Consider the following 144,179-nt stretch of genomic DNA (forward strand, 5'->3'; position numbering starts at 1 on the left):
TTTCCCCCATGTTTTGTTTATTTTGAGTTTTTGAATAACGCTTTTGTAAACACATTGAAAACCTTTTGTTGTATAAATATTATTGATTTTATATAGTATTTCATGCCTCCAGACCCACATGTGCGTGGTTCGACTCTCCCTATCCGTGCCGGTTTGTGTTTCTCGGGAAGCTGAGAAACGAGTCGGTTTGTGCTATCGTGGTTTTGTCCTTGGGCAAGACACTTGCACTGGATGGCATGCGGCCGGCATAGGTACCGTATCTTCAGCGAGGTAGCTACAAACTACTACAAGGAAACCCCGTCTCAAAATAACCCTGGCTGTTCACAGGGCGATAAACAGCAAACAAACAACAAAAGCAACAACAAACAAACCATGGTAAACATAAATGATTTTGTAGTTAGAGCCATAATTACGGACCTTTATTTTAGTAATGCTTATTGCTTTCCGTAAAATTGCATTATTGACGTAACGTTACGTACATATTAAAATCTTTCCATGTTGTTTTTCCATATCAAATTATAGTAGATCACGCCTGTGTGCCAGGAAAAAAAGTATAATATGCCTATACACTTTTTTTGCCTACTGGTCAAACCCTTCTGTATCTCTGATTCATCAAATAAAATATTCTAAAATAAAAACGAAGAGGTAGGTAGCCGTGTCGGGAGCAAACCCATTGTAACGGAAAGATGTTCTCGAGATCGCTGTCATGCTAAAATTAAACCACATAAATTGTCCATCGGGTGAAATGAATATAATACATGCGGGCATCGTTCGTACATAGATACTGTCACAGGTCGCATTTCAACGATATGACTCATCAAAAACTTATCTCTTAATTGAATATAATTTCTACCCACAGATATTATTTCACTCATTCGAAAATAATTTTTGTTCGTAGCAAAACAATTCTGCCTCTATTATAAAGTCAAATTTGGCGTTGTGATCAAAAGCCATATCACTTATCTATAATTACTTTATGACGTAGATACGAGCGAAGATTACATATTTTTCAGATAGTATCGCCATCTTTGTCATCGTGTGCCTTTTACCGCTTGAAACCGGAAGTCCGTGTAGGATCGGTGATGCGTTTGTACGCATGTTCAGTCAGCCATTGAGAAACTCTGCAGCGTACGAAAGTCATTAAATTGTGTTTCTGATGATATCAAAGTAAACTGCGGTTGGGAGTACCCAGGACGAGACCTTCCTTGCTGTTATAACAATGTTATATATATATATGATGAATAATTTCTTATCTATATTACACACAACGGTGAAATATGTGTTAAAGGTCAATCGGTGCTAACAGATGTATAAGAAAATACCAGGTTGTTCCAGCCATAACGAGCATTAGTACGGACAGAAAAAAACAGAAATCCGAGAATAGCTACAGTATACAATACTAGGACGGACGGATAGACAGATATCGGAGTGTACCAACATTATCCAACACAATAACGGACGGATAGATAGAACGGACGGATAGACAGATATCGGAGTTTACCGACAGTATCCAACACTATAACGGACGGATAGACAGATATCGGAGTTTACCGACAGTATCCAACACTATAACGGACGGATAGACAATATTGGAGTATACCGACAGTATCCAACACTATAACGGACGGATGGACAGATATAGGAGTATACCGACAGTATCCAACACTAGGACGGACGTATAGATAGAACGGACGATATACAGATATCGGAGTATACTGACAGTATCCAACACCAGAACGGACGGATAGACAGATATGGGAGTATACCGACAGTATCCAACACTATAACGGACGGATAGACCGATATCGGAGTATACCTACATTATCCAACACTAGGACGGACGGATAGACAGATATCGGAGTTAACCGACAGTATCCAACACTATAACGGACGTACGGACAGATATCGGAGTATACCGACAGTATCCAACACTATAACGGACGGATGGACGGATATCGGAGTATACCGACAGTATCCAACACTAGAACGGACGGATAGACAGATATCGGAGTATACCGACAGTATCCAACACTATAACGGACGGATAGACAGATATCGGAGTATACCGACAGTATCAAACACTATAACGGACGGATAGACCGATATCGTAGTATACCGACAGTATCCAACACTAGGACGGACGGATATACAGATATCGGAGTATACCAACAGTATCAAACACTAGAACGGACGGATAGACAGATATCGGAGTATACCGACAGTATCCAACACTATACGGACGGATAGACAGATATCTGAGTATACCGACAGTAACCAACACTAGGACGGACGGATAGACAGATATCGGAGTATACCGACAGTATCCAACACTATACGGACGGATAGACAGACGTGCGAGAATAGCGACAGTTTCCAACTTCGAGTACATATACCGAGAGTATCTAGCTCTCGGACGGATGGATGGACTGATATCCTGGCAAACAGATAGTATCCGGGGTCGGACGAAATTGATATCCGGACGAATTCACTGACGCATACGACTGTCGGACAGATGCTAGGTATATACAATATACATATACCGATGCTTGAATTTCCCCGGTATCTTCACATAAAAATTGAATTATTTAGACATTAGGAACAAGAGTAATATTTCCTGCCCATATCCCGGTTCCTCTATGGCCCATATAGAATTTTTTATAGAGCCCTTGAGTACATTTAGCTCCCTCGATGGTTCATACGAATTTGTTGATAATTTATTAAAATTCCAATATGACACTTTTATCGGTATGTGCTGATCTGAAGAGTTCCCGTCAGCTCTTCCAATATCGAAACGTCGTCGATCGCCATTGAGATACAGCATTTGACGCCGTCCCTACCCAAGGCGTACGTCCGTCACAGATGTCAAAAGTTTGGGAGGGGTACAAAGGAGGGGTTTAAAGGCGATAGGGTTTGAGGGTGAAGTATGGGAGGGTACAGAGGATAGAAAGGTGAGGTATATGATTGGGGCAAGGAAAATGTGTAGAGGGGTGTAAAGGTGGGACTAGGAGGGGAACTACGGAAGGGTGTAAATATGGGACTAGGAGGGGGACAAGGGAGGGGTGTGAATGTGAGGCTAGGAGGGGGACAAGGGAGGGGTGTGAATGTGAGGCTAGGAGGGGACAAGGGAGGGGTGTAAATGTGAGGCTAGGAGGGGGACAAGGGAGGGGTGTAAATATGAGGCTAGGAGGGGGACAAGGGTTGGGTGTAAATGTGAGGCTAGGAGGGGGACAAGGGAGGGGTGTAAATGTGAGGCTAGGAGGGGGACAAGGGAGGGGTGTAAAGTTGGGGCTAGGAGGGGACAAGGTTGGGGTGTAAATGTGAGGCTAGGAGGGGGACAGGGGAGGGGTGTAAAAGTTGGGCTAGGAGGGGGACAAGGGAGGGGTGTAAAGTTGGGGCTAGGAGGGGGACAAGGGAGGGGTGTAAAGTTGGGGCTAGGAGGGGACAAGGGTGGGGTGTAAATGTGAGGCTAGGAGGGGGACAAGGGAGGGGTGTAAAGGTTGGGCTAGGAGGGGGACAAGGGAGGGGTGTAAAGTTGGGGCTAGGAGGGGGACAAGGGAGGGGTGTAAAGTTGGGGCTAGGAGGGGACAAGGGTGGGGTGTAAATGTGGGGCTAGGAGGGGGACAAGGGAGGGGTGTAAAGTTGGGGCTAGGAGGGGACAAGGGTGGGGTGTAAATGTGGGGCTAGGAGAATGACAAGGGATGGGTGTAAGGTTGGGGCTAGGAGGGGGACAAGGGAGGGGTGTAAAGTTGGGGCTAGGAGGGGACAAGGTTGGGGTGTAAATGTGAGGCTAGGAGGGGGACAGGGGAGGGGTGTAAAAGTTGGGCTAGGAGGGGGACAAGGGAGGGGTGTAAAGTTGGGGCTAGGAGGGGACAAGGGTGGGGTGTAAATGTGGGGCTAGGAGGGGGACAAGGGAGGGGTGTAAAGTTGGGGCTAGGAGGGGACAAGGGTGGGGTGTAAATGTGGGGCTAGGAGGATGACAAGGGATGGGTGTAAGGTTGGGGCTAGGAGGGGACAAGGGTGGGGTGTAAATGTGGAGCTAGGAGGGGGACAAGGGAGGGGTGTAAAGTTGGGGCTAGGAGGGGACAAGGGAGGGGTGTAAATGTGGGGCTAGGAGGAGGACAAGGGATGGGTGTAAAGTTGGGGCTAGGAGGGGGACAAGGGAGGGGTGTAAAGGTGGGGCTAGGAGGGGGACAAGGGAGGGGTGTAAAGGTTGGGCTAGGAGGGGGACAAGGGAGGGGTGTAAATGTGGGGCTAGGAGGGGAAAAAGAAGGGAGTAAAGGCGAGGCATAGCTATTGGAGGGGACAAGTTCGGGTGTAAAAGCGGGCGGAATAGAATGGCTGCAACGGAGGGTGTAAGGCGAGGCATACTCTAGTAGGAGGGTGCAAGGGAGAGTGGTAAAGGCGAGCTATACTCTAGTAGGAGGGTGCAAGGGAGAGTGGTAAAGGCGAGCTATACTCTAGTAGGAGGGTGCAAGGGAGAGGTGTAAAGGCAAGAATACTATGGTAGGAGGGTGCAAGGGAGAAGTGTAAAGGCGAGAATACTCTAATAGGAGGGTGCAAGGGAGAAGGTGTAATGGCGAGACAAACTGTAGTAGGAGGGTGCAAGGTAGTGGTGTAAAGGCGATTATACTCTTGTAAGAGGGTACAAGAGAGGGGTGTAAAGGCAAGAATACTATAGTAGGAGGATGCAAGGGAGAGGCGTAATGTCGAGGCATATTCTAGTAGGAGGGTGCAAGGGAGAGGTGTAAAGGCATGGCATAGGAGGCGTATATAGGAGGGTTGTAAAGACCAGTCGTCATATGAGGGGTCTCAGGGAGGGGTGTTAAAATCAGGGGTAGGAAGGATGAAGGATGAGCACTAGAGACCTATGATACTCGGCAACCACGACACATGTACTATATAGATATCTCCGTTCTCAAATAAAACATTCAAATAAAAAATATCCTTCCGAAAGAAGAATCAGTCTTTATTTTCATCCGTAGAATAATTTTCTTTACCATTAAATCATGATCTTGTGCTCTGCCTGCCCGGAGATGTTAACTTTAATTGTTAAACGTAAATCAAAGCCGTACCTAGTCTCGAGTTTTGTCGCGGTCTTTGATGTCGCAAACACCTCGGTTGTCGTGTATCTAAGCAAGCTCCCGCCAACTATCTCTTATAAACATTGATTTAGAACCAATTGTACCCACACTATTATTGGATTCAACAAAAGGCGTTACACAGTATACAGAAATACAAGTTTGTGACTGGCCTGTTGTCCTACATGTTGCATTTCCGGCGGAAGTGACGTAATATTTTCCTCGAGTTACAAATATTATCGGAAATCAGTCATAGAATTTTTGCTACGTAGTTTATATAGAACATTTGTTGAAATATTTTTTTTATATTTATCCGGATGCTGGTGACATTATTCCGGATCGCGAAACGCGTGTTATAAAATAAAGTAGAACACATTTATCTAAATATTTCCTGGTGGTATTTCCCAGCTGATATAGGATATATTTAGAGAATAAGAATCATTTAAGATTCTCCTGTGATATAATATGGATGTTAACAAATGAGGATACGAATTTATTGGGTAATGTGTCTGTTCTAAAAATACCTGCGCTCAGTATGGTGTTTGATGTATACCGTGAAATAGGCTCCGTGTACTTAGTATGCTAAAGACAGACACGGCGCGTAAACGCGGTTAAAGCTACGGTATAATGTTAAATATTTACCTCGTATAGACCAGAAAGATTACAAGAAGTAAATACCTTGATTAATTGTACAATAAAACATTCCAGATCCGTTTCAAACACGTCGAAAACAACACAAAGGCTAACAATTTAATTACCAAAACGGCGTATTAAAGTCGAGGAAAATATGGGTAGGTTGTTTAAATACAACAGATGAAGTTCTGCAGCCTTAGAGAAGAGAAACACATGCTTGCTACTGTAGATAGGTTTCGATTTTCAAAAATAGCATCCACGCCCTCCGAAACACGCCGAATGGTACCATTACTTTCGAAGCGCGTCCGTAGATTTCGATGCGAGGAACATCCCCTGTCATTGGTAGAGATGGATTTTAACATACTGTATGCTCATTCATAAATATATGTGGTTTTAGAAACGGGTTCCTCGTGCACGTAAAAAAAAGATAACGGTATTTTCTACAAGTAAATTGCTAAGTCTTTGTCTAAACGGGGTTTTGGTATGAGGTCGTAGTTCTAAGGGATTTACATAAAGGTGCTGATGGGCGCTATATATTATCAATGTGGAGGCGCTGCACTGAAGACCTTGAACATTACTATATTTTTGCATTGCATGCAGATATCTTAACAGTTTCTAAGAGGCAGATCAGTCCGAATCGGATTAGCGGAAGAGTTCATCACGCAGTATCTTAATATTGGGTACGTCACGTCAGACAACATTTAGATAGATGTTGTGTTGATAGCGCGAGACTTTTACCTGTGCTTACCTGTGATTGTTAGTGAGGAATAACAATTACACTTCCATAAAAGCTTACACGGTAAATACAATAAGTATGTGTTACATCTTACCACTTTAAGTGTGTTTTTAATCTCCAGAAGAGTTCTTGACTTGATCCTATATCTTCACCTCCACTTGGCATTTACAAAGTGGCCAATGGTTTCGTTAATCCGGATTTATTCGAAGCCAGAGCTTTCGCACCTGATTGGACAACATACCTCCTTAATTAACCCCGATTGTGCATAGCTCGATTTCCATTGTCTACGCTAACATGCGTCATAGGCTTGACCAACTGACCGTGAAAATCCAAATCACATAGCCGCTGAACCCTTTCCACTCGGCCGGACGTATGATCAAAGATTTTTTCTGTTTCGTTAAAGAAAATTATACACAACTTTGGAGCGGTCGTGATCATCTTAAATACGAATCGCTTTATCTTCATGTATAAGTCTCGGAAAAAAACTTGGTCAATTTACGCGAGTGTTTACAGTTTTTTAGGATGAAATGTTTTGTAAAAGATAAAAGCCTGTTATATGTAAACTAATAACAGTTTAAGATTATTCTTGTGGAAGGAGATTGGAGCGAAGATGTCTTAAGCATGTCGGGCGTGTGCACAGCGTGGCTGGAAACGACTGTTAGCGATGGGATAAGTCCTCTGTGTCAAAACTGACACAATTTCAACAAGAATTTACGATTTTCTGGAATTATTTGAAGCCACAATACAGGAGAGAAAAAGGTAGATATGTTTTTTACATATGTTATTTTGTATTTTGCAGATAAGTAATTTAGTTCTAAAATATTTTAACAGACAACAATCCAGTTTACCATTTTCAAGACTTTAAAAATTGCATCGATTTCAGAAATTTTGTGTGTTTAAAATTTTAACATACATGTATTACAGTATTGCACATATGCAATGTCATGAATCTAAGAGTTAGATACAACAATTAGTAAATATGACGGAATTAGATATTTGTTATTTACTCAAATATGATTTGTCGTTACATGTGTCAATTTGTCTCGGCCATCATAACAGCCAATATGAGGGGTCGATTGGCAGAGAAAGTTGACGAACGGCCTGATTTTACAAAATCATTATATTATTTTTGGAGCATTTCTATACATAGTGCAAGATTAAGCTTCATTGCTCTAAAATCACAAACTTGGTAAGTAGGTCACAGTGACCTTGCTCTATATTAATGTCTGTTTATCAATGTCGATAATATGCCATATTTTTGCGGACACTGTACGAACGTTGGGAAGTCACACCGGGATATGGGGGGGGGGGGGGGGGGGGTGAATGAATGAATGAATGAATTAATGAATTAATGAATTAATGAATTAATGAATGGGAGAGGGGGAAGGGGTGGTGATTAATGAATGAATTATTGAATGACTGATTGAATGATTGATTGAATGATTGATTGAATGAATGAATGAATGAATGAATGAATGGATGAATGAATGAATGAATGAATGAATGAATGAATGTGTCAAGGACATCTAGTTATGATATGACGGTATTAAACTTGTTCAGATTATCGAATGCTTTGACCATAGGTCATGAAATAAACTTGTATCCGTTGTATATTTATATCGGCATGAAGCTCATTATAGAACACCCACGGTGATTACATGTCGATCACGATGGCGTCATGACACACTTGGATGTGTTGTACCTGGCTATCAGAGACAAAAACATGCCCTAATATACAAATATTACGTTGCACTTTCCAGTATCTCTCACGTGACTGGAGATACAATCTTGAACACATGTCATTATGACTTCTATTTTGAACAATTTTGACACTATCACATCAACGCTTTACACGTCTACTCATTGTGTGACACATATTTGTAGCAAAGCATCAAACGTTTAGATGATTATGATTTACAAGAAGATTTTATAGTTAGTAAAAAGCTTGATATCTTGATAAGATAGACACGGGCTATTTGATTAAGCTTTGAAATGTAAGTAAACTATTTCACGGATGTCAGGTTATCTTTATTGTCAATATGAATGACATCTGGACGAGATGCACAATTCTTTATTTCCTCACTGTTATGGGAAAAGGTCAAAAATCAAGAATACACAATAAAGCTGTATATTAGTTTAATTGTCAATACATGAAATTTAGTATGATGATCTGACCCTCTTTGTGCGATTTTAAGTACGAAAATAATCATATTGTTGACGTCAGTCAAGTGTTTATAGAATGTGGTCGCAGTGACCTAATTACAGTATTATTTGATTCTCCAACCATCTATATAATAGGTAACATTATTCTTAGACAAATATCAAAATTGTACTGAAATATTTAAAGCAATATGTAATTTCGCTAAAGTAAAGAATTTTCTCTCTCTAATCGTGTCTCAGACTGGTGTCAGAGCCTCAGAGGTGACCTAGATGCCTTTCTTCCATTGCAGTACAAGTATGTATGGTAACTTTCAAATGACAGCCACCATGCTATTGTCAATCATTTCTGTAGGATTGTACTTTTATTTGAACTTATCCTTTGGAATGTTTTATTGTTTGATTGAGCGTTGAGTCATAAATATACCATCGTCTTTAATTCTTTAATGAAGTCAAACGCAATATCAACTCTGATTTCATTTCACATAAGGTTTCGTCCCCTAAAGTATGAATTATTAAAAGACAGAGAGCTGGCCTCTGTAATATATCATCACCAATCAGAAGAGTTTTATGGATAAACGGCTATACCCCAGTGGAGCTCGCTGTCTCGGCACTGCTCTGTCTTCACACTCTTGGCGCTTCCGCGTGTTCCCATCTCAACCCGCCGGTAATTAATATAGCAGGTGGTTTGTCACGTCTGGTTGCAAACAGCCAACATCGAGCGTTAAGTTGTTTACCAGGCAACCGAGCTCACACGTCTATAGCCGTTTACTACAACCCAACGTAACGCAACAAACCACAGCTTATCATAACGTCACCACACATATCGCTACGTCACGTTTTACTACACAACTTATGATGAAGTCACAACATGAATCGCTACGTCAAATTATACTACACAACTTATGATGAAGTCACTACACACGCTACGTCGAATTATGCCACACAACTTATGATGACATCACCATAATTATCCCTATATCTTAATATTACACAGCTTTTCATGACGTCACCAACAGCTATTGCCCAATGACGTCCTCACATACCTTTCACTACGTGACGTCATCGCAAACCCATGGCGGAATAGATCAAAACATATTCAACACAACATATATCAACCCTAGGCATTTGTAGGTACAAATAAATAAATCGACGTGAAAAATGTAATATCATGCTCTCTAAGTGAAGAACGAGGTAGAAATAAAGCTAACAATAGTCTACGAACAAGGAAAATGAAATCATCAAACACTGTACATACATATAGATATACGTATGTAGTTAAACAGCACAGCTAATCATTCTGGTATCGCATTATATCGCTTGGTTACAGTTAATTATACGGATCACAGAATCAAGATTATTGTCAGAGATCTTAAGACATATGAATCTATTATGAATCATACCTCAGGCGTGGTAGGCGAGAGAAAATTCATTCAAATTTGGATTTGCAAATTCAAAGTATATAATGTAAAGGGAAGGAAAACACAAGATTCATTAGTACAAATTAAATTCTGAAGTTGTACCTAACATTCAACCCTATGGAATGGTGTTGTCTAATTAAGAAGTATGTGTGAAGTAGCAAGAATGTATGAAACTACACAGGTTCGTTAGTAGCGTTATATAGTGAGGAAATTCGGGACCAAGCAAAAAGTTCGATACAGCGAGAAATTCGAATCAACGAAGTTCGAATCATCGAGGTTTGACTGTATAAAGAAAGGCTTTGATATACATGAGATATAAGGAAAATCTTCGACCAACATAGACATTCGTCGTAACTTTTTATTGCCATGGAAATATTGCTAAATATTTCACGAATATTGAATGATGTGTATTAAAATGCTTCGACTAACATTGAAATACGTGGAAAACGTAGATTTAAGTAACAGACAAATCCTGGAAAAATCTCGAACCAACACGGACATCTATCAATGATTAGTCATTGGTGCAATATACCTATCCATAATTGCTTCAACATTCGGAACTCCTCGGTGATCACTGAGAAACCCCAATCGGCCGAGGTCATCAGAAATATGAGGCCGGTTATAGACACACGAAAAGTACACGTGGATTTCGCAGTTGCAATGTAAACCGGTGTTGTCTGTATTCAGATTTCTGCACTAGCTCCCCCCTAACTGGTCTACCTGCTCTGGTAATGAGGAATAATAACATTATTACCAAAGGCGACGGAAATCCGGACTAAACGTCACGTCATAATACGACTCAGATCAAAAGATATTCAACTAGGGTACTGAGAAAAACGCATATCTGTAATAAACTGAGGCCAATTTTTGTGCACGAGTTTACATACAGTTTATTGCATAATTATGTAGAGTAAACAGCCACCGCTTTATGAAATTGGATAATTTTACGATTGATATCTTTCTTATTTTCCCCTGATAAACCTGTTATGTACTTTCCAAGATGATATAGGATTCTGAACATACGGGTTCATTGACGATGACGTCACGTTCTTTTGACAAGTGACGATGTTGCTCCCCTACCAATTCATCTCTCTATACCCATTCATTATTTCTTCATATTTTTGAAATTACTACTTGCTCATGTGCCTGTGTTCACTGTCCATCACAGAATTAAAAAAAAACTACATCAAAGTATTGCGCGGGTTTTCACCTCGCTCTGTAACCGTCACTAATTTTGTTATTCTAAACGGAAGGTTATTTAGTCAAGGTAACGTCATTGAGCTGGCAAGATGATATAAAGATGTACTACTTAGTGGTATGGCAGCTTGACTATCTCACTAGTACAGAATAATTTTACTCTGATAAGATAATGAGTTCATCAGGAAGAGAAAAAAATCTTGGCATGTGGATTTTCACTGAATTTTCTAAAATTATTAGTTGATCCTAAGAAAATATTCGTATAAGGTCTGAATGATTTAGCTCTACCTTAAGACATACGGGTGCTAGTTGTATATTAATATGTATATTAACATACGGGTCCTATTTGCATTGACATACGGGTCCTAGTTGTATATTAACATATGGGTCCTATTTGCACTGACATACGGGTCCTAGTTGTATATTAACATACGGGTCCTATTTGCATTGACATACGGGTCCTAGTTGTGTTGACATACGGGCTCTAGTTGTATATATTGGTAAACGGGTCCCAGTTGTATGGACATACAGGTTTTAGTTGTATGTTGACATACGGGTTCTAGCTGTATTGACATACGGGTCCCAGTTGTATGGACATACGGGTCCCAGTTGTATGGACATACGGGTTCTAGTTGTATATCAACATTCGGGTCCTAGTTGTATATTAACATACGGGTCCTAGTTGTATATATTGGCAAACGGGTCCCAGTTGTATTGACATACGGGTTCTAGTTGTATATTGACAAACGGGTTCTAGTTGTATTGACATCCGGGTCCTAGTTGTATATTAACATACGGGTCCTAGTTGTATATTAACATACGGGTCCTAGTTGTATATATTGGCAAACGGGTCCCAGTTGTATTGACATACGGGTTCTAGTTGTATTGACATCCGGGTCCTAGTTGTATATTGACATCCGGGTCCTAGTTGTATATCAACACACGGGTCCGAGTTGTATTGACATACATATCTTAATAGTGTTAACCTTAAAAGAATATGCTTAAAATGAAAGATAAATGAAAGTTTAAACTAGCCTAAAAAGACATTATATTATTTCTAGAAATAGTTTTTATCATTTTTGAGAAGTCGAATATCATATTATCTGAATTTCCCTAGTGTCTTTTTTTCTGATCTGGTTTGGCCCGAAATGTCGCCAACTGTCGATGGTCCGTAAAACAATAAAGAAATAAACAGGAATAATAAAAAAATAAAAAAAATTGAAATAGTCGCCAAATATATTTCAATCTTAGTGCAAGCTTTAAACAAGCACTGTGGGCTTTTCTTCTCGCATGCCATTCCATCTAAAAAAAACTTTTATCTTTTGTCACCATCGTAAAATTTAATCATAAAGAATCAATACGATAAAATATTCATTTCTAATTCACCCTAAAAAAAAACTTGGCAACAATGATCGGCACGAAAAGTCGCAGCTTCACGGGAAACAAATATCTTTATGGATCGCGTTTCATTTCACGGTTTCGTGAGTTTAAAGTGTGTGTATGTTAGTATATAGAGGATAAGTAATCTGCTGCAGGCTACCAAGTGTAATCTGGCGAAGTAAAAGTGTTTGTGACAAGTTGTGTACGAATCATTATAGTTAAATATTTGGCAAGCAGCGAACTTACTGTTGAACCTGTACAAAATTTTGTGATATAGATATGTTCGGTTAAATCGCGGACACTACGATTTCGCGTAATATGCCTAGAAAGAAGAGGCCCAATGGGCCCTGTATCGCTCACATGGACCCTAAAGCAATTTTGAAGTTGATCTAGGTCATTTCTGCAGTTACTATATATGCTGATTACCTCTTTATTCAAATATCAAGATTAGGCTAGGTTTATTCATGTCAATACATTTTCTAGCCCTTCATTCCGGCATCAAATTGGCCTAATACCAGGTCTCTTGGCTATCAATTAATCAACGTTTCAAGATTTAAACCTATTTGACCCATGTGACATTTAATGTAGGTCAGGGTTATTCATTTTAACAAACTTTGTAGTCCTTCACGCTTCATCCCAGCATGCTACAGGCCCAATATCAAGCCCCTTGGTCCTCTTGGTTATTGAGCAGAAGTCGTTTGAAGATTTTAGCCTATTTGACCCATGTGACCTTGAATGTAAGTCACGGTCTTTCATTTGAACAAACTTGGTAGCGCTTCACCCCGGCATGCTACAGGCCCAATATCAAGCCCCTGGGCCTCTTGGTTATTGAGCAGAAGTCGTTTGAAGATTTTAGCCTATTTGACCCATGTGACCTTGAATGTAAGTCACGGTCTTTCATTTGAACAAACTTGGTAGCCCTTCAACTCAGCATGCTACATGCCCAATATCAAGTTCCTGTGCCTCTTGGTTATTGAGAAGTTGTTAAAAGGAAAAAAATTACGCCGGACGGCTGGACGGCTGGACGGCCGGCCGGAAGGACAGGTTGTGTACAATTACTGTAGACAACAATTACTGTATTGCCTTCGGACAGGTGAGCTAAAAAAGGGTTAACATTTTGCAAACGCGAATAAGTAAGCAGTATTGTAAATGGAAACAGAGGTATCTGTGGAATTAAATTATCTTTAATTTGAAAGTTAACAGGTTCAGACACCATGAAAATTCTCACCTCGAATATAATCTCGTTTACAGTATCAAACAAACGCGTCAATGAATCGGTGTGTGGCTTACCTGTGTCAAGTACAAGATAGCTAAACAACCCAATAAAAATGATAAGGTTCCGATATCAAGTTTAAATGCAGGAACAGTATAATATTGCTCACTCATCAAGCAAAGATTACATTTAAAAATGTTCCTTTAGTGTTAAAATGGTGTCATAAATTACATAATGTGAGCGTATGTTCGGGGATCTTCTCAAGTAGGCCCCGTACATCAATCATATGGAAATATAATTCATATCAGAGATAGTCAAAATGACCTGAAAATCTTCCAAATCGTTTCTAAATGTTTTGATAACCAATCTTCTTTTTTTCTGTGATATGGAATAATTCTATTTAGAAATAGCGTATGAGATTAGGGTGAAATATTACAACACAACAATTTAGGGGCAGAGTGGTTAAGGATACCAAACACTTGATCACTAGCCCTCCATCTCTGAGACGCGAGTTCGAAACCCACGTGGGGCAGTTGCTTGTTACTGACCGTAGGCCGGTGTTTTTTTCTCCGGGTACTCCGGCTTTCCTCAAACTCCAACCCCAGGCACGTCCTTAAATGACCTTGGCTGTTAATAGGACGTCAAACAAAATAAACAAAAACTATAGTTTGGAGTGTACTACACAACAATTACTGTAGACAGGTAGTAGTGTACTACACAACAATTACTGTAGACAGGTAATTACTGTAGACAGGTAGTAGTGTACTACACAACAATTACTGTAGACAGGTAGTAGTGTACTACATAACAATTACTGTAGACAGGTGGTAGTGTACTACACACAACAATTACTGTAGACAGGTAGTAGTGTTCTACACACAACAATTACTGTAGACAGGTAGTAGTGTACTACACACAACAATTAATGTAGACAGGTAGTAGTGTATTACACACAACAATTACTGTAGACAGGTAGTAGTGTACTACACAACAATTACTGTAGACAGGTAGTGGTGTACTACACAACAATTACTGTAGACAGGTAGTAGTGTACTACACACAACAATTACTGTAGACAGGTAGTAGTGTACTACACACAACAATTACTGTAGACAGGTAGTAGTGTACTACACAGCAATTACTGTAGACAGGTAGTAGTGTACTACACACAGCAATTACTGTAGACAGGTAGTAGTGTACTACACACAACAATTACTGTAGACAGGTAGTAGTGTACTACACAACAATTACTGTAGACAGGTAGTAGTGTACAACACAACAATTACTGTAGACAGGTAGTAGTGTACTACACACAACAATTACTGTAGACAGGTAGTAGTGTACTAGACACAACAATTACTGTAGACAGGTAGTAGTGTACTACACACAACAATTACTGTAGACAGGTAGTAGTGTACTACACACAACAATTACTGTAGACAGGTAGTAGTGTACTACACACATCAATTACTGTAGACAGGTAGTAGTGTACTACACAACAATTACTGTAGACAGGTAGTAGTGTACTACACACAACAATTACTGTAGACAGGTAGTAGTGTACTACACACAACAATTTCTGTAGACAGGTAGTAGTGTACTACACACAACAATAACTGTAGACAAGTAGTAGTGTACTACACACAACAATTACTGTAGACAGGTAGTAGTGTACTACACACAACAATTTCTGTAGACAGGTAGTAGTGTACTACACACAACAATTTCTGTAGACAGGTAGTAGTGTACTACACACAACAATTTCTGTAGACAGGTAGTAGTGTACTACACACAACAATTACTGTAGACAGGTAGTAGTGTACTACACACAACAATTACTGTAGACAGGTAGTAGTGTACTACACAACAATTACTGTAGACAGGTAGTAGTGTACTACACACAACAATTACTGTAGACAGGTAGTAGTGTACTACACAACAATTACTGTAGACAGGTAGTAGTGTACTACACCCAACAATTACTGTAGACAGGTAGTAGTGTACTACACACAACGATTACTGTAGACAGGCGTGCTGTGTTAAATAATTGTTTAATATTCATGGATTAAATTTCGAATAAATATGTATCCTTTCCATATAAAAAACTTCGTTAAGGAACGTTTGCTTCTCTATAATGAAGTTTTTTGTACGTAATGTAAATGTGTTTCTATTTAAGAAATTTTAACGAAAAGTGCATAATTTTCTGTCTGGGCTCTATATTATACAATTATCTGATTAAATTTTATAATTGAATAGCTAGCTGAGTGTTTTAAAGTACAGAAAGAGTAGATTTTTTCCTATGTCAGGAGTATGTGTTTCATCATCGCCACGGAACTGTTTTTGGAACATTTATATCCTAAAACACTGTCCAAATGGAGACATCGCAAGATCAGGATAGCATGAAATATGGAGATATGCACCTAAAGTGTCACCGATAGTACTGCAAAATATTCTAAATGTAGATTTTTTTTTCTGGTGAAGCCACTTAATTTTATTAATTGGACATGGTACATCTTGATTATGTTGATTAAACGTGCCCCTTTAAGTCTGTGGTGGGTTAATGGTTTCTGGTGTCTTGAGTCAGCTTGGAGTATGTCACCTTAAATACTTGCCGTAGTAGTGGCTTGTTGGGGCCTCGTGTTTAGTAGTGATTGTTGTAACAAATGTTATGGTACAAAAACAACAGCGTGATATAAATAACATGACACTTTTTATGTGTTGCAGAGCAGAGCTTAACCTGTGTTCATGTGCGAAGCATTTACTTAACATTTTATGTAAACAATATACATTATATATCACACACCATACACTACTCGTTATATAATGTATATCATATACTATACTCTACTCATTACATTATACATGTATATCTCACACCATACACTACTCGTTATATAATATATGTCATGTACTATAACCCTATTCGTTATATTATATACCATACACTACTCGTTATATTATATATTATATACCATACCCTACTCGTTATATTATATATTATATACCATACCCTACTCGTTATATTATATATTATATACCATACCCTACTCGTTATATTATATATTATATACCATACACTACTCGTTATATAATATATTATATACCATACCCTACTCGTTATATTATATATCACACACCGTACCCTACTCGTTATATTATATATTATATACCATACCTTACTCGTTATATTATATATCATACCCTACTCGTTATATTATATACCATACCCTACTCGTTATATTATATATTATATACCATACCCTACTCGTTATATTATATATCATACCCTACTCGTTATATTATATACCATACCATACTCGTTATATTATATACCCTACTCGTTATATTATATACCATACCCTACTCGTTATATAATATACCATACCCTACTCGTTATATCATATATTATATACAATACCCTACTCGTTACATTATATATTATATACCATACCCTACTCGTTATATAATATACCATACCCTACTCGTTATATTAAATATTATATACCATACCCTACTCGCTATATTACATATTATATACCATACCCTACTCGTTATATTATATATTATATACCATACCCTACTCGTTATATTATATATTATATACCATACCCTACTCGCTATATTATATATTATATACCATACACTACTCGTTATATAATATATTATATACCATACCCTACTCGTTATATTATATATTATATATTATATACCATACCCTACTCGTTATATTATATATTATATACCATACCCTACTCGTTATATTATATACCATACCCTACTCGTTACATTATATATTATATACCATACCCTACTCGTTATATTATATATTATATATTATATACCATACCCTACTCGTTATATTATATATTATATACCATACCCTACTCGTTATATTATATATCACACACCATACCCTACTCGTTATATTATATATTATATACCATACCCTACTCGTTACATTATATATTATATACCATACCCTACTCGTTATATTATATATTATATACCATACCCTACTCGTTATATTATATATTATATACCATACACTACTCGTTATATTATATATTATATACCATACCCTACTCGTTATATTATATATTATATACCATACCCTACTCGTTATATTAAATATTATATACCATACCCTACTCGTTATATTATATATTATATACCATACCCTACTCGTTATATTATATATTATATACCATACCCTACTCGTTATATCATATAGTATATATTATATACCATACCCTACTCGTTATATTATATATTATATACCATACCCTACTCTTTATATTATATATTATATACCATACTCTACTCGTTATATTATATATTATATACCATACCCTACTCTTTATATTATATATTATATACCATACTCTACTCGTTATATTATATATTATATACCATACTCGTTATATTATATATTATATACCATACACTACTCGTTATATTATATATTATATACCATACACTACTCGTTATATTATATATTATATACCATACCCTACTCGCTATATTATATATTATATACCATACCCTACTCGTTATATTATATATCACACACCGTACCCTACTCGTTATATTATATACCATACCATACTCGTTATATTATATATTATATACCATACCCTACTCGCTATATTATATATTATATACCATACCCTACTCGTTATATTATATATCACACACCGTACCCTACTCGTTATATTATATATTATATACCATACCTTACTCGTTATATTATATACCATACCCTACTCGTTATATTATATATCACACACCATACCCTACTCGTTATATTATATATTATATACCATACCTTACTCGTTATATTATATACCATACCCTACTCGTTATATTACATATTATATACCATACCCTACTTGTTATATTATATACCATACCCTACTCGTTATATTATATACCATACCATACTCGTTATATTATATATTATATACCATACCCTACTCGCTATATTATATATTATATACCATACCCTACTCGTTATATTATATATCACACACCGTACCCTACTCGTTATATTGTATATTATATACCATACTCTACTCGTTATATCATATATTATATATTATATACCATACACTACTCGTTATATTATATATTATATACCATACACTACTCGTTATATTATATATTATATACCATACACTACACGTTATATTATATATTATATACCATACCCTACTCGTTATATTATATATTATATATTATATACCATACACTACTCGCTATATTATATATTATATACCATACCCTACTCGTTATATTATATATTATATACCATACCTTACTCGTTATCTTATATACCATACCCTACTCGTTATATTATATATTATATACCATACCCTACTCGTTATATTATATACCATACCCTACTCGTTATATTATATATTATATACCATACCATACTCGTTATCTTATATACCATACCCTACTCGTTATATTATATATTATATATTATATACCATACACTACTCGTTACATTATATATTATATACCATACCCTACTCGCTATATTATATATTATATATTATATACCATACCTTACTTATTACATTATATATCATATACCATACCCTACTCGTTATATTATATATTATATACCATACCCTACTCGCGATATTATATATTATATACCATACTCTACTCGTTATATCATATAGTATATATTATATACCATACCCTACTCGTTATATTATATATTATATACCATACCCTACTCGTTATATTATATATTATATACCATACCCTACTCGCTATATTATATATTATATACCATACACTACTCGTTATATAATATATTATATACCATACCCTACTCGTTATATTATATATTATATACCATACACTACTCGTTATATTATATATCATATACCATACACTACTCGTTATATTATATATTATATACCATACACTACTCGTTATATTATATATTATATACCATACCCTACTCGTTATATTATATATTATATACCATACCATACTCGTTATATTATATACCATACCTTACTCGTTATATTACATATCATATACCATACCCTACTCTTGATATTCTATATTATATACCATACCTTACTTATTACATTATATATTATAAACCATACCATATAATACTCGTTATAATATATATTATATCTGCCGAATATTGTACATGCTACTTCACACACACACACCGATACGTTTATGTCATACACAATACAACAGTTCATTAATTACATATAACTGGTATATATTGTGCATCATAATTTATGCATTATTTGTTATACATGAATATTTCATATGATAATGTTCATCAGAGACATTGTTTATAAATCGACATGACACATATCTTATTTACATTCTGTCTTAATTAAGACAAATCCTTATGCTCAACTGAAAGGTAAAATACTATTAATTAATTAGCCATCATTATAACATTTAAAGATGAGCAAACAGATTATCATTTTCGTTTTGTATTCAGTTTACGATCTGAAACGCGATCCAATTTCACATGCACCTATCGTATATAAAACCCTATCACGTATAGCCGGAGTCCGCATCAACCGAGTCCAACATTGTGAGATTTGTTAGGTTACGGACGCCGTAGCTTTTATAACCAACCTGTGCCCTATCATATATGCATGACTGCTCATTGTGTCCCTCAGAGCGGCAGCCCCCTCTCCGAGATCTTCTTGTTGCTATCTACTGTCTAAAGTCAAATATGACAGACATTCACCTCAGGGATATTGTCCCGCTAGCCTGCCTCATTCCATAGTTTGTGAATATTATATGTTTACTATCATTCTGCATACATGTGAATCAGAGGAATGATATTGACGTTCCCTGTAATACCTTCGCGGCTTTTCTCACACGGTTCATCGTTATGTATAGGGACACCGCTTATTAGATCTACTACACGACAGTTCGGCACATTCATGCGACATACAAAATACAGAAATCCAACTGGTAAAAATAGGAAGAAGTCATTTACTAATTATTATTAGTGTACATGTCTCAGATGGACAGATCGAGAAAAAAAACATTTGAAACACTTAGGATGTGGGTGATATGGACCAATCAGAGGCGAGCAAACGTCAGAGTAGTCGTCTGCTGTGTGGAGGCATTACCATCAATCACTGGTCGAGTGCCACCTCTGTTGAAGGGGTAATGATGCCTTGGGATCAGTCGCAAAAATATCATGAGAGAGTGTGTGTGTGTTGAACATGATTTGTTGTGAATTTTAATCATTCGTCAGTCTGATTCTCACTGTGTACCTACTATGTAGGGAAGGATGGATCACCACAATTTGTACATATATTGGGCCACGTGCGCACTGTGGAAGGAGTAATTTGAGTGGACTGGGAAATGTTGGATGATGTTTAGCATGGAATTTATCAATGAGCTATGTATTACTCTACATCGTTGTTTCCGTCCGTAGTGCCCCGGAAAGACAAACGTCAGTGATATGCAAAAATGGCCCTAGGAATCTCACGATGGCCAAGGATAGGGATCGTGATTCTGATAGGAATATTACAAGCTTTTCTTGTTTCTGCCGTTGGCGATATTTGGTGGTAAGTGTGATTTTTCTTACATTGAATAACAATAAAAAATTATAAAACATTATATTTTATTTTGAAATTAACCATTAATTAACTTGCAATTAAATTCAATATTTTCAGTTTATATATTTCATTGCATTTTAAATCTATCGTCATAGACTCTGGTCCAAATGTTGTATATAAAATTATGAAAAGATAAATATTGATTTTTAATTTTTACGTTAGTATTAAACAATAAATGTAACTTGATCACATTTTTTATTAAACATAAAAATTATAAATCTATCACTTTGTGTATGGAAATATGTTTTCTTTTTGTGTAATGACATATACGGTGTCAGTTCGCCTAGTTTTATTATCATTTGTGAATTTCTATTTGTGAAGAAGATAAATCCTCTATCACATTCATCAACTACTATCACGGGCATTGAGAGTGATTTAAACTGGCAATGGGTAAACACTGGAATCGGCCTTTATTGACAAAATTGTCCGGATTAACCCAACATAGATTCACACAGGCCACATTCCTCCTGACTATATCGGTAGAAACTATTATACACAAGCCCATAATACACCTATGAGGCATTCCAAAATAAATATCATATACAATGTACACACCACGACAAAAATGTCCAGATAATCTAAAACGTTAAAGTGACAAAAACGGGTATACAATTTAACAAACCCAGTGTAGTAGAAGAGAAGCGGCTAGCGTTTTTTGTTTATGCACCGGTCGAGCGAAGTGCCCATACAAGATATACCCTTGAGCCCCGCGTTTGTAAAGTGCGCGGCCAAATCAATAGAAAAAGGGTGACAACTGACACTGTCGTCTGCTTATAGGTAATTGATGATTTTCTTTTGACCTCAATTAAACACTCAAAAATAGCTGGAAGATAAACAGACATCATTATTATACAATCCAGCTCACGATATCCCATATCAAATGCATGTCTCGTTCCGAGTTTACCTGTACAGGTGATCCCCAACACAATCGATAATGTACGCAGCACATCAACAATTTCCCTCACATTTCTCAACCTATTAATTGTCATGATATGACAAGCGACCCCTTATTTACCTAAATACAGCTATATGATCACAGGTATATGAGGATGACATTGTGAAACAAAGGTGTTTAAGAATTCCTGTTTGTTACAATTTGAATAAATTTCTCGCTTCCTATTTCGTTGTCCAGTTAAAATGCTTGCTTTTGATTTTGATGAATAGAGTACGAATGCATACAAATTCTACAGTTATTTTTCTTTTTTTTCTTTAGCCCTTCATTTAAATAACTTTGCAGTAGTATCGGTCTGGATGAATCACTCTAATTTACACCATCTGTATTTCCCGTTTATTTTTACATTTTTATTGATTAAACGTACAAGACTATCCAGGTTTAATCACGGTTCTGGCATTTTCCCGTAACAGTTAAGTGTTATGAACTCATGGTCGAGTGGCTTAGAAGATATAGCTCTTCAAATTAGATACTGCTGATAGCTGTTTGTGATAGCACGCTAGCACACATGCAAATACTATTATATTGAGTAGATAGCAGATTTCATTCAATTTGAAAACATATAAACTCCTTAAGTGCTTCCAAAAAATATGATTGTGATTTTTTTATTATCACAAACCTCATTTATGTTGCAGAAACATCAAGTTGTAAAACTTATATTTAATAAATACAGTTATATAATAGATTTACGACATTTTGTATTCAATTCCATGTTGTAAAAATAATTTTCTAAATGATACTAAATCCATTTATTGAAAAATTCATCGACTGCCATCTTAATGTCTGAATGTAAATCTAATTTTAAAAAGTTAAAATTTGATTAAATATAGTTCATATATCGTCTTTTAATGTCTATATCGAAAAAGAATAAATTTAAACCATATGCATTGATTAAACTTGTAATGTATTGAAGCAAATGTAATTTTTGTTTTTATTTGAAGCATATGGCCAAATGACTACAAAGAGGAGTCAGTATTCGCGTTAAGGTCATTAACTACAACCGTAAAAATTCATATAGAAAGTACTTTTGTTTTATTTTCTAATAGTTTCATTTAACCTATTTTCTTAACCACTAGCTGAGACTTTTCTTGTTTTAATATGTTTCTTTTTGCAATTCATATTCATATGTGGTTATATATTAATTGCATAGGAGTCTTGCTGGCAAGTTTGAGTCTTGGAAGAACCCACAGTTATATATCCTAGGATCACAGCCTTTGTGCCCTAAGTTAAGGGGCCTGTCCCCTGGGCAGGTCAGACTTTGTCAGCTTTATCAGGATCACATGCCCAGTGTCGGGAGAGGGGCCCAGCTGGGCATTGCTGAATGCCAGGTTCAATTTGGACATAGGCGGTGGAACTGCTCCACAATTGAAGGGGACAATTCCGTGTTTGGACCAGTTTTAGAAAGAGGTAATATATAGAGGATATTTGAAAATGTATTCAGTCATACCAAATATATTTCACGAGTGTGTTGCAGGAGTGAAAAATATCATAATGTTAGCTTCACGAGTGAACAATATTTGGTATTACTGAAGATACTGTTGCATATTCTGTGTTTTATTGTTTTGGAGTGAGAATTACTGTTTCGTTATTTTGTCGGTATTCTCACTTTGTAAGCAGTGCTTTGATTGGTCAAATCAGAAGAAGTGATATTTTTCATTTTTCTCTTGTGAAAAATGTCACTTTTTCTCTTGTGAAAAATGTCACTTTTGTAGAATGAATATATATTCATAACCAACAAAATCTAGTCTAATTTTTCAGTTATATGCTCAGGTAACATTTGCAAGATAACGTAAGTGAAGTGTATTCGACACTCAAATGTAAATCAATATTCTCCAACTAAAGTTAATTAGGATCATTTTCCCACGATGCAACATTTACCGAGATGTACCAATTCACGATATGTGATATATTCTAGAGTTGTAACAGAAATTCTTCAAAAAACCAAACCAGAAGTTAAAATAATTTGTTTAAAACCGATAATTCAATCAAACATATCAAGTATCATTCAGCAAACAATCGACGATGTAATGAAATATGTAACTTTTTTTTTTACTTCAGTCAAATTAGATTTAATCAATGCTAACGAGACTTTACATCCTTAAAACACACATATCAAGCAAGGAAACGTTTCCCTATCATCAAGCCTCCGCCAGACTTGCTTTAAATTTTCCAACTCAATCTATCAATTATTTCGTATTGGAAATGTGTGTTGAGACTCGCCATTAATACAGGTTGGTTCTTAAACTATGTTTCGTGCTACTCATAGCATTGGACGACCTTGTATGCACATTAACTTGTGTTAACGTATTCATTTTCCAATATTGGAATCTAGATTCTTTGCTCTGATTTTACTGTCATGCTCAGATAATATTTACAGAATTTTAGAAGTCGTTTCGTGTTTTTTTTATCAACATACCAATAGCTACATTCTGTGTTTTAATGGTTCTGAGATACGAAGGTAACACATCAACCCTATCTAGTTTGTTTTTATCAGTTTCATTCAGTTTGTGTCTCGTCAGGTAACAAATCCAGCAATATATTTTCCCGGGGCAGACTTTTAAATAACTGACTAGATAAAGGCAGAGTTGATGAGTACGTCCGGTTAGTGAATGAGCTCGTAATAGCTGCAAAATTGAACATACTTAGTCTTATTATGGATGTTGATATCAGTGCTCTGTAACTCATTCGGCAGAAAACCATTCTGGAAAAGGTTGAAAATTTCCGTTTTCTGTGTGCAAGTCATTTAGGTAGGACTGGGAAAGCATATTTAGACAATTAGAAGTTCATATGAGTTCCCAGTGATGATAAGACAACTAGGCTATCAGATACACTATCGCAATCGGCAACCTATTGATATGAAGTTCTCCGGCCTGGACAAGGGTACTCAGTTCAGAAAGCAGAAGGAAGTATAACGTTGTGTAAGAGCCTGGTGAATCTGACAAAACAGATAATGTTTTCGTGTCGACGAATGATAGATAAAGTGATTCTAGTCATGTCATGGAAGTAGAATAAGGTCTTCATCAGTAATCAAAAATGTTTTCGTGTCGACGAATGATAGATAAAGTGATTCTAGTCATGTCATGGAAGTAGAATAAGGTCTTCATCAGTAATCAAAAATGTTTTCGTGTCGACGAATGATAGATAAAGTGATTCTAGTCATGTCATGGAAGTAGAATAAGGTCTTCATCAGTAATCAAAAATGTTTTCGTGTCGACGAATGATAGATAAAGTGATTCTAGTCATGTCATGGAAGTAGAATAAGGTCTTCATCAGTAATCAAAAATGTTTTCGTGTCGACGAATGATAGATAAAGTGATTCTAGTCATGTCATGGAAGTAGAATAAGGTCTTCATCAGTAATCAAAAATGTTTTCGTGTCGACGAATGATAGATAAAGGGATTCTAGTCATGTCATGGAAGTAGAATAAGGTCTTCATCAGTAATCAAAAATGCACAGAGAAGACAAACTTTATCTCTTTCACCGATAGGGATAAAATTATTGACATGTCAATAGTAAAAATCTGAGCTATTTTGAAAGAGCAAATGCATGTCAAAATAAACCAGTTATTATCACTAATAGTAAATAACCCGTTGCAGGAATGAAAATAACTGCCTTCGTCGTGTCACAAATAAATTCCTGAATTATATATACCAGGCTGTGCAATGTTTAGTGTAGTGTCCATGATAGCGTTGTTGCAAATCCGTTAGATTTATAAATATGTCCAGGATCAACGTCAACGCAGATTTTTAAGTACATGGTGTGATGTTTTAAACATTGGGCCAAACATAAATAAAGTAATAAAACCATCACCTCATTGTTATTATACCATGTATTTTTTTATTGTCAGATTCTGTTCCGTATTTTAAGAGACGTGTGTTAAATGTAGATTAGAGAAATGATATTTCTATCGGTTTTTATGCAGCTGATACTATTCTGACTCCCCATGTCAGGAAATCTAAAGAATTTCTATTATATTTTTCGTGTCGTTATCAATACTATAAACTTCTTCCCTGACGAACCGTCTGCCATGTACTTTGGCAATTTAAAATGATGTAAAACTCGGGTTTCAACAGTTATGAGCCTTTTCAAGCCGTCTGACTTATCGCAATTGTTATCAAACATACAATTTGAGACTAAAGACAGATATAGGTTGTCTCGAACTCGATTGTTTTAGTTGTTTTTGTTAAAAAAATGTTAGCCATCGTTGTTTTTGTGGCGAAACGTGGAACATCTCACTAGCGAATCTCCAACCACGTTATAGCATACATATTACAAAGCAGACTCAACACTTTTTTTCCTCCAAAATGGTGGCTACGTTTTACGAAATATCAGGCAAAAAACACTTTGCATGAAGCATCAGTCAAAAATATTCCTTTTTCGCGTATTTAATTGCTTCATGTAAAATCAACTATCGAGCGAAAACCAGACACATGGGATTTCTAGTCGGCTGGAAAAAAATCTTTGCGATTTCAAACGTAATCCGCATGATATGGGGTATGGAAAAGCAATTTAAGAAATAGTTTCTGCAAGCTAGAACATCCCGAAAGGTCCCCTGGGTCTATCGCTATCGACAGCAGAGAAAAAGACCACCAAGTATTCTGGTTTTCTGGTTTTCACTAAAACACAACTTCCTTTCTTCTATTCTTCTCTTTGTTACTGCCCTGGTGTGGATCGTCCTCTCGGCTTGGTATGCGTTCCCGCTTAGGGAATCCATGCTATCGTTCTACGTTTTATTTTATATTCATTTATCTGTAATTGCTCCTTGAACTCAATGCATGTGAATGATTCTGTTTTAAAAATATAAAATAAGGCCTTTATATATCGTGAATAGAAATGATTAAGTGATAAGTTGATATTATTTATGGTGGTATTGCTGACATTTGCACCTGTTTCATTGAAATAGGAGGTTCGTTTATAATATGCATTAATGAAATCTGGCGTACGAAGAAATATATATATGAACATCTATGAATTCAAAAGTTTGGCTGTTGAAATATTTAAATCAGTAACTAATTTAAGTTTTTTGCTTTAAAAGACAAAACGTAAAAGTACGATTTTTTGGTTACCTTGTCCATCCTTTCCTACCGTCCGTCATCACGAGCCTCTTTCTTTCTGGTTTTCACTGTCTAGTCCTGGATCACAAAATACCTATTTCACATCTTGATATAATCTTGAAATTTGACGAATTTAACATTTTGTATGAATAATGAATTTTCAATGAATAATTTCTATGAATATTAATATTTGAATATTAATATTATGGAACTACTGTATACTTAATAAGTAATATTTACAAAGAAATTAAAGACACAAGAGATTTATGAACAACTTTTGTTTTATGAAAAAATGTGTATTTTCTTTTACAATGTTATTATTTATGTATTCATGCGTATTGTAAGGTCAATGGTAACTGGTAAGAATATATTGACCTAAGTGGGTCTTGTACCCATTGGGAGTGCCCATTTATCCAATCCAATGTCGAGCTGATATTCACTGCATGACAATGTGTGTCACATGCATTAATCAGCTGCATTATGGACACTTTTAGTTTGGTAACCGGAAGTGCTAAACATTTATATATTAATATATGATTGACACGTTCGTCCTAGCACAGTGAACTTTTAATTAAATATATCATATCTTCTCTCTTATTAACACGAACTGCAAAACTATTGATCTTTTTGATAATGTTCACCCTAGAAATTGTGCTACCTGTAAACCCTAATAGAAAAAGGCATTATTGTAGTAGATTTTTTCAGTGCATGGGTTTCGACAAATGATTCGCAATTACACTTTCACCATGTGCTAAGCTTCGTAATGTGTTGGAAGGTGTTTATGATTGAAGTGGTCTAACTTAGTAGAATAGATTTGTCATTTCTTAATCAAACGTTGACAGGTTTTCCGTACTCCGCGGTAAACTGATAGTATGTTACCTGATCTCAGTGTCATATATGTGACAAGCCCGTGGATTGAATCGCGACGTCTCATCACTTCAAGACGAGGGCGTTATCAAGGTTTAAAACGAAAATTAAGGAAATGCAAACATGATAGACTAAGTATGTAAAGTTATGTTAGCTTTTTATATAAATTTCTCAAAATTCAAAAAGATAAATTTTCTTTTAAATCTTACCAAATATATGCACCAAATGCTATTGTTTCTAAATTCAATTTTACCAAATGTTTATAAGTTCATTGAAAAATAATTACAAATATCAGAAACAGTGAACTGATATTTTATTTCTATCAATTTTCACTTAAATAACTTCATTTTTCAAAATTTGAAGATTGAGTAGAAATGCATCGAATCTCAAAAGGGATTTGAATTTGTAAATCTGTTCAAAAGGAGTAGCATGATATTATAATATGTGATCTAGATTAATCAACTACACTGCCCAAATAATGGGATTTATATTTTCACTGAAATGAATGCCAGTCCTGTGTATTCTAAACCTTTATTGAAATAAAATAATTTAAATAAGCCTTTTGAATTGTTATGATTGAAATTATAAACAAATCATATTAAGTAAATATGGAAATAATTACAAATTTTCATTCCTATTTTGAATGCGTTTTGAAGGACCATTTGCATTGAAAAGCAAATATTACAACTATGCTTTTAACTTATTTCGCGCCGAAAGTAAAATATGCAGTAATACTTTAGTAGGTTTAATCTTCAGCAGGTTTCAAAAATAAAAGAGGAATAAAACTGTTCCCTCGTGTATGATTTGCAGCAGTTATAAAGACGTTATTTAGATGCTCATTTGGTGCTGTTTCGTTCGCTATCTCATTACACCAGAGCGATTTTGTTCTCAGCATTAATATATACTTATCATTACGGAACCTCAGTTTTTGACATAGTGACAACCAGACAATGATATATAAAGAATTTGACCTAAATTTATTGATATTACTAATATTTCATATATGACATAATGACCACCAGAGAATGATTTATACATTTGTTTACCTATATTTATTGATGATATTAATATCACATATTTATATCTCATTTCAGCTAGTCGAGAAGCTGCCTTTACACATGCAATTTCGGCCGCTGGCGTGGTCCACGCTGTGAGTCGGGCGTGTCGGGAGGGCGAGTTGTCTCGGTGTGGGTGTAGTAAGGCTATGCGCCCTAAAGAACTCAAACGAGACTGGATATGGGGAGGATGTGGGGATAATATAGAATATGGCTACAATTTCGCAAAATACTTCGTGGATGTACGAGAAAAGGATAAAAACCACAAACGTGGATCGCGTGAACTTGCCCGGATGTTAATGAACCTTCATAACAACGAAGCAGGCCGAAGGGTAAGTTACATCACTTTTGTTATATAGCCAACAAGCTATCACACTATTAGTTATACAGAAAAGCCAGCGGACTGTTTGTTATACCGACAAACTACCAGACTGTTTGTTATACAGCTAAGCTACCAGACTATTTCTTATACAGCTAAGTTACCGGACTGTTTGCTACATATGCTGGCCTACATATGATACAGACAAGCTACCGGACTATTAGTTATACAGACAAGCTACTGGACTATTAGTTATACAGACAAGCTACCGGACTATTTCTTATATAGACAAGCTACCGGACTATTAGTTATACAGACCAGCTACCTGACTATTGGTTATACAGACAAGCTACCGGACTTTTTCTTATATAGACAAGCTACCGGAATATTAGTTATACAGACACGCTACCAGACTATTTGTTATACAGTTAAGCTACAGGACAATTGCTTATACAGACAAGCTACCGGACTATTAGTTATACAGACAAACTAATGGAGTATTTGTGATTTAGACTGTAATATATACTACATATATGTGTCATGCAATCAAGTCTGTGAAACAGTTTCATATAAAATGTATTTAATTGTACCGAGCTAGAGCGACCAAAATCGAGTACGAACTATAATCTCCAACCAAGCACACCTTTGTTTACAGTGTTCATGGTGAAGAATGTCATCTCCTGATAAAATATGGGCTACGTTGACCTAACTGTCAAATATATATTTTATATCAAACACCAAACATCGAGTCCAGAGTGACCAGACTTACAACACGTCTATATATGACACACATTGACTAGAGAGGCATATACTGTCTATACACTGATATATAGTCTAGTGTGTCGGTTACGAAGGCTAGGTATGAATATTAACAGACAATGTAGCCCTGTTGGGTCAATAAAAGTATCCTGACAATTACACGATATTTGATTTATGACATGTGACTTCCAGTAAGACCATCAATATTCGCCATGATTTGGCGAGTTGTCGGCCTGTACGGTGTTTGTATGTCTGTGAAAGGTCGACGGATTATGCAAATAAGTTTTCCTTTTTTTCACACTGTTTCACACTTGTAGATTATTTTCTATTCCCCACGACAGTTTTCCTTGGACAAGTTTTCAGGTCAAAATGCATTCATGCATTAAATATTCTACAATTTTCTGCATTATCTACCTTAAATTTTTTGTCCTTTGACATAACATGTTTTATTGCTATGTAAGCACTGCCATTGAAACTTTATAGAGGTTTGTATAAAGAGATGTTTTTACAAAGCGAACATCTGCTCGCTAAGAAAAAATTACGAAACTAAGCCCACCTAGCTCTGTACATCATTGGCAAAGTAAACAGCGTCATGGGAATGACATCCTATATGATTGCCGCAATGGGATATGCGGTTTATCACCTCCGTATTGAGATGGTGATATTATTATGTATGCAACTCGATTCAAATGCATTTACAATCTGTTGACATTACAATAAAGCAAAGAACACTTTTCTCTGAATAAGGGTCGAAACAGGAATTTGGCACATAGGCAATATATCCTTGTGGAGGTCGGGCTGCCGAGGGGAAGGTTTCTGTATGATAAATCAAAACTGTATACTAAATATAATCCCCCAACGTAATTTCCAACGATGGTTTAAAGAGCATATATTTGAAATTGATTGATTGGTACAACATTTTTCATAATGAAAAATATCGTTTAATAGCTGATAACGAAACACTGTAATGGTCTATATTTTTGTGTTTTTGACTCGTCGTGTTTTAACTTGAAATATATTCCCGTGAAGCCTACAATACTTTAAACAATAACCTAAAAGTAAAAAAAAAAAAAAAAAAGTAATAATAAAATAAAATAAATAGTAACTTGTAGTTTAACACATTATCTTAGCAGATAGAATTAAAACATCATATGTTTGATGTTTCACAATTGATTATTTCTTGCTAAAAGAGCTATACCGAATCGTCCATAGGCATATATTTAATCTTTTCGAATTTTATTTGCCTCTACATTAATGTATTCTTTTGTTCATTGACAGATGATAAGTTCACTGGAGCGTATCAATATTGTGATTCACACATTCACTCAATGGTTCATTTATTGAAGTATGGCATTCTGTATTTTGATTCATTGGGCTATAACAGCAATTCTGGTTGAATAAAGATAATTTCTATAAGAAATCGAAACCCATTATATAAATATATATTTATGTACCAAACCAATCAATACTTTATATATTGTATCTATATATTTATATATAATGTAGAATAAGGTAAATTTGTGCGATGAACCATATATCAACGTTCTCGCGCTATAATTATCTGGAGTGATATATCGGTGTTTTGCTAGACAGACTTTCTAAAATGTTACGTTCCGTTAATATTTTCATATTATTGTGTAAATGGATGAAACACTTTTTGGCGTGTATGGTGGAAAATTAGTGGAATTGATTAAAGTAACTCCTCAAAACACTGGCTGAGTGCCCATACCTGTGGTCAATTTCATTTCAGCTGTGGTTTAAGTGTTAACGTTGCTGGATACGCTTGAAACCAACTTCCACGGGAACGTGACACATGTAGACACTAGTTAGGATGATTTAAGACTCCAGAGCCAGTTATTGGCATTCAGAAGATTGAATTCCATAGAGGGACGTTTATATTTCTAGATAACTGTTTAGTTAATAGTTAATGTTTACGTTAACGAAATTTTGATTTTACAAATATCACCTGTATTTGTCCGACTTTCATATATGTATTTCATTGACCGAAAAGAATATATCTTACCTAATACTTTGTGATTATCGATATGCTGATTACCTGATCACGTCGCTTCATTTGATCATCTTTGGAAACGAAATTAGTAATGATATTTTTTATAAAAATGAAAGTATTTTTAAACGTTTTGGCTAAAGCATTTCTCTGATATAAGAATTCAAGTTTTTGTTAAACGTTTTAGCTGTAATATTTCCCATTCAGTATTGAACTTTTTTAAGTGTTGTCAATATATACTGCCTATACAACACATACAATTGTGCAGCTTTTTGTTATTAACCTGAATGCACATCAAAGCATCAAGGCGGGGAGAGATTTCTGAGCTGGTTGAAGTTTCGGTCTTGGTGCAACACCGTGAACACAGTTCGGTAGTTGCGAGATTTTTCTCCCACAATGTGTCTTTAACAAGATGATCACATTTCATCTCAACTTACCGTGATTGAATCCAAGGAGCAGAAGCCTTTCTCGTAGGTCAAAGGTTATCGCTCCGTCTGACTATGCCCTTAATAGACTGTTAGAGAGATAGTATTTTATCTTCCAATTTCGATGAACCCCTGTAGGGCTAAGCAAAAGAAGGGGCAGAGGATTTGTCCATTGGTGTATTCAACAAACATACAATGCTAAGCAGGATATGAGATGGAACCGAGTTTTCAACTATTGTTGTTTGAACTTCAAATAAGAGTAAAACGAATCCTATGTGAACTGATCTCTATTCACATGGCGTTAACGCTGAATGTGGATCAGTTTAAATGGGTACATGTTGAGGAGATGTCTTTGTTGAGAGATGGATGTCAAGGGTAGATGGTCTAAGGAATGTCATCGTTATATGTAAACATAAAGGCATTTTGACTAGTTCCCAAAATCATGCGTCACATTTTTTTGCTAAGGTGACCATTCTTTTCTCTGTTTGTGACTTGGTTTCCGGGTATATCGGTACATATGACTTAAATACAATGTACATAACTGGTACTAGGTACAGCAGGATTTCGAGATCGAACTGTGTACACACGCAGAAACATTACATCGTAAACGTGTTATTCAAAAAATTTTCGAAGGTTTTTGAATAGAAAATATTTTAGTTTTCACGTGAATTGAAAAATTCGGACTTGGTATTAACTCCTTGATATTTGCAAGCAAATTCATTAACACTGAAATCGAATAAAGACAGAATAAAGTTATATTAACACGGCAGTAAAAATAATAAACAAACATAAATATTCCCACTGAAATCTACAGCAGAAATATATTACAGTTTTTATTCTAAAATGGCAGTATAAAGTGCACGTGTATATACAAATGTATAAGTATTTACTCTGGTAGTATAAGTTATATATGAATTCAAAATGTATACTTAAATTTAACGGTTTAAAGCATATATCAATTTTCACTGATATCCATTGGTCCTTAGATAACAAAAATAGCATTAAGATTAAAAAATATGTTACTGAAGCCTGTCCATAGTTACTTATGGTATATACTTATTGTACTTTTTATTATTATTTTGTAGGACAATCATGATTTTAATATCTTATATGGAGTTGTTGATTTATCATTAGTGGTTGTGTTAAAGTTAATTTGTCTTAGTTTGTGCGTTGAATGACAAATAAAATGATTCCGATACATAGTCCGAATTCTCAGTTCTCGATGTATATATAAAACTTTGAAGGCTATTCTTACAGAAAGTGAGGATTGCTTGTTTAATATATCAAGTATTATAACTAACCGAAGATGCCACTTTTCAAACAGCTCTTGCAGTTTTAGTACTGTTTTTCAGAAAATCGTTATGGAACTTCCAATGATCTTTAATTATATATATCGCTCAATTTCGAAAACCTGGCTCAAATTATAAACCATTTTGAGTCTGTCTAGACCTTAGTAGTTCGATTTCATCTTAAGCTGAGTATTTTATTTCAGACCGTATCTAATTTCCCTTAGTCGTAATAAAATATAACAGCGAAGATTCTAGCCCTGGCTGATAGCAAAGTTGAGAGGAAACAGCCCCTCATCACCATGTACTCATTATATACGTTTCAGAAGTAGCAAACAGAGACGTGGTTAGCTAGGTAGGCAATGTCTGTGATGTCCTTCTGTTTTCATCTCTAGATTCATCAGTGACGGTTTTAGAGGCAAGCGTTGAAAGGAACATGTTTCTCAGTAGACTATGATTCCAATCTTCGTGTACGAGGTCAGAGAGGGACGTGTACGCGCAACTATAAAGCAATTTTACAAATAAATTTCATCAGACATCAAAAGAAACATATTCCATAGACCTTTAGTAATACGAGGATAGCAAATTGTATTCTTGGAATATTTTTGCGGTCATTGTTGACCGTTCTTTTTTTTTTTTTTTTTACATTTACAAGAAGTTCTAGTATGATGTAGAGTGAAATTACAGTTTTTTGTGTGTTGAAAATGTGAACAACACACACATAAGACGCCAGCATTTTAGACCTTTGTCTAGATTTTCTTCCATTGTTTCTACCCAAGATTATTTGTTTGAACATTTTGTATGCTAATGCGATAGGATAAGCATGACCTTTAGGATAGAAAATCAGTCAAATGATGGATACGGAACACATTAGATATATAAAATCATTATAATCATCATATATACTGTAAACATGCTTATTTTGGCGTACTAATATTTTAGCGCAAAACAGAGTTAAAATATGTTAGGACAATGTAAAATTAGTCTTCCTAAAACTCTCACTGTTAGAACAATATACAACAACTGTAATTAACGCAATCATGCTTAAGCGGAATGCTTTCTGTGTGTAAAGCGCTAATTAAATTATCGCTAAGATTTTTGCGTTCACAGTATTTAAACAGACAGGAAAACAAAATGGTGTTGTGCAACCTTAAAAATGGATTTTTATTTTTAGTCAATTTGATATTATAGATCGCCTACATTTTACGTCAAATACTTCGTAAAAGCAACAAAAACTTAAGATATATTTGTAAAAAACACTTGTGGCCATGGTATACATTATACTCAGAAAAGAAGAGCATGTTTATCTCTATTGCAATCGTGCAATCGATGATGGGATTTCCTAGTTTGCCGACAGGAGAAACATTCGCTGTTATCTACTATAACACAAGGGCCTTCGGTGCTCTTGAAAATGTATCGATGATGACACCAGGTCTGCAACCTTCATCTAGGATACACTAATATATACGAGTCTGGGATTTCGTACTCAACTCAGATTTACTTTTAAACGACTCGTCAGATTACATAGCTTAGTCAGTAGATTTTTTTATGTTGTTGTTAGTGTCAGGTTTTCCACTTGTAAAATTTCGAAACTAAATATAAATCAAATCTATTGATTTGTGTAGACAAAGTATACATGTATATTCTAAGTGGTCATATATGTACTATCTGTAAATTATCTATACAGAAATCGCTGTTCAGTCATTAAATGTAAAGCAATTTGTAAAAGTACACGAAACTAACGTCAAAGTATAGAATAGCTTTCAACCACATGCTAATTTCGCCATGGGGGTGAACTATATGTTGATGAATATTTCACAAATAACGCGATTGTTCCGATATTTTCAAAAAACGCCGTAACGTTTTCACAGTGGTCTTAAATTGCTACGATGGAAACATGCAGACCATTGTTACGGCTTAACATTGCAATCGTTACGGGAGCCGATGTTCCACTAACACCCAGTGGAGATACCTGCAGGTTTATTCAACTCGCCACAGGGATCACACTGGGCCCACTGCCAGTCTATGTTCACCTCACTAGGTAGCTGTCTCGCCTTAAGAAGATGCGCCTATTGAACTCGTTACTGAACCGTACAAGAGCAAACAACTGTAATCATATGGCATATTCTGTAAACGCCAAAATAACGCCAAAGCAAACGACTCGATTCAATATGAAATATCAAAATCTGGATTAATCTCCTATTCATTTTAACAATATATACTTTTTACTTTATTTCTTTTGATAAAATTGATAAATGTTTCAATAGAATATCAACGCATGTTGGGTGGTCCAGTGGTGTAGTTGATAACGCATTTTTTCTTATTTTTTTTTCTCACAAAGAAGACATGGTTCGATACCCCGATTGGACGTACAAATGTATGGGGTTACCTAATTGACTTGGCGGTCTTGTATGTTTTCCCCAGTTTTCCGGACGAACAGGAGTAATCAAAATGATTTTACTAAAGTGTCATAATAATAAAAAGAACTATTAGCTGATTAAATTAGACGTTAAATTCATATAAATAGTTTACATGAGTGGTGACGTCATGTTGAGTTAATTAAATAAGTTCAATAAATTGTGGTTACGTCATGTTAAGTTAATCAAATTAGTTCAATGTTTACGAACATTTAGCAATTATTCCATGACATAGTCACGAGTGTGAGATTCTGTTTATCACATAACACATTTTTATGGAAATGTAAGTGAATTCTCTCAAAACGATTTCTATATAGGCCAAGTGAATTTCGACCAGGACGGTATGAGTTACCCTTCACACACAATTGTGCGACATGATGATATTAATCATGACGTCATTAATAAAGAGAAGTGTTATCAAGCTTGTCTATGTTGTTACGACATAGTAAAACTTCATGGTAGAACAGATAAGTTACATAATAAAGTAAAAATTAACAATTTTTCACGGCAAAAATATTCAATGTTGCCAAACACCGCAGGTTACGCCGTCAGTAAATATCATACAATGGACTGTCTAAGGATAGCGTTCGCCAAATGCCCAATGCACTATTACCAGATCTTTTCATCAGTCAGTCTTTCAGCCACAGGAATATATCTTCTAATTGTAGGTAGCAGATTTATGCTTCTTTTCCTCAGTGTATTAACATGATATGTAATAAAACACAAGTTACTAGGATCGCTGTGAATTCCCCGCATCAACATGTAACCTATAAATCAGTTTCCCTATATTTCTGCCAAGACATCAAACGAACTCATGCCGTCTGCAGCAAGTAGTCTCTCTCACGACACTGGTGTGTCAACAGCTACATGGACGTTCTATAGGATGCTGTACTGCTTTATGCTTGCCTTCCTTAATTACATACGTGCCCTATGATAGAGAAAATATCATTATTTCTTTGGATGATATCTGACATGCAGTTTGACTAAAGATGGGAACACTTTCTTGTAGTGCTTTAATCCTACTTCATTACACCCAATCCTAACCCCATTCTCCCTACTTCATGCATTTGTACGTATACAGACGATACCGGTCGACAAGAAAGAGCCTTCTCTTTCTTAACCTCAACTTCTAGTAAATCTTGAGAGTTCTTCAGATGGAGCAAATGAATTAGACCTTCGCTTAAGTACCACTTTTGCTGAGTATTCTCGCAAACTCGTGGAAATTACTGAAAGTAACGAAGTAGCCGATGGTAAAGCGCAAAAGTTGTTGACCTTCCGTCAAGGCTGACATCTAAACACTGACATGACACCCGGTTGAGTCGAGTGTTACGTACAATTCGCTAACCTTTTCATCGTTTTTGTATTTAATCTAATTTGTAGAAAGTTCATGTCACACATTTTATTCATTACTACATTTAATTCGCTATATTTGTATCAAGGCGATCCTTGATGAAATTCTTTTCGGTCTAACTAGTTCTCGGGTATTAAAATTTGCGCAACCACGCCTTGTCATCATTTTTGTATATATATCTATATATGTACAAATATTCGCTCGGTATCTATTTTCGCGCTATGTTTACTGACTGCGAATAAAGCGAAATTGAATCCCCAACAAAAACTACCAACAGTACGTAGTCATAAATTTATTATAATTTTTAAAACAATTGCAATTTATTTAAGCGTTTACCTTTTAAAGTCTATCATTATTTAAACCTTAGGAAAGAATCAGTAAGCTTTCTCTCGCATTTCGTCATTTTTAGATTATTTCTGTATTAAGAAATAAATCCATGCACCTGATGTTCCTATTTACTAATTACATCAGCACTATTAATTTTACTTCTCGGACATCAAATTATTGATTTTATGATTAATTTTCTCTAACGAGTCGTTCATTTCATTTCTCGATTGAGAAATCACTGCTCAGATATATTTTATAGATAAAGAAGCAATGTTAAAATGCCACCCCAGATGCAATGACACGCATGTCCAATATATGACAAATAGTGATGTCGGTATACGGAGCGTTATTGATACAAATGAAGCACACGTGTACATACATAATGTTAACGTGGTGCTCAATCTCCATTACCGATTGCCGGCCGTCATTGGTTTTGTTGGTCAATCAACATATCAAGAGTCATAAAACCATTGCCAAAGTGCTTTGTTGTTTAGTACAAAACGTTCGGATGATTTGTCTTTGTGTATTGACGAAACCTAAGTTAAGATATTTATCCTCAGTGCATAGATAAAGTCCCTTACCTAATAAACTGATGATTTTTAACCACAGTTCTTAATTCCTTTAATTACGTTTGACATCATAGTTATTGTTTTCAAATTATCTTAAAATGTCCATTATCGTCAGACTGATTATTTATCATACAAATTATACATTAATCGAAAATATGTGACAATAACGTTTTAAATGTGAATTCGCTTATAAAACTAGATTCTTTTTTCAAATATGTGATATGACATGTCAATTCATAAATGTATCAAAAATCGGATTCTCTATAGATTATAGGAGGGTCGCTTTTCAACGTAGATTTTATCCATGTTAGATTCTTTGACTACAAGGAAAAATATATAGTAGAGTGTATCTGCCATGTTGATTATATTAAAATGGCGTAAGATCTTATGTTATAACATCGTGAAATTATTTTAGAAAATTCACGAAATCCATATTGGTTAAGAATGGTACATTTTTCGATACCGAAGTTTCTATGTTTTTTATTGATACAAAGTTAGAACAAAATCATATCCCTGTAGATCACCAAACGATATCGTGATTCGGATAGGCAAGGAAGATTTAATCCGGATTATCAAGGGTCCGCTTAAAAGGTTGAAGACATCTGGGACGTAGCAATAGGCACGTTGGAAGGCACGCCGCTGGTGTTCCTAGACACTTGTTTGTATCGTTAAGAATGCCAGGCGTACCACTGTTTAACCATGAACCCACTCCATGACACAATGCTTCACTAACACTAAGGAATGTTGCCTTATTTTTCTCGCAGAGAAATATTTTTGTTGAGGGTTATTACAGTCGTGGCCGATAACTCAATCGGTGCTTCAGGCACTTGGTTCGAATATGAGATATGGATAGATGTAATTCGCCGTCACAGATACGGCAATGACTTTCTCAGTGGTAGATATCTGAAATTTGCCTTTGCAAGCATAAGCGTTGCAGGCACTTTCTAAATCGCAATTTTCAATTTCACGTAATGGTATAGATATGTGTGGTCCAAACACGAAACCACAAATTACCTGTTAGATTAAGGATGGAACCGTGCGAGTGAAGTTTAATGTTGTTTCTCAAGTTAAGAGTTTAACATAAGCCAATCCCGATTTCAAGTAGAAGAGTCTCCAATCAACACTGTGCTCATGCTCATTACCTTGCATTGATTGTCGGGGTTTCCAATCAGAGAGTCTCTGATTAACACTGTGCTCATCATTTTGCCTTGATTGTCGGGGTATTTGGTGTTTTCGTATTAATCACCTCCCGTTGCTGTACGTCTTTATACCAATTAAAATTTTGCTTATGAACAGTAGGTTGATGCGGTAACCATGACAAAAACCATCTTACATGATATGCTCTAGCTTACTAATGCATACTAACAGATCGTTAAGATGACGGTATATACATTGGATTGCAATTTAAAAAAAAAAAATTAATTTTTTTTTATATTTTTTTTATAACAGTTAGACATCCTACCTGTATCTTACCCAACTATCCCAATAAATTACTTATTTTGATAATATGTTGTTTCGTTGGCCGCGATTTGACAGCAAAACTACTATAACGTATTATATACGGTTCCAATTAGCCTCTAGATTTTCTATCGCTTGATATCAAAATAAGCACACATGATCAGGTGTATTAATACTCTTCGATTTATCCAATTTGGACAGTAATTCCACGACAGTAGGCTTAGCGCCTCCATTTTAAAAGAGAGGGATGAACGTGTTATAGTAACACGCATGATCCTAATACCGTAAACCCTTAACAGAAAGAGTGTAAAGTTTTGTAATTGAGAGTACTTGAGTCGGACTTGTCGGCGTCACGAATTTTACACTCACCGATTTGCGGTAATCAGCTCAAATCTCATCGCGGTCCCTCCAAGGACTCTTTCGTTAAACCGCTTACTCGCTATAAACACTACTTCACAATGCTCGCTATAAATACTACAATGGCAAGGATGTAACTCTCTGCTTGGTGTAATGGATGTTTGCCAGTAATGTTCGTCCTGTAGTTCTTGAAAGATATGCAAGGGAAGCATAGAAAGTCGAATGTGTATTGAAATAGAACTTCGATTTTACTGATACTATCTGACATGTTTATTGAAGATATGAGAATTAATGTAGAAATTCCGCATAACACCAAGTCCATATATCAACAGTACAGAAGATAGGGAAACACATTGATCGGCCGTAATTAATCACACACCATACACCAAGATGCAGTTGGTCGGTGATGAATACATTTCATCTAAGTTGTTCATTTCAGTTTGCAATTTCTTCTGTTGATTCCCTTTTCCATCCTTTTCTTTGAGTTTACAATAAAAGTTCATGTCACTTATTTCCCCTACCTTTTGTAATGAACGATGTCTCGTGCCCTCGCTTGTTCACGTGGTACTATTTACTAAACGGTCGCAGGCAAGGAATGTTTTCTTACACAAACTGTGTAACACCGAAACAAGGAGTGATGGTTTTAGAGCTATCTTTACAGTTCCAGTTTTACAATGCTCAAAGCCATCCAGATGCATGTGTGTCGTAAGAGGCGTCTGATGTGGCGATCTAAATAAGAGAAACAATAATATTTAAGTTTTCGGGTATGAATTATATTTTGCTCAAAGCAATTCTGCTCAGATATACAGAAATCAGATAAACTAGTTAAAGTAATATATATTTGAGGTCTAAAGACAAAATGAAATTCAGTTATTATACAAAAACTAGACGATTTAAACTTCAATTGTAGATATAAAGTCCTTTCTTCAACTATTCAAGCAGCTTCAATGTCAAAATATGATAACGAAAGGCAATAAAATCCTCATCGTTTTAAATAAAAAATAAAAAGGAAGGTCCTTTGAGGAATATTCAAGGTCAAATGTGATAAGGGCAGCCTACCTAACTCACTCGTCTGGCTCGGGAACACAAAAACGTCGAATGCGTTCCACAAACAATGGTTGTCTATACATATGAAGTGTTATCAAGCGTTGAAAAGTTCTGCCAAAGTTTTCTCTATGATTTGCCGTACTTTTCTTTCTTACATATGGAATCAATGTTGTGACTGGTCCACACCAGAGCGTTTAACAGATGGGAAGTTGAATTTATGTGTTTCGGGCATAAAAGAAATAAAACGGTTGCAAGTTTGTAAGTACGCAAAGCGAACTCTAAAATCTGCTCTAGCGCTAGGCGGCACAGTTGCTGATGAAGTGCTTAGAATTATCGGGAGTGTTATGTAGCAGCGGTGGTTATATAGTGAAAGGAAGCTATCATGGAGTATGTAGTATATGAGACAACTTGGGATACTTAGTTCTGGAATCGTTTTTATTAATTTCAATATTTTAAAGTGTTTATAAAATACATTATTTCGATATAAAGATTTGAAAAAATCTGCAATACTAGCATGTATTGTATATCATTTATTCAAGACATTTTTCATCTCTTTCATCTCTTTAGATGATAAAAAGAAGTCTACATCTGTAATGCAGATTTCTAATTTTGAATTTGCTGAGGCGATCAAAGATAAACAAAATCAGAAAATATGCGAACACCGCCCATGCGCTACTCCTAGTAAAATCCCCTCCACCCGTCTGATATGTGAATGTATTTCCAAATCGTCTCTTCATTATTTCCAAACGTTCCCACATTTTAATCTATGCCATCTAGGTTAAAAAATAATTATGCATGTTCAGAAAAAAAAAGTTTTGATAAAAAAAATGTAAACAGTTCTCATAAATTTTCTATTTATACCAATGTAGATGGAAATTTTGATATTCCTCATAAATATTTCTATCAATACAAACATAGATAAATCATGTTTACAGTATTACACGATAAGAAGGGCAGGACATTTCATCAGGGTTGAATGACCCTATCGGCCTTTCACGTAGTAAGCAGACACTCGGGTACCTTTGGTTATCAACAATATTGTAGATATCTTACATGAAATAGGATTCGGGTACGTATTGTAAGCCAGATTTGGACAAACCACCTCCTCGCGATCAACCTCCAGATAACGGGCGTGGACACAAAGGAGTCTAAATGGCTGACAAGCCTCACCACTCCTCCGTAATGATGAAGATCCTCGTAATTAATGTTTTAGAAGCGTTTACCCATTGGTTCATCTAACAATAGTAAATAAAAACAACTGTCCAAAGCATGGTAAGCTTAACATGACAACAGTATAAAATTTTTGTTCTTTATATTGATTTTGTACAAAGGTACCGAAAAAATAATCACATGGTCCGTTAAATTGTAGATGACAAAGTGAATTTGCAAGCAACTTAACCTATCAATTGTACTCTAGATAAAGCAATTTAAATCAGAATACTTACTCAATCGTTATATAAATAGTTCGGCAAGGTGAGTAGTACTTTCCCTAATAGGAGACGTGTACAAATATCTTATTTCGTTCAATTGTGTTAAATTAATGGCAGGAAAAGTAAAAATGTAAAAATATATGAATAATGTAATAAAACTTTTCAATGAATATTTCGGATGACATTAGTATTGATAAATGATTCTTAAAGTACAATTTCATTTTTCTCTCTCGATATTTTTGTATTTTGTTAGTGAGGTTTCTGTCTTTTTCCTTCATCAACATAGCGTGTTGATGATCGTACCGAAGCCATGGCGTAAAAAGGCCAAATAACTGACTTACAACCGGAAGTAAGGAGAAGATATATCAAATGATGGTAGTTATTTTTGATATGGTTTATATTTTGTTTCAGACCCTTTGTCACGAGACCGGTAATTTTCGACTAAGTATTACAGTTTTGAACCATATGACATTGACATGACCTCAATATAGCTTGTACTTAAACTATCACATATCTTTATTTTACGACAAGCCTCGCCGATAAATAACATTCAACTTGTGTAGTCCTTGTTAATGTTCTCTCTTACAGATTTTCTGGAACAGGGATGGCCCTTTTATTTATTTGTTTATTTTGTTTTATTTATTTATTTATTTATGTATCCCCCTGTTTGTGTATATACCTAATCATAAACGTAAGGCATGTACCCTTATGCAACGCGGGGCCAAAAGAGAACCCTTATACCCAAAATAACCAGGGGCCAAGAGGAAACCCTTATACCCATAAATAACCAGGGGCCAAGAGGAAACCCTTATACCCATAAATAACCAGGGGCCAAAATGGAACCCTTATACCCATAAATAACCAGGGACTAAGAGGGAACCCTTACATCCCAACATTATAACTTCATGTCCATTAGGAACAAATGTAGCCTTCTTATAAATGATATTATCAGTACGATATACGTTGACTGAAAATGGTTCTCACAAAATAAAAAAAATAATGTCGAACTGATTTAAACAAGAACCAGAGTATTTCTACAGTTCTGATGACATCACTATTCCATTTATACGAAAACAAACACAAAAAGTCTTTCTTAAAATAGAGAGATAGATAGTCTTTTTGTTCCTAAAGAGGAAGCGTCTTCGGCTTCATCGACGATACTGGCAAGAGAAATTTAAATCAAATCCAGGTTATACCACGGCCTCAATGATAAAATCTTACGAAAAAAACATTCAATGATCAAGTTCTTGTAGTACAAATTCACTAATACACTTTCTTGATTATTTCTGACCTGATTTAATAACTGAAGAGTTTTTCACTTAAAATTTTGTATATACATTTTTTGTATTGGTCATAAATCAAAATATGCGACTATTCAGGCATGTGTCAGAAACACATGTTAGTAGCAGAATTTTAGCCAATCAAGCTTGCACGCTTTCTCCCGTTCCTATGTACGAGCGTTCACTTGCGCAACGCGTGTTGCGGTACCCCACTGTTTCCGCCATCACCAAAACCCATCTGAGGATATTCAATCTGATTTAAATACAGATTTAAATTTTATTATTTTATTTACGTCTGACAAGACCTGATACAAGGTCAGGAACGAATAAATTTTCTTAAAACCAATAAAATTGCAGCCTCCCGAATTCTGATGTTGGAATAGATAACTCAGCGATATCAGTATTCCCAGACAGATAAATGATGGCAACAGTCATTTTGGCCACCTCAACGAGAATAAAAATTAAACTTTCTGACATTTCCTTCATATAGCGCAGAAAACTAACATGGTGTTGGTATGTTATCCATTTTCATTTTCACTTTTGCCACTGACTGAAATATTTACTGCATCATATGCTTTTAGTTTGGATATGAATGCTGTATGGCTTCATTTGATAGGAACGAGTCTAAATACGAAGAATACTTCTTCATGCATGTATAAACTGCACTGGATAATTCCGTATTTGTCACAAAGATTTTATGACAGTAAACAAAATAAATGACAGGCTGATAAAAAATATCTCTAGTTAAAAATATCTTCAAATATGCAGTTACATGTTTTACAACTGGGAACAACTTTGCATGGGTATCAGATACCTATAGCGGTCATAAAAATGCCTTGAAATATTACACAACCTCTGTTGTGCCTTTCTTCATCAAATTGCAAAGTTGAGAACAAACGCCATCGCATTGCCAAAGTCTCATAACACGTTAGATTTAATTAATTTACCCCTAGTCAAGATGATGCATAAATGATGGCGTAAAGTCGGGCGGACATCCTAAAGTGTATTTTGACGTTGCATGAACAGGTTTAGAACGCATGTCTTGCACAGAAAGGCTGTCAGTGGACTTTGTATTGGATTGGAATGGGCGGTCCTACACTATCGCATATTTTACGAGGCTTGTTAAATTTCTTGTCGATTTTTCGTAGACTTTCATGTCATGACGTCACAATACTTTAATGTACATGCCTGTACTTTTTCAACTTTTCACTGCATTTAATCTCAACCAACGATATCAGGACTATGATCGTATGTTTACAAACAAGCTCGAACAGCCGCTGCACGTGTCTTTTAAGATGTATGCAATAGCGTCTTTATAGGGCTAGCACGTGTAATGTCTCGCGTGTTCCGCTAATACATCACTCCAGCTTTAGGCCAATTTGCCAAAGATTTGGACCATACTTAAAGAGATCAATGTTTTGTGCAGTGCATCGCAATCTGTCTGCCATATTAAACCCGTTTTCAATCACTTGTTTATACCGATTGTCAGCCAATTGAACGGCAAACAAGAAAATTGTCTGAACAGAAGGGTTAAACAATTTACTTAGCTTGAAACACACGTCTGTAATATGGAACAATCCCTCACGAAGAGCCTTAAGATTGAAATATTATATTAGACAAGGAACACTATTTGGCACTTGTTTAGGTAAATCTTGTCAATTCAAGTGGACAAGTATGATTTAGTCTACCACAAATTCTTTTCTCAACATAAGTCTTTAAAGATCTTTATTTACCTAATGTCACATACAAGATTCCTTTTTATTGCGTACCTATCCAAGCTCGTTTTTCTACTGTGAAAATGATAGGGTCCTCAGTAATTCTGATAGGTTTCATACAACTATCATTATATTCTCAAGAATGCTTTCGTCCCCAGAAAACAGAACAATGTACACGGTTGAGCCTTTAAGTGATTAAGGGTCCAGGCCAGCCCCTAGTGGGGGGTGACAGTGGGGTCTGAGGGTGTACCTCATGGACAGAAACTCGGGTGCGATCAATATTGTTATCGATCGCCTGGGTAGATCCATCTGCTAATGCAATTCTCATGTAAGCGACTCCGGAAGGGTGGCGCGCGGGGAGACTGTCGGCGCAGCAGACGACATCTAGCGGACGTATACGTGTTGAAATCACCCATATTTACAAAGTGCATTCGGATTGTGTACACATATTCTATAAATTGCATTGATTACAGAGTAGCTATAATGCAGTATAGGGCTAAATCGGGCTTATAACGGGGATTAGCGATTTCTCGCGTTCATTTTAGAAAATGATTAGAAAATCTATAATCAATTCCATCTAAAGTCTCCTTATAATGGTGACACTGCAGAAATTATGTCCACCTTTGTTGTGTTATTTTTGTAGTATGCATATCACAATGTAAATCTTGCTGTGTGGGTAGCCATCATTCTAAACCCGCCTAGTTTGAATCCGTATTAATCTAGAATACATCAACCGAAAATGCTAGGGACGTGTGTATCGTTGTCTACGATACGGGGGCTAGTCCAAGGAATTTCATCTCATAATTAGTTATTTATTTTCAGATTATGTTAAGAAATTCAAGCATGCATGTTCCTCAAAATAGCTAATTTTAGAAGTTATTTATACGGTTATCCCAAGTAGGGCTACGCACCATGCCAATAGGCGTGTCATAGTAAAGCTCTTCAATGCTTCACAGCTGTGTTCTCACAAGTGTCATGGCGGCTTTCAAACTCTGCCATTTGATCCCAAGCTATTTTACTCGACGTACACGATAGTGTGTGTTTTGTGAATGAAGCATGTCTATATTATATAACAAAGAGATCTGAAGCGTTTTCGTCATCCGGGTACTTTAATCTCCTCTGCCATGTTTACGTTCACTGTCGTCTGCGCACCAGTGTCATACATCGTCAGATATCGGACTCTGTAATTTGTAAGACTTTTCTGTTCTAGGCAATCTTCCGCCTCGCTTGTCCGTCAGGCTGTGAAGAAAATGGAACAGGTTGATTATGGTATTGGAGATTTAATAACAGGAATTGGGGGCCTCGTAACTTCACGAAACCATAACCTTACCTGGTTGTTAATATTTCACAGTTTGTTAGATTCTTTTAAAACCTCGAATGACTTACGCCTTTTATTTCATGTCAGGGATCATATCAGAACACATTTCCTAAATTCATTGATGTGAATTTACGTTACATTGGAATAGAATTTTACGACATAAATACAATTAATTTTATCAAGGTAACCCAAGCGGCATATCAAAACGCCATAACAATTGCAATGACCATGCGATGCGTCCCGGCTGCTTCATTTTACGCTAGGAGACATCATCTGATGAGAAAAATTACAGGTAGTAAAACCTTGAATTAGGATGTAGGGTGATTTACCGAGCGGCGATGAAGTCCTTTCTCAGGATCTGATGTTCGCCAACACATTTCTGAGCTTATCATCATCGTATCGTCATGGCATGAGATTAAAAAGATATTCGATGAAAAAGATATGTAATAAATATTCAACTGTCCTTCATTTAAACATCTTTGTTCATAGATTTTAACGTGTAAAAATGTCGTTTCAAGTTTTAACAAAATATTTGTCGATGTAAGTTGAAATTCAAATAACTTATTCTAACCGTGGAAAACAGGGAGGGGAAAATTGTTGGTTGTTTACATTTCTTAAATCAAGTAGCAGATGATATACCGGAAGTGAATATCCACAGTCCTCCGGAAGTATCATGATCGCTGAAGTACAAGAAAACAATGCCATATCGTGTTCAGTACGTTATCGAAGTGCGAGATACCGCTAAAACCAATGCTTGTCTTGCGGTGACGAGAGACACCTGTGTTATCGACGGGGCACGGCCTGGCTTTGATGTGGCCGACAATTATTTCAACATACCTTTTATAAGGTAATAAAGCTAGTCATCTGTAACAAACTTAAGATGATAGCTTCGCGAACATAAGTTCGGTCAACTGGGAACCTTGTATACACTGCTAGACTGTGATATGAAAGTCAATCTGGTATAAAGTCATTTCGGTCAGCATGAGCTCTCCCACCCCTACTAAGCTTTGGTGAAAAAAAAACAAGCCAGTTTAGGACGTTTCGGTCAGCGTACATGCCCCTGCTAGTCTGTGGTAGGAAGCTGGTGTCAGGACGTTTCGGTCAGTACAAACCATATTAGACAAGTGTTAATATGTATTTCGATACATCAAATCGGTAATATATTTTCCATAAAATTTTGAGGTTGAAGAGGTTTGGGGTCCATGAGTTCATTACGCTTATGGACCAGATTTCTTTTTCATCTTTTTTTTTTCCCGTACAGACCGGTCAAATGTTGAATTACGGCGGGGCGTAGGAATATGAGCAAAGCATTCCAGAGAAGCAAAGCCACAAATGATTCATCTCCCCATTACTTCCAGTCCACTGGCATACCGTACCGCATATATAATATAGTTGTTTTCTTTTTAAAATGAATCATAAAGAATTATCAAAGTACAACACATCGTCATATTTTGCCGATCATGGTCAGATATGTAGCTGTTCATAGGAAACGCAAAAACAACAGCGAGCTACATAGTACGTCATTGAAGAGAATTACTGCTTAGTGAATTCTGGGTAATTGGCCCTATCGAACATAGGCTCCATTCTGTACTGGCACATTTCAAATAGACATACAACGTCCTAAAGAATCGTTTTGTAAATCTCTCACCAATATTCGTCAGAAAACACATGCAGGCTCCATATTATCATCGACTTGTCTGCTGTCTGTTCTGATATATTAGCCATTTTCAAACAAATGGGCCATAAAATGGGTCGTTTCAAGCGTCTGGGTGACCGAGACATTAATTTGAAAATGGCTACTATATCAGTGGAGACACCAACAACTTGGGAGAATATGAGGTTCGCATGTGTTTTGGCAAATATTGTGTGAAGAATGGTTCTTTTAAATGTGTGTCTTAAATGTAGGATAAGGATTTATGGAGTCAATTTGTTCGAAAACATACTGTTCATTGGACAAACTACGATTACGCTGATACGAAGCATGATAAGCGCGAACAGAATGTGACCGAGTCCCGGCGAGGTAAATGGATGGTAGCCATGTTTTCTACGTACTCAGTCACGAGTGACGTTTATAAGTTTCGTATCTTACGGCTTCCTTTGTTTTTTTATTGGTATTGTTGATGTATTGATGTATTGATTGATTGATTGATTGATTGATTGATTGATATGTTAACTTCTTTTTGACTTTATATATAATTTATCCATCTTACTTTCTCATCTGTGGCGATACTGATTAATTATATCAGCTACATGAATAATAAATGAGTTAAAATGAAAACTAATTACTTATGTATTCATTTATTCGTGATTGTCTTCCTATTAGTCCTTTGTCTAACAATTACTTATTCGTCAGTTCTAAAATCACAAACGGTGTTATTTAATTATCACTTCATTGTCAGTGACACATGAATAGATAATTCAAATATTTATTCTTTCATTAATTTGCACTCGATATGTATTGTTTACTGTATTTTTGTAGAGTCTGCTGTAAGTCTATATATGTCTGGTGTCTTCTGTAACTCTGTATATGTCTGGTGTCTGCTGTAACTCTGTATATGTCTGGTGTCTGCTGTAACCTGTAACTCCGTATATGTCTGGTGTCTGGTGTAACTCTGTATATGTCTGGTGTCTGCTGTAGCTCCGTATATGTCTGTTGTCTGCTGTAACTCCGTATATGTCTGATGTCTGCTGTAACTCCGTATATGTCTGTTGTCTGCTGTAACTCTGTATATGTCTGGTGTCTGCTGTAACTCTGTATATGTCTGGTGTCTGCTGTAACTCTGTATATGTCTGGTGTCTGCTGTAACTCTGTATGTGTCTGGTGTCTGCTGTAACACTGTATATATCTGGTGTCTGCTGTAACTCTGTATATGTCTGGTGTCTGCTGTAACTCTGTATATGTCTGGTGTCTGCTGTAACTCTGTATATGTCTGGTGTCTGCTGTAACTCTGTATGTGTCTGGTGTCTGCTGTAACACTGTATATGTCTGGTGTCTGCTGTAACACTGTATATGTCTGGTGTCTGCTGTAACTCTGTATATGTCTGGTGTCTGCTGTAACTCTGTATGTGTCTGGTGTCTGCTGTAACTCTGTATGTGTCTGGTGTCTGCTGTAACTCTGTATATGTCTGGTGTCTGCTGTAACTCTGTATATGTCTGGTGTCTGCTGTAACTCTGTATATGTCTGGTGTCTGCTGTAACTCTGTATATGTCTGGTGTCTGCTGTAACTCCGTATATGTCTGGTGTCTGCTGTAACTCTGTATATGTCTGGTGTCTGCTGTAACTCTGTATATGTCTGGTGTCTGCTGTAACTCTGTATATGTCTGGTGTCTGCTGTAACTCTGTATATGTCTGGTGTCTGCTGTAACTCTGTATATGTCTGGTGTCTGCTGTAACTCTGTATATGTCTGTTGTCTGCTGTAACTCTGTATATGTCTGGTGTATGCTGTAACTCTGTATATGTCTGGTGTCTGCTGTAACTCTGTATATGTCTGTTGTCTGCGTAAACCTTCTGTATATGTCTGGTGTCTGCTGTAACCTGTACCTGGTATATGTCTGGTGTCTGCTGTAACTCCTATATGTCTGGTGTCCTGCTGTAACTCCGTATATGTCTGGTGTCTGCTGTACTCTATATGTCTGGTGCTGCTGTACTCTGTATATGTCTGTGTCTAGCTGAACCTGTATATGTCTGGTGTCCTGCTGTAACTTGTATAGGTCCGGTGTCTGCTGTACTCTGTATATGTCCTGGTGTCTGCTGTAATCTGTATAGGTCCTGGTCTGCTGTAAACATGTAACTCTGTATATGTCTCTGTAAGCTTCTGTATATGTCTGTTGTCTGCTGTAACTCTGTATATGTCTGGTGTATGCTGTAACTCTGTATATGTATGGTGTCTGATGTAACTCTGTATATGTCTGTTGTCTGCTGTAACTCTGTATATGTCTGGTGTCTGCTGTAACTCTGTATATGTCTGGTGTCTGCTGTAACTCTGTATATGTCTGGTGTCTGCTGCAACTCTGTATATGTCTGGTGTCTGCTGTAACTCTATATGTCTGGTGTCTGCTGTAACTCCGTATATGTCTGGTGTCTGCTGTAACTCTGTATATGTCTGGTGTCTGCTGTAACTCTGTATATGTCTGGTATCTGCTGTAACCCTGTATACGTCTGGTACCTGCTGTAACCGTAATGACGGTGACCTTATTTCACGCTGTTTCCACTGACATATTGAGAGATATCAAATTAGACAATTAGAGTTATCTAAGCGTTGAGAGACACGTGTGTTATTCTGTAATCGACACGTGTTCCCCCTCCCCCTCCCAAAATCTAATCGTCAATTTAAAGGCAGACAATTAAAGTCTCGTATTTTCATATTTTAATATTTCAATTTTGCATTACAGTACGATAACAAAAAAGTTGTAGTAACAAATATGAATGAGGTTTGATAGCGTTATACGAACACGGCCATATCGAGTTACCTACTTTTGTTTCGCCGAAATAAGACTTGGTTTATAGACATTTTATGATCGACTGGCCCATCACACTGAATTTCTCCACATCCGACGAGTCTGCTTCGCTTATAAAAATCAATTAAAAGTATATGCCTAGTTTAAACTTACATTTTAGTCTTTAGCAAGGCATATTCCTTGTTTAAACCAGCATTTCCGCACATAACTAGACTAAAATGAAATGAAGCTATGGAATACCACAACTGGTATCTTTAATAAAACTCTCCTGTTGAGTACTGGGTTCCTAAACGTTCGGCTCGGTGAGAAGGTAACCGGGCTTTCCGTAACTGTACAGTTTATAGGAGGTAAGAGCATGTCAGTTTTATGTAGGAATGATTGCTGATGCTGACTCTAGTTACGTTTCTGTCAAGGCACTTCCATTCAGGCCTGGATTGGGTAGCTTTAAACGCTGACTTTGAACACTCTAGACTAAGATGACACACACAGTGAGTGATTTAAATAAATTCATGAAAAATGTCAGTTTGGGGCTCCAAACGTCAAAACTTCAACTGGAGTTAACACGTGTCTGGGTCGGCCCGAGCTCACCTGTATCTGGTAGCGATCAACAGTAGAGCTGGGGAGGGGGAACGGAATCCCAACGTGTATGTCGGTATGCACGATTTCATTTGTCTTACATACATAAGTAAAGCTCATACATGAAAAGTACTTTTTCAACTGTATACATCAAGCCAAAACTAAATTGATGAATAAAAACAAACAAACAATCAACGATGGTTTGTGGAATATATTATGATTATAATAAGTTATCAAAGGGAAGATTTTATTTTCATTATATTGAACGACGACGACAACGACGACGACAACGACGACGACGACGACGACGACAACGACGACGACGACAACGACGACGACGACGACGACAGCAACAGCAATTGTACACTAGTTAAATATATCGAAGTAAGGGTTGCTGTCATTTACACTCTCAGTACCTGAAATTTTAATAGTTTACTGTCGTATAGAACGCAGTATATTTGACACTGTGGCCCTAACGCAGTATATTTTACACTGTGGCCCTAACACAGCATATTTTACACTGTGGCCCTAACGCAGTATATTTTCCACTATGGCCCTAACACAGCATATTTTACACTGTGGCCCTAACGCAGTATATTTTACACTGTTGCCCTAACGAAGCATATTTTACACGTGGCCATAACGCAGTATATTTTACACTGTGGCCCTAACGAAGCATATTTTACACTGTGGCCCTAACGCAGTATATTTTACACTGTGGCCCTAACGCAGTATATTTTACACTATGGCCCTAAACGCAGTATATTTTACATTATGGCCCTAACGCAGTATATTTTACATTATGGCCCTAACGCAGTATATTTTACACTGTGGCCCTAACGTAGCATATTTTACACTGTGGCCCTAACGCAGTTTATTTTACATTATGGCCCTAACGCAGTATATTTTACACTGTGGCCCTAACGTAGCATATTTTCCACTGTGGCCCTAACGCAGTATATTTTACACTATGGTCCTAACGCAGCATATTCTACACTGTGGCCCTTACGCAGCATATTTTACACTGTGGCCCTAACGCAGCATATTTTACACTCTGGCCCTAACGCAACATATTTTACTTTGTGGCCCTAACGCAGTATGTTTTACACTGTGGCCCTAACGCAGAATATTTTACACTGTGGCCCTAACGCAGTATATTTTACACTATGACCCTAACGCAGCATATTTTACATTGTTGCTCTAACACAGCATATTTTACGCTGTGGCCCTAACACAGCATATTTTACACTGTGGCCCTACCGCAGCATATTTCACACTATGGCTCTGGCACAGTCTGGTCCCTGTACATCAACAATCATCAGACCATCTCTTTACTGTTGAATACAGTTTTTGGTAGGTCGGTTGACGACTTACTTCATATGTTGAATTCTTTTTTCGTTAATGAAGAGTAACAGCTCAGCATATCCCGTTAAATGAGTCCTGCCACAGGCTGAGACCGGGAGATTTATCGTAACTCCCGTACGTTCAGAAGTAGATATCTAGAGAAAGCTTAGAGAGTAGGCATCGCGTTGGTATTCTATGATGGCTCTATGGTTGGCATCTTGAACGTGTGCCATATACTGAAGCGTGTGCCATCCTAAACCGTGTACCACCCTGAGTCGTGTGCCAGTCTGACCGTGTGCCACCCTGAGTCGTGTGCCAGTCTGAACCGTGTGCCACTCTGAGCCGTGTTCCACCCTGAACCGTGTCACCATGAACCGCGTGTCGCCCCGAACCAAATGTCGCCCCGAACGTGTGCCAACCTGAATCCCAAAGGGTTTCTGTACATTCTTCTAAGGGGACACTTCTTTGAAGGTTCACATTTTACGGCAATCTTCCCTAAATCAAACATGTAGATCAATTGCTATCATCTGGTTGTCACACATCAGCTGCAGTTCAACCATTCAGTAGCCTATAGCAAGCAAAATTTGGATAACAAAACCAATCATATTCAATATTTATATACACTTTATCTAAATTGAGCGAGTTCAATAATGTCCTCTTAGCGCATGCTCAATGGGGAATTCACGTGCCAACTTTGTCCTTGACCTTTATCCAAATACTATCAGACACGGGAGATAAATCTGACACGAATCTTTATAGGAGAGAAATAATAACGGTCATAAAACGAATCTCAATATTGTCCAGGTCGGCTTCCCTCGAGGGGATTGACGATCTATAGATTAATGCCGAGGTGTCAAAATCTGACCGGCCTGCGCATTCACTTGATTTTCCGCGCGATTGCGCAGTTGAAATTATCTTTCCACTTAACTTGTTTCACTACTGCGGCAGGCCAGGGATATAGGCTTCCATCTCGGAACGGTATCCATGTTTAGTGTTTCCGCGCCGGAAAAACTATTGCTTGTCTGAAAGGCAGCTGTATTCCTAGTAGCCTAACAAGAGTGTGTGTTAGGTCGCCAAGTGCCTTCACGAATTCTCGGAATAGACAGTAGATGCTTATGTTAATGTCCAATAATCTTAACAGCAAGCTAATGGACACATTTTTCTCGATAATGTTCATTTTGTTAAGAAAGAATTGATTCTGTTTTATAAGAAAGCCACTAATAAATAAATAAATAAATAAATAAGAATGAAACCATGCAGGTTTGTTGATTAGATTTCTTTGCGGTTCAACGTCGGAACTTGTCTATTATAGAGCGAGTTTTCGAAACAGCGGTGAATTACATGTACCGCTTATGATATTACAAAAATAAAAAATAAAAAATAAAAACAAAAAACAAGGCAATTCTCTGTAACATTGTGTCATACAGCACTATAAATCCTGTCCATGGCTATCTCACAAACTCCACAAAAGAAAGGTATGACGGTGCTATCGTGTCTGGGCCCGAGTATCTATTGTTCTATAGCGGGTATGGCAGCCGTTACATTGGACAGCGCACCTATTTATCTCATGAGAATGTTCAAACCGAGAGCATATTTCTGAGTGTCACCAATAATGGACGGTGGAAATTACAACCTTGCAAGATTGTTTTGTCAACTTATCAAGAATATAGCTAATTTACGTGGATTGAAAGTTACAATTTAAATAGAAAATGTGTTTTTTTCAGACGATGTATTGGCAGTCTCACACATAGTATTTGCTTGTAATTAGTTCGTCTTTTTCAGACTGTGAAACGCGATCTCGGGAAAAGATAGGATTTTATGTATTTCTTTATTTATCTTAAATCGACAAATTAAAATGTATTACTCAGCACGGTATTACAGGACGTGCACTGGCGCGTGGCTTGACTATAGCAAAGACCCGGTCACACTTCATAGAAGAGCAAAATCGCAAAGCTCTGTATTATTCATGACGAAAATATTGTTAAAGGACATCTGATATAAAACGTATGTTTTGTTTTTCTCGTGTCACAAAGAGAACGAAATTCTCCTGGGAGAATTTTAAGAGTGGTGAATGGGTTCAAATTGCAGATGTAATTATCAATACCGTAAATAATTAACATTAATTTACTGAATATGCCCGACGAATTCGCGTGTTTGTCACTCAATCTACTGGACCGAGGAAAAAGACAAAAGCATAAACTCTTTCAACCTGTTCTAAGGGCCCATCTGCTGATTAAAAATGAATGGTTATCTATATCTATATATATATAATACACATTCCGGACGCAATGTTTTTTCGGGAGCGTGCACTTATAGACGTTATAGAAAATCTGTCCCTTTTGACATATTTCCAAAGAAATATCATATTCACTTATTTTAAGTGCAAATATTTCCAATATCTCTCAAAGAAGTATTAAAGGCGCATGTTCTTATATTTGAATCAACCGACGATAGGTTCAAACGGCTTATATACCATTTAAAACAAGACACGACACAGACGTTTGGCCTTAACCGTGATTCGATTGGTTTATTTGGTTTAACGTCCCATTAACAGCCAGGGCCATTTAAGGACGTCCCAGGTTTGGAGGTGGAGGAAAGCCGGAGTACCGGGAGAAAAACCGCCGGCCTACGGTCAGTACCTGGCAACTGCCCACGTGGGTTTCGAACTCATAACCCAGAGGTGGAGGGCTAGTGACAAAGCGTCGGGACACCTTAACCACTGAGCCACCGCGGCCCCTCCGTGATTCGAACCATAGACTATTGTAAAACTTGCGCAACATATGAGTGAAGTAAGCGTTAGGAAAATAAGACCCACATAGGCTCATATTCATGAAATCATTCTGAACACGAAATTTGCGCTCGGCCATTTTTTTAAAACTCATGAAAAAGTTAAAAAAAAAAAAACAACAACAACAAACAAACAACAAAAAACATAAACATCTTCAATAATATTTTACTTGAACTCGTTCCGAAATTCCTTCAGATCATTGAAACGATACTAATCTAATTCAGATATCGGACTTATCACCAAAAGTATTCGAGTCTGAGCACAAAATGTGCATTTGAGCACGACTACAGTTTCATATGTGTACTAGGATGACCTTAGAATGACCTCACATGTATGTTTTGCTCAAAACTGTAGCTTGTAGTTAAACTATCACAAATATGGATACGTCTAAAATGACTATAATCTTCAATCGAATCTTAACAATGATATTTCTCTTCGAAAGATCCTCTAGCTGTTGATGAGCTATAGACTTCCTTAAAACCCGAAGAAAGAGGAAATTACTGCGATGAGTTTGGCAACGGTTGCTTTATAACTCCAGAAATGGCCATGTCATATTTCGGAAAAAAAATTATGAAGTGTAGGCAAACTTTTTTTTCCAGAACGTGTATCTTTAATGTATTTCTATTGCAGAAAATCACAAACCATAGTGGCAGAAGTTTTTGAGATAATAATTCTGTTCAAAACATTTATACATATGTAATTCAGCTCAAACTCTGAGATAAGAGCATTTAAACAAATTACAGTCTAAGCGGTCCTCATTTTACAAACGATAACCTCAATTTCCTACATTAAATCATCATGGCCGTCGCTCACTCATACAAATTGACTAGTCTATATAAATAGGTCATAACTCATCTTTTGAATTTTTTGTTAAGAATGAATTTAAATCCCCTCTAGAAACTTATCTTGTTTGGTTTATTGAAAAATGGGACAAGATAGCCTAGCGATCCATAAGTCATTTCGTCCCCCGCTGTGGAGCGACTCAAAATATCTGCCTAACACCTGTGTGTTAGTGAAAAACGGGAGAAAAAACACGGAGTCTACTAATTTACTACATAATAAGATTTATTTACTCGCACTGAGCTGTGGTTTTTACAGATTACCTGTCATTAATCATAAAATGTAATTCTTTTATTGATCCAAAATGTCTAACTAAATCTTCTTTGGACAAATATATCCGACCGATTACAATACATTTCAGTGTAGAGACTTTTCCATGTTTGTTGTAATATTTGAAGAGAACATGATATTTAGAATACATCATTATAATACAACGTTCAAATGATACTTATAGAATCTTGTTGTTTTCTTATGTTGTTTTATTGTTTGTTTGTGTTTTTGAAAAGACAATGGATTTTCAGTTTTGAAGTTAATTTTTATATTAATTGGAAGAAAAACTTGTTTTCCCTTTTCAACAAATTTCATTCCCCAGCAAAGTTAGTCAATCAAAAGCCAGCGTTGGGGAGTCCTTAGGACAAGTTTTTTTTTTTTTAAATTTACAATTAAATTTGAAAATTACTTTGATATATCATTTCGATAGAATTATTTACATTTTGATATACATCAAATGCTAATGAAATACACTTCAGGAAAACATTTCAAAATATGATGCTAATATTCACTGCTAAACGTAATTAAATTCGTGCAAAATATGCAGAATAAATTCTGAATTTTGAAAATTAAAATTTGACACATCATGACTGTACATATTTCAGATACGATTCGCAGTTAAATATTCAAAAATGGCGCAAGACGAAAAAATGTGCAAAGAAAGGACTAAAAATAGTTTAATTAATACGTAGTTGTGAGCTGAAATCATAAAAAAATGTGCTGAACAGTTCAAAAGTGATAATAGTTACTGGCCTGCTCGGTAGCTGAACATCTTTGCGATTTTTAATGATATGTATAGGGTCGTGAAGTAATGGAGATCCGTCATAATTAACATAACTATGTGGCAGGTCTATGAAGAGCGAACACACCCAAGTTCTGACGAATTGACAAATAACATTATCATTGAAATCATTTAATTATGCACCATACAAAAATATGTGATAAAAATAAGTCAATTGGCACGAAACTTTGTTCGGGTGATCGATCGACACGTACTGGGCTATGTATGTAATAACGACACATACCGGGCTACATGTATATGTCTGTAATAACGACACGTAGCGGGCTATATGTCTGTAATAACGACACGTACCGGGCTATATGTCTGTAATAACGACACATACCGGGCTACATGTATATGTCTGTGATAACGACACATACCGGGGCTATATGTCTGTAATAACGACACATACCGGGGCTATATGTCTGTGATAACGACACATACCGGGCTATATGTCTGCGATAACGACACATACCGGGCTATATGTCTGTAATAACGACACATACCGGGCTATATGTCTGTGATAACGACACATATACCGGGGCTATATGTCTGTAATAACGACACATACCGGGCTATATGTCTGTAATAACGACACGTACCGGGCTGTATGTCTGTAATAACGACACGTACCGGGCTATATGTCTGTAATAACGACACATACCGGGGCTATATGTCTGTAATAACGACACATACCGGGGCTATATGTCTGTAATAACGACACATACCGGGGCTATATGTCTGTAATAACGACACATACCGGGGCTATGTCTGTGATAACGACACATACCGGGGCTATATGTCTGTAATAACGACACGTACCGGGCTATATGTCTGTGATAACGACACATACCGGGCTATATGTCTGTAATAACGACACATACCGGGCTATATGTCTGTGATAACGACACATACCGGGCTATATGTCTGTGATAACGACACATACCGGGCTATATGTCTGTAATAACGACACATACCGGGCTGTATGTCTGTAATAACGACACGTACCGGGCTATATGTCTGTAATAACGACCCATACCGGGCTATATATCTGTAATAACGACACATACCGGGCTGTATGTCTGTAATAACGACCCATACCGGGCTATATATCTGTAATAACGACACATACCGGGCTATATGTCTGTGATAACGACACATACCGGGCTATATGTCTGTAATAACGACACATACCGGGCTGTATGTCTGTAATAACGACACGTACCGGGCTATATGTCTGTAATAACGACCCATACCGGGCTATATATCTGTAATAACGACACATACCGGGCTGTATGTCTGTAATAACGACACGTACCGGGCTATATGTCTGTAATAACGACCCATACCGGGCTATATATCTGTAATAACGACACGTACCGGGCTATATGTCTGTAATAACGACCCATACCGGGGCTATATGTCTGTAATAACGACACGTACCGGGCTATATGTCTGTAATAACGACCCATACCGGGGCTTTATGTCTGTAATAACGACACATACCGGGCTATATGTCTGTGATAACGACACATACCGGGCTATATGTCTGTAATAACGACACGTACCGGGGCTATATGTCTGTAATAACGACACGTACCGGGCTATATGTCTGTAATAACGACACATACCGGGCTATATGTCTGTAATAACGACACATACCGGGGCTATATGTCTGTAATAACGTCACATACCGGGCTATATGTCTGTAATAACGACACATACCGGGGCTATATGTCTGTAATAACGACACATACCGGGGCTATATGTCTGTAATAACGTCACATACCGGGCTATATGTCTGTAATAACGACACATACCGGGGCTATATGTCTGTAATAACGTCACATACCGGGCTATATGTCTGTAATAACGACACATACCGGGGCTATATGTCTGTAATAACGACACATACCGGGGCTATATGTCTGTAATAACGACACATACCGGGCTATGTGTCTGTGATAACGACACATACCGGGCTGTATGTCTGTAATAACGACACATACCGGGCTATATGTCTGTAATAACGACACGTACCGGGCTGTATGTCTGTAATAACGACACATACCGGGGCTATATGTCTGTAATAACGACACATACCGGGGCTATATGTCTGTAATAACGTCACATACCGGGCTATATGTCTGTAATAACGACACATACCGGGGCTATATGTCTGTAATAACGTCACATACCGGGGCTATATGTCTGTAATAACGACACGTACCGGGGCTATGTCTGTAATAACGACACGTACCGGGGCTATATGTCTGTAATAACGACACGTACCGGGGCTATGTCTGTAATAACGACACGTACCGGGCTATATGTCTGTAATAACGACACATACCGGGATATATGTCTGTAATAACGACACATACCAGGGCTATATGTCTGTAATAACGACACGTACCGGGCTGTATGTCTGTAATAACGACACATACCGGGGCTATATGTCTGTAATAACGACACATACCGGGGCTATATGTCTGTGCTAATAACGCGTGCTCGGCTTTATAAGGTTTTTCACGTTTACCCCTCTTCCTTACATCGCCTCTCCTGGCAGTACAGATATACCAATTAACATTTTTCGATCAGTCCTCCTTAATTTGGACCATACCATTCAGATAATTACGACATGCGTTTTTCTTTGTGGCCAATGTACGCTGACCAGGCTTTGAGCGCCAGCCTGTCAATCGAACTGCATGACTGTGGTCATTTATCGCCATCGAGTCGTCTCCTGACGGAAACTCGTGCTTCGGGACAGACGAAATTACCATCACACTCCTTACCCACTGATAAACAGACGCTGTCTGCGTAAAATGGAAAAATAAACATTGTGACAACAACCTACATGGATGCAACTGCCACACGAGAGATAAATGTCCCCTGTTAGCGTCGACATTATGATGTAACCTCTACAATTCCCTTTAAATGTGAACGTAGACCTTTAAGTATGAAAGGGCGCATCCGAGCAGACGACTCGAGTAAGATGGCGGGAAACAGGGGCCTGTCTGTATAATCATTTGATTAAGACTGCCATGATCGTCAGTTCTCCCTCCATTTTGTTTTTATCTTTGTATTTTGTTTATTTATATGTACTTCATTTTTGTCTGTTTATAAATACTTCATTTCTATCATATTAAGTTTTCATCGATAAATACTAGATGAGAATTTTTAAATAGAGTTTAAGTTGATGTCTTTATCTCTCTTTTAATAGAAAATGATTTTTGTTGTAAAAGAAAAAGACATTAAATGTATTTTCGCACCTGACAAATCATTCGTGTAAACATAAAATAATATCTCACTTCGAAAAATGATAATCATTTCATTTGAAAAACAATCGAGTTTTAGCGAGTTTACCGGCCCGATAAGGTTTTTCCGATAACACAAAATTAGTATTAAGATAAAAAAATGTCTTGGAAGTAATTAAAACTATATGTAACACATATCAGTTGCTGTGTATAAGATTATATTAAATATCAACGCATCATCCGTTGTTGATAATCACCCTCAGGCATGCACGATTCGTTCTAAAGTTTAAAACACGTGTTTTCAAGAGCGTTCAAGCCGTGGGATGCCTCTCTCCTAGCTCACACTGTGATTTTATCCAATAAAACAGCATATCTTTTCATTATAAATACTGGTTGTTAGTTTTTTGACGTTTCAGTAATGAAAATGATTTCATGAATCACGTTTACGAATTAGCGTTATGGCGTAAAATCCCTCCCGAAGGTCTCGGCGGGGCATTTAGATGTAACACAAGATTGGCGAAGTCTATATACATGTATCTCTAGCGCTCGGTAGGAGGATCGCTGTCTCAGTGTTGTTTGTTATGTCGGATCAACTAATTACACAATTTAGTACTTTCAGGTCATTAGCATAATTGGTTATGGGTCAACTGAAAACTTTAAGAAATATGTAATTTGGTTGGAAGGATATAGAGGGGAATGCTCAGGCAGAGAGTATATGATATATATATAGATATTCCACGCGCGAAGCGTCAAGATTTATTTACTTTCGGGAATGTAATGAATACATGTAGTTATGGGATGGTGATATGGACGCTCGGTTTACTCACATTTGTTAAATGGATTAGCTCGTGTCAATTAAAACGAATTGGGAAGATGTCTTTTCCACAGAAACTCCAAACTTCCTCTGAGTTCAACGCGCCTGGATCATTATGAAGGGCCGAGATGTGTGGAGAAATTACCTACTCAAACATATTTTCGGACGAATACATTCAGTCTACATTATCTCGAGGTTTATCGAAGTATTGGGGTTAACATATCGAGATTATATGAAACATATCGAGATAAATAAAAAATTCCAAATATTCGGAATATTTTCGAGGTTCTGTCTTTTTATCTCGTCGACATGGCTTGAGACAAGGAATGTTATTTGTATTTAAAAATTGGCTCTCAATGCTCTCACCACTTTTAAGACAAGTATCACAAGATTAAATGAAATTTGGTTTTACCAAATCATTTCTCTTTTTAGACTTTAAGGAACCACGCAAGTGCACAAAATATCATAGATGTTATTCACATCACATGCTGAAGTGAAGCTTTCAAATTATCAACTAAATGTTTAACTGCAAATTAAAACGCCGATCATCGAAATTTGGCAAAGTGTTTTGCAGTCTAAAATTTGAGATTTGGAGCAGAGCTGAGCGGTTGACCGATTTGAAACTTAGCAGTGTTATTTTTTTTATATTTCATGATTTTTTTATCCTTTAAACCTGTATTTCAGTATAAGGGTATTTCACCTGGCGTTTTATTGCTCAGACAACACCATTTCACTCTCATTGCTACGTTTATATTGATATTTATGTTAAATATAAGTATTTTTTTCACAGGCATGAACTCTGATCAAAACAATCATTCAAACTATTTTTTTTATCATGTACTCCATATTGCTTACGTCTTGAATTTGACAGAATTGTTTCAAAGTCGACTCTGTGCTAATGTTGAAATGTAACATGCTCTAAGAAATAGACATCGGTGTTTATTTGCGTCCAAATTTCACTCTTTTTACAATTTTTTTTCTTCAAAATTTACATCAAACATTCTTCGCTATCACTAATCATGGTTACGTTTTACGAATCTTCACTTAAGATTTCTAACCTCTGTTTCTCGCCAATATTACCAAATCTTCAAACATCAACTTAAAGCAAGCATTGATAGGCTTGTGCGCGTGTTGATGAATGCAATCGACATCATAGCTTTGATCGAGCGAACACGTTAAATTGACGAAAGAATAAAACATTAACCACATGCACTCCCCTTACAGAGCTCTGATGATTGGTTCTAATTTGGTTTAATATTGCGTGATACATCGCAATGCATGCCCTGTGCCCTGATTCAGGCAGATGGCTGCCATATTGTGTAATTTAAAAACATCCGTTCCATTCCCCTCTCTCCGCTTTGCTCTTATTTCCAGCCTCCAATGCGTACGCATGCGCAGTAATATAATCTGATAAATATGAGGATTCTATATTCATATGATACACACTTGCTTTATAATGAAAAAAATGTGTGATTTTTAGTACGGCCATTGCACATACACGTGCGTCCGCGTGTACTTTATGTAACGAAGCAGCTGATTTGAGTGACGTCATATCCTGTTTTTGATGTCGATTTCATTTGAAAGCTCATTCAGATTAGTACTTTTCATTTCTATTTCAAACCACTAAATTTCATTTACTTCCTGATTGAAATCAAATGATTTATGACGTTATATATTGTGTGACGTCACACTTTACGTAGGTATGCCTTCTATTTCCTATGATTCTTATTTTACTACGATTTTGTCGTGTCTCTCGGCACCGTATCAATCGACCAGGGTTAGTTTAAAATTGTAAAATGATTTTCTGCCGAAGTCTTTTTTATTATCATTTACGCTGATATTGTTGCGATTCAGTAAAAATGACAATTCATTGATGACAAGACCGATTGTTAAATCGTGTGTCCTTTGTATCCGTGCCTTGACCACACGATCACAGCGCCACCTATTGGTCATCAAAATTTTGAAGTTCTAATTAAATTAACGGATGATTGTAATAAAGATCGGGTTAAAAGCCTGCCATTAGCGATAAATAGTGACCAGGTTTTTATTTGTATAACTTTTGAAAGTTCAATTCTGTGATACGCTCATTTTTCGTCCCGTAATAAATATCAAAAAGGCCATCTTTAATTCTAGACACGGGTCAAAGAATTTTATTGCTGAAAATTGGTAGAAATTTGTGAGACGTCTCTGAATGACCGATAAAATGAACGTAATTTGTTTCGTTTAGCAGATCCACGGCGATAACTACACTTAACGTGGCTTTTTTGATTGACTATAATTTATGAGAATAAATGATAAAAATCTCTTTGATAAATCATTCTGATGGAAATTTCTTTTCAGAATTGTTCAGATCTATGTCAGTAAAATACACACGTTTAAATACAGGTTTATTTTATAACGTATTTGTTTGTGTTGTCCCTATTCAAATCTCCACCATACATTACATTTCGCGAAGTCGTCAGCCCCGGCGGGGAAACTTTCCCTCGGACGTACAAGGGTCAGTTGGTTTTTTACGACGTAAATGTTTTAGACATTCGTTGAGACCCGCCAGTCCATTTTATGTTTGTAATCACACGTTTTTACGATAAGAAATAACCGTTACACTGTTGAATGACTGGCCGTAGGGCAGTGTGAATATTCAAGCCTAGGTCTCGCTAAACGTGTCTGACTTCTCGGCTATACAAATGTGATATCCATACTTATACATCAATAAACATGCTCGAATATAATGTTATTTTCTTAAAAATAAAAGCCGTTGTGTGTACGGACATGTATTTTGATAATAAATACGGCAGGCTAGCTATGGTTTTCCATGCCACACGGTTTCAGCTCTAGGCCTTCAGACACGGTTTGGTGCCCACGAGTTATGTCCCTTGATTTGTTCGGCGATAATGATATGCCCCCTCTGTCCAGCATGTTCGGACAGCTATTACTCATTATAATAAAACTTGATAGGAATTTTAAATATTTATTCACGGCTTAAATGAAATATTTTATATAGATTTGCTGTGCCTTGTACTTTAATAGATATCATTAGTTATAATATATTAGTGCTTTGAATTACCTATCGCTAACCACAAACCCAATCGGCCTAAAGGACTGTGGTTTTTCTCACCTTCACATATTTTTTTTTATTGTATGAAAAAAACCCCGATTCATCACCATTTCTTGAAAAAAATCAACACAAATTTTACTACCATATATAAAATTTTATTTTACTATTGCATAGAATTCATCAAATTCATTTTAACTTTATGAGCATATTTCCATCACAATAGTTTACAGAAACGCTGAAAAATCTGTTTACTCTGTATAGATTATATTCAAAGTCACATGGGGTGCATTTTTGTACGACTGATCTAAGTTTTAATGACAGTTTAATGATTAAATTTACTGACGTTTTAATAATTAAAATATTAATGTCTAATATGATATATGTTTTTCATATTCTCCCATAAAAATATATTTCTGAAAAAAAATGTCATCATTGTATTACGAAATACCGCAAATATGGACCGGTATCTGGACAGGACACATAAAATGCTTTTCAACCTCGAGTAAATTAAAGTGTTTATGTTCTCGAAATATTTTTAGCCTTCCTAGAAATTTCAAGATTATGTTCACACACGAGAAATTACTCGCATCGCCATAAATCATAGTGGTGTTTGCTACAAAATCAATATACATGTTTTATTTTAAATATTGACATCTTTCTACAGTAGAACGATTTCCGTTTCCCTGTGATAATTCTACTACCCAGAAACTAGCCTCCGGGTAGCTTACACCTGGCCAGTACTAAAATACATTTCACTGAAAATATCTTTATTATCAGGCGTGCCAGCCGGAGACACGAACAAAATCCATTACCCCAAAAATGAGTATTTAGAAAAAAAATAGAGAAGTAATAATATTTTCTTAGATAATGAATGATCACATATGATTGACAGCACGTGCGTTATACAAATCACTGGTAACTCAAGTCACACCTGCAACGTGTATGAAATCGACAGTGAAATCAAAATGTACAGACTGAAAGATATTGTGACGTCAGTTTGAATTCATATTGTGACGTCAGTTTGAATTCATCATGTTTTCAACAGACAAACTGGCTTCCATTCGGCATGAACAAAAAACAATGAATTATGTTTTAAAAGATATATTCCGTCAACCCTGTCTATAACGGTCACTCAATGGACCATAGACAAGTGACCTTTATAGAGAGGTGATATTTGTATACAAGTTTAATTACATAGAACACTGTGTTACATTTGAAACCAGAGCAAGGAACCTTTATAGACAGACTTTCGAATACAAAGATGGCTTTTAAATCATGTTTTTTCTTCATTGTTCATACTGATTTTGAATACACAATTGATGTATTTTAGAAATTTTGATTTTTTTGTATGTGGCTGGTCATATCTTTAAAAGGTCTTGAGATCAAACATTAGTCAATGCATGCCATTTTCTGTACTAAGGTAACAGCTTCGGTTTCTATTGCACTGGTCAATACTACAGAATATTGTACAGTTGGTGCCATTGTTTTTCAGTACTCTGGTCCCAAAACAGTCTATATCTAACATCAACAGCTTAACGTCATACTTACTGTTGTTTTTGCATGTAAAATATCGACTGCTGGTAGCTCGATTTTATCAATAAACATTTATCTTTGTGTGTTTTAGGCTGTTTATAACTACGCCAAGGTGTCGTGTAAATGTCATGGCGTTTCCGGTTCCTGTAGCTTAACCACGTGCTGGCAACAGCTTCCGAGTTTCCGGGATGTCGGGAACCGCCTAAAGGACAGATATGATGGAAGCTGTGAAGTTCGCTTTAATAGGAGAGGAACAAAGCTGAAGAGAAAAATTCAGAGATACAACAAACCTACAAAAGAAGACATTATATATTTAGACGAATCTCCGGACTATTGTAACGCTAATCGAACAACCGGAAGTTTAGGGACAGTGGGTCGTGAGTGTAATAGAAATTCTGTAGGGATGGACGGATGTGACCTCATGTGTTGTGGGCGGGGCTACAATACATTCAAACGGAGACTTGTTGAGAGATGTCACTGTAAATTCTATTGGTGTTGCTATGTAAAATGCAAATCATGTGAACGAGAGATCGATGTACACACTTGTAAGTAAATAAATAAAAAAAACGTGATAAGTTAAACTTTACCTCCTATCGACGTTCTGTATAGTGCTCGCATATCAAGGATTTCGGAATTTTGAATATGTGTATGATTCATATCAAAGCACGCTTCGAACTTATAGAAGCTGATTTTGGTGACGTGGGATAAAAATGGAACTATGTATAGCTCCGTATTGAAACTACAAACAGGAAACGGAACTCTATCTATATGCTTGTTGCTATAGCGATCAAAATGGAGCTTTTAATTGTTATTTGGTTACCAAATATATAACAAATACTATTGTTATTTTTTGTGGTTACTGAAAACATCTGAAAAGTCTTTATTGTCATTGGGAACGGAAGTGATTTGAAATGAAAATGACTGGAACGGAAGCTGAATGCAGTAACCGGAAACGGAAGTGGTTCAATACCACGTGACTGAAGACATCTATAGATCGCACTATCATGTGTGGGTTTCAGTGTGTGCTTTAAAAGACACGTTCGTGAAAACAAGTGCTGCATCACGTGACATTGGTGCAGATCTCTCAGGGGCTGCCGTACTCTGCAATATCGCGCATGCGCAGTTATATCCACATATTCATGTTTGTAGAACTATATAGATATATGTATAAGATATTTGCTGTGGATTTTGATTCCGGAAACGCAAGAATATTACACAGATCATCCGTGGTGTTTCCTTCTGGGAATTGCGCATGCGCACGCACTCTCCACGGAAGACCTTATACAGGATGTATGTCTCAAGCATCATATCACGATGCGCATGCGTATGACGTGTATATAAAAACTGACAATATTTTAATTCCCGTGTTACACAGAATTTTTCGTATCACATGTAAATATTGTTGATGTGTATATGCACTTTGAATATATATTTATTACGCAATTTTCATTCAAGTTGATATGCCAACACTAACCGAGAAAGTTAATTATCTATATATTTGTTCATTTCTTAAAAAAAAGTCATTTCACTACGAACATTAAGTGTAAATAGAGGCGATACCAAATGTGATACTTTCAGTGGGTGAGCATTGTTCTATTTTAGTTTGTCATTAAATTGTAAAACAATCATCATGGTACTCATCTTCATTGAAATTCCAAAAATAGATTGGGGATTTCCACAAAATGCAACGCTAAGTATAGATTGACTTCCTGATTGGCTGTGTCTGGAAATACTATTTCGAATGTTTTTTCTTTAATTATAGATTAAAGAATCTAAAATTGTTTTGAAAGCTCACTTATGGATTATCAATTTTGTTGTTAATTTCATAGGGTGATAAATTGAGCTGATTTTAAGACAAATAATTTCTTCGAACACTGAATTCGACCAGGCCAAGATGAAATTTTTCATCTAAAAAAACAGTTTCCTATTACATTTAGCATGTTCTGGAAATAGCCTGTTGTTGAATGTTCCATGTCCTAGAAATGGCTGGAAATAAGTGATTAAATTGATAGATAATTTTAATATACAGATCCTGTAACGTGTCAATAAAGTATAATTTTCAATCTTCAATTTTTCAAGATATCTACTGGTTTACATGTATGACTGATATGATGGTGTTAAGTTAAAGACATATTCATTCACACAGACAATATCAATCAGGTAAACTTTGTCGACAAATGAAACAGACAAACTTCGAAAGTTGAACTAAATTTGATAGTTGAACTGAATCTTATAGTTGAGCTAAATTTAAATGTTGAACTAAATTTGCTGTTGAGCTTAATTTGAAAGTTGAAAAAGTAATCTTTTTTCCAAACTGGTTTAAGAAAGGAATAATAATAATTAATGATCTAATTAAGGATAAAAGTGATGGTTCTTTCTTTTCATTTGAAGAATTTTGCAATATATATGGGAACATAGCTAACTATTTACAATATCATGGAGTAATTAGAAGCATAAAAGAGTTTGTTAATAACTATCCTATCCTAAACAGAACCCCACAATACCCGATCATCCCTTTAGATTTAGAAATTATTTTTAAACAGAAAAAGGGGTCTCAAGATTTTTACAAACTACTTATAAAATAAGAAAACATGGTTTTAGCTCAAAATAAGTGGGGAAATATATTTGATTTTAATAATGATGCATGGAAAAAGTTGAACTAAATTTGATAGTTGGACTAAATTTGATAGTTAAAATAGATTCGATATTTAAACTAAATTTGATAGTTGAGCAAAAGTTGATAGTTGAGCTAAATTTGATAGCTGAACTAAACTCAAGTACAAATTGCAACTCTAGCAACCATCTCTATTTCATTATACGTTATGAAATGTATATAATTGAAGCTAAAAACAGAAAACCCATGAAAAATGGGGAAAATTTACAAAAGGTATCTGATATCCCACCGTATGTATATTTTCCCCATATTAGTAAGACTGATATCTACATTAGGACATATGTGATATTTTGTCTATAATTAAAATTTGTCGTAATTGGTGAAATAAAAATCGCAACTTTTCCGAAAGAAGTTTTTGTATATAAGCAGGTATCTGCTTTCTGTATGTGATCTATGGGACGAAATGATATCATAATGATATTTTATGCGGTGATGGATCGTTTTCTGAGTTAATGTGAATATCAAATCTCAATTTCCTTATAGGTTATATAACAAATGGCTTTTAACAATTTTGAATAACATTTTTATAGTTATATCTGAAGACGATATTTTGATAATGATATCCCTAAGCAACTTGTACTCCAACAGAAACGTTTTTATACGTCAGGCCCGCGAGTTAGTCAACACATGCATTATTTGCAATTTCTTTTTGACAGATCTCGATGGATTATATGGTGCACATTCTCGTTAATATCTAAGATTTTTACGACTTCGACGAATCATATTGCTGCATCACCGCCTAAAAATCAACAAAATGAAAACAGAAAAGCCGAAATATCTGCGGTCAGACATATGTACTTGACAAACAAAATAAAAACAATCCAGCGCATTCCTTCTTTTCAAAATTATGATCAAACCTTCCCTTTGTCAATTAATCATTTTGAAGTTAAATATTTGAAGTTTGACTTTAGAATACTAAGCAAAATTAAAGGCACTAAAGCCACATTTAAAACAAAAAAATGTGTTCTTGTGGGAGAAAGGGGATGCCAATAGCATGATTATACATGGATGTAGTTGTAATACATTCATATATCATGAACCTTAAAGGAGAAATGAATTCCATATCACTGAGAGACGAGTTTTAGATTCTGTTTATCCCCCAACTATTATTGAGAAAATAAGCACATCCCTCTAATTTATTTCCTTATAAGGCAGGGCACTTGAGCGGTAAGTACCTCCACGAAAGAAACTACATGTCATCATGACGTCAGTTGTTTATGACGTCATAATAGTGCTATTACACCTGTATATGTGTCTGGTGATATTTATGACATGGCAGTATGACAAAGTATGCTAGATATGTAATAAATGAACTTTCCCCCACAACTTCTGTAATTATAGAAAGCAACACAGAACCTTTTTTAATGACACGGCTAAGAATCTCTAATTTTCTGCTTGGAAATTGTACGCCACATAAACTTCCATAGCCAAGAATTCTAAGCTATGATTCAAATGGAGGGCCGATAAAGCTAGTGTCACAGATTGTTTTAATTATGTCTACCGTTTCCAGTCTTTCATGTCTATGTTTAAGTTCCCACTTATTGTCGACGTAATGTCGCGCTGTGATGTTTCTGATTATCGGCGGCGACCGGATATTGACGACTTAATGTTACACTATGGCGCCTCTGATTATTGGCGGCGACCGGATATTGACGACTTAATGTTACGCTGTGTCAGCGGCGACCAGATATTGTCGACGTAATGTTACACTATGGCGTCTCTGATTATCGGCGGCGACCAGATATTGTCGACGCAATGTTACGCTATATAGTGTCTGATTATCGGTAGCGACTAGGTATTGGCGACGTAATGCCACGCTGTGATGTTTCTGATAATCGGCGGAAATCAAATATTGTCGACATAATGTCGCGCTGTGATGTTTCTGATTATTGGCGGCGACCGGATATTGACGACTTAATGTTACGCTGTGTCAGCGGCGACCAGATATTGTCGACGTAATGTTACACTATGGCGTCTCTGATTATCGGCAGCGACCAGATATTGTCGACGTAATGTTACGCTGTGTTTTCTCTGATAATCGGCGGCGACAGGATATTGTCGACGTAATGTTACGCTGTGATGTTTCTGATTATCGGCGGAAATCAAATATTGTCGACGTAATGTCACGCTGTGCTGTCTCTGATAATCGGCGGCGACCATATATTGACGACGTAATGTTACCCTGTGTCAGCGGCGACTGTATATTGTCGACGTAATGTCGCGCTGTGATGTTTCTGATTATCGGCGGCGACCGGATATTGACGACTTAATGTTACACTATGGCGTCTCTGATTATTGACGGCGACCGGATATTGACGACTTAATGTTACGCTGTGTCAGCGGCGACCAAATATTGTCGACGTAATGTTACACTATGGCGTCTCTGACTATCGGCGGCGACCAGATATTGTCGACGCAATGTTACGCTATATAGTGTCTGATTATCGGTAGCGACTAGGTATTGGCGACGTAATGCCACTCTGTGATGTTTCTGATAATGGGCGGAAATCAAATATTGTCGACATAATGTCGCGCTGTGATGTTTCTGATTATTGGCGGCGACCGGATATTGACGACTTAATGTTACGCTGTGTCAGCGGCGACCAGATATTGTCGACGTAATGTTACACTATGGCGTCTCTGATTATCGGCAGCGACCAGATATTGTCGACGTAATGTTACGCTGTGTTTTCTCTGATAATCGGCGGCGACAGGATATTGTCGACGTAATGTTACGCTGTGATGTTTCTGATTATCGGCGGAAATCAAATATTGTCGACGTAATGTCACGCTGTGCTGTCTCTGATAATCGGCGGCGACCATATATTGACGACGTAATGTTACGCTGTGTCAGCGGCGACTGTATATCGTCGACGTAATGTCACAATGTGATGTATCTGACTATCGGCGGCGACCAGATATTGTCGACGCACTGTTACGCTAAATAGTTTCTGATTATCGGCAGCGACTAAATATTGTCGACGTATTGTTCCAAGCTGTCCGTGGCGACCAGATATTGACGACGTAATGTTACGCGGTGTTTTCTCTGATAATCGGCGGCGACCAAATATTATCGACGTAATGTCAAGCTGTGTTGCTCTGATAATCGGTGACTACAGCTATTATCGGCCAGTATTGTTGCCGAGCCATGAAAGTAAAACATTCATTGGTGTACTTCTATGTTTGAATTTGTAGATACATTTTAAGAGTTTTATACTTTTTGTTAGGGGCATCGATATGAAAATTTTACTATTTATTCGATAACAATGTATTCAACTTTTACAGATTTTTAGATGAAATTCACAGAAACACTTTGAATTCGTCTTATTCTACTGTATCAATTTTTGTCTGACTTATTAAAATATATTGAATTATCATAAAATAATTATATATATTTGACATAATTAAATGCTGTTTTCTAATATAAATATATGACGGAAAATATTTTTCATTTTCGAAATAATGGTATTTTATAATCAGGAATTGTCATGATTTAATCAACATGGCGACCCGACAATTGTATTGTATTGTTGGTTAACTAATTAAATTTTAAGCTTAAAACGAACAGACTATTGAAGATTTAGATGAAAAGTGTTCCAACATCCCTTCATAATCTTATGCAGGGTATACATGAATTTCTATTGAAATGGGGAATAAACGTTTTTTCATTACATATATCTTCTTGTTTGTGTTAATTTTTGTTTATGTATCTATACATTATTGATACGAAGAAATAATAACGGATGAGTATTCCGGACTGAATCAATTAAAAGCCTTTAATTATGATATATGTCCTTATCCTTCAGATCTAGAGATTACATCTAGAATTGTATGACATAACTTATATTCGTGCGAAAATAGCGATGGAAACTCTGAAAGTGAATTAGGTTAAATCAGGCTTTTACGGATCCCTATTGTGTGACGTGTTTATGACGTCACAGCATTGTGTCTTTATTTGACATCAGTTTGTTTGTGTGTAACTAAATACCGTGTCCTTTGATAGAAGAGTACTTGTACGTTGTTGACAAACATGTTTTTGTGACCCGATTGCCGATTCAAAGTCATCGGTGTATATTTTGTCAAGATGGCATTGCCTTCAATATTCACTGGTAAAACACACGTGTACAGTTAAAGGACGCGTTTAAACTATTTTATTTTACAACAGTTGTAGAGCAAGTTATATCAACGTTTATTAATCATGCTTGTTGGCCCGGATTGATATATGATGTGTTCCAAGGTTATCCCATCATACCCATAGGATCAATAAGACTACGCATGCGCAGCAGCCATTACTACTGCCTCACGGTTGTTACCCTTCACGGACGGTCAGAAGTCAGTTTAGAAGTTTAATGTCCCACACATTTACAGTATCTACACCATCGGCTTTCCGACGAGGTTGTTCGACCTTCACTTGAAGCATGCCTACCTTTCAGTCTCAATGGATGTGATGTTATTGGTGTCACCATTTCTAAAATCAATTTTATTATTATTTATTTTTTTTTACATTTTTGACTAGGCACTGCTGAAATTCACAAAGTCCCTATTCATCATTAATGCATCATACTCATTCCTGTAGGATCAATGTCTTGGAAATCTTTTTTATACAGGATTTAGGATTCCATTTGTCATTAAAAAATGGAGGAACGTCATGTAAACGTCACTCAATCATGTAAACGTTCACTCCATCCTGTAAACGTCACTCCATCCTGTAAACGTTCACTCCATACTGTAAACGTTTACACCATACTGTAAACGTTCACTCCATCCTGTAAACGTTCACGCCATACTGTAAACGTCACTCAATCCTGTAAACGTTCACTCCATACTGTAAACGTTCACTCAATCCTGTAAACGTTCACTCAATCCTGTAAACGTCACTCAATCCTGTAAACGTTCACTCCATACTGTAAACGTTCACTCAATCCTGTAAACGTCACTCAATCCTGTAAACGTCACTAAATCCTGTCAACGTTCACTCCATCCTGTAAACGTTCACTCCATCCTGTAAACGTCACTAAATCCTGTCAACGTTCACTCCATCCTGTAAACGTTCACTCCATCCTGTAAACGTCACTCAATCCTGTAATCGTTCACTCCATCCTGTAAACGTTCACTCAATCCTGTAAACGTCACTCAATCCTGTAAACGTTTAGTCCATCCTGTAAACGTTCACCTCATCCTGTAAACGTTCACTCCATCCTGTAAACGTCACTCAATCCTGTAAACGTTCACTCCATCCTGAAAACGTTCACTCCATCCTGTAAACGTTCACCTCATCCTGTAAACGTTCACTCCATCCTGTAAACGTTCATTTCATCCTGTAAACGTTCACTTCATCCTGTAAACGTTCACTCCATCCTGTAAACGTTAACTCCATCCTGTACAACGTTCACTCCATCCTGTAAACGTTAACTCCATCCTGTACAACGTTCACTCCATCCTGAAAACGTTCACTCCATCCTGTAAACGTTCACTCCATCCTGTAAACGTTCACCTCATCCTGTAAACGTTCACTCCATCCTGTAAACGTTCACTCCATCCTGTAAACGTTCACTTCATCCTGTAAACGTTCACTCCATCCTGTAAACGTTCACTCCATCCTGTAAACGTTCACTCAATCCTGTAAACGTTCACTCCATCCTGTACAACGTTCACTCCATCCTGTAAACGTTTAGTCCATCCTGTAAACGTTCACTCCATCCTGTAAACGTTCAACTCATCCTGTAAACGTTCACTCCATCCTGTACAACGTTCACTCCATCCTGTAAACGTTCACTCCATCCTGTACAACGTTCACTCCATCCTGTAAACGTTTAGTCCATCCTGTAAACGTTCACATCATCCTGTAAACGTTCACTCCATCCTGTAAACGTTCAACTCATCCTGTAAACGTTCACTCAATCCTGTAAACGTTCACTCCATCCTGTACAACGTTCACTCCATCCTGTAAACGTTTAGTCCATCCTGTAAACGTTCACATCATCCTGTAAACGTCACTCAATCCTGTAAACGTTTAGTCCATCCTTTAAACGTTTACTTCATTGTGTAATCGTTCACCCCATACTGTAAACGTTCACTCCATCCTGTAAACGTTCACTCCATCCTGAAAACGTTCACTCTATCCTGTAAACGTTCACTCCATCCTGTAAACGTTCACTCCATTCTGTAAACGTTCACTCCATACTGTTAACGTTCACTCAATCCTGTAAACGTTCACTTCATCGTGTAATCGTTCACTCCATCCTGTAAACGTTCACTCCATACTGTAAACGTTAACTCCATCCTGTAAACGTTCACTCCATCCTGAAAACGTTCACGCCATCCTGTAAACGTTCACTCCATCCTGTAAACGTTCACTCCATTCTGTAAACGTTCACTCCATACTGTTAACGTTCACTCAATCCTGTAAACGTTCACTTCATCATGTAATCGTTGACTCCATATTGTAATCGTTAACTTCATCTTTTAAACATCCACTTTGTCCTGTAAACGTTCATTATATCCTGTAAGCATTCACTTCATTCTGTAAACGTTCACGCCATCATTTAACCGTTCACTCCATCCTGTACAACGTTCATTCCATCCTATTAAACGTTCAATAAATCCAGTAAAAGTTGACTTCATTCTTTAAAATGTTAACCCCATCCTATGAACGTTCACTCCATCCTGTAAACGTTCACCTCATCCTGTAAACGTTCACTCCATCCTGTAAACGTTAACTACATTCTGTAAACGTTCACTCCATCCTGTAAACATTCATTCTATCCTGTAAACGTTCAATAAATTCAGTAAAAGTTGACTTCATTCTTCAAAATTTTAATCCCATCCTATAAACGTTCACTTCATCATGTAAAAGCTCAATCCATCTTTTAAAACGTTCGCTCCATCCTTATAACGTTCAATCCATTCTGGTAAAGGTAAATCCCATCCTTAAAACTCCACTCAATCCTGAGAAACGTTCACTTCATCCTCTAAGATGTTCACCCCCATCCTCTAAGACGTTCACCCCCATCCTCTAAGACGTTCACCCCATCCTCTAAGACGTTCACCCCATCCTCTAAGACGTTCACCCCCATCCTCTAAGACGTTCACCCCCATCCTCTAAGACGTTCACCCCCATCCTCTAAGACGTTCACCCCATCCTCTAAGACGTTCACTCCATCCTGTGAAACTTTACTCGATCCTGAAAAAGGTGTACTCAATCCTGCATAACGTTTATTTTATCCTAAAAAAGTTCACTCCATCCCTTTAAACAGGATGAAATGAACGTTTACATGATGAAGTGAACGTTTACAGGATGGAGTGAACGTTTACAGGATTGAGTGACGTTTACAGGATGGAGTGAACGTTTATAGGATTGAGTGACGTTTACAGGATTGAGTGAACGTTTACAGGATTGAGTGAACGTTTACAGGATGGAGTGAACGTTTACAGGATGGAGTGAAAGTTTACACGATGGAGTCACTTTTGGACAGGATGGAGTGAACGTTTATAGGATGGAGTGAATGTTAACAGGATGGAATGAACGTTTACAGGATGGAGTGAACATTTACAAGATGGAATGAACGTTTACAGGATAAAGTGAACTTTTATCTGATGTAGTGAACGTTTACAGGATGGAGTGAACGTTTACATGATAAAGTGAACTTCTATGTGATGAAGTGAACGTTTACAGGATAAAGTGAACTTTTATGTAATTGACTGAACGTTTACAGAATAAAATGAACGTTTACAGGATGGAGTTTTTTTTTTTTTTTTTTTTTACAGGATGGAGTCAACGTTTACAGGATGGAGTGAACGTTTACAGGATGGAGTGAACGTTTACAGGATGGAGTCAACGTTTACAGGATTGAGTGAAAGTTTACACGATGGAGTCACTTTTGGACAGGATGGAGTGAACGTTTATAGGATGGAGTGAATGTTAACAGGAAGGAATGAACGTTTACAGGATGGAGTGAACATTTACAAGATGGAATGAACGTTTACAGGATAAAGTGAACTTTTATCTGATGTAGTGAACGTTTACAGGATGGAGTGAACGTTTACATGATAAAGTGAACTTTTATGTGATGAAGTGAACGTTTACAGGATAAAGTGAACTTTTATGTAATTGAGTGAACGTTTACAGAATAAAATGAACGTTTACAGGATGGATTTTTTTTTTTTTTTTTTTTACAGGATGGAGTCAACGTTTACAGGATGGAGTGAACGTTTACAGGATGGAGTGACGTTTACAGGATGGAGTCAACGTTTACAGGATTTAGTGACGTTTACAGGATTGAGTGACGTTTACAGGATTGAGTGACGTTTACAGGATGGAGTGAACGTTTACAGGATTGAGTCAACGTTTACAGGATGGAGTCAACGTTTACAGGATTTAGTGACGTTTACAGGATTGAGTGACGTTTACAGGATTGAGTGACGTTTACAGGATGGAGTGAACGTTTACAGGATGGAGTCAACGTTTACAGGATGGAGTCAACGTTTACAGGATGGAGTCAACGTTTACAGGATGTAGTCATTTGTTTTTACAGGATGGAGTCAACGTTTACAGGATGGAGTCAACGTTTACAGGATGGAGTCAACGTTTACAGGATTGAGTGACGTTTACAGGATTGAGTGACGTTTACAGGATGGAGTGAACGTTTACAGGATGGAGTCAACGTTTAAAGGATGGAGTCAACGTTTACAGGATGGAGTCAACGTTTACAGGATGGAGTCAACGTTTACAGGATGTAGTCATTTGTTTTTACAGGATGGAGTCAACGTTTACAGGATGGAGTCAACGTTTACAGGATGGAGTCAACGTTTACAGGATGGAGTCAACGTTTACAGGATGGAGTCAACGTTTACAGGATTGAGTGACGTTTACAGGATTGAGTGACGTTTACAGGATGGAGTGAACGTTTACAGGATGGAGTCAACGTTTAAAGGATGGAGTCAACGTTTACAGGATGGAGTCAACGTTTACAGGATGGAGTCAACGTTTACAGGATGTAGTCATTTGTTTTTACAGGATGGAGTCAACGTTTACAGGATGGAGTCGGTTTTTTTACAGGATGGAGTCAACGTTTACAGGATGTAGTGAACGCTTCACTCCCTCCTGTAAAAGTTGAGTCGTCCCTATATAGACATACTTACTTTTTATCGGTATGTGTAGTGACATTTACACAGAATCTCCCCTGGTGATCCCCCAGGTGTTACAACACACCTGTGTTTCAAGGAGTGACAAAACACATCTGATTTATTTCGTCATGATCAATCAAACAGTACAATATTAACTCTCCATTTTCTTGGTCCTGGTCATACATCATAGCCACGGGAGCGTTATCATTCCTCAAGTGTAATAAAATACCCTAATGATCAAAACACATTTTTGCGTGCGTGTTTTTTCTCTCTACATAATTATAAATTTCAAAATTTTAATTTTATGACCAAATAAGAGCGTTATTTGAAAATATGATAGATATGAAGACGTATTTATGTACACGAGGATGTTTTCTTCGTTTTCTATGGCTTACACAGCATGAAGTTATCAAGGTCTTTTTTGTGTTGAGTCTGTTTAATGTAATGTCAGGTCATTATGTGAAATAATCACAAATTGCATTTTCTGAAACAAATTTGTTACATTCTTGCTGGTAGTAATGAAACGTACATGTATATATACAGTAGGTACGATACTGCCATATGTCACTTTCAGATATAACAGAGGAATTAATAGTTTAATGTCCGTTTAATAGCTTGTAATACGAAGTTATTCTTGATTAAAACTCCCTACATATCGAAGATTATTGGGTTAAAATAAACCAAGATTACTATTTGCAAGGGATGAATTCCAAGGTAACTCTCAGTCCTCAGAGACCCGTTCCGAAATATATTGTTTACCTGGACAATTGCCTCCCCAGTTACCTGTCTCAGCGTACACATGTTTCCCCGGACACCTGACTCCCCAACGACACCTGCCTCCCCAACGACACCTGCCTCCCCGAACACCTGTATAGCTAGCTGACTCTCCGACATCTGTCTCCCCGCACACCTATCTCCGCGACAAGATCTGACTTCCCGGACACCTGTCTCCGCGACAAGATCTGACTTCCCGGACACCTGTCTCCCCGCACACCTGTCTCCCTGACGACATTTGTCTCCCCGCACACCTATCTCCGCGACAAGATCTGACTTCCCGGACACCTGTCTCCCCGCACACCTGTCTCCCTGACGACATTTGTCTCCCCGCACACCTATCTCCGCGACAAGATCTGACTTCCCGGACACCTGTCTTCCCGGACACCTGTCTCCCCGGACATCTGGCTCCTCGCACAACTGTCTCCCCGACGACATCTTACTTCCCGAACACCTGTCTCCCCGGACACCTAGCTGTCTCCCCCGACATCTGGCTCCCCTCTCCGACGACATCTGGCTCCCCGGGCACCTGTACAGCTAGCTGATTCCCCGTCATCTGTCTCACTGCACACCTTTCTCCCCGGACACTAACTGTCACTCTCGACATCTGACTCCCGGACATCTGACTGCCGGACATCTGTCTCCCCGACGACATCTGGCTCCCCGCATACCTATCTACCCGACGACATCTTTCTTCTCGAACACCTGTCTCCCCGGACACCTAGCTGTCTCCCCGGACAATAAGCTGTCTCCCCGGACAATAAGCTGTCTCTCCGGACATCTGATCCCCCGTCCACCTGTCTCCTCAGACACATACCTCCCCAGACACGTGTATCTCCAACAATCTGTCTCCTACAACATACGTCTCCTTGGACATCCGTGTCTCCAGACATTCTTTGCCCTCGCAATAGGTCTCTACGGATACGGACATATGTCTCACGAACGCTGAGGTATGATGTGTACAGTTCAATAGTACAATAGTTTATTCAACTCAAAAACTTATGGCTGGTAAGTATGTTCATAGAAACCTCAATTTCAACAATATATATACAATATGTAAGTTAATAGATGGACAAAACAATAAGCGTAACTGGTGATAGGAATATAGAAACATAGATTTCAACAGCATAGTTAAGTACAATTTTTAAGAGTAGTGAGGGGATAGATAAAGCAATAGGTACACAGGCAATATTCCTTCACGTGAAATTCACGTGAATTTTTTTTTCATGTGAAATTCACGTTATTTTTTTCATGTGAAATTCATGTGAAATTCAGATGAAAATCACATGAAATTCACATGAAATTACATGAAATTCATGTGAAATTCACATGAAATTCACATGAAATTTTCACATGAAATTCACGAGAATTTCATGTGAATTTCACGTGAAGGAATATTGCCTGTGTATAACTGGACATAAGTACACAGAAACATTATTTTCAACAACAAATAAACAATTTGTAAGAATAGTTAGGGGATGGGCCAAACAATAGTTATAACTGGAGATAAACAAATATGATATTGATCTATACCAAAGGTTGGAATCACAGTCATAAAAATGGCGGCAATACCAGAGCGACGGAGATACCAAGTTCAAACTCAAGTTCTTTATTAACTTTGAGTCTTCAGACTCATCATTATCCTACAAATACACAATATACAAATTTACATAACACTGACAGCATCAAAAAATAATAATTACGTGCCAGAGACAATATACTCGGAGAGTATAACTAAGTTAATGCAATTCTTTTGGCATTTGACGCTTTAATATATTTGGTCAATTTTTCTAATTTTTTGTCCGTTAAATAACTGTATCAATTTAAATATACTTGGTACCGAGATCTTATAATATTTCACATTTACTTATACAGTACTTAGGATGCGGGTAAGTAGCTTTGACTTACATTGTAAGTGTATAAAGTCTTTAATATGGAACTTTTTCTCGCACTCGTTATATCTTTCCTCATAAATCTTGCGAAAATGTTGATTATTTCTTAATTATGCTGTGAACCATTTACCAGATAAGTTCTATGATAATATCTTAATCGGCCAAATTGTAATTGAAATAGCCATAGTGTAAAATCCTAAACGACACTAATTTTTATTTGAGGATTTAAAAAAAAACCTGATTCCTGCCTGATTGTATGACGTCAGCGGTGTGTCTTACTTGAGAAAAAGACCCGTATTTAAGTTTATCGCATTTGTTCAATACAGATAAACACATGTTATTAACACCGACAAAATGCTATCGATAGTATCTTTATGGCTATGCTGTAATCAAAAACAAAATTTAAATGTTTAGAAACAATTATGCACAGTAATGTTTTATTTGGAAATGATAATAAGTTAATAAGTGGTTTTTTTTTATCGTAAATAAGAATAGAAGTTATATAAGTTTGATTCAAGGTTCTGCGTTATGTAAAAACAAAAATATTTTTAAAATGAATTTTCCGGGAAAAAATGTATATGTTTGGATTTTCCCCCTCCTTGGCTTCAACATGGAGGGGCTTTTGTCCCGAGGGACATTTGTCTATTTTATAAATCTTGTTTTGGATCAAAGATTAGGTTTTTTTCTCATTATTGTAGGAAATTATATAGCCGCTCAGCAGTAAACCTAAAATACTCTATCACGTGATCTTACAACTATGCATTACGTCCATTACAATGAAAAAAGCAAGCAGAATCATATGAGCCGTAACGTCAACCTGATACAGATCTTTAAACATTCCCGGACGCTTTAATGAACATTCCACAAAAACTCACAGTTTATCGATTTCAAATCGTAATTTTTACATCCGTAAGCGGCTTTATCGGCTAGTTTTTTTTATCGATTTAAAAATGTAATTTTCATATCCGTAAGCGGCTTTATCGGTTAGTTTTTTCATCTATCAATAAACTTATAGGAAATTTGATGACAAGATTGTTCAGAATTGAATTAAGATGTTCGGGATAACAAATGTAATTAAGTCATTTACAAGCTTGTACAGTTAGCGAATCCTGCACCACTTAAGATGAAAGATTGGGTTTAATAACACTATATTTAAGATGCTTTATGGATTCTCGTGTTTGATATAACTTAAGATAAATTCCTAGCCTGACCAATCAGAAGATTTTTTCCTACAACAAGCTACAAGGTCAATGAAGCTAGCAAATTTTATAATTTTTATCGCGTGATTTATCATCAACAAAACTTTAAATTCTTGTACTTTGCCAAAACTATTTTTATCAATCCCCCAGCTTTGGAGACACATCATAATTAAAAAAAATTAGTCTGATGGTTATCAAGGTGGAAAAAATTACTGTGTTAGCACCTCTCGGTTCATTTGGTGGTGTTTTATAAACATCAAAGGGAAAATATGGGGATATAAAGGTAAAAATGAATGAATTATTACGTAAATCTGTAAATCTAAATAAGCTTAGTTTTGTGAATGGACAAAGAAGAATGATTGAATGGTCTGTACTACGTGGCGTATTTTTTAAACGCGTTTAAAAAAACCCAAAGGATGTAGAGTCTAATGATGGACGATTAATATAATCTCTCTCTGTCACAAGTGTCTTTAAAATTACCTGAGCTTACTGACTGAGTTTTACATAGATAAATCGACCACAGAATCTTATAAAACATTATATTGTAGAACACACGGGATTATGTATAGTGTAAACATCACAGCAACGTTGTACTGTTTAATAAAGAAGCCAACGTTCCTCAAAATTCCGGATTGTTTTGATTACAGAATAATTTAACCACAGAATCTTATAAAACATTATATTGTAGAACGCACGGGATTAGGCATTGTGAAACATCACAGCAACGTTGTACTGTTTAATAAAGAAGCTAACGTTCCTCAAAATTCCGGATTGTTTTGATTACAGAATAATTTATAAGATGCTCACCATCAGATTGTGGAGAAGAATATTTATATAATATCAAATAAAATCTGCGGTTGGGTTATACGTATTTAACAATAAACAAGAAATATCTTAAAAAAAGATAAACGGCATAGTTTTAATGCTGGTGGTTATAATGTAAAACTGCTGCTGAAATAAATTAACGAACTAATTAATAAATGCGTTCCAGCACGGATAACAAAATTTTATCAGTTTGAATCATTTTTGGTGATAATAAGACTCCATTTGAATCAGGAATATGATTTTATTAATGTGTCATTTGAATAGATACATCCACGTATTCAGCTTGCATTCAATCTTAACTTTGTTTCGTTTTTAACTGCATATCAGCATTTTGCATCTACCGCTACATTGACCAATCACATACTTCATCTTGACCAGTAACGCCACCTGTCGCGTCATATCCGGGGCCAAAAGAATATTTTAAGGCTATGCCGAAAAAATATTCTTGTTCTCTCCTAATAGCTGTATTTATGATAGCGTTTGATTATGTAAACTTGGCAACAACTAGGCCACTTCATCTTAAATAGGACACTCTAGGATTATTTTTTTTTATATTTGGTCCGTATGAATATTATAGTTGAACAACAATATTAATTTGGTTTCAATTGTTTTAACACAAATCCCATTTTTCATTTTAATGTTTACTTAGATCCATTTTGGTTTTACTAGAATTTGGTGTCTAGCATCAATCACGAAACATAGACGGATGAAAGAGGAAAATGATATATCAGCACTTTTTTAACAGTAACTGAGACATACACGAGAGCAAAAATACCTTAAACTGCATATACAACTGGTTTGTCTTTCTACGACTCGTCAGCGTGGAAAACAGGAGGCGAAAAAAAAGAGAGAAAAAAACAACAACAAAAATTAAAAAACAACAACAACAAAAAATAAAAAATGAAAAAATAAATAAATAAATACATAAATAAATAAACAAACAAAATAAATAAACAAACAAACTCCAACCAGGTCGAAGAAATTTCAAATTTTGAAAGGGGATGCAAAAGAGATTCGTGATTAATTGAGTTTCAGAACATTCATTATTCATTATATTCCCAAAAGGACGTTTAGTACGCATGTCTAATCTGAGCCACTAATCTGAGACAAGAAGGCCACGATAATCTCCGGCACTGAACAGTCGACCAGTAATGTCTACCACCTGCAATCCCAAAGAATTGTACAAAAGACACACACATTAGGCGCCTTTCAAAACTTGGGTTGTTTGGTGTGTTGTTGTTTAACATCCTATTAACAGTCAGGTTCATTTAGGATATGCCAGGATTTGGAGGTGGAGGAAAGCCGGAGTACCCGGAGAAAAACCATCGGCCTACAGTCAGTACCTGGCAACTGTCCCACGTGGGTTTCGAACTCGCAACCCAGAGGTGGAGGGCTAATGATAACGTGCCGGGACACCTTAACCACCTTAGAGCCAAGATGAAATAAGAGATAACTGCAAGACGCAGTTGTATATATATATGTACAGTCAAACCTGTCTATATACATACAAATTGTACATATTTCTTATTAAAAACAATCGCCTGAAGATGAATTTTAGGCTTGAAAAAATTAGCGAAACGCAACTACCGTGTTGATTTTATCTGTTTGAAATGTTTCTTGTCGTAAGTTATATATAGATGTGCTAATCATTTGTATGTTTTTGCAATACGTTATGGTTTCTATTGATAATAATAATATAAATCATATTACACAAAAGACAGAAGACAACTATTAAATATATTCTTAGAAGACAATAAATTACTTATATTACGTAAAGGAATGCATATATTACTGCATATCAAAGAAAACTAATCTGTGAGAGGACAAATTTCAGGAATTAAGACATTTCTAACAAAAATATGAAGTGTAATATCGTAAATATTGAAGCGCTTCTGGACTTTATTCAAATAACATCAGCAGATTTCTGTATGAGACAAGCTCGCTACCTGGACATGTAAATATCAAAAAACACATCAAGGTGTCTCTGATTGTCGAGAATCATAAAATACGATATCTAAACCTATTTTTCTCATGCATGGAATATTGATATTGTATATTATGCTATTTTCCAACATTTAAGTGGTTAGATATTAATGTTATTAAATTTTTCATGTTGTTATGATGTTTTTACAACCGAACACATCTGATAAGCGAACAATTATGAATATGTTTTCATAAATACGCCAAATATTTTCATACCTGTGCATAAAAAGACTTCAGGTGTGTCGAAAGACAAATCAGTTTTCCTTAAGAGTGGTAATATTTTCAGGCAAGAGGTGAATATGATAAACCGTATTTGAGAAGTATGTACTGTAAGAGGCCCCCTATCTTAAATAAAATCACCAGAATTCAATAGGTCAACATATGTCCGCGGCAATAACTATAAAGTGGTCACGTGGTTTAGGGAAGATCTAAAATCAGATACGGACAGTATTTCCGGCCGTTCAAGGTTCTCCTCACTTAGGAAATTGAATATTTTTAATTCAGAAACAACTTGAGTTGGTTAAAGCGGTTAGTGTAGGGATTTGATCTACTTCGATAAGGACTTACGTGATTTGATGGCAACAAGCCTCAACATTCCAATGAAACAGTCCCAATAAAAGCAATTTAGAAAATTCAGAATTTGGAAAACAACAATTTCGAAATGCAGTAAGTTGGTGAAAAAAGCCAAATAAAATAACCATTTTCGTCCACCATCTTTGACTATTGCGTCCGTGACAATTTCGCCCGCAATATCTATTATTCGTCACTATATATATTAAGCTATTTCATCCATCATACCCGTGCTTTACCTGACTATTTCGTCCGTGGCAATTTTGCCCATCATTAATATAATTGTCGTCCGTCATATTTTGGCTGACTCGCCGGCCATACATGTTTCTGGCGACTTCGTTCAGCATACCAAATAATTTCAAACATCATATCTGACTGTTTCGTCCGTCATATCGGGCTACGGGTACAATACCAATTAAACTCACGTGCATGTGACATTTTCCGAAACTAAGAGAATATCATGAAATAATATGTCCACCAACTACAATGTTACAGCCAACCTCGAGGACTGACAGTCCACCAAGTACAATGTAACAGCCAACCTCGGGGACTGATAGTCCACCAACTACAATGTTACAGTCAACCTGGGGGACTGATAGTCCACCAAGTATAATGTTACAGCCAACCTCGGGGACTGATAGTCCACCAACTACAATGTTACGGCCAACCTCGGGGACTGATAGTCCACCCACTACAATGTTACAGTCAACCTCGGGGCCTGATAGTCCACCAACTACAATGTTACAGCCAACCTCGGGGACTGATAGTCCACCCACTACAATGTTACAGTCAACCTGGGGGACTGATAGTCCACCAAGTATAATGTTATAGTCAACTTCGGGGACTGATAGTCCACCAAGTATAATGTTATAGTCAACATCGGGGACTGATAGTCCACCAAGTATAAAGTTATAGTCAACATCGGGGACTGATAGTCCACCAACTACAATGTTACAGCCAACCTCGGGTACTGATAGTCCACCAACTACAATGTTATAGTCAACCTCGGGGACTGATAGTCCACCAAGTACAATGTTACAGCCAACCTCGGGGACTGATAGTCCACCAAGTACAATGTTACAGCCAACCTCGGGGACTGATAGTCCACCAACTACAATGTTACAGTCAACCTCGGGGACTGATAGTCCACCAACTACAATGTTATAGTCAACCTCGGGGACTGATAGTCCACCAAGTACAATGTAACAGCCAACCTCGGGGACTGATAGTCCACCAAGTACAATGTTATAGCCAACCTCGGGGACTGATAGTCCATCAACTACAATGTTATAGTCAACCTCGGGGACTGATAGTCCACCAAGTACAATGTAACAGCCAACCTCGGGGACTGATAGTCCACCAAGTACAATGTTATAGCCAACCTCGGGGACTGATAGTCCACCAACTACAATGTTATAGTCAACCTCGGGGACTGATAGTCCACCAAGTATAATGTTATAGTCAACCTCGGGGACTGATAGTCCACCATCTACAATGTTACAGCCAACCTCGGGGACTGATAGTCCACCAAGTATAATGTTACAGCCAACCTCGGGGACTGATAGTCCACCAACTACAGTGTTACAGTTAACCTCGAGGACTGATAGTCCACCAATTACAATGTTACAGTTAACCTCGAGGACTGATAGTCCACGAACTAAAATGTTACAGCCAACCTCGGGGACTGATAGTCCACCAATCACAATGTTACAGTTAACCTCGGGGACTGATAGTCCACGAACTAAAATGTTACAGTCAACCTCGGGGACTGATAGTCCACGAACTAAAATGTTACAGCCAACCTCGGGGACTGACAGTCCACCAACTACAATGTTACGGCCAACCTCGGGGACTGATAGTCCACCAACTACAATGTTACAGCCAACCTCGGGGACTGATAGTCCACCAACTACAATGTTACAGTCAACCTCGGGGACTGATAGTCCACCAACTACAATGTTACAGCCAACCTCGGGGACTGATAGTCCACCAACTACAATGTTACAGCCAACCTCGGGGACTGATAGTCCACCAACTACAATGTTACAGTCAACCTCGGGGACTGATAGTCCACCATCTAAAATGTTACAGCCAACCTCGGGGACTGATAGTCCACCCACTACAATGTTACAGCCAACCTCGGGGACTGATAGTCCACCAACAACAAGTTTACAGCCAACCTCGGGGACTGATATTCCACCATCTACAATGTTACAGCCAACCTCGGGGACTGATAGTCCACTAACTACAATGTTACAGCCAACCTCGGGGACTGACAGTCCACCAACTACAATGTTACAGTCAACCTCGGGGACTGATAGTCCACCATCTAAAATGTTACAGCCAACCTCGGGGACTGATAGTCCACCCACTACAATGTTACAGCCAACCTCGGGGACTGATAGTCCACCAACAACAAGTTTACAGCCAACCTCGGGGACTGATATTCCACCATCTACAATGTTACAGCCAACCTCGGGGACTGATAGTCCACTAACTACAATGTTACAGCCAACCTCGGGGACTGACAGTCCACCAACTACAATGTTACAGCCAACCTCGGGGACTGATAGTCCACCAACTACAATGTTACAGCCAACCTCGGGGACTGACAGTCCATCAACTACAATGTTACAGCCAACCTCGGGACTGATAGTCCACCAACTACAATGTTACAGCCAACCTCGGGGACTGATAGTCCACCAACTACAATGTTACAGCCAACCTCGGGGACTGATAGTCCACCAACTACAATGTTACAGTCAACCTCGGGGACTGATAGTCCACCAACTACAGTGTTACAGTTAACCTCGGGGACTGATAGTCCACCAACTACAATGTTACAGACAAACTCGGGGACTGACAGTCCACCAACTACAATGTTACAGCCAACCTCGGGGACTGATGGTCCACCAAGTATAATGTTACAGCCAACCTCGGGGACTGATAGTCCACCAAGTATAATGTTACAGCCAACCTCGGGGACTGATGGTCCACCAAGTATAATGTTACAGCCAACCTCGGGGACTGATGGTCCACCATCTAAAATGTTACACTCAACCTCGGGGACTGATAGTTCATCAACTACAATGTTACAGCCAACCTCGGGGACTGATGGTCCACCATCTAAAATGTTACACTCAACCTCGGGGACTGATAGTTCATCAACTACAATGTTGCAGCCAACCTCAGGGACTGATAGTCCACCAACTACAATGTTACAGCCAACCTCGGGGACTGATAGTCCACCAACTACAATGTTACAGTCAACCTCGGGTACTGATATTCCACCAACTACAATGTTACAGCCAACCTCGGGGACTGATAGTCCACCGACTACAATGTTACAGCCAACCTCGGGGACTGATAGTCCACCAAGTACAATGTTACAGTCAACTTTGGGGACTGATATTCCAGCAACTACAATGTGTTACAGCCAACCTCGGGTACTGATAGTCCACCCACTACAATGTTACAGCCAACCTCGGGTACTGATAGTCCACCAACTACAGTGTAACAGCCAACCTCGGGGACTGATAGTCCACCAGGTACAATGTTACAGTCAGCCTCGGGGACTGATAGTCCACCAAGTACAATGTTACAGTCAACCTCGGGGACTGATAGTCCACCAACTACAAGTTTACAGCCAACCTCGGGGACTGATAGTCCACCAGGTACAATGTTACAGTCAACCTCGGGGACTGATAGTCCAACAACTACAATGTTATAGTCAACCTCGTGGACTGATAGTCCACCAACTACAATGTTACAGTCAACCTCGGGGACTGATAGTCCACCAACTACAATGTTACAGTCAACCTCGGGGACTGATAGTCCACCAAGTATAATGTTACAGCCAACCTCGGGGACTGATAGTCCACCAGCTACAATGTTACAGTCAACCTCGGGGACTGATAGTCAACCAACTACAATGTTACAGCCAACCTCGGGGACTGATAGTCCACCAGCTACAATATTACAGCCAACCTCGGGGACTGATAGTCCACCAACTACAATGTTACAGCCAACCTCGGGGACTGATAGTCCACCAACTACAAGTTTACAGCCAACCTCGGGGACTGATAGTCCACCAGGTACAATGTTACAGTCAGCCTCGGGGACTGACAGTCCACCAACTACAATGTTACAGTCAACCTCGGGGACTGATGGTCCACCAAGTATAATGTTACAGCCAACCTCGGGGACTGATAGTCCACCAACTACAATGTTACAGTCAACCTCGGGGACTGATAGTCCACCAACTACAATGTTACAGCCAACCTCGGGGACTGATGGTCCACCAAGTATAATGTTACAGCCAACCTCGGGGACTGATGGTCCACCATCTAAAATGTTACACTCAACCTCGGGGACTGATAGTTCATCAACTACAATGTTACAGCCAACCTCGGGGACAGATGGTCCACCATCTAAAATGCTACACTCAACCTCGGGGACTGATAGTTCATCAACTACAATGTTGCAGCCAACCTCGGGGACTGATGGTCCACCATTTACAATGTTATAGTCAACCTCGGGGACTGATAGTTCACCAACTACAATGTTACAGTCAACCTCGGGGACTGATAGTCCACCAACTACAATGTTACAGTCAACCTCGGGGACTGATAGTCCACCCACTACAATGTTACAGCCAACCTCGGGGACTGATAGTCCACCAACTACAATGTTACAGTCAACCTCGGGGCCTGATAGTCCAAAAGATACAATGTTACAGCCGACCCCGGGAACTGATAGTTCATCAACTACAATGTTACAGCCAACCCCGGGGACTGATAGTCCACCAACTACAATGTTACAGCCAACCTCGGGGACTGACAGTCCACCAACTACAAGTTTACAGTCAACTTCGGGGACTGATGGTCCTCCAACTACAATGTTACAGTCAACCTCGGGGACTGATAGTCCACCAACTACAATGTTACAGCCAACCTCGGGGACTGATAGTCCACCAACTACAATGTTACAGTCAACCTCGGGGACTGATAGTCCACCAACTACAGTGTAACAGCCAACCTCGGGGACTGATAGTCCACCAACTACAATGTTACAGTCAACCTCGGGGACTGATAGTCCACCATCTACAATGTTACAGCCGACCTCGGGGACAGATAGTCCACCAACTACAATGTTACAGCCAACCTCGGGGACTGATAGTCCACCAACTGCAATGTTACAGTCAACCTCGGGGACTGATAGTCCACCAACTACAATGTTACAGCTAACCACGGGGACTGATAGTCCACCAACTACAATGTTACAGTCAGCCTCGGGGACTGATAGTCCACCAGATACAATGTTACAGCCAACCTCGGGGACTGACAGTCCACCAACTATAATGTTACAGCCAACCTCGGGGACTGATGGTCCACTATCTACAATGTTACACTCAACCTCGGGGACTGATAGTCCACCAACTACAATGTTACAGCCAACCTCGGGGACTGATAGTCCACCAACTACAATGTTACAGTCAACCTCGGGGACTGATAGTCCACCAACTACAATGTTACAGCCAACCTCGGGGACTGATAGTCCACCAACTACAATGTTACAGTCAACCTCGGGGACTGTTAGTCCACCAACTACAATGTTACAGCCAACCTCGGGGACTGATAGTCCACCAACTACAATGTTACAGCCAACCACGGGGACTGATAGTCCACCAACTACAATGTTACAGCCAACCTCGGGGACTGATAGTCCACCAACTACAATGTTATAGTCAACCTCGTGTACTGATAGTCCACCAACTACAAGTTTATAGCCAAACTCGGGGACTGATAGTCCACCAGCTACAATGTAACAGCCAACCTCGGGGACTGATGGTCCACCAACTACAATGTTACAGTCATCCTAGGGGACTAAGATACAATGTTACCCTCGGGACTTTTAGTCCATTATCTACAATTAAGGTTCAGCCCAACTCAGGGTCTGTGACGTCACACTTTCAGACACCACGTGTTACCATGACCCCAGAAGCCGTCGTAGTCACTCAACTGGTCCACAAACAATTACAGTAATTACTGAAGTCTTTTAGACAGTTAAACATATTTCTTGCCTTTTCAAAATCCCCGTTTCTATCAGTATTTGTTTTCTTTATAAACAATTATGACTGCTTTTGACTCCCTAAACGTATTTGGTTTAAATTTCTGTGCTTGTGTTTCAAAAATGGTGGATTAATTCTCAACATTTTCTAAAATTTGATTTAGAATGAGAATGATTGAAGAATTTGAATAAACAAATGACCTATGGTAAATTTGAGGTGAGCCTGTTTCTCTTTATTGGCTAGTGCTCCTCATATCCACCATTGTGAACGTTTCTGTAAACATTGACTTGCAGGTTCGTGACTCGTTGTCATGCCCATAGTGATGTTTACGCCTTACAGGCGTGGCATGTAACAAACAGAAAACCCCCATTCCCTCAGTCTTGTGAACGTTTTCATCCATCATACTTTACGTAACGTGTATCGTGATGGTGATTTAACAGACGAAGGGGGATAACCCGCAGTCTATATTGGGCATTGTCAACGTGTTCAAGGGTAGACGATTGAAATATATACTTTGAATAAAGAAATGCTGAATTATTATGAACAACCACTATGCTGGATGACAACTCGGAAATATCTATTCTACTACGCTATTAATACGAATCAACTTTATTTCCTTATAAAATTGAAATTAGACTCTCTTTAAACTTGGATATTATCGTTATGCGATTTTTGTATGCTTTGACCGAATCGGTAGGTAGTTATTAATGAGTTGGCGGAAAACAATTCCCCACTATCTCCTTAATTACCATTATGACAGTGAAAATAAAACAATGCAAGGCATTTTTTCTAATATCAATCTATTCGAGTTAAGAGCCGTTTCCTAAACACCGAACACATATTTATCATGTGAATATCGAAGATCCTAGGTCTTCAGTCATCCTTAATTGTTTAAAATTAATTTTTGTGCTGAAACAAAAGAAAGATATTGATAAGGAATTAATGGCCGCCATCACAATCTTTGTAGTATATATGTGTGGAGAGGGCTTTTATAAGTAAAAAAAAAAAAAAAAAAAATTCCAGTTGAGTCTAAACAATAAAATACATTCAAATCAATGGTTAATATAACACTCAGATTTCCAACAGAAAAAAAATATTACAACTTTTCACCCTCCCTTCGGTATGAACAATGCTAACATGCATGAGTTTATTTCACACAACACTTGAGTATCTTTCTTTCTGAAAATGGTCACTTGATGAGCAAAATGATTATCTAATATCTAGGATTTCGCCAAAAATAAATATTTTACGTAATTGAAATTATCATTGGATATATATAGTCTCCAAGCTATGTATTACATTCTTATTCAATATCTTATGAAAATGCCTTCCTAAACCTCAATCTGTGATATCAGAAAATCGTTAATTAGAAGCAGGAGGTATCAGACTTACATGTAGACTTAAAATGTGTATTGAATCAGATTGGCTTCCTCTGCAGGAAAGATGAAAACAGGCACACTATTCTCCACCAAAATGGTTCACGGCTTGGTTCCTCAATACCTTCTCGATATTCTACCTCAAAGAAATCGTAATTACCAAAATCACGATACTCATACTCGTACAAATTCCAACTTTTTCCTGCAGTAGTACCAGACTGGTCAAGCCAGAGTGGAGTGTATCCGGTAGTTCCCTTAAATTGTATCTGTACCGTAGTTTTTTTTTTATATTTGTTTTATTTTTAAAGACATTTTTAATACATAAATACATAAAAATCACACACACAAACACACAACAATTCCAATAGGTATGGTTTGCTATCATCATAATCATAATATCATCTTCACCATCATCATCATAACCTATATCTTTCATCATCATAATCTCATCATCCTACTTAATGATTAAAATCATAATCTCATCATCATCATAAAATCATACTAATCATCCTACTTATCATTATCATCATCATCATCATCATCATCATCATCATCATCATCATAATCATCATCATCATCATCATCATCATAATAAACTTCATCATCATCATCATCATCATCATCATCATCATCATCATAATCTCATCATGATATCATCATCATCATAGTCATCATCATCATAATCTCATCATCATCATCATCATCATCATCATCATCATCATCATCATCATCATTATCAGTGATTATCATAATAAACTATTTTAATCATCATCATCATCATCATCATCATCATCATCATCATCATCATCATCATCATCATCATCATCATTCTACTAATCATCATCATTATCATCATCATCATCATCATCATCATCATCATCATCATCATCATCATCATCATCATCGTCGTCGTCATCATCATCATCATCATCATCCTAATCATCAGATAATAATAAACTACAAGGATAAATACATACAAACCATACATACTCCTATACCTGTATACATATTCTGATAAACATACATCCATCCCACACACACATACTGGTACATATTCAGTTTCCTGGTAGCCTGATCAATCCTGTCGAGGGTTCAGCTTCTGTGTCGGTCATATCAACTCTTGCCGTAGACATATTAGTGAAAGTCCTCATGTGTCTTTTTTCAAAGCAATCATAATTTATTTTTTTTACATTATATTCTTTTCTCCCAACTTCGTAAAAAATTCCGGTAACAACTCGGTCTGGTAAATACAAAAATTGAATAGATAATAAAAACAAACGAAAAGCTATTTTCTGTGTACTTTATATTTGTTCCGCTTGCGTTACACGTTCCGTATTTATAACAGCCAGCGCCACCATGTTCGAAATAGGTTACTTGAAGCGGTATAATGATGTAGCGAAGTGTTTTGTGTCCAAGTATTATTAACTTGGTGTGAATTAGTGACTGGACTGTTTAAATAGGATACATAATACTTAAACTCTAAGTACACACATTTGTCATCAAGTTTGGACTTATAAATAATGATATTATTGTCTCTTTCTTTCCGCCCTGAAATGAGGGCGGAACATGCGCAGTGACGAACAGGGTTCGGTTGCTAAAGGTCGGTTGGTGTCAGAACAAAATAAATAGCCAAAGCTGGATTTTCCAAATGTCAAAGTAGAAATCTACTCTCGCTCCGTGGTTATTTTAAGTTTACTATTCATATCGAACATCCTATGTTAGATGGTCTACCGACTGAATATGGCAGGTACATTTGTAGAACAGCATCCTCGGAGAAAATGTAATTTGCAACCTCAGTAACATCTAAACGAAATTGAAGACGAATTATTTTTGTTTAACTGTAATGACCGACAAATATTGTTAAACAGGAATAATTTTGGAAGACCTATATAATAATTGAAAGGTAAATAATTTCCAATAATTTTGTAGTTATTGACGAATTTGTAATTAGCTTGTCGAATTCATTAAGCTTATAAGTCACTCAACACTATGAATAAGTAATCCAGCATATCAGTCTGATTACGGGAATGAAATCAGTCCTTGTAAGCTGGTAAAGCTTGCATGTTACTTTTGAGGAAAGGAAAGTTCTCAATTGTGAAATCTGTGTCGTTCAGATTTGGCGGACATGTAGAGGATCACTCTTAAAAAAAAAAGAGTTTCTTGTCTGTGTCATTTGGTAAAAAAACGACGCTTCTCGCCGTGTGGAATTCTTATGCCCTAACTGTATACATCATTGAACGCCTTACGAAGAATGTCACAGTATCAACTCTCCGGTGAAATATTAAGATATTCTTTCTTTTTCAGTAAAACATTTTTTTGTTTCATCTCTATCCTGTGTTTGGAGAAATGATAGATACTTCAGCCTATTTCATAAATTGATTTGATAGTAATCTATGTTAGTTATGTATTTCCCATAGTGCTCGTTTCGTTCACTTCAAATACATGTATTTACATGTATATCAAAACATGAAAATAAATGTTCACAAGTTGACAAACGATATGTAAGTATGCTTATGATAAATATAATCCTAAACTTAATTTTCTATTTATAACGAAAATGATTTATGTTTTGATACGATACCCTGTCTGTCTTTATGTTTTGAAGACGATCTTGATATCTTACACAGAAATATGACAGCGTGACGGTTTATCAAAGTTATCTCCCTTTGTACGGTTTCTCGCTGTAAAGCCGACTATGACAATATATAATGAGGAACATTACCACAGGCGACTGCAACTGGTTAGTATCTATAGAAAAAATAAATCCTATTCCTACCATATCAACAAGGTTTAACACTTTAAAAGTCGAACGTGGGGAGTAGGGGTAAGCTTCGGTTCAATTTTAGTTTCAGTTTAATCCTTCTAAAATAACAAATGCCCTCATCCTTTAGTAACGTACCCTGGTTTAGAATCTTTAAATATCCTTTTTGACGTGTGACAATGATTTAAAGATGAGAAAATGGACCAAATGCTGTCGTGCTGGCGGACTATGGACCGACTGTGGAAAGGAATTAGGCTATCTATTTTAGAACGGTTTTGCAACGGGCAATCTTATTGGTCTCTGTAAAAATCTAAAATTGTCAACCAATCAGACTGTCCGTTTGAAACAGTTCAAAGATAGATAGCCTACTTCCGTTTCACAGTCGATACATTGTCCGATATCCGAGTGTTACACCTGGTTGATATGGTTTGGTTTGTTTGGTTTGTTTTTGTTTAACGTCATATTAACAGCCAGGGTCATTTAAGGACGTGCCATGTTTTGGAGGTGTAGGAAATGTCGGAAGTACCCGGAGAAAAATCACCGGCCTACAGTCAGTACCTGGCAACTGCCCCACGTAGGTTTCGAACTCACAACCCAGAGGTGGAGGACTAGTGATAAAGTGTCGGGACACCTTAACCACTCGGCCACTGCGGCCCCCGGTTGATATGGTAGAGTAGGGACTTATATTGTTTCTATAAATACTAACCAGATGCAGTCCCCTATGGTTTGACATGTCGCCCTGTCTTATGAAGATAGACGTATGCCAAAATATATTTTATCGGCACTTTGAACAACCGCAACATCTTGGTCAATAACGCAAGGCTTGATATATGACGTCGGTCATAGATCATGGATATATGTAGGAAATCGCCATGTTCCTTTCCCCGGAATATCCATATGCCATGACAATTAGCATGTCCCAACTGGGTCTCGAACTACGGACATTTTAATCTCTAAGCGTGCAGGCTACCACTAGGACAAAGGGAAACGGAAACAAGCTACAATGTAGTATGCTATCTTTAAACTCTACAGTACAGTTGAGCCCTTTTTTCCGCGTTTTTTTCTTATAGCATGTCTTGACATTAAACAATGTATCTACCATAATACCTACATTTACCGAATTCGGATTGCGTTGAACTGATATCCTAACATATTAAGCGGGTGTTACTATATTTAGAAACAGCGAGTTACTCACTAACAGGTTCACGTGACAACAACTAGTAAACTATCATACTATTTAGGGTTTATTTTAGCAGCAAATTAGGTGTGTCGAAGTGACACAAATGCCCCTGCCGGTACTGTGATTGACTTTCTTAGCACGTGTGCTACTAACACCTTTGAACAAAGCACAAAAAACGGACATTGTATTAATAGATAATCCACACTTTTTAGTATACCGTACTTTATTTCAATTTTGCTTCTTTTTCTTTTTTTGAAATCTAAATTACAGTTCTTAATTGCTATTACTCTGGGAAAATAATTTGACCTAACCAAATCCTACATTGACGTTCAAATTACAATGCTTGTCAAGACATGCCCACTGCAAAGCCTACGAGCACGTGCATTCGAACGACATGTTGACCATATAGGTTTGCGAGCTACCGTTCTCGAGATGTAGGCAAAACGACAACACGGAAGCCCTATTATCCTTGCTCCGTCTTCAACACATCTTCAAGTTAAAGACCCCGAGAAGCGTCTTGTTCATTCCAAGACTTGAGATAGAACTTGATCCCGCAGCGGTTACATGACCTCCGACGTCGTTGGCAGATCATGAAATGTGTAAAACGTTAGATGTCCGATTTCTTGGATTTTGCGTTTGGCTTGATTAGGACTACTACCAACTTTTCTGTACTAAAACTACTAATGCTGATATTGCCAGAGCCAATAGCTTCATTATACCAGCGGCTAGGGTTCATATACTGTTCCTTCCTGAACCCGAAATGGCTTGTAATTTGTTACAAGAGTGAGAAAAGACCAGAGTTGAACTTGTGAAGCTTATTGAATCAAAATACAAGCACTACGATATGGCCTTCGTCTTATTTCAACGGATTTTCATCCATTTTCTTACAGAACCATTGAGACACGTGGAATCGGTGTTTCATTTCCACTTTGTAGATGGGTGAAGTGGTACATCCAATACATGCGTTGATAGCTCACGAAAAACGAGAAACATATATAGTTTATGTTGCAATGTGCCAGTAAACAATTACTCCATAACCTATCAGGACTGGGAAGCTAGCCCCCATTGTCCTACTTCAAGACTTGTCAGAGTCACTCGCTCTGAGACTGAAAAGCGAAAACATATTGGTCAGCCATATTTGTTGACCAAGGCGCTGTTTGAATCGCCTTTAAATTTGGCTTGGTGAATTTTCTAAATGGCATATCTTTTCGCAGGGATCATGTGTTCAGTAAACGATATCTAGCCTGGGTGCATGTACATTCTGCACGATCTGATCTGTGACAGATTGAAAGATTGGTGACGTTGGCGATAGGCCGAATAGTAACATACGTGTATGTATGATGGTGGAGCGATCCCTAATGAATATCAATAGTCAAGAAGCATTTACCAGAAGGCAACGACACTAAGAGGCGGGTGCGTCTGAAAAAGTCGCTCTTCGTCGCAAGTAAATCATTACTGTCGTCATCACTGGATTGTTACCTTACTGTTAGCATGGATAAGAGCGACTTCCTTAACTGATGAAGTAAAATAGAGAGGAACTGCTTAGTTTAATTTTTATGCTACCAAAGAAGTTTAATAATTGTAAATTTCTCAATTGTATACTTTGGTTTTAGTGGGGAAAATTTCTCAATAGGTATAATATCTGTCAAGAATTTGGTTACTGTCGGACAACGGAAGTATTATAAAGGATCACAAAACAAAATTGGCAGCAATGTGGAATATCGTGATGGCTACAGCAAATGCCGTTTATTGGAGGTCACGTTTTTATAGACAACTTTATTGGGCGAGTTCGAAAAGAAAAGTTAGCGACTATTGGTTCACCGTATTTTATAAGGGGCGATCTCACATCGGTTACATGTAATGCGTACTCGTAGACAAACAAGAAGCTGCGATGCGCATGCCTTGTTGACTATGGCTCAACCAACAGGTTTGCTTTGGCCTGACCAAAGCAACTAGACATCATATACGTATGCGTTACTATTTGGAAGCACGGCAGTGATTGGTTGTCCTGTATCCAAATATGTAATCACATAAGATGGAATAGCCTGGCAACAGTTAATAGTTGTTGATCGAACTCGCCCGGTCCAGCTACAGATCAGGGTAAGTTAAACCCTTGTATATCCTCGTATACTTACCTATACCCGTTGCGAAACTTCCATTGAAGTCAAACGCACAAACGACCTTTACCGGGGACATCCCAGTTTTGGGTAAATTTGGGAAAGATGTATTAAGACATATTCATTGTAATCACAACAGATCGATATTAAAACGATACCCATAATTAAACATATACATTTGTATAACAAAAAATATACCCTTACCGTGATGCTGTGATGAAAACGGGACTGATATTGAAGATAACCATTGCTAACGTAATAAAAATCGTGAAAATATCAAATTTACATATAAATACATTTCGGCTCCAGATGTCAATTCCTTCTTCTATTTATTCATTGGGCATTCTAGTGTCCAGCTTGACCAGGTAAAACTTTCCGACAAATAGACCTGTCAAAAGGCTAAATTTGAGCGAGTGACGTGTTAATATCGAAAGCGAGGCTAAAATGAACATCGTTTAGGGTGAAAATTGTACGCTGGTCAAAAGCAAGATTCTAGTAGCCTGACCATGAGCTATATTTTTTTTCAATAATGGTTTTATCACAGGTCGACTGTTCAATCTAGTTTTTTAATTTAATTTTCATCCATTAAGCTCTTATTGAGTGGGGCCTTCGGCCGAGTAGTTAAGGTGTCCCGACACTTTAACACTAGCCCTCCACCTCTGAGTTGCGAGTTCGAAACCTACGTGGGGTAGTTGCCAGGTACTGAACGTAGGCCAGTGGTTTTTCTCCTGGTACTCCGGCTTTCCTCCACCTCGAAAACCTGGCACGTCCTTAAATGACCCTGGCTGTTAATAGGACGTTAAACAAAAACAAATAAACCAAATCTTATTGAGTTATAAAAAAAAGAATATTACGTTCATATTACATGCATAAGAAAGCGTTACGGGTCAGGGCATATCGTACAAAAATTAGACTTCCACCCACCTGTACCAAGTACAGCATCAAGGAGGATGCAGGCTTCATTATTTCTTATTTGATGACATTCCAAGAATCTATCTTTCCTCCAAACGATATCTAGGGATACTGTACGTGCTATATTCACTTTCTCTTTATGTGGCAGACTCTGTTACTGTTTACTTTGAGCAAATTTTCGTTAGGCCAGTTTTGTTTACATTAGATCATAAGCTTTCGAAGTGCATTATGGGATTGCGAGTCTTATATGGGAGCCTCATTTGCATGTTATCTCGTCTTCTGGACGATTAGGTCGGTCGGGGATTACCATCTATATTTACATGTATGTAATCACACATTTGTCGGATCCAGCTCTACGTGAAATATAATTAGGGATATAGAATTCTAAACAATTTTAAACTTGCCCTGTGTTCCATTTAATCAGAAAATTGTAATTTGCTTCGGCGGTGACCATTCCTGTAAAACTATATTGTTTAAGACTGTCCCTAAAAACATATTTGGGTTAATGCTACTTATTAAATCGGAAAACAAATCTTTTGAAATCGAGATATGAGATGCAGGCGTAAGAATTGTACCTGCCGATCCAATCGCATATTCTCTTTTTTTTCTCTCACCAACTTCCATCTTCCCTTTGTCCTTTAGTTGAGCAGTCGCCTTTGTGAGGAAAACTTTGTGCTCTGTCCTTTGGCCGAGACATATCAGAGTCTTTAAAATGGCACATTTGTAGTTTTTACTCCAGATTAAAGCTCGGCATTTAAGGAGTGGGACGATTGGTTCAACTGTTGTCAGTATAATTTGACGGGAGGCGTGTCCTGTTGGATGACTTCGGTAGTATACACATCAGCGAGGCAGCGCTATAAAGTCTGCGTCAGTCCAGCGCTATCACAAGGAGACAAAACACAAACATACCGCAGCCTCCCAAAACACACTCACGCATCACACGCATGCAGCTTGCGCACAGGGAAGGCCGTCATTAAATGACCTTAGTTGTTGATAGGACGTTGAACAATACCAAATGAAATTTCCATTTTGATATCCATCTTGTTTTGGTCAAACAAGGCCCCACATGTATGATACTTTAAGAAGGAAATTGCATAACGAACCAATTATACAGTTGTTGTATAAGAGCTTTGGCCTTGTCTAGACTATTTTGAATATGATTGAACCTCTACATTTCCGTAGTCTGACAGAAACTAACAACCTAACTAATACTAGTCGTTTTGATTCCGTCAGAATTCGACCTCAGGCTTGAAATTTGTTCAGCTGCGGTGACCTAGCTTACTGTAGTATCATCGACTATGTATGTGCGGAGAAACTGCATGATGACGTTCCACACATAAAGTGATGACGTGTCATATGACTTTCCATTTGATGGGTACGGCAGATATATTTTCCTATCCAAATTGGAATGCTCCCATTATGTGTGAGAAACATGGCATTTTCACAAGAGTGATATAAGAAATTATATAAGTGTTTACCCCTCTGGTAACACTTGAGTGTAAGACCTTTTTTTTGCGGGGGGGAGGGGGTTGTATTTTATTTTAACGTCTTTAAAAGCAATATATACCTCCACACTTTGACAATACATGTACATCTGTATAACACATGATTTAAAGGGCCTTCTCACGAATTCTAGTTTCAGAGAGCTTTTTTCCCCAAATTTACTATAATATGTCTCCATTTATGCTTCAGGGAGGTACATATGTAGCACCAGAAAGTAGGCGTCCACACCAACATACCGCAGCCTCCCAAAACACACACATCCACGACACGCATGTCTCTCGTACACAATGGAGGCCATCACTAAATGACAATTACTTTTGATAAGACGTTTAGATACCAAACCAAACCAAACCAAGCCAAACCATAAACCAAACCAAAACAAAATGAAAATATAAGGGACGATAGGATCGCCTTGACGACACCCTGTTGAGAACATATGGACAGGCTGATAGCCCCTTGATTAATAGAAATCGTAGTATTTTGTTTAGTGATTTAATTGATTAGATTAGAGTTAGAGTTTTAAAGTCGATATGATGTCAGTCAAAGGCATTTTTAGGAAGAAGAAATTTGATCTAACAAGCCGTAGGAAGAAATGTCCTTCGTTCTTAACCTCATTGGAAATCACAAATCTTAGGTCTCAGGTTGTGATATTTAATTATAAAAACCGTTTTAATGCTTCATCTATTTGCATTTTGAAACAGTCTCCATTGGATAATTCCAATCGGGGTTTATTTTCAAATAATTTAATCTTGCTTGTAACAAGCATTTTCATTTGCTTAAAAAGCATAAAAATGGCATCACCGTTTGTAACGTCGCTTTTGATTTGTTGATACAACGACGTAATAATCTCTAAAAGAAAAGTTGAAAAAAAAAAAAAAAAAACGGATTTTCACGGAGAGTGTGTAAATAGAGGTTACACAACGAGTGGTTGTTGGATATGGAATTTATTTCACACGAGTAAGTTATTTTTTAAAAGTTACAAAAGACACGAGCTTTAGCGAGTGTTTTTTGCAACTTTTAAAAAATAACTTATGAGTGTGAAATAAATTCCATATCCAACAATTTCGAGTCGTGTGACCTGTTTCTACCACAATAATATCGGCTTGAATCAAAAGGGAAACGTGGTCAAGTATAATTCCGCGTATGCAAATAAAGTGTACCGGTGACGTCCGGGACCCGGTGATGTGACGTCATTAGATTATTGATGACGTCAATAACAATTGCAGCTTGGGTCAAAGTTCACCGTGTCAGCCAATCGAAATGCGTACAGAGTTTATACCACGTGTGGTATAAACTGATTGTTAATCAACAGCTGTAATGATTAACTGATGGTCTGAGAGTTGAATAACACAGGGTATTGTGGTAGAAAGTAGATTAAACTACGTGTATAAAGATTAACTTGAATACATTTTTATTCTATAACACCAGAGATGTATATATGTCTCTGATAACACGCACAAAAAAGAATGCAATGTACTATCTCTCATCAATAACTTCTTCGCGCTTATTTAGAGTACATTACGGTTTTTTTGTTTTTGTTTTTGCTTTTCTTTTGTTTTTTTGTTGTTGTTTTTTTATTCTCCATAACATAGAAATATACTCAAGTTAATTTAAAAGCCTCTTTTAGGTATTTGAAACGACAAAATAATAGAAGTGCGTAACTTACAAATCAGGTATGTTATTCACGAGTTCAGGAAAGCGCTTAAACGCTTTAACTGATATTATTTTCTTAGATACATTCAATTCTGCTATACGTTTTATGTTTTCCCGACATTTTTTTTACGATAGCCGTCTGGTTTTCTAGCAACTGTCTCGGGTTGGGTTGGAATTGTAAATTTTATTTTATACCAGTGTTGATAAAAAGTAATGACAGGGAAAGGACATAGAAAAACAAAACAACAACAAAAACAAATAAATAAATAATTAAAAAAAGAAGAAAAACACACACACACAAAAAACGACAAAAAAAAAAAAAAAAAACAACAACAAAAACAGCAAAACAAGTTCTGTCACAAAATCATAGAATATAATATTGCCTTCACACACAAAACTATTACCTTCGGGGGCAATATTTTATTTTGCCCCTGTGTACTTTCCCAGCCACCGTAGAAGAATGAACATAAAAGATGAAGGAAAATATTTATTGCGGGACACCAAGTGCATTCAAAACGTGCATTGTCAATGAGATAAGTACAGGTGTACTTGAGAAAGTCTGTACCTTCTCAAAAGCATATTTCACTCCAATCGGACATAAACCTTATACATCTAACATAACCGCCTGTCAATATATCGTGAATTCTCATACACTCAACACTTCATAGGATCATTGGGCATGGAGACATTTTTTTTGTCCTTTTTTCCCCTCAAATAAATCCCTCAATGCAAAGTTTGCATTCCTGCGCACTTGTATCTAACATGTTCGCTAGACGTAGCTAGTCCGTAAATCCACGCATGTACATGTACTTGAGATTTTATGTGGGCGGACGTATTTGTATTGTGGCTCGAGACTCTTGTGTAGATTTGTAAAACACAAAAGGGATCTACAGCATTTAATTGCCGAGATCATCTGTATCCTTAAACGACTTGTAAAAGTAAGATTGCAATATACTGTGACACAATTTTCGGCCCAGAAGCCAGCGTGGTGATGTCTACTATAGTGTATGTTGACAACTTGAAGAGTGACAGCGGAAAGGAAAACATTTGTCACGCGGGACTCTAGATCAATGATACAGTAATAAGTCAGCATATTTTCTGAAATAGGCGAGGAGAGCTAACATAGAGTTTAAAACGGACTACATCTCACACGTTTTTCTCTCTCCGCGTAGTCACGGAAGCGCTTGGAAGGAATTTGATTTCATTCAACGTTTTAAAGTTCGTTTCTGATCCCGACGAACCTGTATTAGAATGGGAATTTCAGCACATTGCATACTTGTGTAGCCTTCCGCGACCTGAAAAAAAGTTACAAGTTATATAGAATTGTAAATCGTTTACAACCCACATGATAATTAGCAGTAAGTGAAGGTTGAGTATACGATGGTGTTATTTTACCTTGCGTGTCTGGCTGGCTAAACGTAAGAGGGCGAATGATATACATAAAAAATTGTAGCAGTACAATTCGGCTATAAATCTGATACCAAGAATTAAATTATATTGGAAACTATGTGGCATCAACTGCGCCCTCTATCGATAATGTGACGGGAGAGACAACTCTGGGAATTTTATTGAAGGACGAGAGCTATAAATTGTCTAGAAGATGCCTGTTTAGCAGTATGATACCACACAATTCGAGCGTTACCATTTCAGCGTTAAATGATGAAGAGGAAGCTAATTTGTCAATTAAGTTATCTTCACGTGAAGAAATGATGGCGTAAAACTAACTCATGACCAAAAAAAACGAAGGACGGATATTTTATCCGGAATTCTTTTAAAGTAAGGCCGTCGAGGATTTGGGAGCCCTATGTCCCGGTGGCCGGCCGGTTGGTTCCCTGGGGAAAGTGAACGGAATATGTGGCTGGGCCGTGGGTACAGGACTTCGTCAATCTTGTGGATAATACTAGTGTTATACATACCAACTATACACCAATCAGGGTAAGTACTGTTTTTTTTCTCTGGTTCTGTCTGTGTGTCTGTCTTTGTTTTTTTCTGATTCTGTCCGTCTGTGCGTCTGTCTATTTTGTCTCTCATTCTAGCCGTCTGTGTTTTGTTTGTTTGTCTGTCTGTCTTTCTGTCTCTGGTTCTTTCCGTCTGTGTTGTCTTTGGCTCTGCTTGTGGGTTTGTCTCTGTCTGTGCTGTGTCTGGTTGTGTCCGCCTGTGCTGTACCGGTTCTGTTTATCTGTGTTGTCTCTGGTTCTGTCTATCTGTCTGTCTGTCTGATTGTCTGTCTGTCTAGTTTTCCTCTGGTTCTGTCTGTGTCTGAAGTCTTTGGTTCTGTCTGCCTGTCCGTATTGTGTCTGATTGTGTCTGTCTACGTTGTCTCGTGTTTTGTTTGTCTGTGTGTGTTGTCTCTAGTTCTGTCTGTCTAGTTGTCTCTGGTTCTGTCTAGTTTGTCTTTAGTTCTATCTGTAGTCTGTTTTGTCTCTGGTTCTGACTGTCTGTCTGTCTTTCTTGTATCTGGTTCTGACTGTCTGTCTAGTTTGTATATGGTTCTGTCTGTTTGTCTGTGTTGTCTTTTGTTCTGTCTGTGTAGTTTGCCTCTGGCTCTGTCTGTCTGTTTTGTCTCTGGTTCTGTCTGTTTGTCTAGTTTGTCTCTGGTTCTGTCTGTCTGTCTAGTTTGTACATTGTATATGGTTCTCTCTGTTTGTCTGTGTTGTCTTTTGTTCCGTCTGCGTAGTTTGTCTCTGGCTCTATCTGTCTGTTTTGTCTCTGGTTCTGTCTGTCTGTCTAGTTTATCTCTGGTTCTGTCTGTCGAGTTTGTCTGGTTATGTGTGTCTGTCTGTCTGTGTGTCTGTCTGTTTTGTGTCTGGTTCTGTGTGTCTGTCTTGTTTGTCTCTGGTTCTATGTGTCTGTCTGTTTTGTGTCTGGTTCTGTTTGTCTGTCTTGTTTGTCTCTGGTTTTGTGTGTCTGTCTGTCTGTCTGTCTGTCTGTCAAGTTTGTCTCTGGTTCTGTTTATCTGTCTGTTTGTCTAGCATGTCTCTGGTTCTTTCTGTCTGTCTGTTTTGTATCTGGTTCTGTCTGTTTGTCTGTGATGTATTGTGTTCTGTCTGTCTGTCTGTCTGTGTTGTCTCTGGTTCTGTCTGGCTGTCCGGTTTGTCTCTGGTTCTGTCTGTCTGTCCGTGTTTTCTCTGGTTCTGTCTGTCTGTCCATGTTTTCTCTGGTTCTGTCTGTCTGTCAAGTTCGTCTCTGGTTCTCTCTGTGTATGAAGTCTTTGGGTTGTGTCTGTGTTTGTTGTTTCTAGTTCCATTTGTGTGTGTTGTCTCTGGTTCTGTCTCTGTGTGTGTTGTCTCTGGTTCTGTCTGTGTGTCTAGCTTGTCTCTGGTTCTGTCTGTCTGTCCGTATTGTGTATGGTTCTGTCTACGTTGTCTCGTTTCTGATTATGTGTGTCTGTGTAGTTTGTCTCTGTTTTGTCTGTATGTCTAGCTTGTCTCTGGTTCTGTCTGTCTGTCCGTATTGTGTATGGTTCTGTCTACGTTGTCTCGTTTCTGATTATGTGTGTCTGTGTAGTTTGTCTCTGTTTTTGTCTGTATGTCTAGCTTGTCTCTGGTTCTGTCTGTCTGTCCATATTGTCCCTGGTTGTTTCTGTGTACGTTGTCTCTAGGTCTGTCTGTCCTTGTTGACTCTGTTATTTCTTGTTCTTTGAGTTTCTTTCTATCTGAATTAACTCTTGATTTGTCTATGTTTGTCTTTGTCTGTCTGACTCCCTACACTATGACTATGTCAAACAAATTTACCATTGATGACACAATCACATTTAACAATAAGATATTTACGTATGAAAACAGAGGTCCTAATCAACCCACCATTAAATTAGACAATTGATCATGGTAACTAGTAGAGTACTCCATCACCAAACTCTTCAATGAGATAGTTGACTAGTTTAGAGAAATTATCCAGCAACTTCTCAAATGAATACCGGTAGAGACATAGAATTCCAAACCTACGAATAACACTTTTAAGAATGATAATATTGGTAGAGTACTCCAGTACTTCATCCCCAAGCTCTCTGATACCATAGTAAAGAGAGAGGTCCATATCACCCCCTCTTTATCCCCATATCCATCCCCTATCCCCATATCCACCCCCTATCTCCCACATCCAACCCCTTAACCCCACCCCAAAACCCCACGGCCCCAACTTCACCCCCTTTATCCAACCCCTTAACCCCCACCCCCACCCCATCGCCCCAACTTCACCCCCTATATCCAACCCCTTAACCCCCAGCCCCACCCGTCCGCCCCAACTTCACCCCCTATATCCAACCCCTTAACCCCCACCCCCACCCCCACCCCATCGCCCCAACTTCACCCCTATATCCAACCCCTTAACCCCCACCCCCACCCGTCCGCCCCAACTTCACCCCCTATATCCAACCCCTTAACCCCCACCCCCACCCCCACCCCATCGCCCAAACTTCACCCCCTATATCCAACCCCTTAACCCCCACCCCCACCCCCACCCCATCGCCCCAACTTCACCCCTATATCCAACCCCTTAACCCCCACCCCCACCTCACCGCCCCAACTTCACCCCCTATATCCAACCCCTTAACCCCCACCACCACCCCACCGCCACAACTTCACCCCCTATATCCACACCCCACCCCTCCCCTTAAAAATAATCTGATACAATGAAACATTACTATCAGTAATGAGTGTTACATATCCACGTTGCTATTGTAGCACTGTATCTTACAGTATAACCAGAAAACAAAGCCCTTCGGTTCTATTGTCTACATATGCCAGCATAATCCACTTTAAAATTCCACGCCGTTGGGAACACGACACCGTTTTTCTGACTGGAAATCATGTCCAGCCTGAAGTTAAGACTCAAAGCGAATCTTTAAAATTGTACTGGGAAATAGATGTTGATGAAAACGGTTTGCTGTATCTAGCTTACGACATTCAAGGGGTAGTATGGTGTAAGTTTAACATAGTGTCAAGTGTCAAAAACAATGTATATCATTAGTACATAGGTACATTATAAGGGGCCGCGGTGGCCAAGTGGTTAAGGTGTCCCGACACTTTATCACTAGCCCTCCACCTCGGGTTGCGAGTTCGAAACCTACGTGGGGCAGTTGCCAGGTACTGACCGTAGGCCGGTGTTTTTTCTCCGGGTACTCCGGCTTTCCTCCACCTTCAAAACCTGTCACGTCCTTAAATGACCCTGGCTGTTAATAGGACGTTAAACAAAAACAAACAAACATAGGTACATTATGGTAGAGTTGAAGAGGTCTCAACTTTTACAGTTTTTTTTTCTTCAGAAAAAAACAGAAGACCCAGTGATGTAGAAACATTATCCTCATTTATAAATTACCCATGACAAACTCTACGGTTTTCTTTGTGTATTTTCCTGATAGATCTAATTCTAGGAGATGCATTTCATATTTTGTACGTATATTCAAAACCTGTTAAAATAGAAACTCTAGATTTCAACATTTTTTTCCGAATCTATATTTTGTATTAATTTTGTTGATACAATCGTTTTTATGACATAATTAGAAACATCATTATAACTATTGTCCAACTGGGCATTGTTCATTTGAGTTAGAAGAACTTGCACGTGTCTATCCAGGAAAATCAATTTTAACTTTGTCAAAATATCATGCTTTGGTACTGCTTCTGTTTCATATCATTTTGATATTTTCTACTTCAACACGCATTCTAGTAGGTTTTCAAATGGTTGTGCTATCAGCAAAATCTTCTGACATAGATTTAGGTTTCATAAAATATACATTGACAATATCCTTTGTGTAAAGAAGAAAAACGTTGGACCGAGAACAGCGCCCTGTGACAGCGGGGTGAGAAGTTTCGGTTAAAAACTTGAACTCTGTGATTTCGGAAACAGCTAAACCATCACTTGAATTTACAGTGATATATGTGAAGCATATGACTTTAATTTGTTTGATTACCCCTGATGCCAAACCATATAAAATGCTTTTGATTAGAAATGCGGAAAAATACTTAACATGTGCTTTCGTTCAGTGCCAAACACATATTATGATATATTTCAGTTGACAGAGTAAAAATGCTTGGCACAATACAAGGTTCAACCTCCGAAATAAAAACAAAATAGTAAAAACGAAAGAAAGAAAAAAATATTACGGTGGCTGGAAAAGAACTTATTGCGTTCGAAGAAAGTATTGCATGCAAAGATACATGTAACCGCGTTTAGGCGCAGTGGTAATTCGTTCGAACGCGATAATTCGTTCTATCGCGTACATAACCCAAACGAATGTGTCCTGCAGTAGATCATGAGGATAGTGTAGTTTGATTAATAGCTATAGCGGGTTTTGAAGAAAAAAATACCCGTCCTAATTTGACCCTGGCTGTTGCTGTCCCCCTAGACACCCGTCTTTATATGACCCTGGCTGTTGCTGTCTCCCTAGACACCCGTCCTCATGATTCTGGTTGTTGGTGTCTCCCTAGACACCCGTCCTCATGATTCTGGTTGTTGGTGTCTCCCTAGACACCCGTCCTCATGATTCTGGCTGTTGGTGTCTCCCTAGACACCCGTCCTCATGATTCTGGCTGTTGGTGTCTCCCTAGACACCCGTCCTCATATGACCCTGACTGTTGGTGTCTCCTTGACATGTGACCTTGGCTGTTTCAAGGACGTTAACCCGCTTATGATACGCGCCGTCTAGCTTAAAAATTGTTGATGTCTCTGACTATGTAAGATGCATTCTGATAATGATAACTCTCTGTTCATTAAAACATAAACAGTTTCGTGTGATACAGAGTTAACTAAAGCACTGGAGAAGAGCGAGTATAACAATATCGTACAATTATTGACTTGCAATAAGGTCATATCATGGTCTCGGAGGGTTAATGCATAATAGATATTAACCGAAATCAAAAGTAGCATACCGGAAATATGATATGAATGACCTGATAGTTGTGTATGTCTTAAGCATCACGAAATAAAAACACACACGTGGTATGTATCCACTCCTTCAAATATAATCAATTTCCTCATTATATAAACACTGTTGTACTTGATTTTAGAATGCCGAAATTGTTAAAGGCTCGGGGAAAAATGAATTTTTTGAAATACTCAGTCATTCAGCTAATTATTGTACAATAACTATAGGAAATCTCCTAATGCATTTTCAACCAATTGTTTGACGACTTGAAGTGCTCGCTAATTGTTCTGTCACTTGCACAGGATAAATTTCAGGTATCTATCTAAGTGACAATTACTGGTCATTCGGAAGGTTTCGTTGGTCTTCAAGTTGCATTACTGAACGTTTCGCAGTAAAATCATTGCTTTCTTGTTGTACATGGCTGCCATTCACCAAGGTTTCAGTTTGTAAAATTTTGAGACGAAGTACCTTTAGATTTCTTCAGCTTTTGTTCTCAAATCAATTAGTTGCTGATAATTGATTTCGACAGAACATACATTTTAAATTAAGAACACATGGCCTGAAGTTTATGAACAAAATTGCTCAGTGGTTTCGTCGTATAGAACTTGCGTAAAAGAATCATTCCGAATGGAGAGAGATAAATAGATTATGTGAAACCTTCGGGAATTTCCACAGTTTCTTGGTCAGTTTTAGATCTAGCAAACCATACAACCCAAAGAACAGGGTTAAAGGTCAGAGGTGAAGTAGAACAAAATGGTGGACATTGCGACATCTTGGTACGCTTTGTGTCGCAAAATGTCAAAAAGGCACGCTGTCTCAATTACCACTGACAAACGCATGGACTATTGACTGGTATTAAGGTTTTAGTTATGATAGGTCATTTTAAACGAAAACATACGTCATCGAGTTACGACCTACGGTATTTATTCGGAATACAGATAAATATAACAGTTTCCGAATGGAAAATATTCCTGTATGCTGGGGCAATGGAAAATGTATATCTCGTTCCCTGTAAACCCTATCCTGTATCCTGTTCCCTGTATCTCGTAGCCTGTATCCCATAACCTGTATTCATGTTACTGTACCAAGTACATCGCTACCTGTATCCCGTACCCTGTATACTGTACCCTGTATCCCGTACCCTCTATCCTGTACCCTATATCATGTACCCAGTCTCCCGTACCCTATATTCGCATTCTGTGTCCCGTACCCTATATCCGTACCCTGTATCCCCTACCCTATATTCGTACCCTGTATCCCCTACCCTATATCTGTATCCCGTACCCTGTATCCCGTACCCTGTATCTCATATCCTGTATCTCGTACCCTGTATCCCGTACCCTGTATCCCGTACCCTGTATCCCGTACCCTCTATCATGTACCCAGTCTCCCGTACCCTATATCCGTACCCTGTATCCCCTACCCTATATTCGTACCCTGTATCCCCTACCCTATATCCGTACCCTGTATCCCCTACCCTATATTCGTACCCTGTATCCCCTACCCTATATCTGTATCCCGTACCCTGTATCCCGTACCCTGTATCCATACCCTGTATCTCATATCCTGTATCCCGTACCCTGTATCCATACCCTGTATCTCATATCCTGTATCTCGTACCCTATATATGTTCCCTGTATCCCATACCCTGTTTCCCGTACCCTGTATCCCGTACCCTGTATCCCGTACCCTGTATCCCGTACCCTGTATCCCGTACCCTGTATCCCGTACCCTGTATCCATACCCTGTATCTCATATCCTGTATCTCGTACCCTGTATCCCATACCCTGTTTCCCGTACCCTGTATCCCGTACCCTGCATCCCGTACCCTGTATCTCATATCCTGTATCTCGTACCCTGTCTCCCGTACCCTGTATCCCGTACCCTATATATGTTCCCTGTATCCCATACCCTGTTTCCCGTCCCTGTATCCCGTACCCTGTATCCCGTACCCTGTATCCCGTACCCTGTATCCCGTACCCTGCATCCCGTACCCCGTACCCTGTATCCCGTACCCTGTATCCCGTACCCTGTACCCCGTACCCTGTATCCTGTATCCCGTACCCTGTACCCCGTATCCTGTACCCCGTATCCTGTACCCTGTACCCTGTATCCTGTACCCCGTACCCTGTACCCAGTACCCCGTATCCTGTACCCTGTACCCCGTATCCTGTACCCCGTACCCTGTATATCCTCATACCTTGATGTTGTAGGACGAACACTGTCACATGCTATCTGTGGCTTAATACATCAAGTTCAGTATTTACCTAACATTCATATTTTACAACAAAATAAATTTCAAGTTGATGTAGTGTCGGCTAACGGATTGATGTCTATATATAATGAAAATATAATATTTATATACGCGCACAAATATCTTGCACGTGCAGAAAATAATTTGAAGGTTTTTTTCGATTACATTTTCTGTAGCAAACATCTCAAGATACTTTCAAGTACCCATACTTACAGTATAGGCAAAACTAATGATGGTATCCCTGCTATCGTCAGCTTGGCCGAAACCAGTCGACACACTTTAATCAATTCCGGACATTTTTCGCTGATAACTCATCCTATTTTCTTTATTATAATTAACACGGAATGATGAGGACTGCGTTCATAGCCCATAAATGCAATGCTATTCGGTAATATATACGCCTCGTGTTTTAAATCCTATCAGGACTCTGATGTGCAAAGCTTGTCACTAAACCGACAGGCGTTCTGTGCTTCCAATTTTAGAACTAAATCTAGTTTCAATCTCAGTTCTCTTCAGCCAACAAATTACTTTTTTTTTTATAAAAGCATGTCATAACTGTATCAGATTTTCTTTAATTTTTAATTCAATGGAGGGAGGAAGCTGTAAGGAGCATATTCCAGTAGACAAGGAATGGTTTTACAGGGAATGTAGTAGGTGGGGAAGTGTAGGGTATATGAAAATATTTTTATATTTGCGATTTAATAACTGTGGGTTTTTAAAAAAAAAATCTTTTGTTTTGATATTTTTGCAACAGATATGTACAAAGACGGTATCCATGGACGATGGCGTAACTCAAAGAACCATTTTTTTTATCAATCTCGTAAAGTTCGGTAACAATACACGTTTCTGGTGTGGTAGTAGTGTTAAGTGATACTAAGATATTCGTCTATGGTCCGGTAGTAGGGTAAGGTGATACTCGGATATTCGTCTGTCGTCCGATAGTAGCGTTAGCTGATACTCGGGCATTTGTCTCTGGACCGATAGTAAGCTAAAGTGATAATCAGATATCTGTTTTTGGTCCGGTATCAGGAGAAGGTATATAGGTATATATCTGGTTCGGTAGTAGGGTTACGTGATACTCCGGTACATATGTCTCTAGACGGGTAGTAGAGCTATATGATACTTTGGTATCTGTCCGTGGTCTGGTAGCAGTGTAAGGTGATATTCCGGTATATGTCTCTGGCCCGGTAGTAGGGTTAGGTGATACTCGGGTATACGTCTCTAGTCCGGTAGCAGTGTTAGGTGATATTCAGGTAAATGTCTCTGGCCCGGTAGCAGGGTTAGGTGATACTCGGGTATATATCTCTGGTCCGGTAGTAGGGTTAGGTGATACCCTGGTACATGTCTCTGGCCCGATAGTAGGGTTAGGTGATACCCTGGTTTATGTCTCCAGTCCGGTAGTAGGGTTAGGTGATACCCTGGTATATGTCTGTGGCCCGGTAGTAGGGTAAGGTGATACCCTGGTTTATGTCTCCAGTCCGGTAGTAGGGTTAGGTGATACCCTGCATGGTATATGTCTGTGGTCCGGTAGTAGGGTTAGGTGATACCCTGGTATATGTCTCTAGTCCGGTAGTAGGGTTAGGTGATACCCAGGTATATGTCTCTAGTCCGGTAGTAGGGTTAGGTGATACCCAGGTATATGTCTCTAGTCCGGTAGTAGGGTTAGGTGATACCCTGGTTTATGTCTCCAGTCCGGTAGTAGGGTTAGGTGATACCCTGGTTTATGTCTCCAGTCCGGTAGTAGGGTTAGGTGATACCCTGGTTTATGTCTCGAGTCCGGTAGTAGGGTTAGGTGATACCCTGGTATATGTCTGTGGCCCGGTAGTAAGGTTAGGTGATACCCAGGTATATGTCTCTGGTCCGGTAGTAGGGTTAGGTGATACCCTGGTTTATGTCTCTAGTCCGGTAGTAGGGTTAGGTGATACCCTGACATATGTCTCTACTCCGGTAGTAGAGTTAGGTGATACCCTGGTATATGTCTGTGGCCCGGTAGAGGGTTAGGTGATAATCTGGTATCTGTCTTTGGCCCGGTAGTAAGGTTAGGTAATACTCGGGTATCTGTCTCTACTCCGGTAGTAGAGTTAGGTGATACTCGGATACATATCACTCTATACGTGGGAGTTCCCGCAGACGAGTAGGAATTCATCAGCGCCCTATTTGATCAAGATCACCTCCACGACATAGTAAACACATCTATCTTAAATTTTACAACTTAAACATGAAGCCATATCTTCAAAATACACAGGTGTTCTTCATAAATAAATTGCGGTCGCTGTCGAGAAGTATATGTATTCACTATTCCATCCATTCCGTTTTCTGATATTTAATCGTGTATGCATGCTAAGATAATTGTATCTAGTCTTCAGTGTTAAACGACAATGGGTTTTGCGCCGGTCTTATTTACACAACTTGGCAAGCAAACGCTTAAGGAAAATCACAAGCTATCTATCCGTGTCGCACAAATAGAAATCGTCTTCAAACGAACCCTTACTGAAGGAACGCATTTAAAACGGTGCCGCGCGTTTAAAAGGACGTTTCTTAAAGTGTAATAAATGGGCGTATATCCATGTAAATGTTTCTTTTCTTGTGTTGTAGACGTATTTATTTTGTAGGAAAGTTTGAGATAGACGGTTGTAAAGAGAGGTCTCTGATGACTTCAAGAGGTTCCAGGTACAATACCTTCCCGTCTGTTTCCGTAGTTCCGTTTGTAAATGTTGGCCCGACCTTTGGTAACATTTCTCCGTAATCATTAACATCATCATAGGGACCAAACCTCCAAGTGAGAGGGATCATTCAGTGCGTGTCTATATATATTAATCATTTCCTAGTATAAATTCATAAATGACAAATTGCAAAGACCCTTCTAGAAACGCACCCGAAGGTCATGACCTTGGCGGTTTGATTACTGTATTAAGCACGTGCATACTATATACCGGTCGGGAGAATATCCTCACGCGACCAGCCCCGTTACGCCCCCACTGCCGCGCTACTGGTAAGATGAGCGGTGACGTTAAGGGTTTATGTGTCTTAATAAACCTGAGAAGATTAAATCCTATAAAGTACCCTGGATGTATACGTGGTTTATCCTGATCTGGTCGAGATCAAGTCGTAAATTCTGATAGTTAGTTACAACACGTACAAATATTATATGCTCGATTTTCCATCAGATTTGCTAGTTCTTATTATAGTGTCGTTATGGATGGAAGGCAATGAATCACCGGGGCTAAATTACAACCAAGTCAGTAATATTCAACCTAAACACAACGCAAAAATAACAAGTAACGGAAACATCTCGCCAATTTTTTCACGACTTTCAAGCGAAATAGCGTTGATTAGATTCTCTTCCTAGCGACAGAACGAAATAACGAAAACCGGAAGACACTATTCATAAAGTATTGTTTAAAATTAACCCCTGATTATGAACGACAGCTTTGACGGTTGTTATAGAAAGACATAGCTACAGTGGGGAATGAATACAATACAATACAATACAATGCAATGCAATGCAATATACAATACAATACAATAATTACAATATAATACAATATAAATACAAATACAATACAATACAATAATATATACAGTACAATGCAATAAAATACAATATACAATATAATACAACACAATACACATACAATACAATACAATACAATACAATACAATGCAATGCAATATACAATACAATGCAATAATTACAATATAATACAATAAAATACAATATACAATATAATACAATACAACACAATACACAATACACATACAATACAATACAATACAATACAATACAACACAATACACATACAATACAATACAATACAATACAATGCAATGCAATATACAATACAATGCAATAATTACAATATAATACAATAAAATACAATATACAATATAATACAATACAATGAAACTAAAGGAACTGCAGAAGACCCAGACAGTGACCCGGGGGTAGCATACCTATAGACTCCTCACACGTCTAGTGCCACGGGAGCTGACAGTGTGTGTTGAAAGGGGCGGGAACGGCCCAGGTGGCAACCGCGGAGCTCTATCCGATGTCGACCCCAAGCAGTAAATTAAAGACGAAGAGTCCGTGAAGGTACCCGTCACAGGATCAGGTGTCAGAAGACTGGAGAACTGTAATTAGCGATTTAGTATTTCATGTCTTACAGAATAATAAATAAATATAGAGAAGAGGTATACGTCTCTAAGATAGCTGTTGTAGGTATATGTACCTTCGGCAAAGCAAATACCACAGATGCTCAGGGTGGATTGTAAGACCTCTTAATTCCCGGTTGTCAAGGGGGTGTTATGGAGTTTGTCGTGCCTGTAAGACGATCGTTTATTTATGGCGGGAATTTATCATTCAGACATACTATCAATTAGTTACAAAATGTAGAAATAACTTACCTCACATTGGTATGGGTGACTATATCAAGATAGCACACAATGTTGGGGACTCCGGTTACAAGGAAAGAGACTTATTACATATACATGTATACGTCAAAAATAAAATCGGGTACGAATCCGTACCACAAGGTTCGGTCCGGAACAACCTGTACCCCATCCCCTAACATCTACAGTACCACAAAAAATTACATTTCTTATCCCCAGTGCTCAACCCTATTTTCAGGGATTAACATCCATTGGACAATATCGACAATTGTATCATCGTTCACATCATTCTTATTTCCACGCGAAGGAATCTATGTTAAGGGGATGTTAAAAACCCTTTGATGTCAGTTTTAGGATTATTACACTATAAGGATACTCCAGAATTATCTCCAAAAATAACCCGATCCTAAAAGTAATTATCTTCGCTCCCCAATTTTATTTTGCTTATTGAACACTTGTGTATGTAAATATTGAATCCATCCCTTGTTGTTTTTACTGGGCTGAACCTGCAGCGGAAGTCGATATCAATTTCAAAGAAACATTTATCATTAAATAAAAGAGGACTTGAATTGATGGTCTAAGATATTTTAAAAGGGTATTTCCGGACGCCACAACAACAGCGGCCGATCCCCTCAAACGGAAGTATCGTTGCATACATTATGCAACGTACGATGTATTTGTGCCAATCCGCCATTTGTGCCAATCCGCCATGTTTGGTTCTCGCTTTACTGATGACAGTTAATTTCATCTTTATTGTGTTTCAATCAAATTCTACCTACCGTAACAGACCAGAAACGTTTGTATTGATCTACATTCTTGACTCGATAAAACTTTCGGCTACTTAACTGACTGTCAAATTAACTTGGCTATTATTACACAAGTTCCTGTGACGTAAACCACAAGCACGACAATCTTCTCCCGGATTGTGTGACGTGATCATCGATTGGCGACAAAGAATTCACAAAAGTATCATGGGAAACCTTTCCCACAAAACTATTGAAATATGAGCAAGTTATTTCTACTGAATGATAACTTACGGGAGTGTGGCGGAGTCGTCTCCCTTCCAGACACGACAAGCATTTACAAACACTCTACAGCATATATAAGATTCTGTTAAATATATCTACCTCCAATTTTATTTATTTATTTATTTATTTATTTATTTATAGTCTAGTTAAACAATAGGAATTATGTGAGAAATGTACACTGTACTAATATATTTTCAAATATATGGTTGTCCCACGACATAAACTAATCAGAAAAAAAGTTTGGTCTAATTTACTGAAGACAACGTGGACGTTATGGCCCCATCAATGTAGCCATGGGGACGGAGACAGTTCCCAGTCAAAAATGTTCATTTGAGGGACCCTTCCGTAAACAAATAATTGATTTTGGATCTTTTAAAAACATACTATGAAAACATAAATTTAAGCACTACATTGTCTTGATATTATTCTGTGGTCGATTCAAAAGTCAGAATTTCGCAGACAAACGCCATATTGCGCGCTCCGTTTAAGGACGACGCCGACGACGCCGACGACGCCGACGCCGGGGGTACATGAATAGCAACAATTTCCCACGAGTTCGTCCCGGTGAGCCAACAAGCATTGGCCTACAAAAGTACCTTGATATGCATTTATAGTTGTTATAAATGACAGATCTTTGTAGGCAAACATAACAGCACAATATTATATTTGCCCACAGACTTCTCTCATTTACATTTGTGTCATTGCAAGGCATTTTATTGCTAAATTGCATCTAGATATATATCATCGGTTAAATTATGTCACAATTAGAATATTAATAAGAACAGTGTACCCACACGGTCCAGAAAATGTCTCTGATAGCGTGCTAGGTGTAATATATAAGTTATTAAATTTGTGATGTAAGAAAATACTTTATTGTCAATAACCACGACGTGATACCTATCTTATACACGATGTCCCTACTCAGACATCGCCCGTACTATACTTGTGCATCAATAATGCATTAGTTTCAGTATTAATGAGATATTTTGTTCTGGAAATATTTGAGGAATTTAAATGTCTACCTTTAACATACAACAAGAAAGAGCGGATCTTTAAAGGAGCGTGCTTCTTGTCCGACGGATTATCGTGTTCATTTCAACACGTGCTTGGTACAGGGATATGGGTAATCTATTTCTCACCTTATCGTGTTATCAATTGCTACCTGCTCCTCGCGCAGAGCTCTTTGATTGACGTGTGGAATTTGCATTCCAATACGATTCATTTATATAACTGTTTGAAACAGACATTTCAATAACTGTTCTGGATAAATAGATTGCTACTTCAGTAAATAGTAAACAGACACTTAATGTATTGTGATAAGCCTTTGTCAAGCACAACTTGGACTGAATACTGAGAACTGAACGTGTCCTCAAACGCGAAGAGGGTGTCTCAGCGTGTAAATATGAAGTTTACATTTCGTAATAAAACACATTTAATTGAATATGATACCAAAGTGATTTATTTTTCAGTTTCATTCCAGATTTCATTTTGGGTTGGGCTGGAGGTATGAGAATGGTGGATAGAGGTTGGGAAATGGGTCAATTCTCTGTTAGAGCGAAAATAATTTATATTTTGTAAATAATGTAGCTACATATTCAGATTTAAAAACAAAAACTGAACTTGGTATTACTTCCTTGACAAACATATTATTGAGTTTGTCTAACATGACATATGTCTGAGTCTGTCTAACATGACATATGTCTGAGTATGTCTGTATTACATGACATATGTCTGAGTATGTCTGTCTAACATGACATTTGTCTGAGTCTGTCTGTCTAACATGACATATGTCTGAGTCTGTCTGTCTAACATGACATATGTCTGAGTCTGTCTGTCTAACATGACATATGTCTGAGTGTGTTTGTCTAACATGACATATGTCTGAGTGTGTCTGTATAATATGACATATGTCTGATTATGTCTGTCTAACATGACATATGTCTGAGTATGTCTGTCTAACATGACATATGTCTGAGTATGTCTGTCTAACATGACATATGTCTGTATAACAAGACATATGTCTGAGTATGTCTGTCTAACATGACATATGTCTGAGTGTGTTTGTCTAACATGACATATGTCTGTATAACATGACATATGTCTGAGTGTGTCTGTCTAACATGACATATGTCTGAGTATGTCTGTCTAACATGACATTTGTCTGAGTATGTCTGTCTAACATGACATTTGTCTGAGTGTCTGTCTAACATGACATATGTCTGAGTATGTCTGTATAACATGACATATGTCTGAGTATGTCTGTATAACATGACATATGTCTGAGTATGTCTGTATAACATGACATATGTCTGAGTATGTCTGTCTAACATGACATTTGTCTGAGTATGTCTGTCTAACATGACATATGTCTGAGTGTCTGTCTAACATGACATATGTCTGAGTATGTCTGTATAACATGACATATGTCTGAGTATGTCTGTATAACATGACATATGTCTGAGTATGTCTGTATAACATGACATATGTCTGAGTATGTCTGTATAACATGACATATGTCTGAGTATGTCTGTCTAACATGACATTTGTCTGAGTATGTCTGTCTAACATGACATATGTCTGAGTGTCTGTCTAACATGACATATGTCTGAGTATGTCTGTATAACATGACATATGTCTGAGTCTGTCTGTCCAACATGACATATGTCTGAGTCTGTCTGTCCAACATGACATATGTCTGAGTATGTCTGTATAACATGACATATGTCTGAGTCTGTCTGTCTAACATGACATATGTCTGAGTATGTCTGTATAACATGACATATGTCTGAGTGTGTCTGTCTAACATGACATATGTCTGAGTATGTCTGTATAACATGACATATGTCTGAGTATGTCTGTCTAACATGACATATGTCTGAGTATGTCTGTCCAACATGACATATGTCTGAGTATGTCTGTATAACATGACATATGTCTGAGTGTGTCTGTCTAACAAGACATATGTCTGAGTATGTCTGTCTAACATGACATATGTCTGAGTATGTCTGTCTAACATGACATATGTCTGAGTATGTCTGTATAACATGACATATGTCTGAGTGTGTCTGTCTAACGTGACATATGTCTGAGTCTGTCTGTCTAACATGACATATGTCTGAGTGTGTTTGTCTAACGTGACATATGTCTGAGTCTGTCTGTCTAACATGACATATGTCTGAGTCTGTCTGTCTAACAAGACATATGTCTAAGTATATCTGTCTAACATGACATATGTCTGAGTGTGTTTGTCTAACATGACATATGTCTGAGTCTGTCTGTATAACATGACATATGTCTGAGTATGTCTGTCTAACAAGACATATGTCTGAGTATGTCTGTCTAACGTGACATATGTCTGAGTCTGTCTGTCTAACATGACATATGTCTGAGTATGTCTGTCTAACATGACATATGTCTGAGTATGTCTGTCTAACATGACATATGTCTGAGTATGTCTGTCTAACATGACATGTGTCTGAGTATGTCTGTCTAACGTGACATATGTCTGAGTATGTCTGTCTAACGTGACATATGTCTGAGTCTGTCTGTCTAACATGACATATGTCTGAGTGTCTGTCTAACATGACATATGTCTGAGTATGTCTGTCTAACATGACATATGTCTGAGTGTGTCTGTCTAACATGACATATGTCTGAGTGTGTCTGTCCAACATGACATATGTCTGAGTGTGTCTGTCTAACATGACATATGTCTGATTATGTCTGTCTAACATGACATATGTCTGAGTATGTCTGTCTAACATGACATATGTCTGATTATGTCTGTCTAACATGACATATGTCTGATTATGTCTGTCTAACATGACATATGTCTGAGTATGTCTGTCCAACATGGCATATGTCTGAGTATGTCGGTTTAACATAACATATGTCTGATTATGTCTGTCTAACATGACATGTGTCTGAGTATGTCTGTCTAACATGACATATGTCTGAGTGTGTCTGTCTAACATGACATATGTCTGAGTATGTCTGTCTAACATGACATATGTCTGAGTGTGTCTGTCTAACATGACATATGTCTGATTATGTCTGTCTAACATGACATATGTCTGAGTATGTCTGTATAACATGACATATGTCTGAGTGTGTCTGTCTAACGTGACATATGTCTGAGTCTGTCTGTCTAACATGACATATGTCTGAGTGTGTTTGTCTAACGTGACATATGTCTGAGTCTGTCTGTCTAACATGACATATGTCTGAGTCTGTCTGTCTAACAAGACATATGTCTAAGTATATCTGTCTAACATGACATATGTCTGAGTGTGTTTGTCTAACATGACATATGTCTGAGTCTGTCTGTATAACATGACATATGTCTGAGTATGTCTGTCTAACAAGACATATGTCTGAGTATGTCTGTCTAACGTGACATATGTCTGAGTCTGTCTGTCTAACATGACATATGTCTGAGTATGTCTGTCTAACATGACATATGTCTGAGTATGTCTGTCTAACATGACATATGTCTGAGTATGTCTGTCTAACATGACATGTGTCTGAGTATGTCTGTCTAACGTGACATATGTCTGAGTATGTCTGTCTAACGTGACATATGTCTGAGTCTGTCTGTCTAACATGACATATGTCTGAGTGTCTGTCTAACATGACATATGTCTGAGTATGTCTGTCTAACATGACATATGTCTGAGTGTCTGTCTAACATGACATGTGTCTGAGTATGTCTGTCTAACATGACATATATCTGAGTATGTCTGTCTAACGTGACATATGTCTGAGTCTGTCTGTATAACATGACATATGTCTGAGTGTGTCTGTCCAACATGACATGTGTCTGAGTATGTCTGTCTAACATGACATATGTCTGAGTGTGTCTGTCTAACATGACATATGTCTGATTATGTCTGTCTAACATGACATATGTCTGAGTATGTCTGTCTAACATGACATATGTCTGATTATGTCTGTCTAACATGACATATGTCTGATTATGTCTGTCTAACATGACATATGTCTGAGTATGTCTGTCCAACATGGCATATGTCTGAGTATGTCGGTTTAACATAACATATGTCTGATTATGTCTGTCTAACATGACATGTGTCTGAGTATGTCTGTCTAACATGACATATGTCTGAGTGTGTCTGTCTAACATGACATATGTCTGAGTATGTCTGTCTAACATGACATATGTCTGAGTGTGTCTGTCTAACATGACATATGTCTGATTATGTCTGTCTAACATGACATATGTCTGAGTATGTTTGTCTAACATGACATATGTCTGAGTGTGTCTGTCTAACATGACATATGTCTGAGTATGTCTGTCTAACATGACATATGTCTGAGTATGTCTGTCTAACATGACATTTGTCTCAGTATGTCTGTCTAACATGACATATGTCTGAGTATGTTTGTCTAACATGACGTATGTCTGAGCGTGTGTCTGTCTAACATGACATATGTCTGAGTGTGTCTGTCTAACATGACATATGTCTGAGTATGTCTGTCTAACATGACATATGTCTGAGTGTGTCTGTCTAACATGACATATGTCTGATTATGTCTGTCTAACATGACATATGTCTGAAATATGTGACCAAATGCTTATCTCATAAATCGCAGATATATTACTTTAGTGACAGCGAAATATCTCCTGTACAGCGAGCCAGGTTGCGGCGCCGTCTGGTGTCAAATCTATTGTCAACATCAACTAATACTCTCTAAACAAAATAATAATGTACACCCGCTTTTACGAAGGTCAGTTTTCCACTTCACGTGGCGAGTATCCCCTAATACGGCTATTTGGACTATTTAAATCCCAATTTCGACTCTCCCAGTAAATCTGACATCGATAACGTACTGATAAAGACGTATTTCCGGATTTATCGGATCAGCGAGAGTGACCTATAATAAACAACGACAACTAAGTTTCGTTTCATCTCGGGAAATTCTACGATAAAGAAAATGTCTCTAAGTTGGTTTGAAATTTCTGTAGATTGTTAAACCTGGCCAGAGTTTCAAAACCTCGTGAAAATCAAGAGTCTAGAACTGGATTTTGTTTTCATTATATTCAATTTCTTTTCGTAAGGAAACAATTTAAATTAAAACTAAGACATAAAAGTGTTATTTATGTTTCTCCATCAAAAACGAATAAACTTTATTGATTGATTGATTGATTGATTGATTGATTGATTGATTGATGGGTCAAAGCAAAAGTAAAGGAAGTGCATTCGATTTTAACATGTAAATAATTCGATAGCGCTGGTAACGACATACGCATTCAATTATGTATGATCTTTTACCAAAAGATTTGAAGAAAGATTTTTTTATACCAGATCTTGCATGAGTCTCCAATGACATTTCATCATGTCTATAAAACGCATAATATAAGCAAAAGTCTCTTGTTAGCTAAAATGAAGACGTGACAGATTTCATCTATTTTATTATATAAAGTGAAATGAAATTTAAGATCCTTTCCGTTTGTAAAGTATGTAGACAAGCCTTTCAATGTCATTCTCATAGCCATTGTGGTTCTTTTCTATTTCTCAATTGTAGGGTCATAAAAATCTACAAATAATGATGTCATTTTATAATCATGCTATGACGTCAAAAGACAATGTAGGTCGTCGTCGTCCTTAAATGACCATAGCTGTTTATAGGACGTTAAACAATACTAAACTAAACAAAAGACGCGTCATAGAGAGACTTACGAATCTGTTTACCAGTCAGAAACAATTTGTAATGTGTTTTTATAGATCTGCTACAGGTAGGTCATCTGGATTTCCAGCACAAGTTACTAGTTACCGTACGGCACATTTAGGGGCCATACACCTTACGAATAGATGGCTCTCGACGTGCAGACATCTCACATACCACGAGGTAGATTTACCTAGGTTCTGTCCGTATCTTCCCTATGACAAATGCTTGATCAATGATTAACAACTCGCTGTGTTGTCAGCCTTCCTGGCCAACCCCGAGGCCTTCCGAGTATGTGGCTCCCCAGAACACCTGTAGTCTAGTTATAAGGTAGTTTGACGTGGTATAGATGATACTGTTTAAGTGAATTTGTTTTGTCAAGTAGGTTAATGTTAAACGAAATGATTTTTAAACAAGTGATTTGTTTTTATCGCTATTTACTCTAAATTAAGCAAAATAAATGTTCTTGCTCTATTTCGTTTTTGCTTTCTTTTAAATGAACTTATACGTTTTAATAAATTTGAATAAAATACATGAAATAAAGATGCATTATAGTTATAGACGTTTACTGAAGGTCAATAGGTGATTTTGCTAACCACAATAGTGTATGAACCGAGGACGAAGTTATTTCGTGTATACGTGTATGATCATAGGCATGTTTACGTACATGTAACACTTACGGAATGACTTAATGAGAATCTCATCAAAGAACGAAAACGTCGAATTTTATTTCAATTAATTATTATTTGTTAACCCTACTTTAAATAACAAACAACATTAAAAAAAATATGACCCCCAAGGAGAGATCAGATATATAAGTCGTAAGTTGGAGATTAAATGTGTGAAACGAGACACCATTGATATACATGTATGTACTTCGGAGATCTATAAGTAAACATCGCTACAGACGTTCTCAATGCACTGTCTGTTCAGTCTCATCTCGAGGTATGAAATGTACCGCTGTAAAACGTGTCTTATTTATACAACTGTAGGAATAATCAATTTGATAGTCATTGACAAAGCGTTTTTATTGACTCTACAATAAATGAAATATATAAAAAGTATTCATATCGGTAGAAACATTAAAAAAAAAAGAAAAAAAAAAGAAAAGAAACAGAAATGCGCATGCGCAAAGAGAGATACAGTAACGGCGTCTGGTTACTGTCCTTTTGTTGGCCGAATCGATTGTCCCACATATATAGTCATGAATCAATCGTGACGCCCACAGATATGATATGCTTATAAGCCTGACGATATTTTATAAACTGACTCGTGCTTGAAGATGATCAATACAGCTTTTTTTGGTCAACTATTCTTGATATAATGGTTACATATATTGTACATACATGTAGCAATTCTTAACACAGCAAACATACCACACATCTCCACGAGGGTTATGATAACGTAATATTATAATGACGTCATCTCTGCAACGATAAAATCCACATTGACCTAGTTTTCCTGGTTTATGTCGACACTGTGTGTGCTATTGGACATTAGATTGAACTATTAGATATACAGCTGGCCCTTGGATTGCTATTGTATTATGTCATTGTCTGTGGGAACAATGGATTTTATTCTAACCGGACTTTTAAGAATATTAAACTCACGTTAACGACATATTTAATACATGTATATAAATGTATGGAAAGAAAATAAATTGACTGAAAGAGCTGTTAAATGGAAACATATGTATCAATAGGAATCTCGCTGAGACGTATTAACTGTTTGAAACATGGGGTATATAGTGTGTAGACTATAACACGGGGTATATAGTGTGTAGACTATAACACGGGTATATAGTGTGTAGACTATTACACGGGGTATATAGTGTGTAGACTATAACACGGACTATATAGTGTGTAGACTATAACGCGGGGTATATAGTGTATAGACTATAACACGGGGTATATAGTGTATAGACTATAACATGGGGTATATAGTGTGTAGACTATAACATGGGGTATATAGTGTGTAGACTATAACACGGGGTATATAGTGTGTAGACTATAACACGGGGTATATAGTGTGTAGACTATAACGCGGGGTATATAGTGTGTGACTATAACACGGGGTATATAGTGTGTATAATATAACACGGACTCTATAGTGTTTAGACTATAACACGGGGTATATAGTGTGTAGACTATAACACGGGGTATATAGTGTGTAGATTATAACACGGGGTATATAGTGTGTAGACTATAACACGGGTATATATGGTGTAGACTATAACACGGGGTATATAGTGTGTAGACTATAACACGGGGTATATAGTGTGTAGACTATAACACGGGGTATATAGTGTGTAGACTATAACACGGGGTAAATAGTGTGTAGACTATAACACGGGGTATATGGTGTGTAAACTATAACACGGGGTATATGGTGTGTAGACTATGACAAGGGGTATATAGTGTGTAGACTATAACACGGGGTATATAGTGTATAGACTATAACATGGGGTATATAGTGTGTAGACTATAACACGGGGTATATAGTGTGTAGACTATGACAAGGGGTATATAGTGTGTAGACTATAACACGGGGTATATAGTGTGTGACTATAACACGGGGTATATAGTGTGTAGACTATAACACGGGGTATAGAGTGTGTAGACTATAACATGGGGTATATAGTGTGTAGACTATAACACGGGGTATATAGTGTGTAGACTATAACACGGGGTATATAGTGTGTAGACTATAACACGGGGTATATAGTGTGTAGACTATAACACGGGGTAATAGTGTGTAGACTATAACACGAGGTATATGGTGTGTAGACTATAACACGGGTATATAGTGTGTAGACTATAACACGGGGTATATAGTGTGTAGACTATAACACGGGGTATATAGTGTGTAGACTATAACACGGGGTATATAGTGTGTAGACTATAACACGGGGTATATAGTGTGTAGACTATAACACGGGGTATATAGTGTGTAGACTATAACACGGGGTATATGGTGTGTAGACTATAACACGGGGTATAGAGTGTGTAGACTATAACACGGGGTATATAGTGTGTAGACTATAACACGGGGTAAATAGTGTGTAGACTATAACATGGGGTATATAGTGTGTAGACTATAACACGGACTCTATAGTGTGTAGACTATAACACGGGGTATATGGTGTGTAGACTATAACACGGGGTATATAGTGTGTAGACTATAACACGGGGTATATTGTGTGTAGACTATAACACGGGGTATTTAGTGTGTAGACTATAACACGGGGTACATAGTGTTTAGACTATAACACGGGCTATATAGTGTGTAGACTATAACACGGGATATATTGTGTGTAGACTATAACACGGGCTATATAAAGTGTAGACTATAACACGGGGTATATAGTGTGTAGACTATAACAAGGGGTATATAGTGTGTAGACTATAACACGGGGTATATAGTTTTTAGACTATAACACGGGGTATATAGTGTGTAGACTATAACACGGACTCTATAGTGTTTAGACTATAACACGGGTATATAGTGTGTAGACTATAACACGGGGTAAATAGTGTGTAGACTATAACACGGGGTATATAGTGTGTAGACTATAAAACGGGGTATATAGTGTGTAGAATATAACACGGGGTATATTGTGTGTAGACTATAACACGGGGTATATAGTGTGTAGACTATAACACGGGGTATATAGTGTGTAGACTATAACACGGGGTATATAGTGTGTAGACTATAACACGGACTCTATAGTGTTTAGACTATAACACGGGGTATATAGTGTGTGACTATAACACGGGGTATATAGTGTGTAGACTATAACACGGGGTATATAGTGTGTAGACTATAACACGGGGTATATAGTGTGTAGACTATAACACGGACTCTATAGTGTGTAGACTATAACACGGGGTATATAGTGTGTAGACTATAACACGCGGTATATAGTGTTTAGACTATAACATGGGGTATATAGTGTGTAGACTATAACACGGGGTATATAGTGTGTAGACTATAACATGGGGTATATAGTGTGTAGACTATAACACGGACTCTATAGTGTGTAGACTATAACACGGGGTATATAGTGTGTGGACTATAACACGGGGTATATAGTGTGTTACTTTAACACGGGGTATATAGTGTTTTGACTATAACACGGGGTATATAGTGTGTAGACTATAACACGGGGTATATAGTGTTTAGACTATAACATAAATTATATCCATGTAGCGTGTTTTAAGTTTAATGAATACTGATACATACGCTGACGTATTAAACCTCCATCATACTGACAAATTTTACCGCGTGGTCCCATTCCACTCCGTGACAATAACCCGGTATAAATGAATGAGACCGAAATAACCTGTTTGAACACTTGACATTTTGCATTATGACCTTTTTTCATTTTCTGATTAAACCAGATTCCAATCCTGAAAATAGTATTAACGTCAACATATATGAAGGAAAAATAAATACCGGATACGTCTATGGGGCAGACAGATCTGAAATTACTTTTATGGTAATTCTCCCTTTTATAAACAAAACATAATTAAATCAATTCATTGATGCAACTTCTGTATGTCTCGTAGAGTGACCTCCCCTTTTATAGGTTTTTCACGATCCAGAAAAAGTTCTCGTTGAGCGTGACTGGCTTAGCCGGGACCCTAACACATGTTCAACTATTAAGCAATTATTCCTATTTGTTATATACAGGCATACGGTACATGGGGCGATAAAAAGGACAGTGTGTACGAGAGGCATTTGTTGTATATCAATACATTCAACTAAATTGCAACAAGATCTGAAGTGAAAGCGTATCGGAGAGAGACTCTACCGTTGTGATAGGGCGCCTAATATACAACGGATCACCACATGGCCACGGACAAAAAGCACAGTTGGAAAGCGAGGATAAACATTTCAAGATGTGAATGTATTTAATGATTAGCTTAACTGTTTCATTCTTATAAAAGAAAAAAATGGGAAGTGCTAGTCGCATGTGAAACCGGCTTGTAGGATTTGACGGCGATCCAAAGCGAACCTAATGAGTATTTTTCGTCCAACCAAGTATATAAGGCCGGCCCATGTTGCCGCTTTTCTGTGAGTATGGCGTCAATACCTTGTATCATACCCTCTCGTTTATTTAAACAAGATCTATATTTTTTCTTACCTTTACATAGCATTGTTGGGTATACGTAACTATAGTGGTTTGAAAGAAAGAATTTGCAAGGGTTATGAATAGGACAATCCGTGTGGCATTCGATATGCTATCATATTGAATCGCTAGATCATTAAAGAACTTTGTGTTTTCGGGATAGGTTGATATTAATATAATGAACTGTTTTATCTTATACATTCACCCCGATTCACTGATAAGCTGTCCGGGTGTGTAGGACGTAGGGAGATCATACCTACAAACTAAGGCTACTAAAAAGATATATAGCAGATTATCAATAAACTGTCTGTTGAAAGCGAGACTACCACGCGTAAAACACACTGCGTAAGGCATCATATCTAATTAATTACCGAAATGATGACAGCGAAGATGTGCCGGCGATGTGATTGGCGGCGATGATGACGATGATGACGACGACGATGATGATTCAACAACATCCGTTTTTCATCGCGTCAGAAATATTTTATCGATTTATCGTAGAGTAGTTGTTTTTGTTCGCGGCTTTCATGCTTGACAGTCAAATATGGGTGATTAATTATCACTAACTTGTCTGCGAGGTCATAATATGACAGCGATTTGAAAGCAAGTATCAGATTATTCGAAAAGGCAAGCGTTAAAATTATCTTATCGATGACACGACTGTGTGTGGTTGTCCATGTAAGTGTAGGTGACGTGTGTGTGTGGTTGTGCGTGTAAGTGTAGGTGACGTGTGTGTGGGTTGTCCGTGTAAGTGTAGGTGACGTGTGTGTGGTTGTCCGTGTAAGTGTAGGTGACGTGTGTGTGTGGTTGTCCGTGTAAGTGTAGGTGACGTGTGTGTGTGGTTGTGCGTGTAAGTGTAGGTGACGTGTGTGTGGTTGTGCGTGTAAGTGTAGGTGACGTGTGTGTGTGTGTGGTTGTGCGTGTAAGTGTAGGTGACGTGTATGTGGTTGTCCGTGTAAGTGTAGGTGACGTGTGTAGGGTTGTCCGTGTAAGTGTAGGTGACGTGTGTGTGGTTGTCCGTGTTAGTGTAGGTGACGTGTGTGTGTGGTTGTGCGTGTAAGTGTAGGTGACGTGTGTGTGTGGTTGTGCGTGTAAGTGTAGGTGACATGTATGTGGTTGTCCGTGTAAGTATAGGTGACATGTATGTGGTTGTCCGTGTTAGTGTAGGTGACGTGTGTGGGGTTGTCCGTGTAAGTGTAGGTGACGTGTGTGTGTGGTTGTCCATGTAAGTGTAGGTGACGTGTGTGTGTGTGTGGTTGTCCGTGTAAGTGTAGGTGACGTGTGTGTGGTTGTCCGTGTAAGTGTAGGTGACGTGTGTGTGGGTTGTCCGTGTAAGTGTAGGTGACGTGTGTGTGGTTGTCCGTGTAGTGTAGGTGACGTGTGTGTGTGGTTGTCCGTGTAAGTGTAGTTGACGTGTGTGTGTGTGTTGTCCGTGTAAGTGTAGGTGACGTGTGGTGTGGTTGTCCGTTGTAAGTGTAGGTGACGTGTTATTGTGGTTGTCCGTGTAAGTGTAGGTGACGTGGGTGTGGTGTGTTGTCCGTGTAAGTGTAGGTGACGTGTGTGTGGTTGTCCGTGTAAGTGTAGGTGACGTGTGTGTGGTTGTCCGTGTAAGTGTAGGTGACGTGTGTGTGTGGTTGTCCGTGTAAGTGTAGGTGACGTGTGGTGGTGGTTGTCCGTGTAAGTGTAGGTGACGTGTGTGTGTGGTTGTCCGTGTAAGTGTAGGTGACGTGTGTGTGGTTGTCCGTGTAAGTGTAGGTGATGTGTGTGTGTGGTTGTGCGTGTAAGTGTAGGTGACGTGTATGTGGTTGTCCGTGTAAGTGTAGGTGACGTGTGTAGGGTTGTCCGTGTAAGTGTAGGTGACGTGTGTGTGGTTGTCCGTGTTAGTGTAGGTGACGTGTGTGTGTGGTTGTGCGTGTAAGTGTAGGTGACGTGTGTGTGTGGTTGTGCGTGTAAGTGTAGGTGACATGTATGTGGTTGTCCGTGTAAGTATAGGTGACATGTATGTGGTTGTCCGTGTTAGTGTAGGTGACGTGTGTGGGGTTGTCCGTGTAAGTGTAGGTGACGTGTGTGTGTGGTTGTCCATGTAAGTGTAGGTGACGTGTGTGTGTGTGTGGTTGTCCGTGTAAGTGTAGGTGACGTGTGTGTGGTTGTCCGTGTAAGTGTAGGTGATGTGTCTGTGGTTGTCCGTGTAAGTGTAGGTGACGTGTGTGTGGTTGTCCGTGTAAGTGTAGGTGACGTGTGTGTGGTTGTCTGTGTAAGTGTAGGTGATGTGTGTGTGGTTGTCCGTGTAAGTGTAGGTGACGTGTGTGTGGTTGTCCGTGTAAGTGTAGGTGACGTGTGTGTGGTTGTCCGTGTAAGTGTAGGTGACGTGTGTGTGGTTGTTCGTGTAAGTGTAGGTGACGTGTGTGTGGTTGTCCGTGTAAGTGTAGGTGACGTGTGTGTGGTTGTCCGTGTAAGTGTAGGTGACGTGTGTGTGGTTGTCCGTGTAAGTGTAGGTGATGTGTGTGTGGTTGTCCGTGTAAGTGTAGGTGACGTGTGTGTGGTTGTCCGTGTAAGTGTAGGTGACGTGTGTGTGGTTGTCTGTGTAAGTGTAGGTGATGTGTGTGTGGTTGTCCGTGTAAGTGTAGGTGACGTGTGTGTGGTTGTCCGTGTAAGTGTAGGTGACGTGTGTGTGGTTGTCCGTGTAAGTGTAGGTGACGTGTGTGTGGTTGTTCGTGTAAGTGTAGGTGACGTGTGTGTGGTTGTCTGTGTAAGTGTACGTGACGTGTGTGTGGTTGTCCGTGTAAGTGTAGGTGACGTGTGTGTGGTTGTCCGTGTAAGTGTAGGTGACGTGTGTGTGGTTGTCCGTGTTAGTGTAGGTGACATGTGTGTGGTTGTCTGTGTAAGTGTAGGTGATGTGTGTGTGGTTGTCCGTGTAAGTGTAGGTGACGTGTGTGTGGTTGTCCATGTAAGTGTAGGTGACGTGTGTGTGTTGTTGTCTGTGTAAGTGTAGGTGACGTGTGTGTGGTTGTCCGTGTAAGTGTAGGTGACGTGTGTGGGGTTGTCCGTGTAAGTGTAGGTGACGTGTGTGTGTGGTTGTCTGTGTAAGTGTAGGTGACGTGTGTGTGTGGTTGTGCGTGTAAGTGTAGGTGACGTGTGTGTGTGTGGTTTTCCGTGTAAGTGTAGGTGACGTGTGTGTGTGGTTGTGCGTGTAAGTGTAGGTGACGTGTGTGGGGTTGTCCGTGTAAGTGTAGGTGACGTGTGTGTGTTGTTGTCTGTGTAAGTGTAGGTGACGTGTGTGTGGTTTTCCGTGTAAGTGTAGGTGACGTGTGTGGGGTTGTCCGTGTAAGTGTAGGTGACGTGTGTGTGTGGTTGTCTGTGTAAGTGTAGGTGACGTGTGTGTGTGGTTGTGCGTGTAAGTGTAGGTGACGTGTGTGTGTGTGGTTTTCCGTGTAAGTGTAGGTGACGTGTGTGTGTGGTTGTGCGTGTAAGTGTAGGTGACGTGTGTGTGTGTGGTTGTCCGTGTAAGTGTAGGTGACGTGTGTGTTGTCCGTGTAAGTGTAGGTGACGTGTGTGGGTTGTCCGTGTAAGTGTAGGTGACGTGTGTAGGGTTGTCCGTGTAAGTGTAGGTGACGTGTGTGTGTGGTTGTCTGTGTAAGTGTAGGTGACGTGTGTGTGTGGTTGTCCGTGTAAGTGTAGGTGACATGTATGTGGTTGTCCGTGTAAGTGTAGGTGACGTGTGTGTGGTTGTGCGTGTAAGTGTAGGTGACGTGTGTGTGTGTGGTTGTCCGTGTAAGTGTAGGTGACGTGTGTGTGGTTGTCTGTGTAAGTGTAGGTGACGCGTGTGGTTGTCCGTGTAAGTGTAGGTGACGTGTGTGTGGTTGTCCGTGTAAGTGTAGGTGACGTGTGTGTGTTGTCCGTGTAAGTGTAGGTGACGTGTGTGTGTGGTTGTCTGTGTAAGTGTAGGTGACGTGTGTGTGTGGTTGTCTGTGTAAGTGTAGGTGACGTGTGTGGTTGTCTGTGTAAGTGAAGGTGACGTGTGTGTGTGGTTGTCCGTGTAAGTGTAGGTGATGTGTGTGTGGTTGTCTGTGTAAGTGAAGGTGACGTGTGTGTGTGGTTGTCCGTGTAAGTGTAGGTGACGTGTGTGTGTGGTTGTCCGTGTAAGTGTAGGTGACATGTGTGTGGTTGTCCGTGTTAGTGTAGGTGACGTGTGTGTGTGTGTGTGTTGTCCGTGTAAGTGTAGGTGACGTGTGTGTGGTTGTCTGTGTAAGTGTAGGTGATGTGTGTGTGTGGTTGTCCGTTGAGTGTAGTGAGTGTGGTGGTGTCGGGAATAGGGGTAGGTGACTGGTATGTAGGTTGTCCAGTGTGAAGTGTAGGTGGCGTGTGTGTGGTTGTCCGTGTAGGTGTAGGTGACGTGTATGTATGGTTGTCAGTGTAAGTGAGGTGAGTGTGTGTGTGTTGTCTGTAACGTGTAGGTGAGTGGGTGTGTGTGCGTGTAAGTGTAGGTGAGTGTGTGGGGTTTTCCGTTTTTAAGTGTAGGTGACGTAGTGTTGGTTGTTAGTTGTGTAAGTGAGTGTGGTGTGTGTGGTTTTCCGTGTAATGTAGGTGACGATGTGTGTGGTTTGTCCGTGTAAGTGTAGGTGAGTGTGTGGGGTGGTTGATGTGGAAGGGTAGGTGACGTGTGTGTGTGGTTGTGCGTGTAAGTGTAGGTGACGTGTGTGGGTGGTTTAGCGTGTCAGGGTAGTGTGACGTGTTGTTTGGTTGTTTGTTTCCTTACGTGTAGGTGACGTTGTGTGTGTGGTTGTCCGTTGTACAGTGTAGGTGAGTTTTGTTTTTCCTGTAAGTGTAGGGTTAGTGTGTGGTTGTCGTGTAAGTGTAGGTGACGTGGTGTGGTTGTCCTGTGTGTAAGTGAGTGAGTGTGTGTTGTCCGTGTAGTGTAGGTGACGTGTGTGTGTGGTGTGCGTTGTAAGTGTAGGTGACGTTGTTGTGTGGTTGTCGTGTAGTTAGGTGACATGTATGTGGTTGTCGTGTAAGTGATAGGTGACTGTTGTGGTTGTCCGTGTAGTGTTAGGTGACGTTGTGTGTGGTTGTCCTGTAAGTGTAGGTTGACGTTTGGTGTGTGGTTTCCTGTAAATGTGGTGACGTGTGTGTTGTTGTGTTATTGCTGTGTAAGTGTAGTGACTTGTGGTGTGTTGTTTCCGTGTAAGTGTAGGTGACGTGTGTGTTGTCCGTGTAAGTGTAGGTGACGTGTGTGGTTGTCCGTGTAAGTGTAGGTGACGTGTGTAGGGTTGTCCGTGTAAGTGTAGGTGACGTGTGTGTGGTTGTCCGTGTTAGTGTAGGTGACGTGTGTGTGTGGTTGTGCGTGTAAGTGTAGGTGACGTGTGTGTGTGGTTGTCCGTGTAAGTCTAGGTGACATGTATGTGGTTGTCCGTGTAAGTATAGGTGACATGTATGTGGTTGTCCGTGTTAGTGTAGGTGACGTGTGTGGGGTTGTCCGTGTAAGTGTAGGTGACGTGTGTGTGTGGTTGTCCATGTAAGTGTAGGTGACGTGTGTGTGTGGTTGTCCATGTAAGTGTAGGTGACGTGTGTGTGTGTGGTTGTCCGTGTAAGTGTAGGTGACGTGTGTGTGGTTGTCCGTGTAAGTGTAGGTGATGTGTGTGTGGTTGTCTGTGTAAGTGAAGGTGACGTGTGTGTGTGGTTGTCCGTGTAAGTGTAGGTGACGTTTGTGTGTGTTGTCCGTGTAAGTGTAGGTGACATGTGTGTGGTTGTCCGTGTTAAGTGTAGGTGACGTGTGTGTGTGTGTGTGTTGTCCGTGTAAGTGTAGGTGACGTGTGTGTGGTTGTCCTGTGTAAGTGTAGGTGAATTGTGTGTGTGGGTTGTCCGTGTAAGTGTAGGGGACGTGTGGGGGGTTGTCCGTGTAGGTGTAGGTGACGTGTATGTATGGTTGTCCGTGTAAGTGTAGGTGACGTGTGTGTGTGGTTGTCCGTGTAGGTGTAGGTGACGTGTATGTATGGTTGTCCGTGTAAGTGTAGGTGACGTGTGTGTGTGGTTGTCCGTGTAAGTGTAGGTGACGTGTGTGTGGGTTGTCCGTGTAAGTGTAGGTGACGTGTGTGGGTTGTCCGTGTAAGTGTAGGTGACGTGTGTGTGTGTGGTTGTCTGTGTAAGTGTAGGTGACGTGTGTGTGGTTGTCCGTGTAAGTGTAGGTGACGTGTGTGTGGGGTTGTCCGTGTAAGTGTAGGTGACGTGTGTGTGTGGTTGTCCGTGTAAGTGTAGGTGACGTGTGTGTGGTGTGTTGCGTGTAAGTGTAGGTGACGTGTGTGTGTGGTTGTCGTGTAGTGTAGGTGGTGTGGTAGTGTAGGTGTGTCCGTGTAAGTGTAGGTGACGTGTGTGTGGTTGTCTACGTTAGTGTAGGTGACGTGTGTGTGGGGTTGTCCGTGTTAGTGTAGGTGACGTGTGTGTTGTTGTCCGTGTAAGTGTAGGTGACGTGTGTGTGTGGTTGTCCGTGTAAGTGTAGGTGACGTTGTGTGGTTGTTCGTGTAAGTGTAGGTGACGTGTGTGTGGTTTGTCGTGTAATGTAGGTGACGTGTGTTTGGTTTGTCCTGTAGTGTAGTTGACGTTTGTGTGGTTGTTTCCGTGTCAGTGTATACTGGTTGTCTTGTTAGTGGTTCGTTGTGTGTTGTCCTGTAATGTAGGTGACGTGTGTGTGTTTCTGTGTCTGTGTAACGTTTTAGGTTTACCTTAGTGTGTGAGTTTTGTGGTTTCCGTGTGTTAGTGCGTGTGTATTGTTATTGTGTATGTGTGACTTTTGTGTGGTTGTCGTGTAAGTGTAGTGACGTGTGTGTTGTCCTGTGTAAGTGTAGGTTACGTGTGTGTGGTTGTCTGTGTAAGTGTAGGTGACGTGTGTTGGTTTCCGTGTAAGTGTAGGTTACTGTGTGTGGTTTGCCGTGTCATGTAGTGACGTGTTTGTGGTTGTCGGTAAGTTTGGTGCGTGTTTGTTTGTCCGTGTAAGTGTAGGTGACGTGTGTGGTTGTCAGTGTAAGTTGGTGACGTTGTGTGTTGTCCGTTGTAATGTAGGTGACGTTGTTGGGTTGTCCGTGTAATGTCGGTACGTGTGTGTTATCCGTGTAGTTGTGACTTGTGGTTGTCGCGTTCTGTAAGGTGGTGACGTCTGTGTGTGTCGTGTAAGTGTAGGTACGTGTGTGTTTTGTCCGTGTAGTGTGGTGACGTTGTTGTTGGTTTGTCGTTAGTACCTGTTTGTGTTGTCCGTGTAGTTGTGCGTTGTTTGTCTGTAGTGTAGGGAGTGTGGTGTGGTTGTCCGTGTAAGTGTAGGTGACGTTGTGGGTGTCCGTTGTAATTGTAGGTGACGTGTTGTGGTTGTCTGTGTAAGTGTAGTGACGTGTTTGGTGGTTGTCCGTGTAGTGTAGGTGACGTGTTGTGTGGTGTCAGTGTAAGTGTAGTGTGACTGTGTGTGTTGGTTGTCCGTTGTTTGTATGAGTTAGGTGACTGTGTGTGTCGGTTGTTCGTGTAAGTGTAGGTGACTGTTGTGTTGTCCGTGGTATTGTACGGTGACGTGTTGTTGTCCGTGTAAGGTTGACGTCCGGTGTGTGTGTTTTCCGTGTAAGTGAGGTGACGTGTGTGTGTGGTTGTCCGGGTTAAGTGAGGTGACGTGTGTGTGTGGTTGTGTGTAAGTGTAGGTGACGGTTTGTGGTTGTCCGTGTAAGTTACGGGGACTGTGTGTGTTTGGTTTTCCGTGTAAGTTTAGGTGACGTGTAGTGGTTGTCCGTGTAAGTAGGTGACGTGTGTGTGTGTTGTCCGTGTAAATGTAGGTGAGTGTGTGGTTTGGGGTATTGTAAGTGTAGGTGACGTGTGTTTTGTGTTGTCGTGTTTTGTTGGTAGGTGACGTGTGTGTGTGGTGGTTGTCCGTGTAAGTGTAGGGGACGTGTGTGGGGCTATGGTTGTCCGTGTAAGTGTAGGTGACGTGTGTGGTTGTCCGTGTAAGTGTAGGTGACGTGTGTGTGTGGTGTTCCCTGTAAGTGTAGGTGACGTGTGTGTGGTGTCCGTGTGAGTGTAGGCGACGTGTGTGTGGTTGTCCGTGTGCGTGTAGGTGACGTGTGTGGGTTGTCCGTGTAATTTTAGTGACCTTTTGTTGTGTGTCCGTTCGTGTAGGTGACGTTTTGTGTTGGTTTGCTGTTTAGGGTTTGGGGTGTGGTTGTCCCTGTGTTTGTGTTGTGTGTTCCGGTGTAAGTGTAAGGTGACGTGTGTGTGTGGTTGTTCCTGTGTTACAGTGTAGGTGTGATGTGTGTGTGTGGTTTGTTCCGTGTAAGTGGTAGGTGACGTGTGTGTGTTGGTTGTTCCGTGGTAATGTGTAGGTGACGTGTATGTATGTGGTTTGTCCGTGGAAGTGTAGGTGACGTGTGTGGTGTGGTTGTCCGTGTAAAGGTGTAGGTGACGTGTGTGAGGGGTTGTCCGTTGTAAGTGATAGGTGACGTGTGTGTGTGGTTGTCTGTGTAAGTGTAAGGTGACGTGTTGTTGTGGTTGATCCGTGTACGTGTAGGTGACGTGTGGGTGGTTGATCTGTGTAAGTGTAGGTGATGTGTGTGTGTGGTTTGTCCGTGTAAGTACGTGGTAGGTGAACGTGTGTTGTGGTATGTCTGGGTAAGTGTAGGTGACTGTGTGGTGTGTGGTTGTGCCTGTGTAAGGTGTTAGGTGACGTGTGGTGGGTTGGTCTGTCGTAGTGAAGGTGAGTGTGTAGGTGACGTGTTTGTGTGGGTTGTCCGTGTAAGTGAGGTGACGTGTGTGTGGTTTTCCGTTGTAAGTGAAGGGACGTTGTGGGGTTTGTCCGTGTAAGTGTAGGTGACGTGTGTGTGGTTGTCCGTTAGTGTAGGTATGTGGGGTGTGTGTTTTTCCGTTTAAGTGTAGGTGACGTGGTGTGTGGTTGTCCGTGTAAGTGTAGGGACGTGTGTGTTGGGTTTTCCGTGTAAGTGTAGGTGACGGTGTGTGGGGTTTCCGTGTTAGTGTAGGTGGCGTGGTTGGTGGTTGTCCGTGTAAGTGTAGGTGACTGTGTTGGGTTGTCCGTGGGAAGTGTGGTGACGGGTGTGGGGTGTTGTCCGTTGTAAGTGTAGGTGACTGTGTGGGTTGTCTGTGTAATGTAGGTTTACGTGTGTGTGTTGTTTTTCCCGTGTAATGTATGTGACGTGTGTGTGTGGTTGTCCGTGTAAGTGTAGGTGACGTGTGTTTGGTTTCCGTTTTTTAAGTGTAGGTACGGGGGTGTTTGTTTGTTAGGGTTTTTTAAGTTTCGGTGTTTGTGACTGGTGTTGTTGTCCGTGTAAGGGGTAATGATGGTGTGTTGTCCGGTAAGTGTATGACGTGTTGTGGGTTGTCCCCTGTAAGTGTAGGTGACGGTGTTGTGGTTTCCGTGTAGTGTAGGTGACTTTTGTGGTTTCCGTGTAAGGACGTGGTGGTGTGGTTTCTATTGGAATTTTGGGTTGGGTTTCGTGTTTGTGTTTTGTTTCCGTGTAAGTGAGGTAGTGTGTTGTGGTTGTCCGTGTAAGTGTAGTTGACGTGTGTGGGTGTCCGTTTTTAAGTGTTTGTAAGTTGTTTTTTCCTTAAGTTAGACTGGTGTGTTTCCTGTTTGTTTGACTTGTGTTTTCCGGTTTTATGTGCGTTGTGTGGGTTGTCCGGTAAGTGTAGGTGGACGTTTGTGGTTGTCCGTAAGTGTAGTGACTTGTTGTGGTTGTCCGTGTAAGGACTGACGTGTTGTTGGTTGTCGTGTAATTTAGGTGAAAATTGTTTTGGTTGTTCCGTGTAAGTGTAGGGACGTTGTGGGGGTTGTCCGTGGTAAGTGTAGGTGACGTGTGGGTTGGTTTTTTCCGTGTAATGTAGTGACTTGTTTGGTTGTCCTTAGGTATGCGTTTTGGGGGAATGGTAGGGACTTTTGGTTTGTCCGTTTAAGGGGAAGGTTTTGGGGTGCGTGTAATGAGGAGGGTGGTTGTCCTGTAAGTGTAGTGACGTGTGGTGTGCCGGTTAAAATTGACCGTTAAGGTGTTGTCACGGTAATGAGGGCGTTGTTGTGGGGGGGTTTGCCGGTAAGTGTATAAATGTGGTTGTCCTGTAAGTGTGGTTAGTGTTGGGCGGAAGGGTTTAGAAGAGTGGTGGGTTTTCCTGTTGTGGTGACGTGTGGTGTGGTTGTCCGTGTCGTGTATTTACGTTGTGTGGTTGTCCTTTAAGGAGGTGACCTGTTTGTGGTTGTCCGTGTAAGTGTAGGTGACGTGTGTGGTTGTCCGTGTAAGTGTAGGTGACGTGTGTGTGGTTGTCCGTGTAAGTGTAGGTGACGTGTGTGTGGTTGTCCGTGTAAGTGTAGGTGACGTGTGTGTGGGTTGTCCGTGTAAGTGTAAGCTGACGTGTGTGTGGTTTGTCCGTGTAAGTGTAGGTGACGTGTGTGTGGTTGTCCGTGTAAGTGTAGGTGACGTGTGTGTGTGGTTGTCCGTGTAAGTGTAGGTGACGTGTGTGTGGTTGTCCGTGTAAGTGTAGGTGACGTGTGTGTGGTTGTCCGTGTAAGTGTAGGTGACGTGTGTGTGGTTGTCCGTGTAAGTGTAGTTGACGTGTGTGTATGGTTGTCCGTGTAAGTGTAGGTGATGTGTGTGTGTGGTTGTCCGTGTAAGTGTAGGTGACGTGTGTGTGGTTGTCCGTGTAAGTGTAGGTGACGTGTTGTTGTGGTTGTCCGTGTAATGTAGGTGACGTGGTTTGAGGGGTTTGGTTTTTTCCTGTATTGTGATTTTTGTTTTTGTCCTTTTATTTTGGGTTTTCCGGGGTTTTTTGGGGGGTTGTTTTTTTTTTTTTTTTCCTTTTTTTGATTTTTTTTTTTTTTTTTTTTTCCTTTTTATGGGTTTTTTTTCCTTTTTTTCTTTTTTTTTTTTTTTTTTTTTTTTTCCCTTAAGGTTTGCGTGTTTTGGGGTTTTGTTTTTTTCTGTTTGTTTTCCTTTTGGGGGTTTTTTTTGGTTTGTCCTTTGTTTGACTGTGTGGGGGTTTCCGTGTAAATGTGGGGGGGTGGGGGTGTCCCTGTGTGTGTCTGTGGGTGTTTGGTTGATGGGTGTGGGTTTTTTCCGGTAAGTGTAGGGGTTTTGGGTGGTTTTCCTTTAAGTTAGTGACGTTGTGTGGTTGTCCGTGTAAGTTTAGGTGACTGGTTGTGGGTTTGTGTTAAAGGGAGGTGACGGGGGTGGTTGTCCTGTAAGTTAGGTAGTGTGTGGTTGTCCGGTAATGTGGATTTGGTTGTTTTGTTAGTTGGACTTTGTTTTTTTCCCTGTAATGAGGGTTTTTAGGGTTTGTGTTGGTGGGGGTTGCCAAAGTATAGGTAGGGGGTTTTTTTGCCCTGAAATTTAAATGGGTTTTGTTTTTGGTTTTGTCCCTTAATGATTTTAGTTTGTTGGGTTTTCCTGTAAGTTATATTTTTTTTTCCTTAATTTAGGGACGTTTTTTTTGTCCGAATTTGGTACCTTGTGTGGGGTTTCCTTAATTTGGACGGGGTTTGTTTTTTAATTTGATTTTTTTTTTGTGGTAAAATTAGTGACGTTTTTAATTTGGGTGGTTTTGTTCGTTAATGAGGGGGACTTTTGTTTGGTTTTCCGGTAAGGGATGGGGGTTGTTGTTTGGTGGGTTTTTTTATTGGGAAATTTTTTTTTCCGTTTAAGTTAAAGGACGTTTTTTTTTCCTTTTTGGGGGTGACTGTTGTTTTCCGTTAATTGGGGGGGTTTTTGGGTTTTTTGGTAATGGTATATTTGTGTGGGGTTTCCTTATGATGTTTTGTTTTTGCCCGGAAGTGTAGGACAAAAGGTTTATTTTTTTTTGGGACTTGTTTGTTTACCCCCTTTCCTTTTAAAATTTTGGGTTTTTATAACAGCTGTTTGAAAAAATTACCCCACCATTCCATTTAGAAAAGGTTTGCTTTTATTTTTTGGGAAATATTTAAAAATGGGGATGATTAAAAGGACCAAAAAAAATTTAATTTGCTCAAAGATAATAATTTTCCTGTAGTTTTTTTTTTTTTTTTTTTTTTTTTTTTTTTTTTTTTTTTTTTTTTTTTTTTTTTTTTTTTTTTTTTTTTTTTTTTTTTTTTTTTTTTTTTTTTTTTTTTTTTTTTTTTTTTTTTTTTTTTTTTTTTTTTTTTTTTTTTTTTTTTTTTTTTTTTTTTTTTTTTTTTCCCCCCCCCCCCCCCCCCCCCCCCCCCCCCCCCCCCCCCCCCCCCCAGATACTGCAATATGAACAGGGGAAACATAACTATTATCAATATTTTTTATCATTACACAATCTAGACAGCTCCTCTCTTTCATCCTCGCTCCCGCACTTCCGGTTCAGCTCTGCGTGTGGAAGTCGATTTACCTACATCGACTGCCGTAATAATGCCTATTTAAATTTTGAAATATTTTTTTCTTTTGATAAAGGACATAAACCATTTTACACCACGTGGACAATATATCTTAACATAAATGCAAAATTGGCATGTTAATTAGCACCGCATAACTCAATATGTCATTCCTTTAAGCAAGAATGTGATTCATAATTCCAAATTGAGATATATACCGACTTGTAAATAAGTCATCGACTTAGAATAATTCGATAATGTGTAGGAAATGTATAGCGTATTCTTTTATAACAAATAATTTTCCGTTTAAAGCAAAAGCCATCTCTTAACAGGAATGCAATTTAAATAAAAAATATTTAAATTCTTATATCTTCTGCGTGTCCTTTGTGACCTTGTTAAAATCTTCATCACTCAAAATCTTACACTACATGACCCCGCCCTTCTGTTCCTAAAGGTCAAATGAGACTCATTTATCTTAGAAATGACTGTTCTCCTTCCAATGATGTTTCAGTCTAAATTTGACCAGAAGTAGCGTTTTAAACAAAATCTGAGCCTCAGCGTAAATTTCCCTTTTGGGGACATAGTCGATGTTGTAGCGACCCTGTATGACTCTGTTAAACACCTCACTTACAAAGACGCCCTATAATGTGTGACCATTGACAAGGCCTCACAATCTATCTTATTAAACAACGTTAACAAACCACCTTCCAGTTTCAGTAAACTATTTAAGCAAATTTCATTAATATTATTTAGTGTGAAATGCTGATATCTCTAAAACTCCCTGATGTACAGATGACCAGCCAATAATTCTGTACATGTATCTATATTACTCCTGTCAGTCAGCTGAAATCTAGTGAGAACTGAAAACTGAGAAAAATTCGACGCAAATCCGTATCAAACTTTCTGGCAATTAAAGAGACACAGTTCTTCAGAAATGTTTTCTTTGTTAAATTAAATTAGAAATTGCATGAGAAATATATGTATATAAATAAATGAAAGGAAAAAATAATATGATAAAAAAAAACTACAAAAAAAAGCAAAAAAAAGAAAAAACAAAAAACAAAAAAAAAGAAAGAAATAAAAACATCAATGCAAAAAAAAACATTAATAAAAAAATCTCTGTTCCTAGTCTCCCTTTCAAAAAAGGTATTACACTCATTATGTAATAATACTTTCTCTAGTCAAGTTCTGACTTTAAAAAAAGCTTTTTATTTTACGTATTTTGTAAGACCCCTTGTGTCGTTAAAAAACGTTCTACTACAGAACACTGGTTACTTTTGTCAGAGTTATCTCCCTTATAATAAAATAAATGGGGAGAAAAGTTGTGATGTCGATCTTTTCGGTCATATTCACATTTTATCTGTATCAATAATTATATGTCAAGCTATCCTTAATTTAAATTAAATATAAATCTTCTAGGTAGATGCATGTAACAAATAGCACATTTAAGCTATCCTCACCAGTACCATACCCCCTTAATTGAAATAAACATGCACCTTAAACACTTGAGTAATTAATATAAACCTAGTATTTAAAGAATAAACATCTTTCCTAGTGATCTTTGATTAAATTTCCTCAAACAGAGCATCAATATTGAAACAAAATTTATCTTAAAATATAATGTTTCAAACGCACTTTATTTCGTGGATGGGTTTAAAACGCGAGCGATTAAATGATACACTGTGTGATACGGTGGCATTACGTCATTCGTAAACAATATC

The 144,179-nt window shown here is 38.3% G+C and overlaps 2 protein-coding genes across 3 annotated transcripts in view; both read left to right on the top strand.

Moving 5' to 3' along the window:
• The first annotated feature begins 6,784 nt into the window (after positions 1–6,784).
• LOC117330945 (protein Wnt-5b-like) lies at positions 6,785–69,222 on the top strand. Of its 2 annotated transcripts, XM_033889520.1 has the most exons (5): positions 6,785–7,206; positions 21,260–21,392; positions 23,546–23,802; positions 29,411–29,703; positions 67,247–69,222. In XM_033889520.1, exons 2-5 carry the CDS (start codon positions 21,295–21,297, stop codon positions 67,706–67,708), a joined length of 1,110 nt encoding a protein of 369 aa, XP_033745411.1. In that variant the 5' UTR covers positions 6,785–7,206; positions 21,260–21,294; the 3' UTR covers positions 67,709–69,222. The 2 variants fall into 2 exon arrangements, with proteins under 2 accessions (XP_033745411.1, XP_033745410.1); XM_033889519.1 differs by lacking the exon at positions 6,785–7,206 and having other exon boundaries at positions 20,534–21,392.
• A 36,119-nt stretch (positions 69,223–105,341) lies between these two features.
• The window catches only part of LOC117330946 (protein Wnt-7b-like), a 90,657-nt gene continuing 51,819 nt past the window's right edge, over positions 105,342–144,179 (top strand). Inside the window, exon 1 of the mRNA XM_033889522.1 lies at positions 105,342–105,705. Within this exon, the coding sequence (XP_033745413.1) occupies positions 105,575–105,705 (131 nt within the window). The 5' untranslated portion in view covers positions 105,342–105,574. The remainder of the gene's footprint in view (positions 105,706–144,179) is intronic.

This window comes from Pecten maximus, chromosome 7, assembly GCF_902652985.1.
Source record: "Pecten maximus chromosome 7, xPecMax1.1, whole genome shotgun sequence".
NCBI lineage: Eukaryota > Metazoa > Mollusca > Bivalvia > Pectinida > Pectinidae > Pecten > Pecten maximus.

Bases quoted from the DNA above. Each gene is read 5' to 3' on its own strand.
- LOC117330945 (XM_033889520.1), top strand. From the start codon at position 21,295: ATGGCCCTAGGAATCTCACGATGGCCAAGGATAGGGATCGTGATTCTG. The intron at 21,393-23,545 runs GTAAGTGTGATT...TTAATTGCATAG, and splicing joins GCCGTTGGCGATATTTGGTG to GAGTCTTGCTGGCAAGTTTG. The intron at 23,803-29,410 runs GTAATATATAGA...ATCTCATTTCAG, and splicing joins TGGACCAGTTTTAGAAAGAG to CTAGTCGAGAAGCTGCCTTT.